Below are 144,179 nucleotides of genomic sequence, written 5' to 3' on the forward strand. Positions count from 1 at the left end.
TGGCCTATCAGGCACTGAGCCACAAGTGACATCATAAACACAAACTCCACCCACATCACCAGCACTGGCCTATCAGGCACTGAGCCACAAGTGACATCACAACCACAAACTGCAGCCACATCACCAGCACTGGCCTATCAGGCACTGAGCAACAAGTGACATCACAACCACAAACTGCAGCCACATCACCAGCACTGGCCTATCAGGCACTCAGCCACAAGTGACATCACAAATATAAACTGCACCCACATGACCAGCACTGGCCTATCAGGCACTGAGCCACAAGTGACATCACAAACACAAACTGCAGCCATGTGACGAACACTGGCCTATCAGGCCCTGAGCCACAAGTGACATCACAACCACAAACTGCACGCACATGACCAGCACTGGCCTATCAGGCACTGAGCAACAAGTGACATCACAACCACAAACTGCAGCCACATCACCAGCACTGGCCTATCAGGCACTCAGCCACAAGTGACATCACAAATATAAACTGCACCCACATGACCAGCACTGGCCTATCAGGCACTGAGCCACAAGTGACATCACAAACACAAACTGCAGCCATGTGACGAACACTGGCCTATCAGGCCCTGAGCCACAAGTGACATCACAACCAGAAATTCCACCCACATCACCAGCACTGGCCTATCAGGCACTGAGCCACAAGTGACATCACAAACACAAACTCCACCCACGTGACCAGCACTGGCCTATCAGGCACTGATCCGCAAATGACATCACAACAACAAACTGCACACACAGGACCAGCACTGGCCTATCAGGCACTCAGCCACAAGTGACATCAAAACCACAAACTGCACACACAGGACCAGCACTGGCCTATCAGGCACTGAGCCACAAGTGACATCACAAACACAAACTGCACCCACATCACCAGCACTGGCCTATCAGGCACTCAGCCACAGGTGACATCACAACCACAAACTCTATCCACATGACCAGCACTGGCTTATCAGGCACTGAGCCTCAAGTGACATCACAATCACAAACTCCACCCACGTGACCAGCACTGGCCTATCAGGCACTGAGCCACAAGTGACATCACAAACACAAACTCCACCCACATCACCAGCACTGGCCTATCAGGCACTGAGCCACAAGTGACATCACAAACACAAACTCCACCCACATCACCAGCACTGGCCTATCAGGCACTGAGCCACAAGTGACATCACAACCACAAACTGCACACACAGGACCAGCACTGGCCTATCAGGCACTGAGCCACAAGTGACATCACAACCACAAACTGCAGCCATGTGACCAACACTGGCCTATCAGGCTCTGAGCCACAAGTGACATCACAAACACAAACTGCACCCACATGACCAGCACTGGCCTATCAGGCACTGATCCACAAATGACATCACAACCACAAACTGCAGCCACATCACCAGCACTGGCCTACCAGGCACTGAGCCACAAGTGACATCACAAACACAAACTCCACCCACATCACCAGCACTGGCCTATCAGGCACTGAGCCACAAGTGACATCACAAAAACAAACTGCACCCACGTGACCAGCACTGGCCTATCAGGCACTGATCCGCAAATGACATCACAACAACAAACTGCACCCACGTGACCAGCACTGGCCTATCAGGCACTGAGCCACAAGTGACATCACAAACACAAACTCCACCCACATGACCAGCACTGGCCTATCAGGCACTGAGCCACAAGTGACATCACAACCATAAACTGCAGACATGTGACCAACACTGGCCTATCAGGCTCTGAGCCACAAGTGACATCACAACCACAAACTGCACACACAGGACCAGCACTGGCCTATCAGGCACTCAGCCACAAGTGACATCACAAATATAAACTGCAGCCACATGACCAGCACTGGCCTATCAGGCACTGAGCCACAAGTGACATCACAAACACAAACTGCAGCCATGTGACCAACACTGGCCTATCAGGCCCTGAGCCACAAGTGACATCACAACCACAAACTGCACCCACGTGACCAGCACTGGCCTATCAGGCACTGATCCGCAAATGACATCACAACAACAAACTGCACCCACGTGACCAGCACTGGCCTATCAGGCACTGAGCCACAAGTGACATCACAAACACAAACTCCACCCACATCACCAGCACTGGCCTATCAGGCACTGAGCCACAAGTGACATCACAAACACAAACTCCACCCACATCACCAGCACTGGCCTATCAGGCACTGAGCCACAAGTGACATCAAAACCACAAACTGTACACACAGGACCAGCACTGGCCTATCAGGCCCTGAGCCACAAGTGACATCACAACCACAAACTCTATCCACATGACCAGCACTGGCCTATCAGGCACTGAGCCACAAGTGACATCACAATCACAAACTGCACCCACATGAACAGCACTGGCCTATCAGGCACTGAGCCACAAGTGACATCACAAACACAAACTGCAGCCATGTGACCAACACTGGCCTATCAGGCTCTGAGCCACAAGTGACATCACAACCACAAACTGCACGCACATGACCAGCACGGGCCTATCAGGCACTGAGCCACAAGTGACATCACAACCACAAACTGCACACACAGGACCAGCACTGGCCTATCAGGCACTGAGCCACAAGTGACATCACAAACACAAACTGCAGCCATGTGACGAACACTGGCCTATCAGGCCCTGAGCCACAAGTGACATCACAACCACAAACTGCACCCACGTGACCAGCACTGGCCTATCAGGCACTGATCCACAAATGACATCACAACAACAAACTGCACCCACGTGACCAGCACTGGCCTATCAGGCACTGAGCCACAAGTGACATCACAACCACAAACTCCACCCACATCACCAGCACTGGCCTATCAGGCACTGAGCCACAAGTGACATCAAAACCACAAACTGCACACACAGGACCAGCACTGGCCTATCAGGCACTCAGCCACAAGTGACATCACAAACACAAACTCCACCCACGTGACCAGCACTGGCCTATCAGGCACTGATCCGCAAATAACATCACAACAACAAACTGCACCCACGTGACCAGCACTGGCCTATCAGGCACTGAGCCACAAGTGACATCACAAACACAAACTCCACCCACATCACCAGCACTGGCCTATCAGGCACTGAGCCACAAGTGACATCACAAACACAAACTCCACCCACATCACCAGCACTGGCCTATCAGGCACTGAGCCACAAGTGACATCACAACCACAAACTGCACACACAGGACCAGCACTGGCCTATCAGGCACTGAGCCACAAGTGACATCACAAACACAAACTGCAGCCATGTGACGAACACTGGCCTATCAGGCCCTGAGCCACAAGTGACATCACAACCACAAACTCCACCCACATCACCAGCACTGGCCTATCAGGCACTGAGCCACAAGTGACATCACAACCACAAAATGCAGCCATGTGACCAACACTGGCCTATCAGGCACTGAGCCACAAGTGACATCACAAACACAAACTGCAGCCATGTGACGAACACTGGCCTATCAGGCCCTGAGCCACAAGTGACATCACAAACACAAACTGCACCCACGTGACCAGCACTGGCCTATCAGGCACTGAGCCACAAGTGACATCACAAACACAAACTGCAGCCACATCACCAGCACTGGCCTATCAGGCACTGAGCCACAAGTGACATCACAAACACAAACTGCACACACATGACCAGCACTGGCCTATCAGGCACTGAGCCACAAGTGACATCACAAACACAAACTCCACCCACGTGACCAGCACTGGCCTATCAGGCACTGATCCGCAAATGACATCACAACAACAAACTGCACCCACGTGACCAGCACTGGCCTATCAGGCACTGAGCCACAAGTGACATCAAAACCACAAACTGCACACACAGGACCAGCACTGGCCTATCAGGCACTGAGCCACAAGTGACATCACAAACACAAACTGCACCCACATCACCAGCACTGGCCTATCAGGCACTGAGCCACAAGTGACATCAAAACCACAAACTGTACACACAGGACCAGCACTGGCCTATCAGGCACTGAGCCACAAGTGACATCACAACCACAAACTCTATCCACATGACCAGCACTGGCCTATCAGGCACTGAGCCACAAGTGACATCACAATCACAAACTGCACCCACATCACCAGCACTGGCCTATCAGGCACTGAGCCACAAGTGACATCACAAACACAAACTGCACCCACATCACCAGCACTGGCCTATCAGGCACTCAGCCACAGGTGACATCACAACCACAAACTCTATCCACATGACCAGCACTGGCTTATCAGGCACTGAGCCTCAAGTGACATCACAATCACAAACTCCACCCACGTGACCAGCACTGGCCTATCAGGCACTGAGCCACAAGTGACATCACAACCACAAACTCCACCCACATCACCAGCACTGGCCTATCAGGCACTGAGCCACAAGTGACATCACAAACACAAACTCCACCCACATCACCAGCACTGGCCTATCAGGCACTGAGCCACAAGTGACATCACAACCACAAACTGCACACACAGGACCAGCACTGGCCTATCAGGCACTGAGCCACAAGTGACATCACAACCACAAACTGCAGCCATGTGACCAACACTGGCCTATCAGGCTCTGAGCCACAAGTGACATCACAACCACAAACTGCACCCACATGACCAGCACTGGCCTATCAGGCACTGATCCACAAATGACATCACAACCACAAACTGCAGCCACATCACCAGCACTGGCCTACCAGGCACTGAGCCACAAGTGACATCACAAACACAAACTCCACCCACATGAACAGCACTGGCCTATCAGGCACTGAGCCACAAGTGACATCACAAAAACAAACTGCACCCACGTGACCAGCACTGGCCTATCAGGCACTGATCCGCAAATGACATCACAACAACAAACTGCACCCACGTGACCAGCACTGGCCTATCAGGCACTGAGCCACAAGTGACATCACAAACACAAACTCCACCCACATGACCAGCACTGGCCTATCAGGCACTGAGCCACAAGTGACATCACAACCATAAACTGCAGACATGTGACCAACACTGGCCTATCAGGCTCTGAGCCACAAGTGACATCACAACCACAAACTGCACCCACATGAACAGCATTGGCCTATCAGGCACTCGGCCACAAGTGACATCACAACCACAAACTGCACACACAGGACCAGCACTGGCCTATCAGGCACTCAGCCACAAGTGACATCACAAATATAAACTGCAGCCACATGACCAGCACTGGCCTATCAGGCACTGAGCCACAAGTGACATCACAAACACAAACTGCAGCCATGTGACCAACACTGGCCTATCAGGCCCTGAGCCACAAGTGACATCACAACCACAAACTGCACCCACGTGACCAGCACTGGCCTATCAGGCACTGATCCGCAAATGACATCACAACAACAAACTGCACCCACGTGACCAGCACTGGCCTATCAGGCACTGAGCCACAAGTGACATCACAAACACAAACTCCACCCACATCACCAGCACTGGCCTATCAGGCACTGAGCCACAAGTGACATCACAAACACAAACTCCACCCACATCACCAGCACTGGCCTATCAGGCACTGAGCCACAAGTGACATCAAAACCACAAACTGTACACACAGGACCAGCACTGGCCTATCAGGCACTGAGCCACAAGTGACATCACAACCACAAACTCTATCCACATGACCAGCACTGGCCTATCAGGCACTGAGCCACAAGTGACATCACAATCACAAACTGCACCCACATGAACAGCACTGCCTATCAGGCACTGAGCCACAAGTGACATCACAAACACAAACTGCAGCCATGTGACCAACACTGGCCTATCAGGCTCTGAGCCACAAGTGACATCACAACCCCAAACTGCACGCACATGACCAGCACTGGCCTATCAGGCACTGAGCCACAAGTGACATCACAAACACAAACTGCAGCCACATCACCAGCACTGGCCTATCAGGCACTCAGCCACAAGTGACATCACAAATATAAACTGCAGCCACATGACCAGCACTGGCCTATCAGGCACTGAGCCACAAGTGACATCACAAACACAAACTCTATCCACATGACCAGCACTGGCCTATCAGGCACTGAGCCACAAGTGACATCACAACCACAAATTCCACCCACATCACCAGCACTGGCCTATCAGGCTCTGAGCCACAAGTGACATCACAAACACAAACTGCACCCACATCACCAGCACTGGCCTATCAGGCACTGAGCCACAAGTGACATCAAAACCACAAACTGCACACACAGGACCAGCACTGGCCTATCAGGCACTCAGCCACAAGTGACATCACAAACACAAACTCCACCCACGTGACCAGCACTGGCCTATCAGGCACTGATCCGCAAATAACATCACAACAACAAACTGCACCCACATCACCAGCACTGGCCTATCAGGCACTGAGCCACAAGTGACATCACAAACACAAACTCCACCCACATCACCAGCACTGGCCTATCAGGCACTGAGCCACAAGTGACATCACAAACACAAACTCCACCCACATCACCAGCACTGGCCTATCAGGCACTGAGCCACAAGTGACATCACAACCACAAACTGCACACACAGGACCAGCACTGGCCTATCAGGCACTGAGCCACAAGTGACATCACAAACACAAACTGCAGCCATGTGACGAACACTGGCCTATCAGGCCCTGAGCCACAAGTGACATCACAACCACAAACTGCACCCACGTGACCAGCACTGGCCTATCAGGCACTGATCCACAAATGACATCACAACAACAAACTGCACCCACGTGACCAGCACTGGCCTATCAGGCACTGAGCCACAAGTGACATCACAACCACAAACTCCACCCACATCACCAGCACTGGCCTATCAGGCACTGAGCCACAAGTGACATCAAAACCACAAACTGCACACACAGGACCAGCACTGGCCTATCAGGCACTCAGCCACAAGTGACATCACAAACACAAACTCCACCCACGTGACCAGCACTGGCCTATCAGGCACTGATCCGCAAATAACATCACAACAACAAACTGCACCCACGTGACCAGCACTGGCCTATCAGGCACTGAGCCACAAGTGACATCACAAACACAAACTCCACCCACAGCACCAGCACTGGCCTATCAGGCACTGAGCCACAAGTGACATCACAAACACAAACTGCACCTACATGACCAGCACTGGCCTATCAGGCACTGAGCCACAAGTGACATCACAATCACAAACTCCACACACATCACCAGCACTGGCCTATCAGGCACTGAGCCACAAGTGACATCACAACCACAAACTGCACCCACATGACCAGCACTGGCCTATCAGGCACTGAGCCACAAGTGACATCACAATCACAAACTGCACCCACGTGACCAGCTCTGGCCTATCAGGCACTGAGCCACAAGTGACATCAGAACCACAAACTGCACCCACATGAACAGCATTGGCCTATCAGGCACTGAGCCACAAGTGACATCACAACCACAAACTGCACCCACGTAAACCAGCACTGGCCTATCAGGCACTGAGCCACAGTTGAAATCACAACCACAAACTGCAGCCATGTGACGAACACTGGCCTAACAGGCCCTGAGCCACAAGTGACATCACAAACACAAACTGCACCCACAGGAACAGCACTGGCCTATCAGGCACTGAGCCACAAGTGACCTCACAACCACAAACTGCACCCACATGACTACCACTGGCCTATCAGGCACTCGGCCACAAGTGACCTCACAACCACAAACTCCACCCACAGGATCAGCACTGGCCTATCAGGCAGTAGAGGAACAAGTGACCTCTCAACCAAAAACAGCAGCCCTGGACCTAGCACTGGCCTATCAAGCACTCAGCAGAAGTGGCCTCACAGATACAAAGAAGTAGCAACGTGGCTGCTGGTGGCCTAGCAGGTACTGAGGCCAAATAACTGCACAAACACAAACAGCAGCAATATGCATCAAGGTGGACTCTCAGGTGCTCATGCTGAAGTGACCTCACAGGCAGCCATGAAGCCAAATAGCTGCTCCTGGCCTCTTTGCAACTGAGGCACAATTGACCTCAACAAGCACAAACAGCAGCAATGTCCATGCTGATCGCCAGTCACATACTGATGCACAACTCACCACAAAAGCACCAACAGCAGCAACGGACCTGCTCACCCTTTAGGAGGCACTGAGACACAAGCATCACCAAAGCTATGGGCATGCTGTTGGCCTACCAGCTTCAGAGGCACAACTCACCTCACAAGCACAAATGGCATCGACCTGCCTGCTGCTGCCCTATCTTTGACTGAGTCACAAGGGATCTCAAAAGTGCAAACCTTCACAGAGGAGAAGCTCACCTGGGCCACTCGCACGTCCCTTGATTACGCTGTGATCATTCCGTACAGAACAGTCTTCTGCAAAAGGCTTTCATCTCCTGGCAAGACTCTCTCCAGATCATGCGACAGCTCCACTCTGCCACCCTGCACACAAATCACAAAAGGAACAATTGGTCTCGCTTTTCCTTTAGTACCATCAAGTCCGAGCTGGGAGCCTTCGCACTGCAGCACCTACACAATGGCAGCAGCATGCCACTTCCATTTCTAGTGCATTTCTAGGGACAGAGATCAGCTGAGGGAGCAGCTGCACTGCAAAGGCTTTCTGACACTCTCAGATCAACTCGGCACTGCACCAGGCATCAACCTGACGCCAGACCTCTGCTCTGCCACCTACTCTACAAACACACTGCCTCTGCCCCACACAGCTGCCTCTTCTGCTAGATACAACCAAGTGCCAGCAAGAAGAGATGCATGCAGGACACTCGCCACTTGCACACTCCCCAGCCACTGCTCTGCTCGCTGCCTTCCCTTGGCTTCTCAATCCAGACACTCAGGCAAGCTCTTGCGGTAACACCACAAGGTGGCCAAGGCACTCTAGGCTCACAAGGCCTGTGCAAATGAGCAGCACAAGATCAGGCACAGAGCTGCCTCCTTGGGTGATGCTGCTCTTTTCAGAGGGAAGGATCCTGCTTTCTTTGGGCACAGCAGGCTGCTGCTTTCCACCCCCATCCCCTCACGAACCTCCTGCTAGGGATGGGGACATGGGGATTTTCTGTAGTAATACAAAAGTTACAGATACAACACAGAAACACTTGAGAGTCCGGAAGGCCTCCTGAGCCCAAAGGAACCTCCCTTCCTTTCCTTTAGTTACTTGGACAAGGAGCTTGGACGGGGAAGGGAAAAAGGGTGCAGAGCCTTTGAAATGAGGCCCAAGCAATGAGACAGCCCCACACTGGACGGCTGCTGAAATGACAGCTCTCCTGGCTGCGCAGCCTCTGCAGCACCAGTCCGCGCTCCACAGCTGGCTTCACAGAGCACTGAGGGCTGGGTGCCACGGGCAACCTGGCCCTGGGCACATCTTCACCCCTCGCAGAGCCGGCAGCCCAAGAGCTCTGAGACTTCCACAGGTCAAGCTATGGACGCTTTGGGGCACTCACACAAAGGCACTCCAGACATGCTGGCATCTATTATAAGGGTCTTGGACTCGTCCTATATGGCACCACAACCTCCTAGGAAAAGGAGGGGGCACCGTAGCATTTGTTGAGCGGGCTGGCAATAACAGCACTTGTGGGAGGCGGAATTTGCAGCACAGCAGAGGTACCAGGAGCTGAACCCACAACCCAAGTCACCCAGGGAAGACAGGCGCATTTATGGAAGCCTTCGCATCCATACGTAGCCTCTTCTCAGTCACTTGCAGCTGCTTTCACAGAGGGCTCACGACGCTGGCCAAGATGTTGACAGGTACAGGGACACAGCCTGGCATCCTGCCTCCATCCTCAGCGCCTCTAGCACTGCACTGGGAACCTCCATGAGTGGAGCAACCTAGAAAGAAAGAAAGAAAGAATCGGAGTGTTACTGGCAGTTCTGCTGGCCTTACAGAGTCGCAACAGGCAGGGGCAAATGTCTCCCCTCTGTGCTGAGCTCTATTGGTGAGAACACAGCCAGCAGGGCCACCAAGACGTTCTACCCCTCTTTTTGGCACAGGTGACACCATGTCTGTATACCAGGTCCTGTTTGGGCTCTCCAGTTCTGCACAGGCGCTAACACACTGCAGGGAGTCCAGCACAGGGACACCAAGACGGTCAGGGGCTGCAGCGTGGGGCATAAAAGGAGAGGCTGCGAGAGCTGGCTTTGTTCAGCCTAGACAAGAGAAGGCCAACGGGGATCTTCATGCTGTGCACAGCTACCTTATGGAGGGCACAGAGAAGACGGAGCCGGATTTTCTTGGAGGTGCACACTAGTAGCATGGGAGGCAACGGGGACAAATCGGACAATGGGAAATGCTTCTGAGACATTAAGAAGAAACCTTTTTCTCCGTGACGGTGGCCAAACTGCGGCACAGGGATCCAGAGAGGTTCCCAGATCTCCATCCTTGGAGGTAATCAAAACTTCACTGGAAAAGGCCCCAAGATACCTCCTCTACTGGCACCTGCCTGGAGCAGGGCGTTGGAGCCCTGCTACCTCCACATGGCTCCCCCATTGCAGCCTCAAGGAATATGCTATTGTGAGACTCTTGCCAAAGGCACCAGAGGCTTTGGAGATGCCGCCTCCACCGCTCAACAAGGACAGGTGTCTCAGAGCCACCCATCGCCCTCACAGGCCTGACTTCTTGTGAGGGGGCATCTCCCCTCTCTGCAAGGCTCTGCGTAGGCACAACGTGCAGAAATGCCTCTGACTGCTTTCATTAACTACCCATCTCGCTGAGGGACTGGAATGGATTAGCGTCTGAGATGGGAAGATGCAATGAGGGTCCAGATTCAGCAGAAAGCCTTTAAGGAGGGAGAAGAGAACTCTCTCCAGCAGTCGGTAAAATCCCAAAGACTCACGGAAGCATCAAACCCTTCCGAAACTGCAAGCCTGAACCTCAGCTGACACAAACCACCAAACTGGGAGCAGCCCTGCCTCGCACCACGATGCTCCAAGGAGGCAACACGGTCACCAACAGTCCTCACCCACGTCTCCCAGAAGGACACCGTGATGGCAGGCTGGGCCTTGGGAGCAGAGCACTGCTCTCTCCAGACACCTCCTCCCACGCTGAGCAGCAAAACACTGGCGCCACCACCCGGCTCCACCACAGGGCATCTCGCACTGTAACACGCCGGTACCTCCACACCTCACAGAGGGTTGGCAACCAACACACGCCTCTGCATCAGCGACACACAGCCCACAGCACCACACACAGCAGCACACAGGGCACCCCAAGCACCCCACAACACACAAAGCCCAACTCTCCAGACCTTCCATTCCTTTCTAGTCCTCCAAGGCCTTGCAACAGGCTCTGCCTCTGAACAGCCACTCACAGCCCGGGGCCTGCTCACTTCCCACCTTCCCACCAGGAAGCAGAGAAGAAGTGCTCTCACAGCGGCTGATCAGGCCAGCTTTTCCCTCTCGCTTGTGCCTCAACTTCTCTGAACAAGAAATCTCTTTCAAAATGTGGCCCATACCCTTTTTGGGGGGTGACATTCCTTCCATCTCCTCCAACAGCCTTTGCACCCATTCTCCAATGACTGCATACGTGCACAGAAAATCAGAGACCCCTAAAGTGTTACAGTTCTAAACGTGTCATAAAAGCAGCTGGACACCTCAAAGACAGACACAGCATGCAGACCTTGCAGGAAAATCTCACAAGCTCCCTGCTCTTTTGACAGGGGCAACTTCTAAAGCACACACACACCCTGGCAAGAAGAGATTATTCACACCACTGCTCACACCAGCACTACATTCACTTAGCAGCCTCAAAAGTCTAGCTGGACTCCCTAGCTGACCGGGAGGACGCTGCAAGCTTCTACTTAGCAACAAGTGGAAAGGCCAACTCCATGTCCATGCTCACCACAGAACATCATCTGCATTTTAAATGTAGCAGTACTAACTCATGATGATGGAGTGGAATAAAATTTGTGTCAGATGATGTGGAATATCGACTTCTGCTTGATTAATGAGTTGCATTTCTGTATTGCTGTAGAGCTCTGCAGGGGTCAATCCCTCCTCTGAGCACACGCAACAAACCCAGAAGTGACCTCACCACCAGCATCCAAGCCATGCATCTTCCCCTGACCTGTCAGCTGCTCACACAGAGGTGTCATCACATCACAGATTCACATCATGGCCTCATAATACTCACAGTGCTCTGAAACACCCATTGCCTACCAGTTACTACACCAAAAGATTAGCTTCTGCTATGCATTATCAACACCTAGCCTATGAAATTTAAGAATTGCAGAACAGCCTGCAAGTAATTCTTGGCAACATTTTCTAACGGGAGGATTGCATGGGAGCAGCGATCATCAAACTGAAGACAGCAGGGCCTCGTGTCCCAGGCACAGGGAGAAGCCTTCCCGCAACTCAGAACTCTGGTTCCTTCCCCAATGCTGAACAAAACCAGAAAATCCTCTACACATCCAGGACAACAAGCATTCTCCTATTTTAGGCCCTGACAACTGGAGGCACGTGGAAGGACTCAGGCCAGGGCATCTCAGTTGGTGAAACCAGCAGAGACACAATTCAGCAACTCTTCACCCTGACCTAGGAGCATGGAAAGAACAACAGCAAGTGCGAGCAATGGCCGTTCATCAACTTTCAAGGCCCCTGACAAGCAAAACAGCTCACACTTACAGAGCTCTTCTGCAAACACCCTTCACCCTGCTGCCAGGCTCACAGGTCGCGGCGCAAAGCAAGAGGCAGGGAGCAAAAACAACGGCTAAGGCACGGCATCACATGCGGGCACAGCCTCTCTCAGAGCCACTCGGAAATGCAGTTTTCACAACAAAAGACACCATCGGGAAGGGCACCTCGCGACGACACCAGCAGCCTGCTCACACTTTGCCCAGCACCTCCCAAACGCACCTCGAAGCAGCACCTGGGGCTGCGCTGGCAGCAGCAGCTCAGGAAAATGCTTTAACAGGGATCCCAGAGCCACCACAGGGCCAGAGCTTCCTGCCCCCAAACCCCACCGAGCCGCCCCGGCCCAGCTGCTCGCGGCAGGCCGCCACGTCTGGCTGCAGGGCAGCTCCCCCCTCTGGCCCACGTCGCTCTGGCCCCTGCTCACGGCCCCACCAGCCCCTGCTGCAGCTCCTGCAGCAAAGCAGCCCCAGCAAAGCCAGCACCGCTGCCCCGCCCCGGCGGGAGGGCACCCGCCGCCCCCACCAAACGCTCTCGCCCGCTCGCTTCTCGCCTGCTTTGCTCCCGCTCCTCTTCCACCTCTTTGACGTCTTTTTTTTCCCCACATGCTGGACTGCAATTGGCTGGCAGAGCCATCAGTGAAATCGATGCCCGCCCTCCTCCTCCTGACAGCCAATAGAAGGGCTGCACTGCGGCGATGCCATGGCAACGCTGGGCCCTCCTGCCCTGGCGGCCAGCTCCGCCCCCTCCCCCTTGGTCGGGCGCCATGTTGTGGGCGGCAGCGCGGGGCGCGGCGGGGCCTGGGTGCAGCGTGGTGCTGTGTGGGCGGGCAGTGCGGGGCCCCGGGGTGCGGCCGCTGCCCCGGCGGGGCTGGGCTGTGCGGCAGGGGCCCCGCGGGGCTGCTGGCCGCCCTGCGCCCTGGGGGCTGTGCGGGGCGTGGGGGGGGGCAGCACTGGGGCCTGTGCTGGTGGCCTCCGTGGTGCCGCTGTGGGGGCCCTGGGGCTGGCTGTGGCACCAGAGCCCTCAGGCAGCGTCCTCCTGCCCCCAGGGCAGGGCAGGGCAGGGCAGGGCAGGGCAGTGTCCTCTCGCCCCTCCTGCCCCGGCCGCCTGCCCACGGCAGCCCTAGGGCTTGGCTAGGTAGCAGTGGTGTGGGGTCGTGAGGGTGCTGGGGGAGATGGCTGTGTTGGGCTCACCCCAGCGCTGCCCACCCAGCTCAGAGAAAAGACCTTGGTGTCAGCCAGGACCTGTTGAATGAGGATTGCACCTCCGCCTGTTTCCAGGCTGCTCTCTCCAATGTATTTTCTTTTGGGTGTAGAGGTTTGAGCCCAATTTGCAGGAAGACAGGGTCTGTGGCCATCTGAAGGTGGCATCTCTGAGCCCAAAACATGCTGCGCCAAGCTGGAAGCATAAAAGGATCGAGGGGGAAGGAAGAGAGATTTTTCCCAAACACCCAGAGGACTTGGGGTTATTAAAAGGTGAAGGTTTTATTATCATATACGGACATTTCCAGCAGGGTCTTGAGAGCCCCATGGAGCTGCAGGCCACCTCAGCATCTGGGATGCAGGACCCCTTTCCTCTCAGAGCCAGACCCCAAAGAGGACCCACTCCCAGGGAAACCTGTCATGGATTCCCATGCCCCCCCCCCCACCCTAAGAGGCGATGGAGCTGGCCGCACAGAAGCCTTGGGGCTCAGGACAGCCCCATCCCCAGGACCCAGCAGTCCTGGCTGCCACATTGTCCCCCGAGCCAGAGGGGACCCTCAGGCAGGGCTCTCGCAGCAGCCCCCAGCCCTGTCCAGGCACCCCCACAGCCCGGGATCCACAGCAGTTTTGGCAGTTAACAGTCTCTGTGCGACACCTCGGGAAGGATCTCCCAAAGCCCTTACCCTCGGTGGAGAGCCGCAGGAGCGCAGGGGACAAGGAGCTGTGGTCCTGGCTGATGGTGTCCATCCAGCAGTCCTCCATCTCGCTTGCCTTCTTGCTCTCGTTTCACCTCTCCAGCCAGAGAAACGGGACGCTCTTCCCATCTCATTACCCAAAACTCCTTTCCAACATGCCCCTGCTCCTCCGTCTGTTGGTGAGGGGCCCCAACGTGGTCCCACTGCCTCCTGTCCCCTCTCCTTGCCGTGGAGCCACTATGAAAGGCAGCCGTGGGGAGGGTGTGAGCAGTGCCCAGGAGTGCCTGGGCCTCACAGGGAAGTGAGGGTCCCCACCCACGACACCGGGGAGACCTCCCTGTGATGTGGCACGTCCCATTGTGACCTCAGCTCGTGTCATCTGGGGGCTCAGTAGGTCACTGTCATGGAGATGGCACAGCCAGGGAGAGAGCAGAGAGATTTCCCCTCACGTCCTGGAAAGCCATCACTTCCCTTCACTGCAGTTATTTTCCATAATTTTCTGATAAATCCTTCAGGAATGTCTCCAGACAGTGTCAAAGACTGTGAAATATCTCAAACGGGGCACTGGAGATGTCACTTCTGCGCCCCTGCACTGACAGGTCACTGCACTGGGCAGACCTGTGCAGGAATCTGGGGTTTGGGGGTTGGCGTTTTTACAGGATCCAAGGCATGTGGGATGAACCAGCACAAAGCATGGCCACAGGCTGAGAAATGCTTTGGTGAGCCTCAAAACTGGTTTCTGCTGTGGGCCCCTCTTTTTGTGGAAGCAGGATGCAGGACAATGTGGGACAGGACGTAGCTTTCCTCCTTTAGGCACCAAGGCAGGATCTCTGCTTTTAAAAGTGCTCAGCAAGGTTTCTCAGTCGGCAGTGCTTGAGCTAGAGATGCTATGCCAGAGAAGAGCAAACATAGCCTTAACACACGTCATCCAGAGGCCCTTATCCAGGACCCTGGAGCCTGCCAGGCTCCAAAGCCATGGGCGAGGCCAGGTAGCAAATGTGGGGAAGTTTTCCCATTTCCCATGAAGTTTGCCCATCTTTCCTTCTGGCTGAGCCTGAGGAAGCCATTTCTCATCCCTGGGCCTCATTTGGTCCTTGTGCTTTTCAGTGTCACCTTGGGGCTGTGCTTCTCCCCTGGGTACGCTCCTCAGCCCCCTGCCCTCCTCCCCAAAGGCACCCTTGCTCTCCTGGGTCTGTACAGCCCCGACATCCTGGATCTCCCACATTTTATGACTCTGGGCTTCTCAGGACATGCTCACACACTGCAGTGCTGCTGTCCAGGCTCCGGTGCAGAGCCTATGAGGCAGTGCGATGCCTCAGGACGTGCATTTTGACTCACTCCCAAGTTTGTGAGATGACCAGCTCCCAGCTCTGCAGCTGCTGAAGTTTGAGAGCATCCCTACAACCAGCCTTCCTGCTCTTCCTAATCTCTGCACAGTTTTGGGGCAAATCTTGCAGAAGGGAGACTCCATTTGCCTTGAATACTGTGAGAGATGTGGCTTTCCAAGTCACTGCAAAAGGAAGGACTCCTTTACTTCTTTGGGTTGCTTCTTGAGCCTGTGGCACCCCCTCTGTGATGCTGGGAGCCCCAGCTCTGCAGCCTGGTGTCTTTGCCCTTTCTCTCCCGTGTCTCCTGTTTGTCTACCCAAAGTCTTCTCTCCACACCAGGGGCATGGGAAGTGCTGCTTTAGAGAGCTCATTTGAAGCTGTGACATGTTGTGAATCTGAAGGCCTGAAGGAGGCTAGTCTGGGACATGGCTGTGCCCACAGACCCCCTCCTGTTCCCAGCCTGAGGATCCAGGAAGGTCTCCAGGGAGAGCAGTGGGCTTGGGAGTGGGTGAGATGGGTTTCCCTCAACATCCCTGGGTCCTGCATGGGTTTCTCTGAGTGCTCAGGAAAATCCCTCTTCTCTAGGGGCTTGCATCAAGACTTTTCCAGACTTTTGTACAGAAACACAGCCTGGTCTGGGATCCCCAAGAGCAGCACGGCCCCCAGCATCGCCCGGGACCCCCAGGAGCTGTCTGGCTCTCTCTTCTGTTCCCACATTCCCCGATTAAATGGACAGTTTGTAGCCTCACCTTTACAACACTCCATCTGGACACTGCAACATTGTGACTCCTCCCCTAGCTCATTCCCATAGGCAGCTGCTGATTTGCGACCTGCCTATTGGCTGGCAGGAGGAGGGGGGCGGGTCTGGATTTCACTGACGGCTCTGTCAGCCAATCGGAGTCCACCATGTGGAAGAAAAACAGACGTGAAAGAGAGAAGTGAAAGAGGAGAGCGAGCGAAGCAGGGGAGGCTTTGGGTGGAAAGCAGGACCGGGCTTGGGCAGCTTGTTTCTCACAAGACCGTGAGAAACGCTCTGCCCCCCCTGGCCAGTATAACTGCTCTGCCTGGCACTGAGGCACAGGAGGACTCAGGGTGGAGATCGGGCTCTGCAGAGAAGAGCCCCAGGAGCAGAGTTAGGAAACAAGAAAAGACCTCGAATGCGAAAAAACAGCATCTTTAAGTACACCAGAAACCAGCAGGGGCTGGAAAATGCCCCAAGCTGTAGTAAAAGTTTCTGAGCATAAAGAAAAATCAATGAAAAAAAAAGAAAAACTGTTCAAATTTGAAAAATAGATGGATGTAACCGAGTAACCTTAAAAGAAGTAGCTTCAGCAGTTACAGTTAAAACCAAACTATAACAACCTAATGGCCTTGGTAGGCTTTTCTTTTTGTTTGGGTTCTACAGAGTGACCCTCTGAAGAGCAACAACTTGAAAAGAAGCAGCCAGAAAGAGTGGTAGAATTGTTAGGCTAAGTAATGTGTTTTTTAAAAGTATCTAAATAATAGAATGAACCTAGGAGCCAGGAGAGAAGTAACATCAAAGGAAGATGGCAGACCTAAGAATGAGGGGATACTCATACCAGGCTGATAACGAAACTCAACGGCTGTATTCTAGTGTTTGTAAAAATTGATGATCCTAAGGAAGGGGCTAACACCTTCCCTTGATGAAAGGAAAGGAAAGAAAGAGAAAAAGATGGTAAAATTAAGCATAAATGTAACAGCTGTTGATCTGAAGTTAAAGTTGTCTGTTTCCTATAGAGAAGACAGGGAAATACGGAAAAAGAATAATAAAAAAAAAAGGTGACCAACTCTATTTGAAGCTCCTCTAAAGGGAACTATTCCAGCTTGGGGAACAAACTGATCTTTCGGTGCAGGAAAGAAATGCCTGCAATTAAAGGAAATAAGATTTCTGTGTTAAGATATGGAGCTGGAACAACACTCGGATTCACCAAATTTGGGTCAATAGGCCAGACCAATCATGTTGCTATTAGGATTAAGACTGTTATTTTTAACAGTTGTTTACGTGTTACTGCAAATGGGCATGCTTTGCTTTTGGCGTCTATTAATAGCAGTGCGCATTTCCCCAGTACACTGTGCTTACCCAAAAGCCGCCCACTGCACACCAAGGGGAATTAGCTGACTTCTGAAATAAATGCGTGTGTCTGGCGGTGTCAAGGGGTGGAGTGACAGGCGCCACACAGGCAAGCGTGGGACTCTGGATGGTGCAGCCCACAGAAGAGGGGTTTGCTCTGGGGTGATCCCAGGAGTTAAGGAACCCCGGGTGCATCACGGCTGGAGCCACCACACTGTGGGGTTGCTGCAGCCTGGGGGCAACCGTCTAACGACCCCACGACTGACAATTCCAGACAGAGGAGAAGTGACACCACAGACTCACCCCATAAACATCTAGGTGCTGTGGAACCATTCCCCACAGAAAGACCTGTTAGTGGGCAAGTTGTTACTAACTGAACAGTGCTGTGGGCTGAGCACTAGGTTACCTGTTGATGTGCATGCTGTTATTGACTGAGGCCATACAGCTTTTGTGTAACTGCGGTCTGGCGTTGTTTTGACTCGCTATAGAAAAGAGTAAGCCACAGAAGTTGGTGTGGACTCTGACCGACCATCAGCTGGCCTGTGGATGTCAATGGCGTGATGAGGAGAATCCAGGCAAACTACCAGGTTTGTTATAAGCTCTTATCTCTAATAAATTCTCATACTTGACAAATGATGATCTCTTGGAGTTCAGTGCAAATAACCCCCGAATTCAAAAGAATCACAGACACCCCTCTATTGGCGTGTCACAGGTAACACTCACAAGGGGCATCAAATCTCTTGAACGGGATGGTTGGTTACTGTCCAGATGGTGGTGGCAGTCTCCTTTGCCAGGGTCCTTCCAACAGTGGCTTCCACTGGATCAGATGAGACTCCCCGAACTGTTCTTCTGGGGAATTTTTATAGTCCAGCTGGCTTGTGGTCCTGTGTGACCTCTCCAGCATATGCATGATCCATTGCTACCGATTACCTTAAATTGCATATCAAAGCATCTCCTAACTCTCCTAAGAATGCACAAAAGACTGTCCTACATAGCCGCTTCTTCATTTGCAGGAGCAGTTTGTACTGTCGATTTTCAAGGGCCTTAAGTATTTACAGTCTAATCAGTTCTGCAGCAGGAGCTGCTGCAGAGATTCTGAAACAGCCAGATACTCCACCTGAGGTGGTACTCACCACATTTAAGCACAGGAATTGGTCCAGGCACAGCAGGATCTGCCTCTAGAAATCTCTAGAACTGTCTGAAATACCCACTTGGAGAGGTTCTGCACCAGTCAGTCCAACACTTAATTTGGAAAGTGGTAGGAGTTCTGTCAGTCTCCTAGTTTTAAGTCCATCCCCTGTTTCAGACGACCAGCCCCAGGGCCCCCACGCTGGCGCCAGGGCTGCCACCAGCACAGGCCCCAGTGCTGCCCCCCCCCACGCCCCGCACAGCCCCCAGGGCGCAGGGCGGCCAGCAGCCCCGCGGGGCCCCTGCCGCACAGCCCAGCCCCGCCGGGGCAGCGGCCGCACCCCGGGGCCCCGCACTGCCCGCCCACACAGCACCACGCTGCACCCAGGCCCCGCCGCGCCCCGCGCTGCCGCCCACAACATGGCGCCCGACCAAGGGGGAGGGGGCGGAGCTGGCCGCCAGGGCAGGAGGGCCCAGCGTTGCCATGGCATCGCCGCAGTGCAGCCCTTCTATTGGCTGTCAGGAGGAGGAGGGCGGGCATCGATTTCACTGATGGCTCTGCCAGCCAATTGCAGTCCAGCATGTGGGGAAAAAAAAGACGTCAAAGAGGTGGAAGAGGAGCGGGAGCAAAGCAGGCGAGAAGCGAGCGGGCGAGAGCGTTTGGTGGGGGCGGCGGGTGCCCTCCCGCCGGGGCGGGGCAGCGGTGCTGGCTTTGCTGGGGCTGCTTTGCTGCAGGAGCTGCAGCAGGGGCTGGTGGGGCCGTGAGCAGGGGCCAGAGCGACGTGGGCCAGAGGGGGGAGCTGCCCTGCAGCCAGACGTGGCGGCCTGCCGCGAGCAGCTGGGCCGGGGCGGCTCGGTGGGGTTTGGGGGCAGGAAGCTCTGGCCCTGTGGTGGCTCTGGGATCCCTGTTAAAGCATTTTCCTGAGCTGCTGCTGCCAGCGCAGCCCCAGGTGCTGCTTCGAGGTGCGTTTGGGAGGTGCTGGGCAAAGTGTGAGCAGGCTGCTGGTGTCGTCGCGAGGTGCCCTTCCCGATGGTGTCTTTTGTTGTGAAAACTGCATTTCCGAGTGGCTCTGAGAGAGGCTGTGCCCGCATGTGATGCCGTGCCTTAGCCGTTGTTTTTGCTCCCTGCCTCTTGCTTTGCGCCGCGACCTGTGAGCCTGGCAGCAGGGTGAAGGGTGTTTGCAGAAGAGCTCTGTAAGTGTGAGCTGTTTTGCTTGTCAGGGGCCTTGAAAGTTGATGAACGGCCATTGCTCGCACTTGCTGTTGTTCTTTCCATGCTCCTAGGTCAGGGTGAAGAGTTGCTGAATTGTGTCTCTGCTGGTTTCACCAACTGAGATGCCCTGGCCTGAGTCCTTCCACGTGCCTCCAGTTGTCAGGGCCTAAAATAGGAGAATGCTTGTTGTCCTGGATGTGTAGAGGATTTTCTGGTTTTGTTCAGCATTGGGGAAGGAACCAGAGTTCTGAGTTGCGGGAAGGCTTCTCCCTGTGCCTGGGACACGAGGCCCTGCTGTCTTCAGTTTGATGATCGCTGCTCCCATGCAATCCTCCCGTTAGAAAATGTTGCCAAGAATTACTTGCAGGCTGTTCTGCAATTCTTAAATTTCATAGGCTAGGTGTTGATAATGCATAGCAGAAGCTAATCTTTTGGTGTAGTAACTGGTAGGCAATGGGTGTTTCAGAGCACTGTGAGTATTATGAGGCCATGATGTGAATCTGTGATGTGATGACACCTCTGTGTGAGCAGCTGACAGGTCAGGGGAAGATGCATGGCTTGGATGCTGGTGGTGAGGTCACTTCTGGGTTTGTTGCGTGTGCTCAGAGGAGGGATTGACCCCTGCAGAGCTCTACAGCAATACAGAAATGCAACTCATTAATCAAGCAGAAGTCGATATTCCACATCATCTGACACAAATTTTATTCCACTCCATCATCATGAGTTAGTACTGCTACATTTAAAATGCAGATGATGTTCTGTGGTGAGCATGGACATGGAGTTGGCCTTTCCACTTGTTGCTAAGTAGAAGCTTGCAGCGTCCTCCCGGTCAGCTAGGGAGTCCAGCTAGACTTTTGAGGCTGCTAAGTGAATGTAGTGCTGGTGTGAGCAGTGGTGTGAATAATCTCTTCTTGCCAGGGTGTGTGTGTGCTTTAGAAGTTGCCCCTGTCAAAAGAGCAGGGAGCTTGTGAGATTTTCCTGCAAGGTCTGCATGCTGTGTCTGTCTTTGAGGTGTCCAGCTGCTTTTATGACACGTTTAGAACTGTAACACTTTAGGGGTCTCTGATTTTCTGTGCACGTATGCAGTCATTGGAGAATGGGTGCAAAGGCTGTTGGAGGAGATGGAAGGAATGTCACCCCCCAAAAAGGGTATGGGCCACATTTTGAAAGAGATTTCTTGTTCAGAGAAGTTGAGGCACAAGCGAGAGGGAAAAGCTGGCCTGATCAGCCGCTGTGAGAGCACTTCTTCTCTGCTTCCTGGTGGGAAGGTGGGAAGTGAGCAGGCCCCGGGCTGTGAGTGGCTGTTCAGAGGCAGAGCCTGTTGCAAGGCCTTGGAGGACTAGAAAGGAATGGAAGGTCTGGAGAGTTGGGCTTTGTGTGTTGTGGGGTGCTTGGGGTGCCCTGTGTGCTGCTGTGTGTGGTGCTGTGGGCTGTGTGTCGCTGATGCAGAGGCGTGTGTTGGTTGCCAACCCTCTGTGAGGTGTGGAGGTACCGGCGTGTTACAGTGCGAGATGCCCTGTGGTGGAGCCGGGTGGTGGCGCCAGTGTTTTGCTGCTCAGCGTGGGAGGAGGTGTCTGGAGAGAGCAGTGCTCTGCTCCCAAGGCCCAGCCTGCCATCACGGTGTCCTTCTGGGAGACGTGGGTGAGGACTGTTGGTGACCGTGTTGCCTCCTTGGAGCATCGTGGTGCGAGGCAGGGCTGCTCCCAGTTTGGTGGTTTGTGTCAGCTGAGGTTCAGGCTTGCAGTTTCGGAAGGGTTTGATGCTTCCGTGAGTCTTTGGGATTTTACCGACTGCTGGAGAGAGTTCTCTTCTCCCTCCTTAAAGGCTTTCTGCTGAATCTGGACCCTCATTGCATCTTCCCATCTCAGACGCTAATCCATTCCAGTCCCTCAGCGAGATGGGTAGTTAATGAAAGCAGTCAGAGGCATTTCTGCACGTTGTGCCTACGCAGAGCCTTGCAGAGAGGGGAGATGCCCCCTCACAAGAAGTCAGGCCTGTGAGGGCGATGGGTGGCTCTGAGACACCTGTCCTTGTTGAGCGGTGGAGGCGGCATCTCCAAAGCCTCTGGTGCCTTTGGCAAGAGTCTCACAATAGCATATTCCTTGAGGCTGCAATGGGGGAGCCATGTGGAGGTAGCAGGGCTCCAACGCCCTGCTCCAGGCAGGTGCCAGTAGAGGAGGTATCTTGGGGCCTTTTCCAGTGAAGTTTTGATTACCTCCAAGGATGGAGATCTGGGAACCTCTCTGGATCCCTGTGCCGCAGTTTGGCCACCGTCACGGAGAAAAAGGTTTCTTCTTAATGTCTCAGAAGCATTTCCCATTGTCCGATTTGTCCCCGTTGCCTCCCATGCTACTAGTGTGCACCTCCAAGAAAATCCGGCTCCGTCTTCTCTGTGCCCTCCATAAGGTAGCTGTGCACAGCATGAAGATCCCCGTTGGCCTTCTCTTGTCTAGGCTGAACAAAGCCAGCTCTCGCAGCCTCTCCTTTTATGCCCCACGCTGCAGCCCCTGACCGTCTTGGTGTCCCTGTGCTGGACTCCCTGCAGTGTGTTAGCGCCTGTGCAGAACTGGAGAGCCCAAACAGGACCTGGTATACAGACATGGTGTCACCTGTGCCAAAAAGAGGGGTAGAACGTCTTGGTGGCCCTGCTGGCTGTGTTCTCACCAATAGAGCTCAGCACAGAGGGGAGACATTTGCCCCTGCCTGTTGCGACTCTGTAAGGCCAGCAGAACTGCCAGTAACACTCCGATTCTTTCTTTCTTTCTTTCTAGGTTGCTCCACTCATGGAGGTTCCCAGTGCAGTGCTAGAGGCGCTGAGGATGGAGGCAGGATGCCAGGCTGTGTCCCTGTACCTGTCAACATCTTGGCCAGCGTCGTGAGCCCTCTGTGAAAGCAGCTGCAAGTGACTGAGAAGAGGCTACGTATGGATGCGAAGGCTTCCATAAATGCGCCTGTCTTCCCTGGGTGACTTGGGTTGTGGGTTCAGCTCCTGGTACCTCTGCTGTGCTGCAAATTCCGCCTCCCACAAGTGCTGTTATTGCCAGCCCGCTCAACAAATGCTACGGTGCCCCCTCCTTTTCCTAGGAGGTTGTGGTGCCATATAGGACGAGTCCAAGACCCTTATAATAGATGCCAGCATGTCTGGAGTGCCTTTGTGTGAGTGCCCCAAAGCGTCCATAGCTTGACCTGTGGAAGTCTCAGAGCTCTTGGGCTGCCGGCTCTGCGAGGGGTGAAGATGTGCCCAGGGCCAGGTTGCCCGTGGCACCCAGCCCTCAGTGCTCTGTGAAGCCAGCTGTGGAGCGCGGACTGGTGCTGCAGAGGCTGCGCAGCCAGGAGAGCTGTCATTTCAGCAGCCGTCCAGTGTGGGGCTGTCTCATTGCTTGGGCCTCATTTCAAAGGCTCTGCACCCTTTTTCCCTTCCCCGTCCAAGCTCCTTGTCCAAGTAACTAAAGGAAAGGAAGGGAGGTTCCTTTGGGCTCAGGAGGCCTTCCGGACTCTCAAGTGTTTCTGTGTTGTATCTGTAACTTTTGTATTACTACAGAAAATCCCCATGTCCCCATCCCTAGCAGGAGGTTCGTGAGGGGATGGGGGTGGAAAGCAGCAGCCTGCTGTGCCCAAAGAAAGCAGGATCCTTCCCTCTGAAAAGAGCAGCATCACCCAAGGAGGCAGCTCTGTGCCTGATCTTGTGCTGCTCATTTGCACAGGCCTTGTGAGCCTAGAGTGCCTTGGCCACCTTGTGGTGTTACCGCAAGAGCTTGCCTGAGTGTCTGGATTGAGAAGCCAAGGGAAGGCAGCGAGCAGAGCAGTGGCTGGGGAGTGTGCAAGTGGCGAGTGTCCTGCATGCATCTCTTCTTGCTGGCACTTGGTTGTATCTAGCAGAAGAGGCAGCTGTGTGGGGCAGAGGCAGTGTGTTTGTAGAGTAGGTGGCAGAGCAGAGGTCTGGCGTCAGGTTGATGCCTGGTGCAGTGCCGAGTTGATCTGAGAGTGTCAGAAAGCCTTTGCAGTGCAGCTGCTCCCTCAGCTGATCTCTGTCCCTAGAAATGCACTAGAAATGGAAGTGGCATGCTGCTGCCATTGTGTAGGTGCTGCAGTGCGAAGGCTCCCAGCTCGGACTTGATGGTACTAAAGGAAAAGCGAGACCAATTGTTCCTTTTGTGATTTGTGTGCAGGGTGGCAGAGTGGAGCTGTCGCATGATCTGGAGAGAGTCTTGCCAGGAGATGAAAGCCTTTTGCAGAAGACTGTTCTGTACGGAATGATCACAGCGTAATCAAGGGACGTGCGAGTGGCCCAGGTGAGCTTCTCCTCTGTGAAGGTTTGCACTTTTGAGATCCCTTGTGACTCAGTCAAAGATAGGGCAGCAGCAGGCAGGTCGATGCCATTTGTGCTTGTGAGGTGAGTTGTGCCTCTGAAGCTGGTAGGCCAACAGCATGCCCATAGCTTTGGTGATGCTTGTGTCTCAGTGCCTCCTAAAGGGTGAGCAGGTCCGTTGCTGCTGTTGGTGCTTTTGTGGTGAGTTGTGCATCAGTATGTGACTGGCGATCAGCATGGACATTGCTGCTGTTTGTGCTTGTTGAGGTCAATTGTGCCTCAGTTGCAAAGAGGCCAGGAGCAGCTATTTGGCTTCATGGCTGCCTGTGAGGTCACTTCAGCATGAGCACCTGAGAGTCCACCTTGATGCATATTGCTGCTGTTTGTGTTTGTGCAGTTATTTGGCCTCAGTACCTGCTAGGCCACCAGCAGCCACGTTGCTACTTCTTTGTATCTGTGAGGCCACTTCTGCTGAGTGCTTGATAGGCCAGTGCTAGGTCCAGGGCTGCTGTTTTTGGTTGAGAGGTCACTTGTTCCTCTACTGCCTGATAGGCCAGTGCTGATCCTGTGGGTGGAGTTTGTGGTTGTGAGGTCACTTGTGGCCGAGTGCCTGATAGGCCAGTGGTAGTCATGTGGGTGCAGTTTGTGGTTGTGAGGTCACTTGTGGCTCAGTGCCTGATAGGCCAGTGCTGGTCCTGTGGGTGCAGTTTGTGATTGTGAGGTCACTTGTGGCCGAGTGCCTGATAGGCCAGTGCTGGTCCTGTGGGTGCAGTTTGTGGTTGTGAGGTCACTTGTGGCTCAGTGCCTGATAGAACAGTGCTGGTCATGTGGGTGGAGATTGTGTTTGTGATGTCACTTGTGGCTCAGTGCCTGATAGGCCAGTGCTGGTCATGTGGGTGCAGTTTGTGGTTGTGATGTCACTTGTGGCTCAGTGCCTGATAGGCCAGAGCTGGTCACGTGGGTGCAGTTTGTGATTGTGATGTCACTTGTGTCTCAGTGCCTGATAGGCCAGTGCTGGTCCTGTGTGTGCAGTTTGTGTTTGTGATGTCATTTGCGGATCAGTGCCTGATAGGCCAGTGCTGGTCACGTGGGTGGAGTTTGTGTTTGTGATGTCACTTGTGGCTCAGTGCCTGATAGGCCAGTGCTGGTGATGTGGGTGGAGATTGTGTTTGTGATGTCACTTGTGGCTCAGTGCCTGATAGGCCAGTGCTGGTGATGTGGGTGGAGTTTGTGGTTGTGATGTCACTTGTGGCTCAGTGCCTGATAGGCCAGTGCTGGTCATGTGGCTGCAGTTTGTGGTTGTGATGTCACTTGTGGCTCAGGGCCTGATAGGCCAGTGTTGGTCACATGGCTGCAGTTTGTGTTTGTGATGTCACTTGTGGCTCAGTGCCTGATAGGCCAGTGCTGGTCCTGTGTGTGCAGTTTGTGTTTGTGATGTCACTTGTGGCTCAGTGCCTGATAGGCCAGTGCTGGTCATGTGGCTGCAGTTTGTGGTTGTGATGTCACTTGTGGCTCAGTGCCTGATAGGCCAGTGCTGTTCATGTGGGTGCAGTTTGTGGTTGTGATGTCACTTGTGGCTCAGTGCCTGATAGGCCAGTGCTGGTCATGTGGGTGCAGTTTGTGGTTGTGATTTCACTTGTGGCTCAGGGCCTGATAGGCCAGTGTTGGTCACATGGCTGCAGTTTGTGGTTGTGATGTCACTTGTGGCTGAGTGCCTGATAGGCCAGTGCTGGTCCTGTGGCTGCAGTTTGTGGTTGTGATGTCACTTGTGGCTCAGTGCCTGATGGCCAATGCTGTTCATGTGGGTGCAGTTTGTGGTTGTGATGTCACTTGTGGCTCAGTGCCTGATAGGCCAGTGCTGGTCCTGTGTGTGCAGTTTGTGGTTTTGATGTCACTTGTGGCTCAGTGCCTGATAGGCCAGTGCTGGTGATGTGGGTGGAGTTTGTGTTTATGATGTCACTTGTGGCTCAGTGCCTGATAGGCCAGTGCTGGTGATGTGGGTGGAGTTTGTGTTTGTGATGTCACTTGTGGCTCAGTGCCTGATAGGCCAGTGCTGGTCACGTGGGTGCAGTTTGTTGTTGTGATGTCATTTGCGGATCAGTGCCTGATAGGCCAGTGCTGGTCACGTGGGTGGAGTTTGTGTTTGTGATGTCACTTGTGGCTGAGTGCCTGATAGGCCAGTGCTGGTCCTGTGTGTGCAGTTTGTGGTTTTGATGTCACTTGTGGCTCAGTGCCTGATAGGCCAGTGCTGGTGATGTGGGTGGAGTTTGTGGTTGTGATGTCACTTGTGGCTCAGTGCCTGATAGGCCAGTGCTGGTGATGTGGCTGCAGTTTGTGGTTGTGAGGTCACTTGTGGCTGAGTGCCTGATAGGCCAGTGCTGGTGATGTGGGTGGAGTTTGTGTTTGTGATGTCACTTGTGGCTCAGTGCCTGATAGGCCAGTGCTGGTCATGTGGGTGCAGTTTGTGGTTGTCAGGTCACTTGTGGCTCAGAGCCTGATAGGCCAGTGCTGGTCATGTGGGTGCAGTTTGTGGTTGTGATGTCACTTGTGGCTCAGTGCCTGATAGGCCAGTGCTGGTCCTGTGTGTGCAGTTTGTGGTTGTGATGTCACTTGTGGCTCAGTGCCTGATAGGCCAGTGCTGTTCATGTGGGTGCAGTTTGTGATTGTGATGTCACTTGTGGCTCAGTGCCTGATAGGCCAGTGTTGGTCACATGGCTGCAGTTTGTGTTTCTGATGTCACTTGTGGCTCAGTGCCTGATAGGCCAGTGCTGGTCACATGGGTGCAGTTTGTTGTTGTGATGTCATTTGCGGATCAGTGCCTGATAGGCCAGTGCTGGTCACGTGGGTGGAGTTTGTGTTTGTGATGTCACTTGTGGCTCAGTGCCTGATAGGCCAGTGCTGTTCCTGTGGGTGCAGTTTGTGGTTGTGATGTCACTTGTGGCTCAGGGCCTGATAGGCCAGTGTTGGTCACGTGGGTGGAGTTTGTTGTTGTGATGTCATTTGCGGATCAGTGCCTGATGGGCCAGTGCTGGTGATCTGGCTGCAGTTTGTGTTTGTGATGTCACTTGTGGCTCAGTGCCTGATAGGCCAGTGCTGGTCATGTGGCTGCAGTTTGTGGTTGTGATGTCACTTGTGGCTGAGTGCCTGATAGGGCAGTGCTGGTCACGTGGGTTCAGTTTGAGGTTGTGATGTCACTTGTAGCTCGGTGCCTGATAGGCCAGTGCTGGTCCTGTGTGTGCAGTTTGTGGTTTTGATGTCACTTGTGGCTCAGTGCCTGATAGGCCAGTGCTGGTGATGTGGGTGGAGTTTGTGTTTATGATGTCACTTGTGGCTCAGTGCCTGATAGGGCAGTGCTGGTCACGTGGGTTCAGTTTGAGGTTGTGATGTCACTTGTAGCTCGGTGCCTGATAGGCCAGTGCTGGTGATGTGGGTGGAGTTTGTGTTTGTGATGTCACTTGTGGCTCAGTGCCTGATAGGCCAGTGCTGGTGATGTGGGTGGAGTTTGTGTTTGTGATGTCACTTGTGGCTCAGTGCCTGATAGGCCAGTGCTGGTCATGTGGGTGCAGTTTGTGTTTGTGATGTCACTTGTGGCTCAGTGCCTGATAGGCCAGTGTTGGTCACATGGCTGCAGTTTGTGTTTGTGATGTCACTTGTGGCTCAGTGCCTGATAGGCCATGCTGGTCCTGTGGGTGCAGTTTGTGGTTGTGATGTCACTTGTGGCTCAGGGCCTGATAGGCCAGTGTTGGTCACATGGCTGCAGTTTGTGTTTCTGATGTCACTTGTGGCTCAGTGCCTGATAGGCCAGTGCTGGTCATGTGGCTGCAGTTTGTGTTTGTGAGGTCACTTGTGGCTGAGTGCCTGATAGGCCAGTGCTGGTCCTGTGTGTGCAGTTTGTGTTTGTGATGTCACTTGTGGCTCAGAGCCTGGTAGGCCAGTGCTGGTCATGTGGGTGCAGTTTGTGGTTGTGATGTCACTTGTGGCTCAGTGCCTGATAGGCCAGTGCTGGTCCTGTGTGTGCAGTTTGTGGTTGTGATGTCACTTGTGGCTCAGTGCCTGATAGGCCAGTGCTGGTCATGTGGGTGCAGTTTGTGGTTGTGATGTCACTTGTGGCTCAGTGCCTGATAGGCCAGTGTTGGTCACATGGCTGCAGTTTGTGTTTCTGATGTCACTTGTGGCTCAGTGCCTGATAGGCCAGTGCTGGTCACATGGGTGCAGTTTGTTGTTGTGATGTCATTTGCGGATCAGTGCCTGATAGGCCAGTGCTGGTCACGTGAGTGGAGTTTGTGTTTGTGATGTCACTTGTGGCTCAGTGCCTGATAGGCCAGTGCTGGTCACGTGGGTGCAGTTTGTGGTTGTGATGTCACTTGTGGCTCAGTGCCTGATAGGCCAGTGCTGGTGATGTGGGTGGAGTTTGTGTTTGTGATGTCACTTGTGGCTCAGTGCCTGATAGGCCAGTGCTGGTCACATGGCTGCAGTTTGTGTTTGTGATGTCACTTGTGGCTCAGTGGCTGATAGGCCAGTGCTGGTCATGTGGCTGCAGTTTGTGGTTGTGATGTCACTTGGGGCTCAGGGCCTGATAGGCCAGTGTTGGTCACATGGCTGCAGTTTGTGGTTGTGATGTCACTTGTGGCTCAGTGCCTGATAGGCCAGTGCTGGTCCTGTGTGTGCAGTTTGTGTTTGTGATGTCACTTGTGGCTCAGTGGCTGATAGGCCAGTGCTGGTCATGTGGCTGCAGTTTGTGGTTGTGATGTCACTTGTGGCTCAGTGCCTGATAGGCCAATGCTGTTCATGTGGGTGCAGTTTGTGGTTGTGATGTCACTTGTGGCTCAGTGCCTGATAGGCCAGTGCTGGTCCTGTGTGTGCAGTTTGTGGTTTTGATGTCACTTGTGGCTCAGTGCCTGATAGGCCAGTGCTGGTGATGTGGGTGGAGTTTGTGTTTATGATGTCACTTGTGGCTCAGTGCCTGATAGGCCAGTGCTGGTGATGTGGGTGGAGTTTGTGTTTGTGATGTCACTTGTGGCTCAGTGCCTGATAGGCCAGTGCTGGTCACGTGGGTGCAGTTTGTTGTTGTGATGTCATTTGCGGATCAGTGCCTGATAGGCCATGCTGGTCCTGTGGGTGGAGTTTGTGTTTGTGATGTCACTTGTGGCTCAGTGCCTGATAGGCCAGTGCTGGTCATGTGGCTGCAGTTTGTGTTTGTGATGTCACTTGTGGCTCAGTGCCTGATAGGCCAGTGCTGGTGATGTGGCTGCAGTTTGTGTTTGTGATGTCACTTGTGGCTGAGTGCCTGATAGGCCAGTGCTGGTGATGTGGGTGGAGTTTGTGTTTGTGATGTCACTTGTGGCTCAGTGCCTGATAGGCCAGTGCTGGTCATGTGGGTGCAGTTTGTGGTTGTCAGGTCACTTGTGGCTCAGAGCCTGATAGGCCAGTGCTGGTCATGTGGGTGCAGTTTGTGGTTGTGATGTCACTTGTGGCTCAGTGCCTGATAGGCCAGTGCTGGTCCTGTGTGTGCAGTTTGTGGTTGTGATGTCACTTGTGGCTCAGTGCCTGATAGGCCAGTGCTGTTCATGTGGGTGCAGTTTGTGATTGTGATGTCACTTGTGGCTCAGTGCCTGATAGGCCAGTGTTGGTCACATGGCTGCAGTTTGTGTTTCTGATGTCACTTGTGGCTCAGTGCCTGATAGGCCAGTGCTGGTCACATGGGTGCAGTTTGTTGTTGTGATGTCATTTGCGGATCAGTGCCTGATAGGCCAGTGCTGGTCACGTGGGTGGAGTTTGTGTTTGTGATGTCACTTGTGGCTCAGTGCCTGATAGGCCAGTGCTGTTCCTGTGGGTGCAGTTTGTGGTTGTGATGTCACTTGTGGCTCAGGGCCTGATAGGCCAGTGTTGGTCACGTGGGTGGAGTTTGTTGTTGTGATGTCATTTGCGGATCAGTGCCTGATGGGCCAGTGCTGGTGATCTGGCTGCAGTTTGTGTTTGTGATGTCACTTGTGGCTCAGTGCCTGATAGGCCAGTGCTGGTCATGTGGCTGCAGTTTGTGGTTGTGATGTCACTTGTGGCTGAGTGCCTGATAGGGCAGTGCTGGTCACGTGGGTTCAGTTTGAGGTTGTGATGTCACTTGTAGCTCGGTGCCTGATAGGCCAGTGCTGGTCCTGTGTGTGCAGTTTGTGGTTTTGATGTCACTTGTGGCTCAGTGCCTGATAGGCCAGTGCTGGTGATGTGGGTGGAGTTTGTGTTTATGATGTCACTTGTGGCTCAGTGCCTGATAGGCCAGTGCTGGTGATGTGGGTGGAGTTTGTGTTTGTGATGTCACTTGTGGCTCAGTGCCTGATAGGCCAGTGCTGGTGATGTGGGTGGAGTTTGTGTTTGTGATGTCACTTGTGGCTCAGTGCCTGATAGGCCAGTGCTGGTCATGTGGGTGCAGTTTGTGTTTGTGATGTCACTTGTGGCTCAGTGCCTGATAGGCCAGTGTTGGTCACATGGCTGCAGTTTGTGTTTGTGATGTCACTTGTGGCTCAGTGCCTGATAGGCCATGCTGGTCCTGTGGGTGCAGTTTGTGGTTGTGATGTCACTTGTGGCTCAGGGTCTGATAGGCCAGTGTTGGTCACATGGCTGCAGTTTGTGTTTCTGATGTCACTTGTGGCTCAGTGCCTGATAGGCCAGTGCTGGTCATGTGGCTGCAGTTTGTGGTTGTGAGGTCACTTGTGGCTCAGTGCCTGATAGGCCAGTGCTGGTCATGTGTGTGCAGTTTGTGGTTTTGATGTCACTTGTGGCCCAGTGCCTGATAGGCCAATGCTGTTCATGTGGGTGGAGTTTGTGTTTATGATGTCACTTGTGGCTCAGTGCCTGATAGGCCAGTGCTGGTGATGTGGCTGCAGTTTGTGTTTGTGATGTCACTTGTGGCTCAGTGCCTGATAGGCCAGTGCTGGTCACGTGGGTGGAGTTTGTGGTTGTGATGTCACTTGTGGCTCAGTGCCTGATAGGCCAGTGCTGGTGATGTGGCTGCAGTTTCTGTTTGTGATGTCACTTGTGGCTCAGTGCCTGATAGGCCAGTGCTGGTGATGTGGGTGGAGTTTGTGTTTGTGATGTCACTTGTGGCTCAGTGCCTGATAGGCCATGCTGGTCCTGTGGCTGCAGTTTGTGGTTTTGATGTCACTTGTGGCTCAGTGCCTGATAGGCCATGCTGGTCCTGTGGGTGGAGTTTGTGTTTGTGATGTCACTTGTGGCTGAGTGCCTGATAGGCCAGTGCTGGTCATGTGGCTGCAGTTTGTGGTTGTGATGTCACTTGTGGCTCAGTGCCTGATAGGCCAGTGCTGGTGATGTGGGTGGAGTTTGTGTTTGTGATGTCACTTGTGGCTCAGTGCCTGATAGGCCAGTGCTGGTCATGTGGGTGCAGTTTCTGTTTGTGATGTCACTTGTGGCTCAGTGCCTGATAGGCCAGTGTTGGTCACATGGCTGCAGTTTGTGTTTGTGATGTCACTTGTGGCTCAGTGCCTGATAGGCCAGTGCTGGTGATGTGGCTGCAGTTTGTGTTTGTGAGGTCACTTGTGGCTGAGTGCCTGATAGGCCAGTGCTGGTCCTGTGTGTGCAGTTTGTGTTTGTGATGTCACTTGTGGCTCAGAGCCTGGTAGGCCAGTGCTGGTCATGTGGGTGCAGTTTGTGGTTGTGATGTCACTTGTGGCTCAGTGCCTGATAGGCCAGTGCTGGTCCTGTGTGTGCAGTTTGTGGTTGTGATGTCACTTGTGGCTCAGTGCCTGATAGGCCAGTGCTGGTCATGTGGGTGCAGTTTGTGGTTGTGATGTCACTTGTGGCTCAGTGCCTGATAGGCCAGTGTTGGTCACATGGCTGCAGTTTGTGTTTCTGATGTCACTTGTGGCTCAGTGCCTGATAGGCCAGTGCTGGTCACATGGGTGCAGTTTGTTGTTGTGATGTCATTTGCGGATCAGTGCCTGATAGGCCAGTGCTGGTCACGTGAGTGGAGTTTGTGTTTGTGATGTCACTTGTGGCTCAGTGCCTGATAGGCCAGTGCTGGTCACGTGGGTGCAGTTTGTGGTTGTGATGTCACTTGTGGCTCAGTGCCTGATAGGCCAGTGCTGGTGATGTGGGTGGAGTTTGTGTTTGTGATGTCACTTGTGGCTCAGTGCCTGATAGGCCAGTGCTGGTCACATGGCTGCAGTTTGTGTTTGTGATGTCACTTGTGGCTCAGTGCCTGATAGGCCAGTGCTGGTGATGTGGGTGCAGTTTGTGGTTGTGATGTCACTTGTGGCTCAGTGCCTGATAGGCCAGTGCTGGTCCTGTGTGTGCAGTTTGTGGTTTTGATGTCACTTGTGGCTCAGTGCCTGATAGGCCAGTGCTGGTGATGTGGGTGGAGTTTGTGTTTATGATGTCACTTGTGGCTGAGTGCCTGATAGGCCAGTGCTGGTGATGTGGGTGCAGTTTGTGTTTGTGATGTCACTTGTGGCTCAGTGCCTGATAGGCCAGTGCTGGTGATGTGGCTGCAGTTTGTGTTTGTGATGTCACTTGTGGCTGAGTGCCTGATAGGCCAGTGCTGGTGATGTGGGTGGAGTTTTTGTTTCTGATGTCACTTGTGGCTCAGTGCCTGATAGGCCAGTGCTGGTCATGTGGCTGCAGTTTGTGGTTGTGATGTCACTTGGGGCTCAGGGCCTGATAGGCCAGTGTTGGTCACATGGCTGCAGTTTGTGGTTGTGATGTCACTTGTGGCTCAGTGCCTGATAGGCCAGTGCTGGTCCTGTGTGTGCAGTTTGTGTTTGTGATGTCACTTGTGGCTCAGTGGCTGATAGGCCAGTGCTGGTCATGTGGCTGCAGTTTGTGGTTGTGATGTCACTTGTGGCTCAGTGCCTGATAGGCCAATGCTGTTCATGTGGGTGCAGTTTGTGGTTGTGATGTCACTTGTGGCTCAGTGCCTGATAGGCCAGTGCTGGTCCTGTGTGTGCAGTTTGTGGTTTTGATGTCACTTGTGGCTCAGTGCCTGATAGGCCAGTGCTGGTGATGTGGGTGGAGTTTGTGTTTATGATGTCACTTGTGGCTCAGTGCCTGATAGGCCAGTGCTGGTGATGTGGGTGGAGTTTGTGTTTGTGATGTCACTTGTGGCTCAGTGCCTGATAGGCCAGTGCTGGTCACGTGGGTGCAGTTTGTTGTTGTGATGTCATTTGCGGATCAGTGCCTGATAGGCCATGCTGGTCCTGTGGGTGGAGTTTGTGTTTGTGATGTCACTTGTGGCTCAGTGCCTGATAGGCCAGTGCTGGTCATGTGGCTGCAGTTTGTGTTTGTGATGTCACTTGTGGCTCAGTGCCTGATAGGCCAGTGCTGGTGATGTGGCTGCAGTTTGTGTTTGTGATGTCACTTGTGGCTGAGTGCCTGATAGGCCAGTGCTGGTGATGTGGGTGGAGTTTGTGTTTGTGATGTCACTTGTGGCTCAGTGCCTGATAGGCCAGTGCTGGTCACGTGGGTGCAGTTTGTTGTTGTGATGTCATTTGCGGATCAGTGCCTGATAGGCCAGTGCTGGTCATGTGGGTGCAGTTTGTGGTTGTCAGGTCACTTGTGGCTCAGAGCCTGATAGGCCAGTGCTGGTCATGTGGGTGCAGTTTGTGGTTGTTATGTCACTTGTGGCTCAGTGCCTGATAGGCCAGTGCTGGTCCTGTGTGTGCAGTTTGTGGTTGTGATGTCACTTGTGGCTCAGTGCCTGATAGGCCAGTGCTGGTCATGTGGGTGCAGTTTGTGGTTGTGATGTCACTTGTGGCTCAGTGCCTGATAGGCCAGTGTTGGTCACATGGCTGCAGTTTGTGTTTCTGATGTCACTTGTGGCTCAGTGCCTGATAGGCCAGTGCTGGTCACATGGGTGCAGTTTGTTGTTGTGATGTCATTTGCGGATCAGTGCCTGATAGGCCAGTGCTGGTCACGTGGGTGGAGTTTGTGTTTGTGATGTCACTTGTGGCTCAGTGCCTGATAGGCCAGTGCTGTTCCTGTGGGTGCAGTTTGTGGTTGTGATGTCACTTGTGGCTCAGGGCCTGATAGGCCAGTGTTGGTCACGTGGGTGGAGTTTGTTGTTGTGATGTCATTTGCGGATCAGTGCCTGATGGGCCAGTGCTGGTGATGTGGGTGGAGTTTGTGTTTGTGATGTCACTTGTGGCTCAGTGCCTGATAGGCCAGTGCTGGTCATGTGGCTGCAGTTTGTGTTTGTGATGTCACTTGTGGCTCAGTGCCTGATAGGCCAGTGCTGGTGATGTGGGTGCAGTTTGTGGTTGTGATGTCACTTGTGGCTCAGTGCCTGATAGGCCAGTGCTGGTCCTGTGTGTGCAGTTTGTGGTTTTGATGTCACTTGTGGCTCAGTGCCTGATAGGCCAGTGCTGGTGATGTGGGTGGAGTTTGTGTTTATGATGTCACTTGTGGCTGAGTGCCTGATAGGCCAGTGCTGGTGATGTGGGTGCAGTTTGTGTTTGTGATGTCACTTGTGGCTCAGTGCCTGATAGGCCAGTGCTGGTGATGTGGCTGCAGTTTGTGTTTGTGATGTCACTTGTGGCTGAGTGCCTGATAGGCCAGTGCTGGTGATGTGGGTGGAGTTTTTGTTTCTGATGTCACTTGTGGCTCAGTGCCTGATAGGCCAGTGCTGGTCATGTGGCTGCAGTTTGTGGTTGTGATGTCACTTGGGGCTCAGGGCCTGATAGGCCAGTGTTGGTCACATGGCTGCAGTTTGTGGTTGTGATGTCACTTGTGGCTCAGTGCCTGATAGGCCAGTGCTGGTCCTGTGTGTGCAGTTTGTGTTTGTGATGTCACTTGTGGCTCAGTGGCTGATAGGCCAGTGCTGGTCATGTGGCTGCAGTTTGTGGTTGTGATGTCACTTGTGGCTCAGTGCCTGATAGGCCAATGCTGTTCATGTGGGTGCAGTTTGTGGTTGTGATGTCACTTGTGGCTCAGTGCCTGATAGGCCAGTGCTGGTCCTGTGTGTGCAGTTTGTGGTTTTGATGTCACTTGTGGCTCAGTGCCTGATAGGCCAGTGCTGGTGATGTGGGTGGAGTTTGTGTTTATGATGTCACTTGTGGCTCAGTGCCTGATAGGCCAGTGCTGGTGATGTGGGTGGAGTTTGTGTTTGTGATGTCACTTGTGGCTCAGTGCCTGATAGGCCAGTGCTGGTCACGTGGGTGCAGTTTGTTGTTGTGATGTCATTTGCGGATCAGTGCCTGATAGGCCATGCTGGTCCTGTGGGTGCAGTTTGTGTTTGTGATGTCACTTGTGGCTCAGTGCCTGATAGGCCAGTGCTGGTGATGTGGGTGGAGTTTGTGTTTGTGATGTCACTTGTGGCTCAGTGCCTGATAGGCCAGTGCTGGTGATGTGGCTGCAGTTTGTGTTTGTGATGTCACTTGTGGCTGAGTGCCTGATAGGCCAGTGCTGGTGATGTGGGTGGAGTTTGTGTTTGTGATGTCACTTGTGGCTCAGTGCCTGATAGGCCAGTGCTGGTGATGTGGGTGGAGTTTGTTTGTGATGTCACTTGTGGCTCAGTGCCTGATAGGCCAGTGCTGGTCACGTGGGTGCAGTTTGTTGTTGTGATGTCATTTGCGGATCAGTGCCTGATAGGCCAGTGCTGGTCACGTGGGTGGAGTTTGTGTTTGTGATGTCACTTGTGGCTCAGTGCCTGATAGGCCAGTGCTGGTCCTGTGGGTGCAGTTTGTGTTTGTGATGTCACTTGTGGCTCAGTGCCTGATAGGCCAGTGCTGGTGATGTGGGTGGAGTTTGTGTTTGTGATGTCACTTGTGGCTCAGTGCCTGATAGGCCAGTGCTGGTGATGTGGGTGGAGTTTGTGTTTGTGATGTCACTTGTGGCTCAGTGCCTGATAGGCCAGTGTTGGTCACATGGCTGCAGTTTGTGTTTGTGATGTCACTTGTGGCTCAGTGCCTGATAGGCCAGTGCTGGTGATGTGGCTGCAGTTTGTGTTTGTGAGGTCACTTGTGGCTGAGTGCCTGATAGGCCAGTGCTGGTCATGTGGCTGCAGTTTGTGGTTGTGATGTCACTTGTGGCTCAGTGCCTGATAGGCCAGTGCTGGTCATGTGGGTGCAGTTTGTGGTTGTGATGTCACTTGTGGCTCAGGGCCTGATAGGCCAGTGCTGGTGATGTGGGTGCAGTTTGTGGTTTTGATGTCACTTGTGGCTCAGTGCCTGATAGGCCAGTGCTGGTGATGTGGGTGCAGTTTGTGTTTGTGATGTCACTTGTGGCTCAGTGCCTGATAGGCCAGTGCTGGTGATGTGGCTGCAGTTTGTGTTTGTGATGTCACTTGTGGCTGAGTGCCTGATAGGCCAGTGCTGGTGATGTGGGTGCAGTTTGTGTTTGTGATGTCACTTGTGGCTCAGTGCCTGATAGGCCAGTGCTGGTCACGTGGGTGCAGTTTGTTGTTGTGATGTCATTTGCGGATCAGTGCCTGATAGGCCAGTGCTGGTCACGTGGGTGGAGATTGTGTTTGTGATGTCACTTGTGGCTCAGTGCCTGATAGGCCAGTGCTGGTGATGTGGCTGCAGTTTGTGTTTGTGATGTCACTTGTGGCTGAGTGCCTGATAGGCCAGTGCTGGTGATGTGGGTGCAGTTTGTGTTTGTGATGTCACTTGTGGCTCAGTGCCTGATAGGCCAGTGCTGGTGATGTGGGTGGAGTTTGTGGTTGTGATGTCACTTGTGGCTCAGTGCCTGATAGGCCAGTGCTGGTCATGTGGCTGCAGTTTGTGGTTGTGATGTCACTTGGGGCTCAGGGCCTGATAGGCCAGTGTTGGTCACATGGCTGCAGTTTGTGTTTGTGATGTCACTTGTGGCTCAGTGCCTGATAGGCCAGTGCTGGTCCTGTGTGTGCAGTTTGTGTTTGTGATGTCACTTGTGGCTCAGTGGCTGATAGGCCAGTGCTGGTCATGTGGCTGCAGTTTGTGGTTGTGATGTCACTTGTGGCTCAGTGCCTGATAGGCCAATGCTGTTCATGTGGGTGCAGTTTGTGGTTGTGATGTCACTTGTGGCTCAGTGCCTGATAGGCCAGTGCTGGTCATGTGGGTGCAGTTTGTGGTTGTGATTTCACTTGTGGCTCAGGGCCTGATAGGCCAGTGTTGGTCACATGGCTGCAGTTTGTGGTTGTGATGTCACTTGTGGCTGAGTGCCTGATAGGCCAGTGCTGGTCCTGTGGCTGCAGTTTGTGGTTGTGATGTCACTTGTGGCTCAGTGCCTGATAGGCCAATGCTGTTCATGTGGGTGCAGTTTGTGTTTGTGATGTCACTTGTGGCTCAGTGCCTGATAGGCCAGTGCTGGTCATGTGGGTGCAGTTTGTGGTTGTGAGGTCACTTGTGGCTGAGTGCCTGATAGGCCAGTGCTGGTCCTGTGTGTGCAGTTTGTGGTTGTGATGTCACTTGTGGCTCAGTGCCTGATAGGCCAGTGCTGGTCCTGTGTGTGCAGTTTGTGGTTTTGATGTCACTTGTGGCTCAGTGCCTGATAGGCCAGTGCTGGTCATGTGGGTGGAGTCTGTGTTTATGATGTCACTTGTGGCTCAGTGCCTGATAGGCCAGTGCTGGTGATGTGGGTGGAGTTTGTGTTTGTGATGTCACTTGTGGCTCAGTGCCTGATAGGCCAGTGCTGGTCACGTGGGTGCAGTTTGTTGTTGTGATGTCATTTGCGGATCAGTGCCTGATAGGCCAGTGCTGGTCACATGGCTGCAGTTTGTGGTTGTGATGTCACTTGTGGCTCAGTGCCTGATAGGCCAGTGCTGGTCCTGTGTGTGCAGTTTGTGTTTGTGATGTCACTTGTGGCTCAGTGCCTGATAGGCCAGTGCTGATGATGTGGGTGGAGTTTGTGTTTGTGAGGTCACTTGTGGCTCAGTGCCTGATAGGCCAGTGCTGGTTACGTGGGTGCAGTTTGTGATTGTGATGTCACTTGTGGCTGAGTGCCTGATAGGCCAGTGCTGGTCACGTGGATTCATTTTGTGGCTGTGAGGTCACTTGTGGCTGAGTGCCTGATAGGCCAGTGCTGGTGATGTGGGTGCAGTTTGTGTTTGTGATGTCACTTGTGGCTGAGTGCCTGATAGGCCAGTGCTGGTGATGTGGGTGGAGTTTGTGTTTGTGATGTCACTTGTGGCTCAGTGCCTGATAGGCCAGTGCTAGAGATATGGCTGCAGTTTGTGGTTTTGATGTCACTTGTGGCTCAGTGCCTGATAGGCCATGCTGGTCCTGTGGGTGCAGTTTGTGGTTGTGATGTCACTTGTGGCTCAGGGCCTGATAGGCCAGTGTTGGTCACATGGCTGCAGTTTGTGTTTCTGATGTCACTTGTGGCTCAGTGCCTGATAGGCCAGTGCTGGTCATGTGGGTGCAGTTTGTGTTTGTGATGTCACTTGTGGCTCAGAGCCTGGTAGGCCAGTGCTGGTCCTGTGTGTGCAGTTTGTGGTTTTGATGTCACTTGTGGCTCAGTGCCTGATAGGCCAGTGCTGGTGATGTGGGTGGAGTTTGTGTTTATGATGTCACTTGTGGCTCAGTGCCTGATAGGCCAGTGCTGGTGATGTGGGTGGAGTTTGTTTGTGATGTCACTTGTGGCTCAGTGCCTGATAGGCCAGTGCTGGTCACGTGGGTGCAGTTTGTTGTTGTGATGTCATTTGCGGATCAGTGCCTGATAGGCCATGCTGGTCCTGTGGGTGGAGTTTGTGTTTGTGATGTCACTTGTGGCTGAGTGCCTGATAGGCCAGTGCTGGTCATGTGGCTGCAGTTTGTGGTTGTGATGTCACTTGTGGCTCAGTGCCTGATAGGCCAGTGCTGGTGATGTGGGTGGAGTTTGTGTTTGTGATGTCACTTGTGGCTCAGTGCCTGATAGGCCAGTACTGGTCATGTGGGTGCAGTTTGTGTTTGTGATGTCACTTGTGGCTCAGTGCCTGATAGGCCAGTGTTGGTCACATGGCTGCAGTTTGTGTTTGTGATGTCACTTGTGGCTCAGTGCCTGATAGGCCAGTGCTGGTCATGTGGGTGGAGTTTGTGGTTGTGATGTCACTTGTGGCTCAGTGCCTGATAGGCCAGTGCTGGTGATGTGGGTTGGGTTTGTGTTTGTGATGTCACTTGTGGCTCAGTGCCTGATAGGCCAGTGCTAGAGATGTGGCTGCAGTTTGTGGTTTTGATGTCCCTTGTGGCTCAGTGCCTGATAGGCCATGCTGGTCCTGTGGGTGCAGTTTGTGGTTGTGATGTCACTTGTGGCTCAGGGCCTGATAGGCCAGTGTTGGTCACATGGCTGCAGTTTGTGTTTCTGATGTCACTTGTGGCTCAGTGCCTGATAGGCCAGTGCTGGTCATGTGTGTGCAGTTTGTGGTTTTGATGTCACTTGTGGCTCAGTGCCTGATAGGCCAGTGCTGGTGATGTGGGTGGAGTTTGTGTTTATGATGTCACTTGTGGCTCAGTGCCTGATAGGCCAGTGCTGGTGATGTGGGTGGAGTTTGTTTGTGATGTCACTTGTGGCTCAGTGCCTGATAGGCCAGTGCTGGTCACGTGGGTGCAGTTTGTTGTTGTGATGTCATTTGCGGATCAATGCCTGATAGGCCATGCTAGTCCTGTGGGTGGAGTTTGTGGTTGTGATGTCACTTGTGGCTCAGTGCCTGATAGGCCAGTGCTGGTCATGTGGCTGCAGTTTGTGGTTGTGATGTCACTTGTGGCTCAGTGCCTGATAGGCCAGTGCTGGTGATGTGGGTGGAGTTTGTGTTTGTGATGTCACTTGTGGCTCAGTGCCTGATAGGCCAGTGGTGGTCACATGGCTGCAGTTTGTGGTTGTGATGTCACTTGTGGCTCAGTGCCTGATAGGCCAGTGCTGGTCCTGTGTGTGCAGTTTGTGTTTGTGATGTCACTTGTGGCTCAGAGCCTGATAGGCCAGTGCTGGTCATGTGGGTGCAGTTTGTGGTTGTGATGTCACTTGTGGCTCAGTGCCTGATAGGCCAGTGCTGGTCCTGTGTGTGCAGTTTGTGTTTGTGATGTCACTTGTGGCTCAGTGCCTGATAGGCCAGTGCTGATGATGTGGGTGGAGTTTGTGTTTGTGAGGTCACTTGTGGCTCAGTGCCTGATAGGCCAGTGCTGGTTACGTGGGTGCAGTTTGTGATTGTGATGTCACTTGTGGCTGAGTGCCTGATAGGCCAGTGCTGGTCACGTGGATTCATTTTGTGGCTGTGAGGTCACTTGTGGCTCAGTGCCTGATAGGCCAGTGCTGGTGATGTGGGTGCAGTTTGTGTTTGTGAGGTCACTTGTGGCTGAGTGCCTGATAGGCCAGTGCTGGTGATGTGGGTGGAGTTTGTGTTTGTGATGTCACTTGTGGCTCAGTGCCTGATAGGCCAGTGCTAGAGATGTGGCTGCAGTTTGTGGTTTTGATGTCACTTGTGGCTCAGTGCCTGATAGGCCATGCTGGTCCTGTGGGTGCAGTTTGTGGTTGTGATGTCACTTGTGGCTCAGGGCCTGATAGGCCAGTGTTGGTCACATGGCTGCAGTTTGTGTTTGTGATGTCACTTGTGGCTCAGAGCCTGGTAGGCCAGTGCTGGTCCTGTGTGTGCAGTTTGTGGTTTTGATGTCACTTGTGGCTCAGTGCCTGATAGGCCAGTGCTGGTGATGTGGGTGGAGTTTGTGTTTATGATGTCACTTGTGGCTCAGTGCCTGATAGGCCAGTGCTGGTGATGTGGGTGGAGTTTGTTTGTGATGTCACTTGTGGCTCAGTGCCTGATAGGCCAGTGCTGGTCACGTGGGTGCAGTTTGTTGTTGTGATGTCATTTGCGGATCAGTGCCTGCTAGGCCATGCTGGTCCTGTGGGTGGAGTTTGTGTTTGTGATGTCACTTGTGGCTCAGTGCCTGATAGGCCAGTGCTGGTCATGTGGCTGCAGTTTGTGGTTGTGATGTCACTTGTGGCTCAGTGCCTGATAGGCCAGTGCTGGTGATGTGGGTGGAGTTTGTGTTTGTGATGTCACTTGTGGCTCAGTGCCTGATAGGCCAGTACTGGTCATGTGGGTGCAGTTTGTGTTTGTGATGTCACTTGTGGCTCAGTGCCTGATAGGCCAGTGTTGGTCACATGGCTGCAGTTTGTGTTTGTGATGTCACTTGTGGCTCAGTGCCTGATAGGCCAGTGCTGGTCATGTGGGTGGAGTTTGTGGTTGTGATGTCACTTGTGGCTCAGTGCCTGATAGGCCAGTGCTGGTGATGTGGGTTGGGTTTGTGTTTGTGATGTCACTTGTGGCTCAGTGCCTGATAGGCCAGTGCTAGAGATGTGGCTGCAGTTTGTGGTTTTGATGTCACTTGTGGCTCAGTGCCTGATAGGCCATGCTGGTCCTGTGGGTGCAGTTTGTGTTTGTGATGTCACTTGTGGCTCAGGGCCTGATAGGCCAGTGTTGGTCACATGGCTGCAGTTTGTGTTTCTGATGTCACTTGTGGCTCAGTGCCTGATAGGCCAGTGCTGGTGATGTGGGTGGAGTTTGTTTGTGATGTCACTTGTGGCTCAGTGCCTGATAGGCCAGTGCTGGTCACGTGGGTGCAGTTTGTTGTTGTGATGTCATTTGCGGATCAGTGCCTGATAGGCCATGCTGGTCCTGTGGGTGGAGTTTGTGGTTGTGATGTCACTTGTGGCTCAGTGCCTGATAGGCCAGTGCTGGTGATGTGGCTGCAGTTTGTGGTTGTGATGTCACTTGTGGCTCAGTGCCTGATAGGCCAGTGCTGGTGATGTGGGTGGAGTTTGTGTTTGTGATGTCACTTGTGGCTCAGTGCCTGATAGGCCAGTGCTGGTCACATGGCTGCAGTTTGTGGTTGTGATGTCACTTGTGGCTCAGTGCCTGATAGGCCAGTGCTGGTCCTGTGTGTGCAGTTTGTGTTTGTGATGTCACTTGTGGCTCAGAGCCTGATAGGCCAGTGCTGGTCATGTGGGTGCAGTTTGTGGTTGTGATGTCACTTGTGGCTCAGTGCCTGATAGGCCAGTGCTGGTCCTGTGTGTGCAGTTTGTGGTTGTGATGTCACTTGTGGCTCAGTGCCTGATAGGCCAGTGCTGGTGATGTGGGTGGAGTTTGTGTTTGTGATGTCACTTGTGGCTCAGTGCCTGATAGGCCAGTGCTAGAGATGTGGCTGCAGTTTGTGGTTTTGATGTCACTTGTGGCTCAGTGCCTGATAGGCCATGCTGGTCCTGTGGGTGCAGTTTGTGGTTGTGATGTCACTTGTGGCTCAGGGCCTGATAGGCCAGTGTTGGTCACATGGCTGCAGTTTGTGTTTCTGATGTCACTTGTGGCTCAGTGCCTGATAGGCCAGTGCTGGTCATGTGTGTGCAGTTTGTGGTTTTGATGTCACTTGTGGCTCAGAGCCTGGTAGGCCAGTGCTGGTCCTGTGTGTGCAGTTTGTGGTTTTGATGTCACTTGTGGCTCAGTGCCTGATAGGCCAGTGCTGGTGATGTGGGTGGAGTTTGTGTTTATGATGTCACTTGTGGCTCAGTGCCTGATAGGCCAGTGCTGGTGATGTGGGTGGAGTTTGTTTGTGATGTCACTTGTGGCTCAGTGCCTGATAGGCCAGTGCTGGTCACGTGGGTGCAGTTTGTTGTTGTGATGTCATTTGCGGATCAGTGCCTGATAGGCCATGCTGGTCCTGTGGGTGGAGTTTGTGTTTGTGATGTCACTTGTGGCTGAGTGCCTGATAGGCCAGTGCTGGTCATGTGGCTGCAGTTTGTGGTTGTGATGTCACTTGTGGCTCAGTGCCTGATAGGCCAGTGCTGGTGATGTGGGTGGAGTTTGTGTTTGTGATGTCACTTGTGGCTCAGTGCCTGATAGGCCAGTACTGGTCATGTGGGTGCAGTTTGTGTTTGTGATGTCACTTGTGGCTCAGTGCCTGATAGGCCAGTGTTGGTCACATGGCTGCAGTTTGTGTTTGTGATGTCACTTGTGGCTCAGTGCCTGATAGGCCAGTGCTGGTCATGTGGGTGGAGTTTGTGGTTGTGATGTCACTTGTGGCTCAGTGCCTGATAGGCCAGTGCTGGTGATGTGGGTTGGGTTTGTGTTTGTGATGTCACTTGTGGCTCAGTGCCTGATAGGCCAGTGCTAGAGATGTGGCTGCAGTTTGTGGTTTTGATGTCACTTGTGGCTCAGTGCCTGATAGGCCATGCTGGTCCTGTGGGTGCAGTTTGTGGTTGTGATGTCACTTGTGGCTCAGGGCCTGATAGGCCAGTGTTGGTCACATGGCTGCAGTTTGTGTTTCTGATGTCACTTGTGGCTCAGTGCCTGATAGGCCAGTGCTGGTCATGTGTGTGCAGTTTGTGGTTTTGATGTCACTTGTGGCTCAGTGCCTGATAGGCCAGTGCTGGTGATGTGGGTGGAGTTTGTGTTTATGATGTCACTTGTGGCTCAGTGCCTGATAGGCCAGTGCTGGTGATGTGGGTGGAGTTTGTTTGTGATGTCACTTGTGGCTCAGTGCCTGATAGGCCAGTGCTGGTCACGTGGGTGCAGTTTGTTGTTGTGATGTCATTTGCGGATCAGTGCCTGATAGGCCATGCTGGTCCTGTGGGTGGAGTTTGTGTTTGTGATGTCACTTGTGGCTCAGTGCCTGATAGGCCAGTGCTGGTCATGTGGCTGCAGTTTGTGGTTGTGATGTCACTTGTGGCTCAGTGCCTGATAGGCCAGTGCTGTTCCTGTGGGTGCAGTTTGTGGTTGTGATGTCACTTGTGGCTCAGGGCCTGATAGGCCAGTGTTGGTCACGTGGGTGGAGTTTGTTGTTGTGATGTCATTTGCGGATCAGTGCCTGATGGGCCAGTGCTGGTGATGTGGCTGCAGTTTGTGTTTGTGATGTCACTTGTGGCTCAGTGCCTGATAGGCCAGTGCTGTTCCTGTGGGTGCAGTTTGTGGTTGTGATGTCACTTGTGGCTCAGGGCCTGATAGGCCAGTGTTGGTCACGTGGGTGGAGTTTGTTGTTGTGATGTCATTTGCGGATCAGTGCCTGATGGGCCAGTGCTGGTGATGTGGCTGCAGTTTGTGTTTGTGAGGTCACTTGTGGCTCAGTGCCTGATAGGCCAGTGCTGGTCATGTGGCTGCAGTTTGTGGTTGTGATGTCACTTGTGGCTCAGAGCCTGATAGGCCAGTGCTGGTCCTGTGGGTGCAGTTTGTGTTTGTGATGTCACTTGTGGCTCAGTGCCTGATAGGCCAGTGCTGGTGATGTGGGTGGAGTTTGTGTTTGTGATGTCACTTGTGGCTCAGTGCCTGATAGGCCAGTGCTAGAGATGTGGCTGCAGTTTGTGGTTTTGATGTCACTTGTGGCTCAGTGCCTGATAGGCCATGCTGGTCCTGTGGGTGCAGTTTGTGGTTGTGATGTCACTTGTGGCTCAGGGCCTGATAGGCCAGTGTTGGTCACATGGCTGCAGTTTGTGTTTCTGATGTCACTTGTGGCTCAGTGCCTGATAGGCCAGTGCTGGTCACGTGGGTGGAGTTTGTGTTTGTGATGTCACTTGTGGCTCAGTGCCTGATAGGCCAGTGCTGGTCCTGTGGGTGCAGTTTGTGTTTGTGATGTCACTTGTGGCTCAGTGCCTGATAGGCCAGTGCTGGTGATGTGGGTGGAGTTTGTGTTTGTGATGTCACTTGTGGCTCAGTGCCTGATAGGCCAGTGCTGGTGATGTGGGTGGAGTTTGTGTTTGTGATGTCACTTGTGGCTCAGTGCCTGATAGGCCAGTGTTGGTCACATGGCTGCAGTTTGTGTTTGTGATGTCACTTGTGGCTCAGTGCCTGATAGGCCAGTGCTGGTGATGTGGCTGCAGTTTGTGTTTGTGAGGTCACTTGTGGCTGAGTGCCTGATAGGCCAGTGCTGGTCATGTGGCTGCAGTTTGTGGTTGTGATGTCACTTGTGGCTCAGTGCCTGATAGGCCAGTGCTGGTCATGTGGGTGCAGTTTGTGGTTGTGATGTCACTTGTGGCTCAGGGCCTGATAGGCCAGTGCTGGTGATGTGGGTGCAGTTTGTGGTTTTGATGTCACTTGTGGCTCAGTGCCTGATAGGCCAGTGCTGGTGATGTGGGTGCAGTTTGTGTTTGTGATGTCACTTGTGGCTCAGTGCCTGATAGGCCAGTGCTGGTGATGTGGCTGCAGTTTGTGTTTGTGATGTCACTTGTGGCTGAGTGCCTGATAGGCCAGTGCTGGTGATGTGGGTGCAGTTTGTGTTTGTGATGTCACTTGTGGCTCAGTGCCTGATAGGCCAGTGCTGGTCACGTGGGTGCAGTTTGTTGTTGTGATGTCATTTGCGGATCAGTGCCTGATAGGCCAGTGCTGGTCATGTGGCTGCAGTTTGTGGTTGTGATGTCACTTGGGGCTCAGGGCCTGATAGGCCAGTGTTGGTCACATGGCTGCAGTTTGTGTTTGTGATGTCACTTGTGGCTCAGTGCCTGATAGGCCAGTGCTGGTCCTGTGTGTGCAGTTTGTGTTTGTGATGTCACTTGTGGCTCAGTGGCTGATAGGCCAGTGCTGGTCATGTGGCTGCAGTTTGTGGTTGTGATGTCACTTGTGGCTCAGTGCCTGATAGGCCAATGCTGTTCATGTGGGTGCAGTTTGTGGTTGTGATGTCACTTGTGGCTCAGTGCCTGATAGGCCAGTGCTGGTCATGTGGGTGCAGTTTGTGGTTGTGATTTCACTTGTGGCTCAGGGCCTGATAGGCCAGTGTTGGTCACATGGCTGCAGTTTGTGGTTGTGATGTCACTTGTGGCTGAGTGCCTGATAGGCCAGTGCTGGTCCTGTGGCTGCAGTTTGTGGTTGTGATGTCACTTGTGGCTCAGTGCCTGATAGGCCAATGCTGTTCATGTGGGTGCAGTTTGTGTTTGTGATGTCACTTGTGGCTCAGTGCCTGATAGGCCAGTGCTGGTGATGTGGCTGCAGTTTGTGTTTGTGAGGTCACTTGTGGCTGAGTGCCTGATAGGCCAGTGCTGGTCCTGTGTGTGCAGTTTGTGGTTGTGATGTCACTTGTGGCTCAGTGCCTGATAGGCCAGTGCTGGTCCTGTGTGTGCAGTTTGTGGTTTTGATGTCACTTGTGGCTCAGTGCCTGATAGGCCAGTGCTGGTCATGTGGGTGGAGTCTGTGTTTATGATGTCACTTGTGGCTCAGTGCCTGATAGGCCAGTGCTGGTGATGTGGGTGGAGTTTGTGTTTGTGATGTCACTTGTGGCTCAGTGCCTGATAGGCCAGTGCTGGTCACGTGGGTGCAGTTTGTTGTTGTGATGTCATTTGCGGATCAGTGCCTGATAGGCCAGTGCTGGTCACATGGCTGCAGTTTGTGGTTGTGATGTCACTTGTGGCTCAGTGCCTGATAGGCCAGTGCTGGTCCTGTGTGTGCAGTTTGTGTTTGTGATGTCACTTGTGGCTCAGTGCCTGATAGGCCAGTGCTGATGATGTGGGTGGAGTTTGTGTTTGTGAGGTCACTTGTGGCTCAGTGCCTGATAGGCCAGTGCTGGTTACGTGGGTGCAGTTTGTGATTGTGATGTCACTTGTGGCTGAGTGCCTGATAGGCCAGTGCTGGTCACGTGGATTCATTTTGTGGCTGTGAGGTCACTTGTGGCTGAGTGCCTGATAGGCCAGTGCTGGTGATGTGGGTGCAGTTTGTGTTTGTGATGTCACTTGTGGCTGAGTGCCTGATAGGCCAGTGCTGGTGATGTGGGTGGAGTTTGTGTTTGTGATGTCACTTGTGGCTCAGTGCCTGATAGGCCAGTGCTAGAGATATGGCTGCAGTTTGTGGTTTTGATGTCACTTGTGGCTCAGTGCCTGATAGGCCATGCTGGTCCTGTGGGTGCAGTTTGTGGTTGTGATGTCACTTGTGGCTCAGGGCCTGATAGGCCAGTGTTGGTCACATGGCTGCAGTTTGTGTTTCTGATGTCACTTGTGGCTCAGTGCCTGATAGGCCAGTGCTGGTCATGTGGGTGCAGTTTGTGTTTGTGATGTCACTTGTGGCTCAGAGCCTGGTAGGCCAGTGCTGGTCCTGTGTGTGCAGTTTGTGGTTTTGATGTCACTTGTGGCTCAGTGCCTGATAGGCCAGTGCTGGTGATGTGGGTGGAGTTTGTTTGTGATGTCACTTGTGGCTCAGTGCCTGATAGGCCAGTGCTGGTCACGTGGGTGCAGTTTGTTGTTGTGATGTCATTTGCGGATCAGTGCCTGATAGGCCATGCTGGTCCTGTGGCTGCAGTTTGTGTTTGTGATGTCACTTGTGGCTGAGTGCCTGATAGGCCAGTACTGGTCATGTGGGTGCAGTTTGTGTTTGTGATGTCACTTGTGGCTCAGTGCCTGATAGGCCAGTGTTGGTCACATGGCTGCAGTTTGTGTTTGTGATGTCACTTGTGGCTCAGTGCCTGATAGGCCAGTGCTGGTCATGTGGGTGGAGTTTGTGGTTGTGATGTCACTTGTGGCTCAGTGCCTGATAGGCCAGTGCTGGTGATGTGGGTTGGGTTTGTGTTTGTGATGTCACTTGTGGCTCAGTGCCTGATAGGCCAGTGCTAGAGATGTGGCTGCAGTTTGTGGTTTTGATGTCCCTTGTGGCTCAGTGCCTGATAGGCCATGCTGGTCCTGTGGGTGCAGTTTGTGGTTGTGATGTCACTTGTGGCTCAGGGCCTGATAGGCCAGTGTTGGTCACATGGCTGCAGTTTGTGTTTCTGATGTCACTTGTGGCTCAGTGCCTGATAGGCCAGTGCTGGTCATGTGTGTGCAGTTTGTGGTTTTGATGTCACTTGTGGCTCAGTGCCTGATAGGCCAGTGCTGGTGATGTGGGTGGAGTTTGTGTTTATGATGTCACTTGTGGCTCAGTGCCTGATAGGCCAGTGCTGGTGATGTGGGTGGAGTTTGTTTGTGATGTCACTTGTGGCTCAGTGCCTGATAGGCCAGTGCTGGTCACGTGGGTGCAGTTTGTTGTTGTGATGTCATTTGCGGATCAATGCCTGATAGGCCATGCTAGTCCTGTGGGTGGAGTTTGTGGTTGTGATGTCACTTGTGGCTCAGTGCCTGATAGGCCAGTGCTGGTCATGTGGCTGCAGTTTGTGGTTGTGATGTCACTTGTGGCTCAGTGCCTGATAGGCCAGTGCTGGTGATGTGGGTGGAGTTTGTGTTTGTGATGTCACTTGTGGCTCAGTGCCTGATAGGCCAGTGGTGGTCACATGGCTGCAGTTTGTGGTTGTGATGTCACTTGTGGCTCAGTGCCTGATAGGCCAGTGCTGGTCCTGTGTGTGCAGTTTGTGTTTGTGATGTCACTTGTGGCTCAGAGCCTGATAGGCCAGTGCTGGTCATGTGGGTGCAGTTTGTGGTTGTGATGTCACTTGTGGCTCAGTGCCTGATAGGCCAGTGCTGGTCCTGTGTGTGCAGTTTGTGTTTGTGATGTCACTTGTGGCTCAGTGCCTGATAGGCCAGTGCTGATGATGTGGGTGGAGTTTGTGTTTGTGAGGTCACTTGTGGCTCAGTGCCTGATAGGCCAGTGCTGGTTACGTGGGTGCAGTTTGTGATTGTGATGTCACTTGTGGCTGAGTGCCTGATAGGCCAGTGCTGGTCACGTGGATTCATTTTGTGGCTGTGAGGTCACTTGTGGCTCAGTGCCTGATAGGCCAGTGCTGGTGATGTGGGTGCAGTTTGTGTTTGTGAGGTCACTTGTGGCTGAGTGCCTGATAGGCCAGTGCTGGTGATGTGGGTGGAGTTTGTGTTTGTGATGTCACTTGTGGCTCAGTGCCTGATAGGCCAGTGCTAGAGATGTGGCTGCAGTTTGTGGTTTTGATGTCACTTGTGGCTCAGTGCCTGATAGGCCATGCTGGTCCTGTGGGTGCAGTTTGTGGTTGTGATGTCACTTGTGGCTCAGGGCCTGATAGGCCAGTGTTGGTCACATGGCTGCAGTTTGTGTTTGTGATGTCACTTGTGGCTCAGAGCCTGGTAGGCCAGTGCTGGTCCTGTGTGTGCAGTTTGTGGTTTTGATGTCACTTGTGGCTCAGTGCCTGATAGGCCAGTGCTGGTGATGTGGGTGGAGTTTGTGTTTATGATGTCACTTGTGGCTCAGTGCCTGATAGGCCAGTGCTGGTGATGTGGGTGGAGTTTGTTTGTGATGTCACTTGTGGCTCAGTGCCTGATAGGCCAGTGCTGGTCACGTGGGTGCAGTTTGTTGTTGTGATGTCATTTGCGGATCAGTGCCTGCTAGGCCATGCTGGTCCTGTGGGTGGAGTTTGTGTTTGTGATGTCACTTGTGGCTCAGTGCCTGATAGGCCAGTGCTGGTCATGTGGCTGCAGTTTGTGGTTGTGATGTCACTTGTGGCTCAGTGCCTGATAGGCCAGTGCTGGTGATGTGGGTGGAGTTTGTGTTTGTGATGTCACTTGTGGCTCAGTGCCTGATAGGCCAGTACTGGTCATGTGGGTGCAGTTTGTGTTTGTGATGTCACTTGTGGCTCAGTGCCTGATAGGCCAGTGTTGGTCACATGGCTGCAGTTTGTGTTTGTGATGTCACTTGTGGCTCAGTGCCTGATAGGCCAGTGCTGGTCATGTGGGTGGAGTTTGTGGTTGTGATGTCACTTGTGGCTCAGTGCCTGATAGGCCAGTGCTGGTGATGTGGGTTGGGTTTGTGTTTGTGATGTCACTTGTGGCTCAGTGCCTGATAGGCCAGTGCTAGAGATGTGGCTGCAGTTTGTGGTTTTGATGTCACTTGTGGCTCAGTGCCTGATAGGCCATGCTGGTCCTGTGGGTGCAGTTTGTGTTTGTGATGTCACTTGTGGCTCAGGGCCTGATAGGCCAGTGTTGGTCACATGGCTGCAGTTTGTGTTTCTGATGTCACTTGTGGCTCAGTGCCTGATAGGCCAGTGCTGGTCATGTGTGTGCAGTTTGTGGTTTTGATGTCACTTGTGGCTCAGTGCCTGATAGGCCAGTGCTGGTGATGTGGGTGGAGTTTGTGTTTATGATGTCACTTGTGGCTCAGTGCCTGATAGGCCAGTGCTGGTGATGTGGGTGGAGTTTGTTTGTGATGTCACTTGTGGCTCAGTGCCTGATAGGCCAGTGCTGGTCACGTGGGTGCAGTTTGTTGTTGTGATGTCATTTGCGGATCAGTGCCTGATAGGCCATGCTGGTCCTGTGGGTGGAGTTTGTGGTTGTGATGTCACTTGTGGCTCAGTGCCTGATAGGCCAGTGCTGGTGATGTGGCTGCAGTTTGTGGTTGTGATGTCACTTGTGGCTCAGTGCCTGATAGGCCAGTGCTGGTGATGTGGGTGGAGTTTGTGTTTGTGATGTCACTTGTGGCTCAGTGCCTGATAGGCCAGTGCTGGTCACATGGCTGCAGTTTGTGTTTGTGATGTCACTTGTGGCTCAGTGCCTGATAGGCCAGTGCTGGTCCTGTGTGTGCAGTTTGTGTTTGTGATGTCACTTGTGGCTCAGAGCCTGATAGGCCAGTGCTGGTCATGTGGGTGCAGTTTGTGGTTGTGATGTCACTTGTGGCTCAGTGCCTGATAGGCCAGTGCTGGTCCTGTGTGTGCAGTTTGTGGTTGTGATGTCACTTGTGGCTCAGTGCCTGATAGGCCAGTGCTGGTGATGTGGGTGGAGTTTGTGTTTGTGATGTCACTTGTGGCTCAGTGCCTGATAGGCCAGTGCTAGAGATGTGGCTGCAGTTTGTGGTTTTGATGTCACTTGTGGCTCAGTGCCTGATAGGCCATGCTGGTCCTGTGGGTGCAGTTTGTGGTTGTGATGTCACTTGTGGCTCAGTGCCTGATAGGCCAGTGCTGGTCATGTGGCTGCAGTTTGTGGTTGTGATGTCACTTGGGGCTCAGGGCCTGATAGGCCAGTGCTGGTCATGTGGCTGCAGTTTGTGTTTGTGATGTCACTTGTGGCTGAGTGCCTGATAGGCCAGTGCTGGTCCTGTGTGTGCAGTTTGTGTTTGTGATGTCACTTGTGGCTCAGTGGCTGATAGGCCAGTGCTGGTCATGTGGCTGCAGTTTGTGTTTGTGATGTCACTTGTGGCTCAGTGCCTGATAGGCCAATGCTGTTCATGTGTGTGCAGTTTGTGGTTGTGATGTCACTTGTGGCTCAGTGCCTGATAGGCCAGTGCTGGTGATGTGGGTGCAGTTTGTGTTTGTGATGTCACTTGTGGCTCAGTGCCTGATAGGCCAGTGCTGGTGATGTGGCTGCAGTTTGTGTTTGTGATGTCACTTGTGGCTGAGTGCCTGATAGGCCAGTGCTGGTGATGTGGGTGGAGTTTTTGTTTCTGATGTCACTTGTGGCTCAGTGCCTGATAGGCCAGTGCTGGTCATGTGGCTGCAGTTTGTGGTTGTGATGTCACTTGGGGCTCAGGGCCTGATAGGCCAGTGTTGGTCACATGGCTGCAGTTTGTGGTTGTGATGTCACTTGTGGCTCAGTGCCTGATAGGCCAGTGCTGGTCCTGTGTGTGCAGTTTGTGTTTGTGATGTCACTTGTGGCTCAGTGGCTGATAGGCCAGTGCTGGTCATGTGGCTGCAGTTTGTGGTTGTGATGTCACTTGTGGCTCAGTGCCTGATAGGCCAATGCTGTTCATGTGGGTGCAGTTTGTGGTTGTGATGTCACTTGTGGCTCAGTGCCTGATAGGCCAGTGCTGGTCCTGTGTGTGCAGTTTGTGGTTTTGATGTCACTTGTGGCTCAGTGCCTGATAGGCCAGTGCTGGTGATGTGGGTGGAGTTTGTGTTTATGATGTCACTTGTGGCTCAGTGCCTGATAGGCCAGTGCTGGTGATGTGGGTGGAGTTTGTGTTTGTGATGTCACTTGTGGCTCAGTGCCTGATAGGCCAGTGCTGGTCACGTGGGTGCAGTTTGTTGTTGTGATGTCATTTGCGGATCAGTGCCTGATAGGCCATGCTGGTCCTGTGGGTGGAGTTTGTGTTTGTGATGTCACTTGTGGCTCAGTGCCTGATAGGCCAGTGCTGGTCATGTGGCTGCAGTTTGTGTTTGTGATGTCACTTGTGGCTCAGTGCCTGATAGGCCAGTGCTGGTGATGTGGCTGCAGTTTGTGTTTGTGATGTCACTTGTGGCTGAGTGCCTGATAGGCCAGTGCTGGTGATGTGGGTGGAGTTTGTGTTTGTGATGTCACTTGTGGCTCAGTGCCTGATAGGCCAGTGCTGGTCACGTGGGTGCAGTTTGTTGTTGTGATGTCATTTGCGGATCAGTGCCTGATAGGCCAGTGCTGGTCATGTGGGTGCAGTTTGTGGTTGTCAGGTCACTTGTGGCTCAGAGCCTGATAGGCCAGTGCTGGTCATGTGGGTGCAGTTTGTGGTTGTTATGTCACTTGTGGCTCAGTGCCTGATAGGCCAGTGCTGGTCCTGTGTGTGCAGTTTGTGGTTGTGATGTCACTTGTGGCTCAGTGCCTGATAGGCCAGTGCTGGTCATGTGGGTGCAGTTTGTGGTTGTGATGTCACTTGTGGCTCAGTGCCTGATAGGCCAGTGTTGGTCACATGGCTGCAGTTTGTGTTTCTGATGTCACTTGTGGCTCAGTGCCTGATAGGCCAGTGCTGGTCACATGGGTGCAGTTTGTTGTTGTGATGTCATTTGCGGATCAGTGCCTGATAGGCCAGTGCTGGTCACGTGGGTGGAGTTTGTGTTTGTGATGTCACTTGTGGCTCAGTGCCTGATAGGCCAGTGCTGTTCCTGTGGGTGCAGTTTGTGGTTGTGATGTCACTTGTGGCTCAGGGCCTGATAGGCCAGTGTTGGTCACGTGGGTGGAGTTTGTTGTTGTGATGTCATTTGCGGATCAGTGCCTGATGGGCCAGTGCTGGTGATGTGGGTGGAGTTTGTGTTTGTGATGTCACTTGTGGCTCAGTGCCTGATAGGCCAGTGCTGGTCATGTGGCTGCAGTTTGTGTTTGTGATGTCACTTGTGGCTCAGTGCCTGATAGGCCAGTGCTGGTGATGTGGGTGCAGTTTGTGGTTGTGATGTCACTTGTGGCTCAGTGCCTGATAGGCCAGTGCTGGTCCTGTGTGTGCAGTTTGTGGTTTTGATGTCACTTGTGGCTCAGTGCCTGATAGGCCAGTGCTGGTGATGTGGGTGGAGTTTGTGTTTATGATGTCACTTGTGGCTGAGTGCCTGATAGGCCAGTGCTGGTGATGTGGGTGCAGTTTGTGTTTGTGATGTCACTTGTGGCTCAGTGCCTGATAGGCCAGTGCTGGTGATGTGGCTGCAGTTTGTGTTTGTGATGTCACTTGTGGCTGAGTGCCTGATAGGCCAGTGCTGGTGATGTGGGTGGAGTTTTTGTTTCTGATGTCACTTGTGGCTCAGTGCCTGATAGGCCAGTGCTGGTCATGTGGCTGCAGTTTGTGGTTGTGATGTCACTTGGGGCTCAGGGCCTGATAGGCCAGTGTTGGTCACATGGCTGCAGTTTGTGGTTGTGATGTCACTTGTGGCTCAGTGCCTGATAGGCCAGTGCTGGTCCTGTGTGTGCAGTTTGTGTTTGTGATGTCACTTGTGGCTCAGTGCCTGATAGGCCAATGCTGTTCATGTGGGTGCAGTTTGTGGTTGTGATGTCACTTGTGGCTCAGTGCCTGATAGGCCAGTGCTGGTCCTGTGTGTGCAGTTTGTGGTTTTGATGTCACTTGTGGCTCAGTGCCTGATAGGCCAGTGCTGGTGATGTGGGTGGAGTTTGTGTTTATGATGTCACTTGTGGCTCAGTGCCTGATAGGCCAGTGCTGGTGATGTGGGTGGAGTTTGTGTTTGTGATGTCACTTGTGGCTCAGTGCCTGATAGGCCAGTGCTGGTCACGTGGGTGCAGTTTGTTGTTGTGATGTCATTTGCGGATCAGTGCCTGATAGGCCATGCTGGTCCTGTGGGTGCAGTTTGTGTTTGTGATGTCACTTGTGGCTCAGTGCCTGATAGGCCAGTGCTGGTCATGTGGCTGCAGTTTGTGGTTGTGATGTCACTTGTGGCTCAGTGCCTGATAGGCCAGTGCTGGTCCTGTGTGTGCAGTTTGTGGTTTTGATGTCACTTGTGGCTCAGTGCCTGATAGGCCAGTGCTGGTGATGTGGGTGGAGTTTGTGTTTATGATGTCACTTGTGGCTGAGTGCCTGATAGGCCAGTGCTGGTGATGTGGGTGCAGTTTGTGTTTGTGATGTCACTTGTGGCTCAGTGCCTGATAGGCCAGTGCTGGTGATGTGGCTGCAGTTTGTGTTTGTGATGTCACTTGTGGCTCAGTGCCTGATAGGCCAGTGCTGGTCCTGTGTGTGCAGTTTGTGGTTTTGATGTCACTTGTGGCTCAGTGCCTGATAGGCCAGTGCTGGTGATGTGGGTGGAGTTTGTGTTTATGATGTCACTTGTGGCTGAGTGCCTGATAGGCCAGTGCTGGTGATGTGGGTGCAGTTTGTGTTTGTGATGTCACTTGTGGCTCAGTGCCTGATAGGCCAGTGCTGGTGATGTGGCTGCAGTTTGTGTTTGTGATGTCACTTGTGGCTGAGTGCCTGATAGGCCAGTGCTGGTGATGTGGGTGGAGTTTTTGTTTCTGATGTCACTTGTGGCTCAGTGCCTGATAGGCCAGTGCTGGTCATGTGGCTGCAGTTTGTGGTTGTGATGTCACTTGGGGCTCAGGGCCTGATAGGCCAGTGTTGGTCACATGGCTGCAGTTTGTGGTTGTGATGTCACTTGTGGCTCAGTGCCTGATAGGCCAGTGCTGGTCCTGTGTGTGCAGTTTGTGTTTGTGATGTCACTTGTGGCTCAGTGGCTGATAGGCCAGTGCTGGTCATGTGGCTGCAGTTTGTGGTTGTGATGTCACTTGTGGCTCAGTGCCTGATAGGCCAATGCTGTTCATGTGGGTGCAGTTTGTGGTTGTGATGTCACTTGTGGCTCAGTGCCTGATAGGCCAGTGCTGGTCCTGTGTGTGCAGTTTGTGGTTTTGATGTCACTTGTGGCTCAGTGCCTGATAGGCCAGTGCTGGTGATGTGGGTGGAGTTTGTGTTTATGATGTCACTTGTGGCTCAGTGCCTGATAGGCCAGTGCTGGTGATGTGGGTGGAGTTTGTGTTTGTGATGTCACTTGTGGCTCAGTGCCTGATAGGCCAGTGCTGGTCACGTGGGTGCAGTTTGTTGTTGTGATGTCATTTGCGGATCAGTGCCTGATAGGCCATGCTGGTCCTGTGGGTGGAGTTTGTGTTTGTGATGTCACTTGTGGCTCAGTGCCTGATAGGCCAGTGCTGGTCATGTGGCTGCAGTTTGTGTTTGTGATGTCACTTGTGGCTCAGTGCCTGATAGGCCAGTGCTGGTGATGTGGCTGCAGTTTGTGTTTGTGATGTCACTTGTGGCTGAGTGCCTGATAGGCCAGTGCTGGTGATGTGGGTGGAGTTTGTGTTTGTGATGTCACTTGTGGCTCAGTGCCTGATAGGCCAGTGCTGGTCACGTGGGTGCAGTTTGTTGTTGTGATGTCATTTGCGGATCAGTGCCTGATAGGCCAGTGCTGGTCATGTGGGTGCAGTTTGTGGTTGTCAGGTCACTTGTGGCTCAGAGCCTGATAGGCCAGTGCTGGTCATGTGGGTGCAGTTTGTGGTTGTTATGTCACTTGTGGCTCAGTGCCTGATAGGCCAGTGCTGGTCCTGTGTGTGCAGTTTGTGGTTGTGATGTCACTTGTGGCTCAGTGCCTGATAGGCCAGTGCTGGTCATGTGGGTGCAGTTTGTGGTTGTGATGTCACTTGTGGCTCAGTGCCTGATAGGCCAGTGTTGGTCACATGGCTGCAGTTTGTGTTTCTGATGTCACTTGTGGCTCAGTGCCTGATAGGCCAGTGCTGGTCACATGGGTGCAGTTTGTTGTTGTGATGTCATTTGCGGATCAGTGCCTGATAGGCCAGTGCTGGTCACGTGGGTGGAGTTTGTGTTTGTGATGTCACTTGTGGCTCAGTGCCTGATAGGCCAGTGCTGTTCCTGTGGGTGCAGTTTGTGGTTGTGATGTCACTTGTGGCTCAGGGCCTGATAGGCCAGTGTTGGTCACGTGGGTGGAGTTTGTTGTTGTGATGTCATTTGCGGATCAGTGCCTGATGGGCCAGTGCTGGTGATGTGGGTGGAGTTTGTGTTTGTGATGTCACTTGTGGCTCAGTGCCTGATAGGCCAGTGCTGGTCATGTGGGTGCAGTTTGTGTTTGTGATGTCACTTGTGGCTCAGTGCCTGATAGGCCAGTGCTGGTGATGTGGGTGCAGTTTGTGGTTGTGATGTCACTTGTGGCTCAGTGCCTGATAGGCCAGTGCTGGTCCTGTGTGTGCAGTTTGTGGTTTTGATGTCACTTGTGGCTCAGTGCCTGATAGGCCAGTGCTGGTGATGTGGGTGGAGTTTGTGTTTATGATGTCACTTGTGGCTGAGTGCCTGATAGGCCAGTGCTGGTGATGTGGGTGCAGTTTGTGTTTGTGATGTCACTTGTGGCTCAGTGCCTGATAGGCCAGTGCTGGTGATGTGGCTGCAGTTTGTGTTTGTGATGTCACTTGTGGCTGAGTGCCTGATAGGCCAGTGCTGGTCCTGTGTGTGCAGTTTGTGTTTGTGATGTCACTTGTGGCTCAGTGCCTGATAGGCCAATGCTGTTCATGTGGGTGCAGTTTGTGGTTGTGATGTCACTTGTGGCTCAGTGCCTGATAGGCCAGTGCTGGTCCTGTGTGTGCAGTTTGTGGTTTTGATGTCACTTGTGGCTCAGTGCCTGATAGGCCAGTGCTGGTGATGTGGGTGGAGTTTGTGTTTATGATGTCACTTGTGGCTCAGTGCCTGATAGGCCAGTGCTGGTGATGTGGGTGGAGTTTGTGTTTGTGATGTCACTTGTGGCTCAGTGCCTGATAGGCCAGTGCTGGTCACGTGGGTGCAGTTTGTTGTTGTGATGTCATTTGCGGATCAGTGCCTGATAGGCCATGCTGGTCCTGTGGGTGCAGTTTGTGTTTGTGATGTCACTTGTGGCTCAGTGCCTGATAGGCCAGTGCTGGTGATGTGGGTGGAGTTTGTGTTTGTGATGTCACTTGTGGCTCAGTGCCTGATAGGCCAGTGCTGGTGATGTGGCTGCAGTTTGTGTTTGTGATGTCACTTGTGGCTGAGTGCCTGATAGGCCAGTGCTGGTGATGTGGGTGGAGTTTGTGTTTGTGATGTCACTTGTGGCTCAGTGCCTGATAGGCCAGTGCTGGTGATGTGGGTGGAGTTTGTTTGTGATGTCACTTGTGGCTCAGTGCCTGATAGGCCAGTGCTGGTCACGTGGGTGCAGTTTGTTGTTGTGATGTCATTTGCGGATCAGTGCCTGATAGGCCAGTGCTGGTCACGTGGGTGGAGTTTGTGTTTGTGATGTCACTTGTGGCTCAGTGCCTGATAGGCCAGTGCTGGTCCTGTGGGTGCAGTTTGTGTTTGTGATGTCACTTGTGGCTCAGTGCCTGATAGGCCAGTGCTGGTGATGTGGGTGGAGTTTGTGTTTGTGATGTCACTTGTGGCTCAGTGCCTGATAGGCCAGTGCTGGTGATGTGGGTGGAGTTTGTGTTTGTGATGTCACTTGTGGCTCAGTGCCTGATAGGCCAGTGTTGGTCACATGGCTGCAGTTTGTGTTTGTGATGTCACTTGTGGCTCAGTGCCTGATAGGCCAGTGCTGGTGATGTGGCTGCAGTTTGTGTTTGTGAGGTCACTTGTGGCTGAGTGCCTGATAGGCCAGTGCTGGTCATGTGGCTGCAGTTTGTGGTTGTGATGTCACTTGTGGCTCAGTGCCTGATAGGCCAGTGCTGGTCATGTGGGTGCAGTTTGTGGTTGTGATGTCACTTGTGGCTCAGGGCCTGATAGGCCAGTGCTGGTGATGTGGGTGCAGTTTGTGGTTTTGATGTCACTTGTGGCTCAGTGCCTGATAGGCCAGTGCTGGTGATGTGGGTGCAGTTTGTGTTTGTGATGTCACTTGTGGCTCAGTGCCTGATAGGCCAGTGCTGGTGATGTGGCTGCAGTTTGTGTTTGTGATGTCACTTGTGGCTGAGTGCCTGATAGGCCAGTGCTGGTGATGTGGGTGCAGTTTGTGTTTGTGATGTCACTTGTGGCTCAGTGCCTGATAGGCCAGTGCTGGTCACGTGGGTGCAGTTTGTTGTTGTGATGTCATTTGCGGATCAGTGCCTGATAGGCCAGTGCTGGTCACGTGGGTGGAGATTGTGTTTGTGATGTCACTTGTGGCTCAGTGCCTGATAGGCCAGTGCTGGTGATGTGGCTGCAGTTTGTGTTTGTGATGTCACTTGTGGCTGAGTGCCTGATAGGCCAGTGCTGGTGATGTGGGTGCAGTTTGTGTTTGTGATGTCACTTGTGGCTCAGTGCCTGATAGGCCAGTGCTGGTGATGTGGGTGGAGTTTGTGGTTGTGATGTCACTTGTGGCTCAGTGCCTGATAGGCCAGTGCTGGTCATGTGGCTGCAGTTTGTGGTTGTGATGTCACTTGGGGCTCAGGGCCTGATAGGCCAGTGTTGGTCACATGGCTGCAGTTTGTGTTTGTGATGTCACTTGTGGCTCAGTGCCTGATAGGCCAGTGCTGGTCCTGTGTGTGCAGTTTGTGTTTGTGATGTCACTTGTGGCTCAGTGGCTGATAGGCCAGTGCTGGTCATGTGGCTGCAGTTTGTGGTTGTGATGTCACTTGTGGCTCAGTGCCTGATAGGCCAGTGCTGGTCATGTGGCTGCAGTTTGTGGTTGTGATGTCACTTGTGGCTCAGTGCCTGATAGGCCAGTGCTGGTCATGTGGGTGCAGTTTGTGGTTGTGATTTCACTTGTGGCTCAGGGCCTGATAGGCCAGTGTTGGTCACATGGCTGCAGTTTGTGGTTGTGATGTCACTTGTGGCTGAGTGCCTGATAGGCCAGTGCTGGTCCTGTGGCTGCAGTTTGTGGTTGTGATGTCACTTGTGGCTCAGTGCCTGATAGGCCAATGCTGTTCATGTGGGTGCAGTTTGTGTTTGTGATGTCACTTGTGGCTCAGTGCCTGATAGGCCAGTGCTGGTCATGTGGGTGCAGTTTGTGGTTGTGAGGTCACTTGTGGCTGAGTGCCTGATAGGCCAGTGCTGGTCCTGTGTGTGCAGTTTGTGGTTGTGATGTCACTTGTGGCTCAGTGCCTGATAGGCCAGTGCTGGTCCTGTGTGTGCAGTTTGTGGTTTTGATGTCACTTGTGGCTCAGTGCCTGATAGGCCAGTGCTGGTCATGTGGGTGGAGTCTGTGTTTATGATGTCACTTGTGGCTCAGTGCCTGATAGGCCAGTGCTGGTGATGTGGGTGGAGTTTGTGTTTGTGATGTCACTTGTGGCTCAGTGCCTGATAGGCCAGTGCTGGTCACGTGGGTGCAGTTTGTTGTTGTGATGTCATTTGCGGATCAGTGCCTGATAGGCCAGTGCTGGTCACATGGCTGCAGTTTGTGGTTGTGATGTCACTTGTGGCTCAGTGCCTGATAGGCCAGTGCTGGTCCTGTGTGTGCAGTTTGTGTTTGTGATGTCACTTGTGGCTCAGTGCCTGATAGGCCAGTGCTGATGATGTGGGTGGAGTTTGTGTTTGTGAGGTCACTTGTGGCTCAGTGCCTGATAGGCCAGTGCTGGTTACGTGGGTGCAGTTTGTGATTGTGATGTCACTTGTGGCTGAGTGCCTGATAGGCCAGTGCTGGTCACGTGGATTCATTTTGTGGCTCTGAGGTCACTTGTGGCTGAGTGCCTGATAGGCCAGTGCTGGTGATGTGGGTGCAGTTTGTGTTTGTGATGTCACTTGTGGCTGAGTGCCTGATAGGCCAGTGCTGGTGATGTGGGTGGAGTTTGTGTTTGTGATGTCACTTGTGGCTCAGTGCCTGATAGGCCAGTGCTAGAGATATGGCTGCAGTTTGTGGTTTTGATGTCACTTGTGGCTCAGTGCCTGATAGGCCATGCTGGTCCTGTGGGTGCAGTTTGTGGTTGTGATGTCACTTGTGGCTCAGGGCCTGATAGGCCAGTGTTGGTCACATGGCTGCAGTTTGTGTTTCTGATGTCACTTGTGGCTCAGTGCCTGATAGGCCAGTGCTGGTCATGTGGGTGCAGTTTGTGTTTGTGATGTCACTTGTGGCTCAGAGCCTGGTAGGCCAGTGCTGGTCCTGTGTGTGCAGTTTGTGGTTTTGATGTCACTTGTGGCTCAGTGCCTGATAGGCCAGTGCTGGTGATGTGGGTGGAGTTTGTGTTTATGATGTCACTTGTGGCTCAGTGCCTGATAGGCCAGTGCTGGTGATGTGGGTGGAGTTTGTTTGTGATGTCACTTGTGGCTCAGTGCCTGATAGGCCAGTGCTGGTCACGTGGGTGCAGTTTGTTGTTGTGATGTCATTTGCGGATCAGTGCCTGATAGGCCATGCTGGTCCTGTGGGTGGAGTTTGTGTTTGTGATGTCACTTGTGGCTGAGTGCCTGATAGGCCAGTGCTGGTCATGTGGCTGCAGTTTGTGGTTGTGATGTCACTTGTGGCTCAGTGCCTGATAGGCCAGTGCTGGTGATGTGGGTGGAGTTTGTGTTTGTGATGTCACTTGTGGCTCAGTGCCTGATAGGCCAGTACTGGTCATGTGGGTGCAGTTTGTGTTTGTGATGTCACTTGTGGCTCAGTGCCTGATAGGCCAGTGTTGGTCACATGGCTGCAGTTTGTGTTTGTGATGTCACTTGTGGCTCAGTGCCTGATAGGCCAGTGCTGGTCATGTGGGTGGAGTTTGTGGTTGTGATGTCACTTGTGGCTCAGTGCCTGATAGGCCAGTGCTGGTGATGTGGGTTGGGTTTGTGTTTGTGATGTCACTTGTGGCTCAGTGCCTGATAGGCCAGTGCTAGAGATGTGGCTGCAGTTTGTGGTTTTGATGTCCCTTGTGGCTCAGTGCCTGATAGGCCATGCTGGTCCTGTGGGTGCAGTTTGTGGTTGTGATGTCACTTGTGGCTCAGGGCCTGATAGGCCAGTGTTGGTCACATGGCTGCAGTTTGTGTTTCTGATGTCACTTGTGGCTCAGTGCCTGATAGGCCAGTGCTGGTCATGTGTGTGCAGTTTGTGGTTTTGATGTCACTTGTGGCTCAGTGCCTGATAGGCCAGTGCTGGTGATGTGGGTGGAGTTTGTGTTTATGATGTCACTTGTGGCTCAGTGCCTGATAGGCCAGTGCTGGTGATGTGGGTGGAGTTTGTTTGTGATGTCACTTGTGGCTCAGTGCCTGATAGGCCAGTGCTGGTCACGTGGGTGCAGTTTGTTGTTGTGATGTCATTTGCGGATCAATGCCTGATAGGCCATGCTAGTCCTGTGGGTGGAGTTTGTGGTTGTGATGTCACTTGTGGCTCAGTGCCTGATAGGCCAGTGCTGGTCATGTGGCTGCAGTTTGTGGTTGTGATGTCACTTGTGGCTCAGTGCCTGATAGGCCAGTGCTGGTGATGTGGGTGGAGTTTGTGTTTGTGATGTCACTTGTGGCTCAGTGCCTGATAGGCCAGTGGTGGTCACATGGCTGCAGTTTGTGGTTGTGATGTCACTTGTGGCTCAGTGCCTGATAGGCCAGTGCTGGTCCTGTGTGTGCAGTTTGTGTTTGTGATGTCACTTGTGGCTCAGAGCCTGATAGGCCAGTGCTGGTCATGTGGGTGCAGTTTGTGGTTGTGATGTCACTTGTGGCTCAGTGCCTGATAGGCCAGTGCTGGTCCTGTGTGTGCAGTTTGTGTTTGTGATGTCACTTGTGGCTCAGTGCCTGATAGGCCAGTGCTGATGATGTGGGTGGAGTTTGTGTTTGTGAGGTCACTTGTGGCTCAGTGCCTGATAGGCCAGTGCTGGTTACGTGGGTGCAGTTTGTGATTGTGATGTCACTTGTGGCTGAGTGCCTGATAGGCCAGTGCTGGTCACGTGGATTCATTTTGTGGCTGTGAGGTCACTTGTGGCTCAGTGCCTGATAGGCCAGTGCTGGTGATGTGGGTGCAGTTTGTGTTTGTGAGGTCACTTGTGGCTGAGTGCCTGATAGGCCAGTGCTGGTGATGTGGGTGGAGTTTGTGTTTGTGATGTCACTTGTGGCTCAGTGCCTGATAGGCCAGTGCTAGAGATGTGGCTGCAGTTTGTGGTTTTGATGTCACTTGTGGCTCAGTGCCTGATAGGCCATGCTGGTCCTGTGGGTGCAGTTTGTGGTTGTGATGTCACTTGTGGCTCAGGGCCTGATAGGCCAGTGTTGGTCACATGGCTGCAGTTTGTGTTTGTGATGTCACTTGTGGCTCAGAGCCTGGTAGGCCAGTGCTGGTCCTGTGTGTGCAGTTTGTGGTTTTGATGTCACTTGTGGCTCAGTGCCTGATAGGCCAGTGCTGGTGATGTGGGTGGAGTTTGTGTTTATGATGTCACTTGTGGCTCAGTGCCTGATAGGCCAGTGCTGGTGATGTGGGTGGAGTTTGTTTGTGATGTCACTTGTGGCTCAGTGCCTGATAGGCCAGTGCTGGTCACGTGGGTGCAGTTTGTTGTTGTGATGTCATTTGCGGATCAGTGCCTGCTAGGCCATGCTGGTCCTGTGGGTGGAGTTTGTGTTTGTGATGTCACTTGTGGCTCAGTGCCTGATAGGCCAGTGCTGGTCATGTGGCTGCAGTTTGTGGTTGTGATGTCACTTGTGGCTCAGTGCCTGATAGGCCAGTGCTGGTGATGTGGGTGGAGTTTGTGTTTGTGATGTCACTTGTGGCTCAGTGCCTGATAGGCCAGTACTGGTCATGTGGGTGCAGTTTGTGTTTGTGATGTCACTTGTGGCTCAGTGCCTGATAGGCCAGTGTTGGTCACATGGCTGCAGTTTGTGTTTGTGATGTCACTTGTGGCTCAGTGCCTGATAGGCCAGTGCTGGTCATGTGGGTGGAGTTTGTGGTTGTGATGTCACTTGTGGCTCAGTGCCTGATAGGCCAGTGCTGGTGATGTGGGTTGGGTTTGTGTTTGTGATGTCACTTGTGGCTCAGTGCCTGATAGGCCAGTGCTAGAGATGTGGCTGCAGTTTGTGGTTTTGATGTCACTTGTGGCTCAGTGCCTGATAGGCCATGCTGGTCCTGTGGGTGCAGTTTGTGTTTGTGATGTCACTTGTGGCTCAGGGCCTGATAGGCCAGTGTTGGTCACATGGCTGCAGTTTGTGTTTCTGATGTCACTTGTGGCTCAGTGCCTGATAGGCCAGTGCTGGTGATGTGGGTGGAGTTTGTTTGTGATGTCACTTGTGGCTCAGTGCCTGATAGGCCAGTGCTGGTCACGTGGGTGCAGTTTGTTGTTGTGATGTCATTTGCGGATCAGTGCCTGATAGGCCATGCTGGTCCTGTGGGTGGAGTTTGTGGTTGTGATGTCACTTGTGGCTCAGTGCCTGATAGGCCAGTGCTGGTGATGTGGCTGCAGTTTGTGGTTGTGATGTCACTTGTGGCTCAGTGCCTGATAGGCCAGTGCTGGTGATGTGGGTGGAGTTTGTGTTTGTGATGTCACTTGTGGCTCAGTGCCTGATAGGCCAGTGCTGGTCACATGGCTGCAGTTTGTGGTTGTGATGTCACTTGTGGCTCAGTGCCTGATAGGCCAGTGCTGGTCCTGTGTGTGCAGTTTGTGTTTGTGATGTCACTTGTGGCTCAGAGCCTGATAGGCCAGTGCTGGTCATGTGGGTGCAGTTTGTGGTTGTGATGTCACTTGTGGCTCAGTGCCTGATAGGCCAGTGCTGGTCCTGTGTGTGCAGTTTGTGGTTGTGATGTCACTTGTGGCTCAGTGCCTGATAGGCCAGTGCTGGTGATGTGGGTGGAGTTTGTGTTTGTGATGTCACTTGTGGCTCAGTGCCTGATAGGCCAGTGCTAGAGATGTGGCTGCAGTTTGTGGTTTTGATGTCACTTGTGGCTCAGTGCCTGATAGGCCATGCTGGTCCTGTGGGTGCAGTTTGTGGTTGTGATGTCACTTGTGGCTCAGGGCCTGATAGGCCAGTGTTGGTCACATGGCTGCAGTTTGTGTTTCTGATGTCACTTGTGGCTCAGTGCCTGATAGGCCAGTGCTGGTCATGTGTGTGCAGTTTGTGGTTTTGATGTCACTTGTGGCTCAGAGCCTGGTAGGCCAGTGCTGGTCCTGTGTGTGCAGTTTGTGGTTTTGATGTCACTTGTGGCTCAGTGCCTGATAGGCCAGTGCTGGTGATGTGGGTGGAGTTTGTGTTTATGATGTCACTTGTGGCTCAGTGCCTGATAGGCCAGTGCTGGTGATGTGGGTGGAGTTTGTTTGTGATGTCACTTGTGGCTCAGTGCCTGATAGGCCAGTGCTGGTCACGTGGGTGCAGTTTGTTGTTGTGATGTCATTTGCGGATCAGTGCCTGATAGGCCATGCTGGTCCTGTGGGTGGAGTTTGTGTTTGTGATGTCACTTGTGGCTGAGTGCCTGATAGGCCAGTGCTGGTCATGTGGCTGCAGTTTGTGGTTGTGATGTCACTTGTGGCTCAGTGCCTGATAGGCCAGTGCTGGTGATGTGGGTGGAGTTTGTGTTTGTGATGTCACTTGTGGCTCAGTGCCTGATAGGCCAGTACTGGTCATGTGGGTGCAGTTTGTGTTTGTGATGTCACTTGTGGCTCAGTGCCTGATAGGCCAGTGTTGGTCACATGGCTGCAGTTTGTGTTTGTGATGTCACTTGTGGCTCAGTGCCTGATAGGCCAGTGCTGGTCATGTGGGTGGAGTTTGTGGTTGTGATGTCACTTGTGGCTCAGTGCCTGATAGGCCAGTGCTGGTGATGTGGGTTGGGTTTGTGTTTGTGATGTCACTTGTGGCTCAGTGCCTGATAGGCCAGTGCTAGAGATGTGGCTGCAGTTTGTGGTTTTGATGTCACTTGTGGCTCAGTGCCTGATAGGCCATGCTGGTCCTGTGGGTGCAGTTTGTGGTTGTGATGTCACTTGTGGCTCAGGGCCTGATAGGCCAGTGTTGGTCACATGGCTGCAGTTTGTGTTTCTGATGTCACTTGTGGCTCAGTGCCTGATAGGCCAGTGCTGGTCATGTGTGTGCAGTTTGTGGTTTTGATGTCACTTGTGGCTCAGTGCCTGATAGGCCAGTGCTGGTGATGTGGGTGGAGTTTGTGTTTATGATGTCACTTGTGGCTCAGTGCCTGATAGGCCAGTGCTGGTGATGTGGGTGGAGTTTGTTTGTGATGTCACTTGTGGCTCAGTGCCTGATAGGCCAGTGCTGGTCACGTGGGTGCAGTTTGTTGTTGTGATGTCATTTGCGGATCAGTGCCTGATAGGCCATGCTGGTCCTGTGGGTGGAGTTTGTGTTTGTGATGTCACTTGTGGCTCAGTGCCTGATAGGCCAGTGCTGGTCATGTGGCTGCAGTTTGTGGTTGTGATGTCACTTGTGGCTCAGTGCCTGATAGGCCAGTGTTGGTCACATGGCTGCAGTTTGTGTTTCTGATGTCACTTGTGGCTCAGTGCCTGATAGGCCAGTGCTGGTCACATGGGTGCAGTTTGTTGTTGTGATGTCATTTGCGGATCAGTGCCTGATAGGCCAGTGCTGGTCACGTGGGTGGAGTTTGTGTTTGTGATGTCACTTGTGGCTCAGTGCCTGATAGGCCAGTGCTGTTCCTGTGGGTGCAGTTTGTGGTTGTGATGTCACTTGTGGCTCAGGGCCTGATAGGCCAGTGTTGGTCACGTGGGTGGAGTTTGTTGTTGTGATGTCATTTGCGGATCAGTGCCTGATGGGCCAGTGCTGGTGATGTGGCTGCAGTTTGTGTTTGTGAGGTCACTTGTGGCTCAGTGCCTGATAGGCCAGTGCTGGTCATGTGGCTGCAGTTTGTGGTTGTGATGTCACTTGTGGCTCAGAGCCTGATAGGCCAGTGCTGGTGATGTGGGTGGAGTTTGTGTTTGTGATGTCACTTGTGGCTCAGTGCCTGATAGGCCAGTGCTGGTGATGTGGGTGGAGTTTGTGTTTGTGATGTCACTTGTGGCTCAGTGCCTGATAGGCCAGTGCTAGAGATGTGGCTGCAGTTTGTGGTTTTGATGTCACTTGTGGCTCAGTGCCTGATAGGCCATGCTGGTCCTGTGGGTGCAGTTTGTGTTTGTGATGTCACTTGTGGCTCAGTGCCTGATAGGCCAGTGTTGGTCACATGGCTGCAGTTTGTGTTTCTGATGTCACTTGTGGCTCAGTGCCTGATAGGCCAGTGCTGGTCATGTGTGTGCAGTTTGTGGTTTTGATGTCACTTGTGGCTCAGTGCCTGATAGGCCAGTGCTGGTCACGTGGGTGCAGTTTGTTGTTGTGATGTCATTTGCGGATCAGTGCCTGATAGGCCATGCTGGTCCTGTGGGTGGAGTTTGTGTTTGTGATGTCACTTGTGGCTCAGTGCCTGATAGGCCAGTGCTGGTCATGTGGGTGCAGTTTGTGGTTGTGATGTCACTTGTGGCTCAGTGCCTGATAGGCCAGTGCTGGTGATGTGGGTGGAGTTTGTGTTTGTGATGTCACTTGTGGCTCAGTGCCTGATAGGCCAGTGCTGGTGATGTGGGTGGAGTTTGTGTTTGTGATGTCACTTGTGGCTCAGTGCCTGATAGGCCAGTGTTGGTCACATGGCTGCAGTTTGTGTTTGTGATGTCACTTGTGGCTCAGTGCCTGATAGGCCAGTGCTGGTGATGTGGCTGCAGTTTGTGTTTGTGAGGTCACTTGTGGCTGAGTGCCTGATAGGCCAGTGCTGGTGATGTGGGTGCAGTTTGTGGTTGTGATGTCACTTGTGGCTCAGTGCCTGATAGGCCAGTGCTGGTCCTGTGTGTGCAGTTTGTGTTTGTGATGTCACTTGTGGCTCAGTGCCTGGTAGGCCAGTGCTGGTCATGTGGGTGCAGTTTGTGGTTTTGATGTCACTTGTGGCTCAGTGCCTGATAGGCCAGTGCTGGTGATGTGGGTGCAGTTTGTGTTTGTGATGTCACTTGTGGCTCAGTGCCTGATAGGCCAGTGCTGGTGATGTGGCTGCAGTTTGTGGTTGTGATGTCACTTGTGGCTGAGTGCCTGATAGGCCAGTGCTGGTGATGTGGGTGCAGTTTGTGTTTGTGATGTCACTTGTGGCTCAGTGCCTGATAGGCCAGTGCTGGTCACGTGGGTGCAGTTTGTTGTTGTGATGTCATTTGCGGATCAGTGCCTGATAGGCCAGTGCTGGTCACGTGGGTGGAGATTGTGTTTGTGATGTCACTTGTGGCTCAGTGCCTGATAGGCCAGTGCTGGTGATGTGGGTGGAGTTTGTGGTTGTGATGTCACTTGTGGCTCAGTGCCTGATAGGCCAGTGCTGGTGATGTGGCTGCAGTTTGTGGTTGTGATGTCACTTGGGGCTCAGGGCCTGATAGGCCAGTGTTGGTCACATGGCTGCAGTTTGTGTTTGTGATGTCACTTGTGGCTCAGTGCCTGATAGGCCAGTGCTGGTCCTGTGTGTGCAGTTTGTGTTTGTGATGTCACTTGTGGCTCAGTGCCTGATAGGCCAGTGCTGGTCATGTGGCTGCAGTTTGTGGTTGTGATGTCACTTGTGGCTCAGTGCCTGATAGGCCAATGCTGTTCATGTGGCTGCAGTTTGTGGTTGTGATGTCACTTGTGGCTCAGTGCCTGATAGGCCAGTGCTGGTCATGTGGGTGCAGTTTGTGGTTGTGATTTCACTTGTGGCTCAGGGCCTGATAGGCCAGTGTTGGTCACATGGCTGCAGTTTGTGGTTGTGATGTCACTTGTGGCTGAGTGCCTGATAGGCCAGTGCTGGTCCTGTGGCTGCAGTTTGTGGTTGTGATGTCACTTGTGGCTCAGTGCCTGATAGGCCAATGCTGTTCATGTGTGTGCAGTTTGTGGCTGTGATGTCACTTGTGGCTCAGTGCCTGATAGGCCAGTGCTGGTCCTGTGTGTGCAGTTTGTGGTTTTGATGTCACTTGTGGCTCAGTGCCTGATAGGCCAGTGCTGGTGATGTGGGTGGAGTTTGTGTTTATGATGTCACTTGTGGCTCAGTGCCTGATAGGCCACTGCTGGTGATGTGGGTGGAGTTTGTGTTTGTGATGTCACTTGTGGCTCAGTGCCTGATAGGCCAGTGCTGGTCACGTGGGTGCAGTTTGTTGTTGTGATGTCATTTGCGGATCAGTGCCTGATAGGCCAGTGCTGGTCACATGGCTGCAGTTTGTGGTTGTGATGTCACTTGTGGCTCAGTGCCTGATAGGCCAGTGCTGGTCCTGTGTGTGCAGTTTGTGTTTGTGATGTCACTTGTGGCTCAGTGCCTGATAGGCCAGTGCTGATGATGTGGGTGGAGTTTGTGTTTGTGAGGTCACTTGTGGCTCAGTGCCTGATAGGCCAGTGCTGGTTACGTGGGTGCAGTTTGTGATTGTGATGTCACTTGTGGCTGAGTGCCTGATAGGCCAGTGCTGGTCACGTGGATTCATTTTGTGGCTGTGAGGTCACTTGTGGCTGAGTGCCTGATAGGCCAGTGCTGGTGATGTGGGTGCAGTTTGTGTTTGTGAGGTCACTTGTGGCTGAGTGCCTGATAGGCCAGTGCTGGTCATGTGGCTGCAGTTTGTGTTTGTGATGTCACTTGTGGCTCAGAGCCTGATAGGCCAGTGCTGGTCCTGTGTGTGCAGTTTGTGGTTGTGATGTCACTTGTGGCTCAGTGCCTGATAGGCCAGTGCTGGTGATGTGGGTGGAGTTTGTGTTTGTGATGTCACTTGTGGCTCAGTGCCTGATAGGCCAGTGCTAGAGATGTGGCTGCAGTTTGTGGTTTTGATGTCACTTGTGGCTCAGTGCCTGATAGGCCATGCTGGTCCTGTGGGTGCAGTTTGTGGTTGTGATGTCACTTGTGGCTCAGGGCCTGATAGGCCAGTGTTGGTCACATGGCTGCAGTTTGTGTTTCTGATGTCACTTGTGGCTCAGTGCCTGATAGGCCAGTGCTGGTCACGTGGGTGGAGTTTGTGTTTGTGATGTCACTTGTGGCTCAGTGCCTGATAGGCCAGTGCTGGTCCTGTGGGTGCAGTTTGTGTTTGTGATGTCACTTGTGGCTCAGTGCCTGATAGGCCAGTGCTGGTGATGTGGGTGGAGTTTGTGTTTGTGATGTCACTTGTGGCTCAGTGCCTGATAGGCCAGTGCTGGTGATGTGGGTGGAGTTTGTGTTTGTGATGTCACTTGTGGCTCAGTGCCTGATAGGCCAGTGCTGGTGATGTGGCTGCAGTTTGTGTTTGTGAGGTCACTTGTGGCTGAGTGCCTGATAGGCCAGTGCTGGTCATGTGGCTGCAGTTTGTGGTTGTGATGTCACTTGTGGCTCAGTGCCTGATAGGCCAGTGCTGGTCATGTGGGTGCAGTTTGTGGTTGTGATGTCACTTGTGGCTCAGGGCCTGATAGGCCAGTGCTGGTGATGTGGGTGCAGTTTGTGGTTTTGATGTCACTTGTGGCTCAGTGCCTGATAGGCCAGTGCTGGTGATGTGGGTGCAGTTTGTGTTTGTGATGTCACTTGTGGCTCAGTGCCTGATAGGCCAGTGCTGGTGATGTGGCTGCAGTTTGTGTTTGTGATGTCACTTGTGGCTGAGTGCCTGATAGGCCAGTGCTGGTGATGTGGGTGCAGTTTGTGTTTGTGATGTCACTTGTGGCTCAGTGCCTGATAGGCCAGTGCTGGTGATGTGGGTGGAGTTTGTGGTTGTGATGTCACTTGTGGCTCAGTGCCTGATAGGCCAGTGCTGGTCATGTGGCTGCAGTTTGTGGTTGTGATGTCACTTGGGGCTCAGGGCCTGATAGGCCAGTGTTGGTCACATGGCTGCAGTTTGTGTTTGTGATGTCACTTGTGGCTCAGTGCCTGATAGGCCAGTGCTGGTCCTGTGTGTGCAGTTTGTGTTTGTGATGTCACTTGTGGCTCAGTGGCTGATAGGCCAGTGCTGGTCATGTGGCTGCAGTTTGTGGTTGTGATGTCACTTGTGGCTCAGTGCCTGATAGGCCAATGCTGTTCATGTGGGTGCAGTTTGTGGTTGTGATGTCACTTGTGGCTCAGTGCCTGATAGGCCAGTGCTGGTCATGTGGGTGCAGTTTGTGGTTGTGATTTCACTTGTGGCTCAGGGCCTGATAGGCCAGTGTTGGTCACATGGCTGCAGTTTGTGGTTGTGATGTCACTTGTGGCTGAGTGCCTGATAGGCCAGTGCTGGTCCTGTGGCTGCAGTTTGTGGTTGTGATGTCACTTGTGGCTCAGTGCCTGATAGGCCAATGCTGTTCATGTGGGTGCAGTTTGTGTTTGTGATGTCACTTGTGGCTCAGTGCCTGATAGGCCAGTGCTGGTCATGTGGGTGCAGTTTGTGGTTGTGAGGTCACTTGTGGCTGAGTGCCTGATAGGCCAGTGCTGGTCCTGTGTGTGCAGTTTGTGGTTGTGATGTCACTTGTGGCTCAGTGCCTGATAGGCCAGTGCTGGTCCTGTGTGTGCAGTTTGTGGTTTTGATGTCACTTGTGGCTCAGTGCCTGATAGGCCAGTGCTGGTCATGTGGGTGGAGTCTGTGTTTATGATGTCACTTGTGGCTCAGTGCCTGATAGGCCAGTGCTGGTGATGTGGGTGGAGTTTGTGTTTGTGATGTCACTTGTGGCTCAGTGCCTGATAGGCCAGTGCTGGTCACGTGGGTGCAGTTTGTTGTTGTGATGTCATTTGCGGATCAGTGCCTGATAGGCCAGTGCTGGTCACATGGCTGCAGTTTGTGGTTGTGATGTCACTTGTGGCTCAGTGCCTGATAGGCCAGTGCTGGTCCTGTGTGTGCAGTTTGTGTTTGTGATGTCACTTGTGGCTCAGTGCCTGATAGGCCAGTGCTGATGATGTGGGTGGAGTTTGTGTTTGTGAGGTCACTTGTGGCTCAGTGCCTGATAGGCCAGTGCTGGTTACGTGGGTGCAGTTTGTGATTGTGATGTCACTTGTGGCTGAGTGCCTGATAGGCCAGTGCTGGTCACGTGGATTCATTTTGTGGCTGTGAGGTCACTTGTGGCTGAGTGCCTGATAGGCCAGTGCTGGTGATGTGGGTGCAGTTTGTGTTTGTGATGTCACTTGTGGCTGAGTGCCTGATAGGCCAGTGCTGGTGATGTGGGTGGAGTTTGTGTTTGTGATGTCACTTGTGGCTCAGTGCCTGATAGGCCAGTGCTAGAGATATGGCTGCAGTTTGTGGTTTTGATGTCACTTGTGGCTCAGTGCCTGATAGGCCATGCTGGTCCTGTGGGTGCAGTTTGTGGTTGTGATGTCACTTGTGGCTCAGGGCCTGATAGGCCAGTGTTGGTCACATGGCTGCAGTTTGTGTTTCTGATGTCACTTGTGGCTCAGTGCCTGATAGGCCAGTGCTGGTCATGTGGGTGCAGTTTGTGTTTGTGATGTCACTTGTGGCTCAGAGCCTGGTAGGCCAGTGCTGGTCCTGTGTGTGCAGTTTGTGGTTTTGATGTCACTTGTGGCTCAGTGCCTGATAGGCCAGTGCTGGTGATGTGGGTGGAATTTGTGTTTATGATGTCACTTGTGGCTCAGTGCCTGATAGGCCAGTGCTGGTGATGTGGGTGGAGTTTGTTTGTGATGTCACTTGTGGCTCAGTGCCTGATAGGCCAGTGCTGGTCACGTGGGTGCAGTTTGTTGTTGTGATGTCATTTGCGGATCAGTGCCTGATAGGCCATGCTGGTCCTGTGGCTGCAGTTTGTGTTTGTGATGTCACTTGTGGCTGAGTGCCTGATAGGCCAGTGCTGGTCATGTGGCTGCAGTTTGTGGTTGTGATGTCACTTGTGGCTCAGTGCCTGATAGGCCAGTGCTGGTGATGTGGGTGGAGTTTGTGTTTGTGATGTCACTTGTGGCTCAGTGCCTGATAGGCCAGTACTGGTCATGTGGGTGCAGTTTGTGTTTGTGATGTCACTTGTGGCTCAGTGCCTGATAGGCCAGTGTTGGTCACATGGCTGCAGTTTGTGTTTGTGATGTCACTTGTGGCTCAGTGCCTGATAGGCCAGTGCTGGTCATGTGGGTGGAGTTTGTGGTTGTGATGTCACTTGTGGCTCAGTGCCTGATAGGCCAGTGCTGGTGATGTGGGTTGGGTTTGTGTTTGTGATGTCACTTGTGGCTCAGTGCCTGATAGGCCAGTGCTAGAGATGTGGCTGCAGTTTGTGGTTTTGATGTCCCTTGTGGCTCAGTGCCTGATAGGCCATGCTGGTCCTGTGGGTGCAGTTTGTGGTTGTGATGTCACTTGTGGCTCAGGGCCTGATAGGCCAGTGTTGGTCACATGGCTGCAGTTTGTGTTTCTGATGTCACTTGTGGCTCAGTGCCTGATAGGCCAGTGCTGGTCATGTGTGTGCAGTTTGTGGTTTTGATGTCACTTGTGGCTCAGTGCCTGATAGGCCAGTGCTGGTGATGTGGGTGGAGTTTGTGTTTATGATGTCACTTGTGGCTCAGTGCCTGATAGGCCAGTGCTGGTGATGTGGGTGGAGTTTGTTTGTGATGTCACTTGTGGCTCAGTGCCTGATAGGCCAGTGCTGGTCACGTGGGTGCAGTTTGTTGTTGTGATGTCATTTGCGGATCAATGCCTGATAGGCCATGCTAGTCCTGTGGGTGGAGTTTGTGGTTGTGATGTCACTTGTGGCTCAGTGCCTGATAGGCCAGTGCTGGTCATGTGGCTGCAGTTTGTGGTTGTGATGTCACTTGTGGCTCAGTGCCTGATAGGCCAGTGCTGGTGATGTGGGTGGAGTTTGTGTTTGTGATGTCACTTGTGGCTCAGTGCCTGATAGGCCAGTGGTGGTCACATGGCTGCAGTTTGTGGTTGTGATGTCACTTGTGGCTCAGTGCCTGATAGGCCAGTGCTGGTCCTGTGTGTGCAGTTTGTGTTTGTGATGTCACTTGTGGCTCAGAGCCTGATAGGCCAGTGCTGGTCATGTGGGTGCAGTTTGTGGTTGTGATGTCACTTGTGGCTCAGTGCCTGATAGGCCAGTGCTGGTCCTGTGTGTGCAGTTTGTGTTTGTGATGTCACTTGTGGCTCAGTGCCTGATAGGCCAGTGCTGATGATGTGGGTGGAGTTTGTGTTTGTGAGGTCACTTGTGGCTCAGTGCCTGATAGGCCAGTGCTGGTTACGTGGGTGCAGTTTGTGATTGTGATGTCACTTGTGGCTGAGTGCCTGATAGGCCAGTGCTGGTCACGTGGATTCATTTTGTGGCTGTGAGGTCACTTGTGGCTCAGTGCCTGATAGGCCAGTGCTGGTGATGTGGGTGCAGTTTGTGTTTGTGAGGTCACTTGTGGCTGAGTGCCTGATAGGCCAGTGCTGGTGATGTGGGTGGAGTTTGTGTTTGTGATGTCACTTGTGGCTCAGTGCCTGATAGGCCAGTGCTAGAGATGTGGCTGCAGTTTGTGGTTTTGATGTCACTTGTGGCTCAGTGCCTGATAGGCCATGCTGGTCCTGTGGGTGCAGTTTGTGGTTGTGATGTCACTTGTGGCTCAGGGCCTGATAGGCCAGTGTTGGTCACATGGCTGCAGTTTGTGTTTGTGATGTCACTTGTGGCTCAGAGCCTGGTAGGCCAGTGCTGGTCCTGTGTGTGCAGTTTGTGGTTTTGATGTCACTTGTGGCTCAGTGCCTGATAGGCCAGTGCTGGTGATGTGGGTGGAGTTTGTGTTTATGATGTCACTTGTGGCTCAGTGCCTGATAGGCCAGTGCTGGTGATGTGGGTGGAGTTTGTTTGTGATGTCACTTGTGGCTCAGTGCCTGATAGGCCAGTGCTGGTCACGTGGGTGCAGTTTGTTGTTGTGATGTCATTTGCGGATCAGTGCCTGCTAGGCCATGCTGGTCCTGTGGGTGGAGTTTGTGTTTGTGATGTCACTTGTGGCTCAGTGCCTGATAGGCCAGTGCTGGTCATGTGGCTGCAGTTTGTGGTTGTGATGTCACTTGTGGCTCAGTGCCTGATAGGCCAGTGCTGGTGATGTGGGTGGAGTTTGTGTTTGTGATGTCACTTGTGGCTCAGTGCCTGATAGGCCAGTACTGGTCATGTGGGTGCAGTTTGTGTTTGTGATGTCACTTGTGGCTCAGTGCCTGATAGGCCAGTGTTGGTCACATGGCTGCAGTTTGTGTTTGTGATGTCACTTGTGGCTCAGTGCCTGATAGGCCAGTGCTGGTCATGTGGGTGGAGTTTGTGGTTGTGATGTCACTTGTGGCTCAGTGCCTGATAGGCCAGTGCTGGTGATGTGGGTTGGGTTTGTGTTTGTGATGTCACTTGTGGCTCAGTGCCTGATAGGCCAGTGCTAGAGATGTGGCTGCAGTTTGTGGTTTTGATGTCACTTGTGGCTCAGTGCCTGATAGGCCATGCTGGTCCTGTGGGTGCAGTTTGTGTTTGTGATGTCACTTGTGGCTCAGGGCCTGATAGGCCAGTGTTGGTCACATGGCTGCAGTTTGTGTTTCTGATGTCACTTGTGGCTCAGTGCCTGATAGGCCAGTGCTGGTCATGTGTGTGCAGTTTGTGGTTTTGATGTCACTTGTGGCTCAGTGCCTGATAGGCCAGTGCTGGTGATGTGGGTGGAGTTTGTGTTTATGATGTCACTTGTGGCTCAGTGCCTGATAGGCCAGTGCTGGTGATGTGGGTGGAGTTTGTTTGTGATGTCACTTGTGGCTCAGTGCCTGATAGGCCAGTGCTGGTCACGTGGGTGCAGTTTGTTGTTGTGATGTCATTTGCGGATCAGTGCCTGATAGGCCATGCTGGTCCTGTGGGTGGAGTTTGTGGTTGTGATGTCACTTGTGGCTCAGTGCCTGATAGGCCAGTGCTGGTGATGTGGCTGCAGTTTGTGGTTGTGATGTCACTTGTGGCTCAGTGCCTGATAGGCCAGTGCTGGTGATGTGGGTGGAGTTTGTGTTTGTGATGTCACTTGTGGCTCAGTGCCTGATAGGCCAGTGCTGGTCACATGGCTGCAGTTTGTGTTTGTGATGTCACTTGTGGCTCAGTGCCTGATAGGCCAGTGCTGGTCCTGTGTGTGCAGTTTGTGTTTGTGATGTCACTTGTGGCTCAGAGCCTGATAGGCCAGTGCTGGTCATGTGGGTGCAGTTTGTGGTTGTGATGTCACTTGTGGCTCAGTGCCTGATAGGCCAGTGCTGGTCCTGTGTGTGCAGTTTGTGGTTGTGATGTCACTTGTGGCTCAGTGCCTGATAGGCCAGTGCTGGTGATGTGGGTGGAGTTTGTGTTTGTGATGTCACTTGTGGCTCAGTGCCTGATAGGCCAGTGCTAGAGATGTGGCTGCAGTTTGTGGTTTTGATGTCACTTGTGGCTCAGTGCCTGATAGGCCATGCTGGTCCTGTGGGTGCAGTTTGTGGTTGTGATGTCACTTGTGGCTCAGGGCCTGATAGGCCAGTGTTGGTCACATGGCTGCAGTTTGTGTTTCTGATGTCACTTGTGGCTCAGTGCCTGATAGGCCAGTGCTGGTCATGTGTGTGCAGTTTGTGGTTTTGATGTCACTTGTGGCTCAGAGCCTGGTAGGCCAGTGCTGGTCCTGTGTGTGCAGTTTGTGGTTTTGATGTCACTTGTGGCTCAGTGCCTGATAGGCCAGTGCTGGTGATGTGGGTGGAGTTTGTGTTTATGATGTCACTTGTGGCTCAGTGCCTGATAGGCCAGTGCTGGTGATGTGGGTGGAGTTTGTTTGTGATGTCACTTGTGGCTCAGTGCCTGATAGGCCAGTGCTGGTCACGTGGGTGCAGTTTGTTGTTGTGATGTCATTTGCGGATCAGTGCCTGATAGGCCATGCTGGTCCTGTGGGTGGAGTTTGTGTTTGTGATGTCACTTGTGGCTGAGTGCCTGATAGGCCAGTGCTGGTCATGTGGCTGCAGTTTGTGGTTGTGATGTCACTTGTGGCTCAGTGCCTGATAGGCCAGTGCTGGTGATGTGGGTGGAGTTTGTGTTTGTGATGTCACTTGTGGCTCAGTGCCTGATAGGCCAGTACTGGTCATGTGGGTGCAGTTTGTGTTTGTGATGTCACTTGTGGCTCAGTGCCTGATAGGCCAGTGTTGGTCACATGGCTGCAGTTTGTGTTTGTGATGTCACTTGTGGCTCAGTGCCTGATAGGCCAGTGCTGGTGATGTGGGTGGAGTTTGTGTTTGTGATGTCACTTGTGGCTCAGTGCCTGATAGGCCAGTGCTGGTGATGTGGGTTGGGTTTGTGTTTGTGATGTCACTTGTGGCTCAGTGCCTGATAGGCCAGTGCTAGAGATGTGGCTGCAGTTTGTGGTTTTGATGTCACTTGTGGCTCAGTGCCTGATAGGCCATGCTGGTCCTGTGGGTGCAGTTTGTGGTTGTGATGTCACTTGTGGCTCAGGGCCTGATAGGCCAGTGTTGGTCACATGGCTGCAGTTTGTGTTTCTGATGTCACTTGTGGCTCAGTGCCTGATAGGCCAGTGCTGGTCATGTGTGTGCAGTTTGTGGTTTTGATGTCACTTGTGGCTCAGTGCCTGATAGGCCAGTGCTGGTGATGTGGGTGGAGTTTGTGTTTATGATGTCACTTGTGGCTCAGTGCCTGATAGGCCAGTGCTGGTGATGTGGGTGGAGTTTGTTTGTGATGTCACTTGTGGCTCAGTGCCTGATAGGCCAGTGCTGGTCACGTGGGTGCAGTTTGTTGTTGTGATGTCATTTGCGGATCAGTGCCTGATAGGCCATGCTGGTCCTGTGGGTGGAGTTTGTGTTTGTGATGTCACTTGTGGCTCAGTGCCTGATAGGCCAGTGCTGGTCATGTGGCTGCAGTTTGTGGTTGTGATGTCACTTGTGGCTCAGTGCCTGATAGGCCAGTGTTGGTCACATGGCTGCAGTTTGTGTTTCTGATGTCACTTGTGGCTCAGTGCCTGATAGGCCAGTGCTGGTCACATGGGTGCAGTTTGTTGTTGTGATGTCATTTGCGGATCAGTGCCTGATAGGCCAGTGCTGGTCACGTGGGTGGAGTTTGTGTTTGTGATGTCACTTGTGGCTCAGTGCCTGATAGGCCAGTGCTGTTCCTGTGGGTGCAGTTTGTGGTTGTGATGTCACTTGTGGCTCAGGGCCTGATAGGCCAGTGTTGGTCACGTGGGTGGAGTTTGTTGTTGTGATGTCATTTGCGGATCAGTGCCTGATGGGCCAGTGCTGGTGATGTGGCTGCAGTTTGTGTTTGTGAGGTCACTTGTGGCTCAGTGCCTGATAGGCCAGTGCTGGTCATGTGGCTGCAGTTTGTGGTTGTGATGTCACTTGTGGCTCAGAGCCTGATAGGCCAGTGCTGGTCATGTGGGTGCAGTTTGTGTTTGTGATGTCACTTGTGGCTCAGTGCCTGATAGGCCAGTGCTGGTGATGTGGGTGGAGTTTGTGTTTGTGATGTCACTTGTGGCTCAGTGCCTGATAGGCCAGTGCTAGAGATGTGGCTGCAGTTTGTGGTTTTGATGTCACTTGTGGCTCAGTGCCTGATAGGCCATGCTGGTCCTGTGGGTGCAGTTTGTGTTTGTGATGTCACTTGTGGCTCAGTGCCTGATAGGCCAGTGTTGGTCACATGGCTGCAGTTTGTGTTTCTGATGTCACTTGTGGCTCAGTGCCTGATAGGCCAGTGCTGGTCATGTGTGTGCAGTTTGTGGTTTTGATGTCACTTGTGGCTCAGTGCCTGATAGGCCAGTGCTGGTCACGTGGGTGCAGTTTGTTGTTGTGATGTCATTTGCGGATCAGTGCCTGATAGGCCATGCTGGTCCTGTGGGTGGAGTTTGTGTTTGTGATGTCACTTGTGGCTCAGTGCCTGATAGGCCAGTGCTGGTCATGTGGGTGCAGTTTGTGGTTGTGATGTCACTTGTGGCTCAGTGCCTGATAGGCCAGTGCTGGTGATGTGGGTGGAGTTTGTGTTTGTGATGTCACTTGTGGCTCAGTGCCTGATAGGCCAGTGCTGGTGATGTGGGTGGAGTTTGTGTTTGTGATGTCACTTGTGGCTCAGTGCCTGATAGGCCAGTGTTGGTCACATGGCTGCAGTTTGTGTTTGTGATGTCACTTGTGGCTCAGTGCCTGATAGGCCAGTGCTGGTGATGTGGCTGCAGTTTGTGTTTGTGAGGTCACTTGTGGCTGAGTGCCTGATAGGCCAGTGCTGGTGATGTGGCTGCAGTTTGTGGTTGTGATGTCACTTGTGGCTCAGTGCCTGATAGGCCAGTGCTGGTCCTGTGTGTGCAGTTTGTGTTTGTGATGTCACTTGTGGCTCAGTGCCTGGTAGGCCAGTGCTGGTCATGTGGGTGCAGTTTGTGGTTTTGATGTCACTTGTGGCTCAGTGCCTGATAGGCCAGTGCTGGTGATGTGGGTGCAGTTTGTGTTTGTGATGTCACTTGTGGCTCAGTGCCTGATAGGCCAGTGCTGGTGATGTGGCTGCAGTTTGTGGTTGTGATGTCACTTGTGGCTGAGTGCCTGATAGGCCAGTGCTGGTGATGTGGGTGCAGTTTGTGTTTGTGATGTCACTTGTGGCTCAGTGCCTGATAGGCCAGTGCTGGTCACGTGGGTGCAGTTTGTTGTTGTGATGTCATTTGCGGATCAGTGCCTGATAGGCCAGTGCTGGTCACGTGGGTGGAGATTGTGTTTGTGATGTCACTTGTGGCTCAGTGCCTGATAGGCCAGTGCTGGTGATGTGGGTGGAGTTTGTGGTTGTGATGTCACTTGTGGCTCAGTGCCTGATAGGCCAGTGCTGGTGATGTGGCTGCAGTTTGTGGTTGTGATGTCACTTGGGGCTCAGGGCCTGATAGGCCAGTGTTGGTCACATGGCTGCAGTTTGTGTTTGTGATGTCACTTGTGGCTCAGTGCCTGATAGGCCAGTGCTGGTCCTGTGTGTGCAGTTTGTGTTTGTGATGTCACTTGTGGCTCAGTGCCTGATAGGCCAGTGCTGGTCATGTGGCTGCAGTTTGTGGTTGTGATGTCACTTGTGGCTCAGTGCCTGATAGGCCAATGCTGTTCATGTGGCTGCAGTTTGTGGTTGTGATGTCACTTGTGGCTCAGTGCCTGATAGGCCAGTGCTGGTCATGTGGGTGCAGTTTGTGGTTGTGATTTCACTTGTGGCTCAGGGCCTGATAGGCCAGTGTTGGTCACATGGCTGCAGTTTGTGGTTGTGATGTCACTTGTGGCTGAGTGCCTGATAGGCCAGTGCTGGTCCTGTGGCGGCAGTTTGTGGTTGTGATGTCACTTGTGGCTCAGTGCCTGATAGGCCAATGCTGTTCATGTGTGTGCAGTTTGTGGCTGTGATGTCACTTGTGGCTCAGTGCCTGATAGGCCAGTGCTGGTCCTGTGTGTGCAGTTTGTGGTTTTGATGTCACTTGTGGCTCAGTGCCTGATAGGCCAGTGCTGGTGATGTGGGTGGAGTTTGTGTTTATGATGTCACTTGTGGCTCAGTGCCTGATAGGCCAGTGCTGGTGATGTGGGTGGAGTTTGTGTTTGTGATGTCACTTGTGGCTCAGTGCCTGATAGGCCAGTGCTGGTCACGTGGGTGCAGTTTGTTGTTGTGATGTCATTTGCGGATCAGTGCCTGATAGGCCAGTGCTGGTCACATGGCTGCAGTTTGTGGTTGTGATGTCACTTGTGGCTCAGTGCCTGATAGGCCAGTGCTGGTCCTGTGTGTGCAGTTTGTGTTTGTGATGTCACTTGTGGCTCAGTGCCTGATAGGCCAGTGCTGATGATGTGGGTGGAGTTTGTGTTTGTGAGGTCACTTGTGGCTCAGTGCCTGATAGGCCAGTGCTGGTTACGTGGGTGCAGTTTGTGATTGTGATGTCACTTGTGGCTGAGTGCCTGATAGGCCAGTGCTGGTCACGTGGATTCATTTTGTGGCTGTGAGGTCACTTGTGGCTGAGTGCCTGATAGGCCAGTGCTGGTGATGTGGGTGCAGTTTGTGTTTGTGAGGTCACTTGTGGCTGAGTGCCTGATAGGCCAGTGCTGGTCATGTGGCTGCAGTTTGTGTTTGTGATGTCACTTGTGGCTCAGAGCCTGATAGGCCAGTGCTGGTCCTGTGTGTGCAGTTTGTGGTTGTGATGTCACTTGTGGCTCAGTGCCTGATAGGCCAGTGCTGGTGATGTGGGTGGAGTTTGTGTTTGTGATGTCACTTGTGGCTCAGTGCCTGATAGGCCAGTGCTAGAGATGTGGCTGCAGTTTGTGGTTTTGATGTCACTTGTGGCTCAGTGCCTGATAGGCCATGCTGGTCCTGTGGGTGCAGTTTGTGGTTGTGATGTCACTTGTGGCTCAGGGCCTGATAGGCCAGTGTTGGTCACATGGCTGCAGTTTGTGTTTCTGATGTCACTTGTGGCTCAGTGCCTGATAGGCCAGTGCTGGTCACGTGGGTGCAGTTTGTTGTTGTGATGTCACTTGTGGCTCAGTGCCTGATAGGCCAGTGCTGGTGATGTGGGTGGAGTTTGTGTTTGTGATGTCACTTGTGGCTCAGTGCCTGATAGGCCAGTGCTGGTGATGTGGGTGCAGTTTGTGTTTGTGATGTCACTTGTGGCTCAGTGCCTGATAGGCCAGTGTTGGTCACATGGCTGCAGTTTGTGTTTGTGATGTCACTTGTGGCTCAGTGCCTGATAGGCCAGTGCTGGTGATGTGGCTGCAGTTTGTGTTTGTGAGGTCACTTGTGGCTGAGTGCCTGATAGGCCAGTGCTGGTCATGTGGGTGCAGTTTGTGGTTGTGATGTCACTTGTGGCTCAGTGCCTGATAGGCCAGTGCTGGTCCTGTGTGTGCAGTTTGTGTTTGTGATGTCACTTGTGGCTCAGAGCCTGGTAGGCCAGTGCTCGTCATGTGGGTGCAGTTTGTGGTTGTGATGTCACTTGTGGCTCAGTGCCTGATAGGCCAGTGCTGGTCCTGTGTGTGCAGTTTGTGTTTGTGATGTCACTTGTGGCTCAGTGCCTGATAGGCCAGTGCTGGTCATGTGGGTGCAGTTTGTGGTTGTGATGTCACTTGTGGCTCAGTGCCTGATAGGCCAGTGCTGGTCATGTTGGTCCAGTTTGTGGTTTTGATGTCACTTGTGGCTCAGTGCCTGATAGGCCAGTGCTGGTGATGTGGGTGCAGTTTGTGTTTGTGATGTCACTTGTGGCTCAGTGCCTGATAGGGCATTGCTGGTGATGTGGCTGCAGTTTGTGTTTGTGATGTCACTTGTGGCTGAGTGCCTGATAGGCCAGTGCTGGTGATGTGGGTGCAGTTTGTGTTTGTGATGTCACTTGTGGCTCAGTGCCTGATAGGCCAGTGCTGGTCACGTGGGTGCAGTTTGTTGTTGTGATGTCATTTGCGGATCAGAGCCTGATAGGCCAGTGCTGGTCACATGGGTGGAGATTGTGTTTGTGATGTCACTTGTGGCTCAGTGCCTGATAGGCCAGTGCTGGTGATGTGGGTGGAGTTTGTGGTTGTGATGTCACTTGTGGCTCAGTGCCTGATAGGCCAGTGCTGGTCATGTGGCTGCAGTTTGTGGTTGTGATGTCACTTGGGGCTCAGGGCCTGATAGGCCAGTGCTGGTCATGTGGCTGCAGTTTGTGTTTGTGATGTCACTTGTGGCTGAGTGCCTGATAGGCCAGTGCTGGTCCTGTGTGTGCAGTTTGTGTTTGTGATGTCACTTGTGGCTCAGTGGCTGATAGGCCAGTGCTGGTCATGTGGCTGCAGTTTGTGTTTGTGATGTCACTTGTGGCTCAGTGCCTGATAGGCCAATGCTGTTCATGTGGGTGCAGTTTGTGGTTGTGATGTCACTTGTGGCTCAGTGCCTGATAGGCCAGTGCTGGTCATGTGGGTGCAGTTTGTGGTTGTGATTTCACTTGTGGCTCAGGGCCTGATAGGCCAGTGTTGGTCACATGGCTGCAGTTTGTGGTTGTGATGTCACTTGTGGCTGAGTGCCTGATAGGCCAGTGCTGGTCCTGTGGCTGCAGTTTGTGGTTGTGATGTCACTTGTGGCTCAGTGCCTGATAGGCCAATGCTGTTCATGTGGGTGGAGTTTGTGTTTGTGATGTCACTTGTGGCTCAGTGCCTGATAGGCCAGTGCTGGTCATGTGGGTGGAGTTTGTGGTTGTGATGTCACTTGTGGCTGAGTGCCTGATAGGCCAGTGCTGGTCCTGTGTGTGCAGTTTGTGGTTGTGATGTCACTTGTGGCTCAGTGCCTGATAGGCCAGTGCTGGTCCTGTGTGTGCAGTTTGTGGTTTTGATGTCACTTGTGGCTCAGTGCCTGATAGGCCAGTGCTGGTGATGTGGGTGGAGTTTGTGATTGTGATGTCACTTGTGGCTCAGTGCCTGATAGGCCAGTGCTGGTCACGTGGGTGCAGTTTGTTGTTGTGATGTCATTTGCGGATCAGTGCCTGATAGGCCAGTGCTGGTCACGTGGGTGGAGTTTGTGTTTGTGATGTCACTTGTTGCTCGGTGCCTGATAGGCCAGTGTTGGTCACATGGCTGCAGTTTGTGGTTGTGATGTCACTTGTGGCTCAGTGCCTGATAGGCCAGTGCTGATGATGTGGGTGGAGTTTGTGTTTGTGAGGTCACTTGTGGCTCAGTGCCTGATAGGCCAGTGCTGGTTACGTGGGTGCAGTTTGTGATTGTGATGTCACTTGTGGCTGAGTGCCTGATAGGCCAGTGCTGGTCACGTGGATTCATTTTGTGGCTCTGAGGTCACTTGAGGCTGAGTGCCTGATAGGCCAGTGCTGGTGATGTGGCTGCAGTTTGTGTTTGTGAGGTCACTTGTGGCTGAGTGCCTGATAGGCCAGTGCTGGTCATGTGGCTGCAGTTTGTGGTTGTGATGTCACTTGTGGCTCAGAGCCTGATAGGCCAGTGCTGGTCATGTGGGTGCAGTTTGTGGTTGTGATGTCACTTGTGGCTCAGTGCCTGATAGGCCAGTGCTGGTCCTGTGTGTGCAGTTTGTGGTTTTGATGTCACTTGTGGCTCAGTGCCTGATAGGCCAGTGCTGGTGATGTGGGTGGAGTTTGTGTTTGTGATGTCACTTGTGGCTCAGTGCCTGATAGGCGAGTGCTAGAGATGTGGCTGCAGTTTGTGGTTTTGATGTCAGTTGTGGCTCAGTGCCTGATAGGCCATGCTGGTCCTGTGGGTGCAGTTTGTGGTTGTGATGTCACTTGTGGCTCAGTGGCTGATAGGCCAGTGCTGGTCATGTGGCTGCAGTTTGTGGTTGTGATGTCACTTGTGGCTCAGTGCCTGATAGGCCAGTGCTGGTGATGTGGGTGGAGTTTGTGGTTGTGATGTCACTTGTGGCTCAGTGCCTGATAGGCCAGTGCTGGTCACGTGGGTGCAGTTTGTTGTTGTGATGTCATTTGCGGATCAGTGCCTGATAGGCCATGCTGGTCCTGTGGGTGGAGTTTGTGGTTGTGATGTCACTTGTGGCTCAGTGCCTGATAGGCCAGTGCTGGTCATGTGGCTGCAGTTTGTGGTTGTGATGTCACTTGTGGCTCAGTGCCTGATAGGCCAGTGCTGGTGATGTGGGTGGAGTTTGTGTTTGTGATGTCACTTGTGGCTCAGTGCCTGATAGGCCAGTGCTGGTGATGTGGGTGCAGTTTGTGTTTGTGAGGTCACTTGTGGCTGAGTGCCTGATAGGCCAGTGCTGGTGATGTGGCTGCAGTTTGTGTTTGTGATGTCACTTGTGGCTGAGTGCCTGATAGGCCAGTGCTGGTCATGTGGCTGCAGTTTGTGGTTGTGATGTCACTTGTGGCTCAGAGCCTGATAGGCCAGTGCTGGTCATGTGGGTGCAGTTTGTGGTTGTGATGTCACTTGTGGCTCAGTGCCTGATAGGCCAGTGCTAGAGATGTGGCTGCAGTTTGTGGTTTTGATGTCACTTGTGGCTCAGGGCCTGATAGGCCATGCTGGTCCTGTGGGTGCAGTTTGTGGTTGTGATGTCACTTGTGGCTCAGGGCCTGATAGGCCAGTGTTGGTCACATGGCTGCAGTTTGTGTTTCTGATGTCACTTGTGGCTCAGTGCCTGATAGGCCAGTGCTGGTCATGTGGCTGCAGTTTGTGGTTGTGATGTCACTTGTGGCTCAGTGCCTGATAGGCCACTGCTGTTCATGTGGGTGCAGTTTGTGTTTGTGATGTCACTTGTGGCTCAGTGCCTGATAGGCCAATGCTGTTCATGTGGGTGGAGTTTGTGTTTGTGATGTCACTTGTGGCTCAGTGCCTGATAGGCCAGTGTTGGTCACATGGCTGCATTTTGTGTTTGTGATGTCACTTGTGGCTCAGTGCCTGATAGGCCAGTGCTGGTGATGTGGGTGCAGTTTGTGTTTGTGATGTCACTTGTGGCTCAGTGCCTGATAGGCCAGTGTTGGTCACATGGCTGCAGTTTGTGTTTGTGATGTCACTTGTGGCTCAGTGCCTGATAGGCCAGTGCTGGTGATGTGGCTGCAGTTTGTGGTTGTGAGGTCACTTGTGGCTCAGTGCCTGATAGGCCAGTGCTGGTCATGTGGCTGCAGTTTGTGGTTGTGATGTCACTTGTGGCTCAGTGCCTGATAGGCCAGTGCTGGTCCTGTGTGTGCAGTTTGTGTTTGTGATGTCACTTGTGGCTCAGAGCCTGATAGGCCAGTGCTGGTCATGTGGGTGGAGTTTGTGTTTGTGATGTCACTTGTGGCTCAGTGCCTGATAGGCCAGTGCTGGTCCTGTGTGTGCAGTTTGTGTTTGTGATGTCACTTGTGGCTCAGTGCCTGATAGGCCAGTGCTGGTGATGTGGGTTGGGTTTGTGTTTGTGATGTCACTTGTGGCTCAGTGCCTGATAGGCCAGTGCTAGAGATGTGGCTGCAGTTTGTGGTTTTGATGTCACTTGTGGCTCAGTGCCTGATAGGCCATGCTGGTCCTGTGGGTGCAGTTTGTGGTTGTGATGTCACTTGTGGCTCAGGGCCTGATAGGCCAGTGTTGGTCACATGGCTGCAGTTTGTGTTTCTGATGTCACTTGTGGCTCAGGGCCTGATAGGCCAGTGTTGGTCACATGGCTGCAGTTTGTGTTTCTGATGTCACTTGTGGCTCAGTGCCTGATAGGCCAGTGCTGGTCATGTGGCTGCAGTTTGTGTTTGTGATGTCACTTGTGGCTCAGTGCCTGATAGGCCAGTGCTGGTCATGTGTGTGCAGTTTGTGGTTTTGATGTCACTTGTGGCTCAGTGCCTGATAGGCCAATGCTATTCATGTGGGTGGAGTTTGTGTTTATGATGTCACTTGTGGCTCAGTGCCTGATAGGCCAGTGCTGGTGATGTGGCTGCAGTTTGTGTTTGTGATGTCACTTGTGGCTCAGTGCCTGATAGGCCAGTGCTGGTCATGTGGCTGCAGTTTATATTTGTGATGTCACTTGTGGCTGAGTGCCTGATAGGCCAGTGCTGGTCCTGTGTGTGCAGTTTGTGTTTGTGATGTCACTTGTGGCTCAGAGCCTGGTAGGCCAGTGCTGGTCACGTGGGTGCAGTTTGTTGTTGTGATGTCATTTGCGGATCAGTGCCTGATAGGCCAGTGCTGGTCACGTGGGTGGAGTTTGTGGTTGTGATGTCACTTGTGGCTCAGTGCCTGATAGGCCAGTGCTGGTCATGTGGCTGCAGTTTGTGGTTGTGATGTCACTTGTGGCTCAGTGCCTGATAGGCCAGTGCTGGTGATGTGGGTGGAGTTTGTGTTTGTGATGTCACTTGTGGCTCAGTGCCTGATAGGCCAGTGCTGGTCCTGTGTGTGCAGTTTGTGTTTGTGATGTCACTTGTGGCTCAGTGCCTGATAGGCCAGTGTTGGTCACGTGGGTGGAGTTTGTGTTTGTGATGTCACTTGTGGCTCAGTGCCTGATAGGCCAGTGCTGGTCATGTGGGTGCAGTTTGTGGTTGTGATGTCACTTGTGGCTCAGGGCCTGATAGGCCAGTGTTGGTCACGTGGGTGGAGTTTGTTGTTGTGATGTCATTTGCGGATCAGTGCCTGATGGGCCAGTGCTGGTGATCTGGCTGCAGTTTGTGTTTGTGATGTCACTTGTGGCTCAGTGCCTGATAGGCCAGTGCTGTTCATGTGGCTGCAGTTTGTGGTTGTGATGTCACTTGTGGCTGAGTGCCTGATAGGGCAGTGCTGGTCACGTGGGTTCAGTTTGAGGTTGTGATGTCACTTGTAGCTCGGTGCCTGATAGGCCAGTGCTGGTCATGTGGGTGCAGTTTGTGTTTCTGATGTCACTTGTGGCTGAGTGCCTGATAGGCCAGTGCTGGTGATGTGGGTGGAGTTTGTGTTTGTGAGGTCACTTGTGGCTGAGTTCCTGATAGGCCAGTGCTGGTCATGTGGCTGCAGTTTGTGTTTGTGATGTCACTTGTGGCTCAGAGCCTGATAGGCCAGTGCTGGTGATGTGGGTGGAGTTTGTGTTTATGATGTCACTTGTGGCTCAGTGCCTGATAGGCCAGTGCTGGTGATGTGGGTGGAGTTTGTGTTTGTGATGTCACTTGTGGCTCAGTGCCTGATAGGCCAGTGCTGGTCACGTGGGTGCAGTTTGTTGTTGTGATGTCATTTGCGGATCAGTGCCTGATAGGCCAGTGCTGGTCACATGGCTGCAGTTTGTGGTTGTGATGTCACTTGTGGCTCAGTGCCTGATAGGCCAGTGCTGGTCCTGTGTGTGCAGTTTGTGTTTGTGATGTCACTTGTGGCTCAGTGCCTGATAGGCCAGTGCTGATGATGTGGGTGGAGTTTGTGTTTGTGAGGTCACTTGTGGCTCAGTGCCTGATAGGCCAGTGCTGGTTACGTGGGTGCAGTTTGTGATTGTGATGTCACTTGTGGCTGAGTGCCTGATAGGCCAGTGCTGGTCACGTGGATTCATTTTGTGGCTGTGAGGTCACTTGTGGCTGAGTGCCTGATAGGCCAGTGCTGGTGATGTGGGTGCAGTTTGTGTTTGTGAGGTCACTTGTGGCTGAGTGCCTGATAGGCCAGTGCTGGTGATGTGGGTGGAGTTTGTGTTTGTGATGTCACTTGTGGCTCAGTGCCTGATAGGCCAGTGCTAGAGATGTGGCTGCAGTTTGTGGTTTTGATGTCACTTGTGGCTCAGTGCCTGATAGGCCATGCTGGTCCTGTGTGTGCAGTTTGTGGTTTTGATGTCACTTGTGGCTCAGTGCCTGATAGGCCAGTGCTGGTGATGTGGGTGGAGTTTGTGTTTATGATGTCACTTGTGGCTCAGTGCCTGATAGGCCAGTGCTGGTGATGTGGGTGGAGTTTGTTTGTGATGTCACTTGTGGCTCAGTGCCTGATAGGCCAGTGCTGGTCACGTGGGTGCAGTTTGTTGTTGTGATGTCATTTGCGGATCAGTGCCTGATAGGCCATGCTGGTCCTGTGGGTGGAGTTTGTGTTTGTGATGTCACTTGTGGCTCAGTGCCTGATAGGCCAGTGCTGGTCATGTGGCTGCAGTTTGTGATTGTGATGTCACTTGTGGCTCAGTGCCTGATAGGCCAGTACTGGTCATGTGGGTGCAGTTTGTGTTTGTGATGTCACTTGTGGCTCAGTGCCTGATAGGCCAGTGCTGGTCATGTGGCTGCAGTTTGTGGTTGTGATGTCACTTGTGGCTCAGTGCCTGATAGGCCAGTGCTGGTCCTGTGTGTGCAGTTTGTGTTTGTGATGTCACTTGTGGCTCAGAGCCTGATAGGCCAGTGCTGGTGATGTGGGTGGAGTTTGTGTTTGTGATGTCACTTGTGGCTCAGTGCCTGATAGGCCAGTGCTGGTCCTGTGTGTGCAGTTTGTGGTTGTGATGTCACTTGTGGCTCAGTGCCTGATAGGCCAGTGCTGGTGATGTGGGTTGGGTTTGTGTTTGTGATGTCACTTGTGGCTCAGTGCCTGATAGGCCAGTGCTAGAGATGTGGCTGCAGTTTGTGGTTTTGATGTCACTTGTGGCTCAGTGCCTGATAGGCCATGCTGGTCCTGTGGGTGGAGTTTGTGTTTGTGATGTCACTTGTGGCTCAGTGCCTGATAGGCCAGTGCTGGTCATGTGGCTGCAGTTTGTGGTTGTGATGTCACTTGTGGCTCAGTGCCTGATAGGCCAGTGCTGGTGATGTGTGTGCAGTTTGTGTTTGTGATGTCACTTGTGGCTCAGTGGCTGATAGGCCAGTGCTGGTCATGTGGCTGCAGTTTGTGGTTGTGATGTCACTTGTGGCTCAGTGCCTGATAGGCCAATGCTGTTCATGTGGGTGCAGTTTGTGGTTGTGATGTCACTTGTGGCTCAGTGCCTGATAGGCCAGTGCTGGTCATGTGGGTGCAGTTTGTGGTTGTGATTTCACTTGTGGCTCAGGGCCTGATAGGCCAGTGTTGGTCACATGGCTGCAGTTTGTGGTTGTGATGTCACTTGTGGCTGAGTGCCTGATAGGCCAGTGCTGGTCCTGTGGCTGCAGTTTGTGGTTGTGATGTCACTTGTGGCTCAGTGCCTGATAGGCCAATGCTGTTCATGTGGTGGAGTTTGTGTTTGTGATGTCACTTGTGGCTCAGTGCCTGATAGGCCAGTGCTGGTCATGTGGGTGCAGTTTGTGGTTGTGATGTCACTTGTGGCTGAGTGCCTGATAGGCCAGTGCTGGTCCTGTGTGTGCAGTTTGTGGTTGTGATGTCACTTGTGGCTGAGTGCCTGATAGGCCAGTGCTGGTCCTGTGTGTGCAGTTTGTGGTTTTGATGTCACTTGTGGCTCAGTGCCTGATAGGCCAGTGCTGGTGATGTGGGTGGAGTTTGTGTTTATGATGTCACTTGTGGCTCAGTGCCTGATAGGCCAGTGCTGGTGATGTGGGTGGAGTTTGTGTTTGTGATGTCACTTGTGGCTCAGTGCCTGATAGGCCAGTGCTGGTCACGTGGGTGCAGTTTGTTGTTGTGATGTCATTTGCGGATCAGTGCCTGATAGGCCAGTGCTGGTCACGTGGGTGGAGTTTGTGTTTGTGATGTCACTTGTTGCTCGGTGCCTGATAGGCCAGTGTTGGTCACATGGCTGCAGTTTGTGGTTGTGATGTCACTTGTGGCTCAGTGCCTGATAGGCCAGTGCTGGTCCTGTGTGTGCAGTTTGTGTTTGTGATGTCACTTGTGGCTCAGTGCCTGATAGGCCAGTGCTGATGATGTGGGTGGAGTTTGTGTTTGTGAGGTCACTTGTGGCTCAGTGCCTGATAGGCCAGTGCTGGTTACGTGGGTGCAGTTTGTGATTGTGATGTCACTTGTGGCTGAGTGCCTGATAGGCCAGTGCTGGTCACGTGGATTCATTTTGTGGCTCTGAGGTCACTTGTGGCTGAGTGCCTGATAGGCCAGTGCTGGTGATGTGGCTGCAGTTTGTGTTTGTGAGGTCACTTGTGGCTGAGTGCCTGATAGGCCAGTGCTGGTCATGTGGCTGCAGTTTGTGGTTGTGATGTCACTTGTGGCTCAGAGCCTGATAGGCCAGTGCTGGTCATGTGGCTGCAGTTTGTGGTTGTGATGTCACTTGTGGCTGAGTGCCTGATAGGGCAGTGCTGGTCACGTGGGTTCAGTTTGAGGTTGTGATGTCACTTGTAGCTCGGTGCCTGATAGGCCAGTGCTGGTGATGTGGGTGGAGTTTGTGTTTGTGAGGTCACTAGTGGCTGAGTGCCTGATAGGCCAGTGCTGGTCATGTGGCTGCAGTTTGTGTTTGTGATGTCACTTGTGGCTCAGAGCCTGATAGGCCAGTGCTGGTCCTGTGTGTGCAGTTTGTGGTTGTGATGTCACTTGTGGCTCAGTGCCTGATAGGCCAGTGCTGGTGATGTGGGTGGAGTTTGTGTTTGTGATGTCACTTGTGGCTCAGTGCCTGATAGGCCAGTGCTAGAGATGTGGCTGCAGTTTGTGGTTTTGATGTCACTTGTGGCTCAGTGCCTGATAGGCCATGCTGGTCCTGTGGGTGCAGTTTGTGGTTGTGATGTCACTTGTGGCTCAGGGCCTGATAGGCCAGTGTTGGTCACATGGCTGCAGTTTGTGTTTCTGATGTCACTTGTGGCTCAGTGCCTGATAGGCCAGTGCTGGTCACGTGGGTGCAGTTTGTTGTTGTGATGTCACTTGTGGCTGAGTGCCTGATAGGCCAGTGCTGGTCATGTGGGTGCAGTTTGTGGTTGTGATGTCACTTGTGGCTCAGTGCCTGATAGGCCAGTGCTGGTCCTGTGTGTGCAGTTTGTGTTTGTGATGTCACTTGTGGCTCAGAGCCTGGTAGGCCAGTGCTGGTCATGTGGGTGCAGTTTGTGGTTGTGATGTCACTTGTGGCTCAGTGCCTGATAGGCCAGTGCTGGTCCTGTGTGTGCAGTTTGTGTTTGTGATGTCACTTGTGGCTCAGAGCCTGGTAGGCCAGTGCTGGTCATGTGGGTGCAGTTTGTGGTTGTGATGTCACTTGTGGCTCAGTGCCTGATAGGCCAGTGCTGGTCCTGTGTGTGCAGTTTGTGTTTGTGATGTCACTTGTGGCTCAGTGCCTGATAGGCCAGTGCTGGTCATGTGGGTGCAGTTTGTGGTTTTGATGTCACTTGTGGCTCAGTGCCTGATAGGCCAGTGCTGGTGATGTGGGTGCAGTTTGTGTTTGTGATGTCACTTGTGGCTCAGTGCCTGATAGGGCATTGCTGGTGATGTGGCTGCAGTTTGTGTTTGTGATGTCACTTGTGGCTGAGTGCCTGATAGGCCAGTGCTGGTGATGTGGGTGCAGTTTGTGTTTGTGATGTCACTTGTGGCTCAGTGCCTGATAGGCCAGTGCTGGTCACGTGGGTGCAGTTTGTTGTTGTGATGTCATTTGCGGATCAGTGCCTGATAGGCCAGTGCTGGTCACATGGGTGGAGATTGTGTTTGTGATGTCACTTGTGGCTCAGTGCCTGATAGGCCAGTGCTGGTGATGTGGGTGGAGTTTGTGGTTGTGATGTCACTTGTGGCTCAGTGCCTGATAGGCCAGTGCTGGTCATGTGGCTGCAGTTTGTGGTTGTGATGTCACTTGGGGCTCAGGGCCTGATAGGCCAGTGCTGGTCATGTGGCTGCAGTTTGTGTTTGTGATGTCACTTGTGGCTGAGTGCCTGATAGGCCAGTGCTGGTCCTGTGTGTGCAGTTTGTGTTTGTGATGTCACTTGTGGCTCAGTGGCTGATAGGCCAGTGCTGGTCATGTGGCTGCAGTTTGTGGTTGTGATGTCACTTGTGGCTCAGTGCCTGATAGGCCAATGCTGTTCATGTGGGTGCAGTTTGTGGTTGTGATGTCACTTGTGGCTCAGTGCCTGATAGGCCAATGCTGTTCATGTGGGTGGAGTTTGTGGTTGTGATTTCACTTGTGGCTCAGGGCCTGATAGGCCAGTGTTGGTCACATGGCTGCAGTTTGTGGTTGTGATGTCACTTGTGGCTCAGTGCCTGATAGGCCAGTGCTGGTCACATGGCTGCAGTTTGTGTTTGTGATGTCACTTGTGGCTCAGTGCCTGATAGGCCAGTGCTGGTGATGTGGCTGCAGTTTGTGGTTGTGAGGTCACTTGTGGCTCAGTGCCTGATAGGCCAGTGCTGGTCATGTGGCTGCAGTTTGTGGTTGTGATGTCACTTGTGGCTCAGTGCCTGATAGGCCAGTGCTGGTCCTGTGTGTGCAGTTTGTGTTTGTGATGTCACTTGTGGCTCAGAGCCTGATAGGCCAGTGCTGGTCATGTGGGTGGAGTTTGTGTTTGTGATGTCACTTGTGGCTCAGTGCCTGATAGGCCAGTGCTGGTCCTGTGTGTGCAGTTTGTGGTTGTGATGTCACTTGTGGCTCAGTGCCTGATAGGCCAGTGCTGGTGATGTGGGTTGGGTTTGTGTTTGTGATGTCACTTGTGGCTCAGTGCCTGATAGGCCAGTGCTAGAGATGTGGCTGCAGTTTGTGGTTTTGATGTCACTTGTGGCTCAGTGCCTGATAGGCCATGCTGGTCCTGTGGGTGCAGTTTGTGGTTGTGATGTCACTTGTGGCTCAGGGCCTGATAGGCCAGTGTTGGTCACATGGCTGCAGTTTGTGTTTCTGATGTCACTTGTGGCTCAGGGCCTGATAGGCCAGTGTTGGTCACATGGCTGCAGTTTGTGTTTCTGATGTCACTTGTGGCTCAGTGCCTGATAGGCCAGTGCTGGTCATGTGGCTGCAGTTTGTGTTTGTGATGTCACTTGTGGCTCAGTGCCTGATAGGCCAGTGCTGGTCATGTGTGTGCAGTTTGTGGTTTTGATGTCACTTGTGGCTCAGTGCCTGATAGGCCAATGCTATTCATGTGGGTGGAGTTTGTGTTTATGATGTCACTTGTGGCTCAGTGCCTGATAGGCCAGTGCTGGTGATGTGGCTGCAGTTTGTGTTTGTGATGTCACTTGTGGCTCAGTGCCTGATAGGCCAGTGCTGGTCACGTGGGTGCAGTTTGTTGTTGTGATGTCATTTGCGGATCAGTGCCTGATAGGCCAGTGCTGGTCACGTGGGTGGAGTTTGTGGTTGTGATGTCACTTGTGGCTCAGTGCCTGATAGGCCAGTGCTGGTCATGTGGCTGCAGTTTGTGGTTGTGATGTCACTTGTGGCTCAGTGCCTGATAGGCCAGTGCTGGTGATGTGGGTGGAGTTTGTGTTTGTGATGTCACTTGTGGCTCAGTGCCTGATAGGCCAGTGCTGGTCCTGTGTGTGCAGTTTGTGTTTGTGATGTCACTTGTGGCTCAGTGCCTGATAGGCCAGTGTTGGTCACGTGGGTGGAGTTTGTGTTTGTGATGTCACTTGTGGCTCAGTGCCTGATAGGCCAGTGCTGGTCATGTGGGTGCAGTTTGTGGTTGTGATGTCACTTGTGGCTCAGGGCCTGATAGGCCAGTGTTGGTCACGTGGGTGGAGTTTGTTGTTGTGATGTCATTTGCGGATCAGTGCCTGATGGGCCAGTGCTGGTGATCTGGCTGCAGTTTGTGTTTGTGATGTCACTTGTGGCTCAGTGCCTGATAGGCCAGTGCTGTTCATGTGGCTGCAGTTTGTGGTTGTGATGTCACTTGTGGCTGAGTGCCTGATAGGGCAGTGCTGGTCACGTGGGTTCAGTTTGAGGTTGTGATGTCACTTGTAGCTCGGTGCCTGATAGGCCAGTGCTGGTCATGTGGGTGCAGTTTGTGTTTCTGATGTCACTTGTGGCTGAGTGCCTGATAGGCCAGTGCTGGTGATGTGGGTGGAGTTTGTGTTTGTGAGGTCACTTGTGGCTGAGTGCCTGATAGGCCAGTGCTGGTCATGTGGCTGCAGTTTGTGTTTGTGATGTCACTTGTGGCTCAGAGCCTGATAGGCCAGTGCTGGTGATGTGGGTGGAGTTTGTGTTTATGATGTCACTTGTGGCTCAGTGCCTGATAGGCCAGTGCTGGTGATGTGGGTGGAGTTTGTGTTTGTGATGTCACTTGTGGCTCAGTGCCTGATAGGCCAGTGCTGGTCACGTGGGTGCAGTTTGTTGTTGTGATGTCATTTGCGGATCAGTGCCTGATAGGCCAGTGCTGGTCACATGGCTGCAGTTTGTGGTTGTGATGTCACTTGTGGCTCAGTGCCTGATAGGCCAGTGCTGGTCCTGTGTGTGCAGTTTGTGTTTGTGATGTCCCTTGTGGCTCAGTGCCTGATAGGCCAGTGCTGGTTACGTGGGTGCAGTTTGTGATTGTGATGTCACTTGTGGCTGAGTGCCTGATAGGCCAGTGCTGGTCACGTGGATTCATTTTGTGGCTGTGAGGTCACTTGTGGCTGAGTGCCTGATAGGCCAGTGCTGGTGATGTGGGTGCAGTTTGTGTTTGTGAGGTCACTTGTGGCTGAGTGCCTGATAGGCCAGTGCTGGTGATGTGGGTGGAGTTTGTGTTTGTGATGTCACTTGTGGCTCAGTGCCTGATAGGCCAGTGCTAGAGATGTGGCTGCAGTTTGTGGTTTTGATGTCACTTGTGGCTCAGTGCCTGATAGGCCATGCTGGTCCTGTGGGTGCAGTTTGTGGTTGTGATGTCACTTGTGGCTCAGGGCCTGATAGGCCAGTGTTGGTCACATGGCTGCAGTTTGTGTTTCTGATGTCACTTGTGGCTCAGTGCCTGATAGGCCAGTGCTGTTCATGTGGGTGCAGTTTGTGTTTGTGATGTCACTTGTGGCTCAGAGCCTGGTAGGCCAGTGCTGGTCCTGTGTGTGCAGTTTGTGGTTTTGATGTCACTTGTGGCTCAGTGCCTGATAGGCCAGTGCTGGTGATGTGGGTGGAGTTTGTGTTTATGATGTCACTTGTGGCTCAGTGCCTGATAGGCCAGTGCTGGTGATGTGGGTGGAGTTTGTTTGTGATGTCACTTGTGGCTCAGTGCCTGATAGGCCAGTGCTGGTCACGTGGGTGCAGTTTGTTGTTGTGATGTCATTTGCGGATCAGTGCCTGATAGGCCATGCTGGTCCTGTGGGTGGAGTTTGTGTTTGTGATGTCACTTGTGGCTCAGTGCCTGATAGGCCAGTGCTGGTCATGTGGCTGCAGTTTGTGATTGTGATGTCACTTGTGGCTCAGTGCCTGATAGGCCAGTACTGGTCATGTGGGTGCAGTTTGTGTTTGTGATGTCACTTGTGGCTCAGTGCCTGATAGGCCAGTGCTGGTCATGTGGCTGCAGTTTGTGGTTGTGATGTCACTTGTGGCTCAGTGCCTGATAGGCCAGTGCTGGTCCTGTGTGTGCAGTTTGTGTTTGTGATGTCACTTGTGGCTCAGAGCCTGATAGGCCAGTGCTGGTGATGTGGGTGGAGTTTGTGTTTGTGATGTCACTTGTGGCTCAGTGCCTGATAGGCCAGTGCTGGTCCTGTGTGTGCAGTTTGTGGTTGTGATGTCACTTGTGGCTCAGTGCCTGATAGGCCAGTGCTGGTGATGTGGGTTGGGTTTGTGTTTGTGATGTCACTTGTGGCTCAGTGCCTGATAGGCCAGTGCTAGAGATGTGGCTGCAGTTTGTGGTTTTGATGTCACTTGTGGCTCAGTGCCTGATAGGCCATGCTGGTCCTGTGGGTGGAGTTTGTGTTTGTGATGTCACTTGTGGCTCAGTGCCTGATAGGCCAGTGCTGGTCATGTGGCTGCAGTTTGTGGTTGTGATGTCACTTGTGGCTCAGTGCCTGATAGGCCAGTGCTGGTGATGTGTGTGCAGTTTGTGTTTGTGATGTCACTTGTGGCTCAGTGGCTGATAGGCCAGTGCTGGTCATGTGGCTGCAGTTTGTGGTTGTGATGTCACTTGTGGCTCAGTGCCTGATAGGCCAATGCTGTTCATGTGGGTGCAGTTTGTGGTTGTGATGTCCCTTGTGGCTCAGTGCCTGATAGGCCAGTGCTGGTCATGTGGGTGCAGTTTGTGGTTGTGATTTCACTTGTGGCTCAGGGCCTGATAGGCCAGTGTTGGTCACATGGCTGCAGTTTGTGGTTGTGATGTCACTTGTGGCTGAGTGCCTGATAGGCCAGTGCTGGTCCTGTGGCTGCAGTTTGTGGTTGTGATGTCACTTGTGGCTCAGTGCCTGATAGGCCAATGCTGTTCATGTGGTGGAGTTTGTGTTTGTGATGTCACTTGTGGCTCAGTGCCTGATAGGCCAGTGCTGGTCATGTGGGTGCAGTTTGTGGTTGTGATGTCACTTGTGGCTGAGTGCCTGATAGGCCAGTGCTGGTCCTGTGTGTGCAGTTTGTGGTTGTGATGTCACTTGTGGCTGAGTGCCTGATAGGCCAGTGCTGGTCCTGTGTGTGCAGTTTGTGGTTTTGATGTCACTTGTGGCTCAGTGCCTGATAGGCCAGTGCTGGTGATGTGGGTGGAGTTTGTGTTTATGATGTCACTTGTGGCTCAGTGCCTGATAGGCCAGTGCTGGTTTACGTGGGTGCAGTTTGTGTTTGTGATGTCACTTGTGGCTCAGTGCCTGATAGGCCAGTGCTGGTCACGTGGGTGCAGTTTGTTGTTGTGATGTCATTTGCGGATCAGTGCCTGATAGGCCAGTGCTGGTCACGTGGGTGGAGTTTGTGTTTGTGATGTCACTTGTTGCTCGGTGCCTGATAGGCCAGTGTTGGTCACATGGCTGCAGTTTGTGGTTGTGATGTCACTTGTGGCTCAGTGCCTGATAGGCCAGTGCTGGTCCTGTGTGTGCAGTTTGTGTTTGTGATGTCACTTGTGGCTCAGTGCCTGATAGGCCAGTGCTGATGATGTGGGTGGAGTTTGTGTTTGTGAGGTCACTTGTGGCTCAGTGCCTGATAGGCCAGTGCTGGTTACGTGGGTGCAGTTTGTGATTGTGATGTCACTTGTGGCTGAGTGCCTGATAGGCCAGTGCTGGTCACGTGGATTCATTTTGTGGCTGTGAGGTCACTTGTGGCTGAGTGCCTGATAGGCCAGTGCTGGTGATGTGGCTGCAGTTTGTGTTTGTGAGGTCACTTGTGGCTGAGTGCCTGATAGGCCAGTGCTGGTCATGTGGCTGCAGTTTGTGGTTGTGATGTCACTTGTGGCTCAGAGCCTGATAGGCCAGTGCTGGTCATGTGGCTGCAGTTTGTGGTTGTGATGTCACTTGTGGCTGAGTGCCTGATAGGGCAGTGCTGGTCACGTGGGTTCAGTTTGAGGTTGTGATGTCACTTGTAGCTCGGTGCCTGATAGGCCAGTGCTGGTGATGTGGGTGGAGTTTGTGTTTGTGAGGTCACTAGTGGCTGAGTGCCTGATAGGCCAGTGCTGGTCATGTGGCTGCAGTTTGTGTTTGTGATGTCACTTGTGGCTCAGAGCCTGATAGGCCAGTGCTGGTCATGTGGGTGCAGTTTGTGGTTGTGATGTCACTTGTGGCTCAGTGCCTGATAGGCCAGTGCTGGTCACGTGGGTGCAGTTTGTTGTTGTGATGTCATTTGCGGATCAGTGCCTGATAGGCCATGCTGGTCCTGTGGGTGGAGTTTGTGTTTGTGATGTCACTTGTGGCTCAGTGCCTGATAGGCCAGTGCTGGTCATGTGGCTGCAGTTTGTGGTTGTGATGTCACTTGTGGCTCAGTGCCTGATAGGCCAGTGCTGGTGATGTGGGTGGAGTTTGTGTTTGTGATGTCACTTGTGGCTGAGTGCCTGATAGGCCAGTGCTGGTGATGTGGGTGGAGTTTGTTTGTGATGTCACTTGTGGCTCAGTGCCTGATAGGCCAGTGCTGGTCACGTGGGTGCAGTTTGTTGTTGTGATGTCATTTGCGGATCAGTGCCTGATAGGCCATGCTGGTCCTGTGGGTGGAGTTTGTGGTTGTGATGTCACTTGTGGCTCAGTGCCTGATAGGCCAGTGCTGGTCATGTGGCTGCAGTTTGTGGTTGTGATGTCACTTGTGGCTCAGTGCCTGATAGGCCAGTGCTGGTGATGTGGGTGGAGTTTGTGTTTGTGATGTCACTTGTGGCTCAGTGCCTGATAGGCCAGTGCTGGTCACATGGCTGCAGTTTGTGGTTGTGATGTCACTTGTGGCTCAGTGCCTGATAGGCCAGTGCTGGTCCTGTGTGTGCAGTTTGTGTTTGTGATGTCACTTGTGGCTCAGTGCCTGATAGGCCAGTGCTGGTGATGTGGGTGGAGTTTGTGTTTATGATGTCACTTGTGGCTCAGTGCCTGATAGGCCAGTGCTGGTGATGTGGGTGGAGTTTGTGGTTGTGATGTCACTTGTGGCTCAGTGCCTGATAGGCCAGTGCTGGTCACGTGGGTGCAGTTTGTTGTTGTGATGTCATTTGCGGATCAGTGCCTGATAGGCCATGCTGGTCCTGTGGGTGGAGTTTGTGGTTGTGATGTCACTTGTGGCTCAGTGCCTGATAGGCCAGTGCTGGTGATGTGGGTGGAGTTTGTGTTTGTGATGTCACTTGTGGCTCAGTGCCTGATAGGCCAGTGCTGGTGATGTGGGTGGAGTTTGTGTTTGTGATGTCACTTGTGGCTCAGTGCCTGATAGGCCAGTGCTAGAGATGTGGCTGCAGTTTGTGGTTTTGATGTCACTTGTGGCTCAGTGCCTGATAGGCCATGCTGGTCCTGTGGGTGCAGTTTGTGGTTGTGATGTCACTTGTGGCTCAGGGCCTGATAGGCCAGTGTTGGTCACATGGCTGCAGTTTGTGTTTCTGATGTCACTTGTGGCTCAGTGCCTGATAGGCCAGTGCTGGTGATGTGGGTGGAGTTTCTTTGTGATGTCACTTGTGGCTCAGTGCCTGATAGGCCAGTGCTGGTCATGTGGCTGCAGTTTGTGGTTGTGATGTCACTTGTGGCTCAGGGCCTGATAGGCCAGTGTTGGTCACATGGCTGCAGTTTGTGTTTCTGATGTCACTTGTGGCTCAGGGCCTGATAGGCCAGTGTTGGTCACATGGCTGCAGTTTGTGTTTCTGATGTCACTTGTGGCTCAGTGCCTGATAGGCCAGTGCTGGTCATGTGGCTGCAGTTTGTGTTTGTGATGTCACTTGTGGCTCAGTGCCTGATAGGCCAGTGCTGGTCATGTGTGTGCAGTTTGTGGTTTTGATGTCACTTGTGGCTCAGTGCCTGATAGGCCAATGCTATTCATGTGGGTGGAGTTTGTGTTTATGATGTCACTTGTGGCTCAGTGCCTGATAGGCCAGTGCTGGTGATGTGGGTGCAGTTTGTTGTTGTGATGTCATTTGCGGATCAGTGCCTGATAGGCCAGTGCTGGTCACGTGGGTGGAGTTTGTGGTTGTGATGTCACTTGTGGCTCAGTGCCTGATAGGCCAGTGCTGGTCATGTGGCTGCAGTTTGTGGTTGTGATGTCACTTGTGGCTCAGTGCCTGATAGGCCAGTGCTGGTGATGTGGGTGGAGTTTGTGTTTGTGATGTCACTTGTGGCTCAGTGCCTGATAGGCCAGTGCTGGTCCTGTGTGTGCAGTTTGTGTTTGTGATGTCACTTGTGGCTCAGTGCCTGATAGGCCAGTGTTGGTCACGTGGGTGGAGTTTGTGTTTGTGATGTCACTTGTGGCTCAGTGCCTGATAAGCCAGTGCTGGTCATGTGGGTGCAGTTTGTGGTTGTGATGTCACTTGTGGCTCAGGGCCTGATAGGCCAGTGTTGGTCACGTGGGTGGAGTTTGTTGTTGTGATGTCATTTGCGGATCAGTGCCTGATGGGCCAGTGCTGGTCATGTGGCTGCAGTTTGTGTTTCTGATGTCACTTGTGGCTGAGTGCCTGATAGGCCAGTGCTGTTCATGTGGCTGCAGTTTGTGGTTGTGATGTCACTTGTGGCTGAGTGCCTGATAGGGCAGTGCTGGTCACGTGGGTTCAGTTTGAGGTTGTGATGTCACTTGTAGCTCGGTGCCTGATAGGCCAGTGCTGGTCATGTGTGTGCAGTTTGTGGTTGTGATGTCACTTGTGGCTGAGTGCCTGATAGGCCAGTGCTGGTGATGTGGGTGGAGTTTGTGTTTGTGATGTCACTTGTGGCTCAGTGCCTGATAGGCCAGTGCTAGAGATGTGGCTGCAGTTTGTGGTTTTGATGTCACTTGTGGCTCAGTGCCTGATAGGCCATGCTGGTCCTGTGTGTGCAGTTTGTGGTTGTGATGTCACTTGTGGCTCAGGGCCTGATAGGCCAGTGTTGGTCACATGGCTGCAGTTTGTGTTTCTGATGTCACTTGTGGCTCAGTGCCTGATAGGCCAGTGCTGGTCATGTGTGTGCAGTTTGTGGTTTTGATGTCACTTGTGGCTCAGTGCCTGATAGGCCAGTGCTGGTGATGTGGGTGGAGTTTGTGTTTATGATGTCACTTGTGGCTCAGTGCCTGATAGGCCAGTGCTGGTGATGTGGGTGGAGTTTCTTTGTGATGTCACTTGTGGCTCAGTGCCTGATAGGCCAGTGCTGGTCACGTGGGTGCAGTTTGTTGTTGTGATGTCATTTGCGGATCAGTGCCTGATAGGCCAGTGCTGGTCACGTGGCTGCAGTTTGTATTTGTGATGTCACTTGTGGCTGAGTGCCTGATAGGGCAGTGCTGGTTTACGTGGCTGCAGTTTGTCGTTGTGATGTCACTTGTGGCTCAGTGCCTGATAGGCCAGTGCTGCTCACATGGCTATAGTTTGTGATGTCACTTGTGGCTGTGTGCCTGATAGGCGAGTGCTGGTCATGTGGGTGCAGTTTGTGGTTGTGATGTCACTTGTGGCTCAGTGCCTGATAGGCCAGTGCTGGTCACGTGGGTGGAGTTTGTGTTTGTGATGTCACTTGTGGCTCAGTGCCTGATAGGCCAGTGTTGGTCACATGGCTGCAGTTTGTGTTTGTGATGTCACTTGTGGCTCAGAGCCTGATAGGCCAGTGCTGGTCACGTGGGTGGAGTTTGTGTTTGTGATGTCACTTGTGGCTCAGTGCCTGATAGGCCAGTGCTGGTCACGTGGGTGCAGTTTGTCGTTGTGATGTCACTTGTGGCTCAGTGCCTGATAGGCCAGTGTTGGTCACATGGCTGCAGTTTGTGTTTGTGATGTCACTTGTGGCTCAGTGCCTGATAGGCCAGTGCTGGTGATGTGGCTGCAGTTTGTGTTTGTGAGGTCACTTGTGGCTGAGTGCCTGATAGGCCAGTGCTGGTCATGTGGCTGCAGTTTGTGGTTGTGATGTCACTTGTGGCTCAGTGCCTGATAGGCCAGTGCTGGTCATGTGGCTGCAGTTTGTGGTTGTCAGGTCACTTGTGGCTCAGAGCCTGATAGGCCAGTGCTGGTCCTGTGGGTGCAGTTTGTGGTTGTGATGTCACTTGTGGCTCAGTGCCTGATAGGCCAGTGCTGGTCCTGTGTGTGCAGTTTGTGGTTGTGATGTCACTTGTGGCTCAGTGCCTGATAGGCCAGTGCTGGTGATGTGGGTGGAGTTTGTGTTTGTGATGTCACTTGTGGCTCAGTGCCTGATAGGCCAGTGCTAGAGATGTGGCTGCAGTTTGTGGTTGTGATGTCACTTGTGGATCAGTGCCTGATAGGCCAGTGCTGGTCCTGTGTGTGCAGTTTGTGGTTGTGATGTCACTTGTGGCTCAGTGCCTGATAGGCCAGTGCTGGTGATGTGGGTGGAGTTTGTGTTTGTGATGTCACTTGTGGCTCAGTGCCTGATAGGCCAGTGCTAGAGATGTGGCTGCAGTTTGTGTTTCTGATGTCACTTGTGGCTCAGTGCCTGATAGGCCAGTGCTGGTCATGTGTGTGCAGTTTGTGGTTTTGATGTCACTTGTGGTTCAGTGCCTGATAGGCCAGTGCTAGAGATGTGGCTTCAGTTTGTGGTTTTGATGTCACTTGTGGCTCAGTGCCTGATAGGCCAGTGCTGGTGATGTGGGTGCAGTTTGTGGTTGTGATGTCACTTGTGGATCAGTGCCTGATAGGCCAGTGCTGGTCCTGTGTGTGCAGTTTGTGTTTGTGATGTCACTTGTGGCTCAGTGCCTGATAGGCCAGTGCTGGTGATGTGGGTGGAGTTTGTGTTTGTGATGTCACTTGTGGCTCAGTGCCTGATAGGCCAGTGCTGGTGATGTGGGTGGAGTTTGTTTGTGATGTCACTTGTGGCTCAGTGCCTGATAGGCCAGTGCTGGTCATGTGTGTGCAGTTTGTGGTTTTGATGTCACTTGTGGCTCAGTGCCTGATAGGCCACTGCTGGTGATGTCGGTGGAGTTTGTGTTTATGATGTCACTTGTGGCTCAGTGCCTGATAGGCCAGTGCTGGTGATGTGGGTGGAGTTTGTGTTTGTGATGTCACTTGTGGCTCAGTGCCTGATAGGCCAGTGCTGGTCATGTGGCTGCAGTTTGTGGTTGTGATGTCACTTGTGGCTCAGTGCCTGATAGGCCAGTGCTGGTCCTGTGTGTGCAGTTTGTGTTTGTGATGTCACTTGTGGCTCAGTGCCTGATAGGCCAGTGCTGGTCATGTGGGTGCAGTTTGTGGTTGTGATGTCACTTGTGGCTCAGTGCCTGATAGGCCAGTGTTGGTCACATGGCTGCAGTTTGTGGTTGTGATGTCACTTGTGGCTCAGTGCCTGATAGGCCAGTGCTGGTCATGTGTGTGCAGTTTGTGTTTGTGATGTCACTTGTGGCTCAGTGCCTGATAGGCCAGTGCTGGTGATGTGGCTGCAGTTTGTGTTTGTGATGTCACTTGTGGCTCAGTGCCTGATAGGCCAGTGCTGGTCCTGTGTGTGCAGTTTGTGATTGTGATGTCACTTGTGGCTGAGTGCCTGATAGGCCAGTGCTGGTCACGTGGATTCATTTTGTGGCTGTGAGGTCACTTGTGGCTCAGTGCCTGATAGGCCAGTGCTGGTCATGTGGGTGCAGTTTGTGGTTGTCAGGTCACTTGTGGCTCAGTGCCTGATAGGCCAGTGCTGGTGATGTGGGTGCAGTTTGTGGCTGTGATGTCACTTGTGGCTCAGTGCCTGATAGGCCAGTGCTGGTGATGTGGGTGCAGTTTGTGTTTGTGATGTCACTTGTGGCTCAGTGCCTGATAGGCCAGTGCTGGTCATGTGGCTGCAGTTTGTGGTTGTGATGTCACTTGTGGCTCAGTGCCTGATAGGCCAGTGCTGGTCATGTGTGTGCAGTTTGTGGTTTTGATGTCACTTGTGGCTCAGTGCCTGATAGGCCAGTGCTGGTGATGTGGGTGCAGTTTGTGGTTGTGATGTCACTTGTGGCTCAGTGCCTGATAGGCCAGTGCTGGTGATGTGGCTGCAGTTTGTGTTTGTGATGTCACTTGTGGCTCAGTGCCTGATAGGCCAGTGCTGGTGATGTGGGTGGAGTTTGTGTTTGTGATGTCACTTGTGGCTCAGTGCCTGATAGGCCAGTGCTGGTGATGTGGCTGCAGTTTGTGTTTGTGAGGTCACTTGTGGCTGAGTGCCTGATAGGCCAGTGCTGGTCATGTGGCTGCAGTTTGTGGTTGTGAGGTCACTTGTGGCTCAGTGCCTGATAGGCCAGTGCTGGTGATGTGGGTGCAGTTTGTGTTTGTGATGTCACTTGTGGCTCAGTGACTGATAGGCCAGTGCTGGTCATGTGGGTGCAGTTTGTGTTTGTGCTGTCAGTTTTTGCTGAGTGCCTGATAGGCCAGTGCTTGTCCTGTGGGTGGAGTTCGTGTTTGTGATGTCACTTGTGGCTGAGTGCCTGATAGGCCACTGCTGGTGATGTGTGTGCAGTTTTTGTTTGTGATGTCCCTTGTGGCTCAGTGCCTGATAGGCCAGTGCTGGTCACGTGGGTGGAGTTTGTGTTTGTGATGTCACTTGTGCCTCAGTGCCTGATAGGCCAGTGCTTGTCCTGTGGGTGGAGTTCGTGTTTGTGATGTCACTTGTGGCTGAGTGCCTGATAGGCCAGTGGTGTTCATGTGGGTGCAGTTTGTGATTCTAAGGTGACTTGTGGCTCAGAGCCTGATAGGCCAGTGCTGGTCATGTGGCTGCAGTTTGTGGTTGTGATTTCACTTGTGGCTCAGTGCCTGATAGGCCAGTGCTGCTCACATGGCTATAGTTTGTGATGTCACTTGTGGCTCAGTGCCTGATAGGCCAGTGCTGGTCATGTGGGTGCAGTTTGTGGTTGTCAGGTCACTTGTGGCTCAGAGCCTGATAGGCCAGTGCTGGTCATGTGGCTGCAGTTTGTGGTTGTGATGTCACTTGTGGCTCAGTGCCTGATAGGCCAGTGCTGGTCACATGGCTGCAGTTTGTGGTTTTGATGTCACTTGTGGCTCAGTGCCTGATAGGCCAGTGCTGGTCATGTGGGTGGAGTTTGTGTTTGTGATGTCACTTGTGGCTCAGTGCCTGATAGGCCAGTGCTGGTCATGTGGCTGCAGTTTGTGATTGTGATGTCACTTGTGGCTCAGTGCCTGATAGGGCGGTGCTGGTCATATGGATAGAGTTTGTGTTTGTGATGTCACTTGTGGCTCAGTGCCTGATAGGCCAGTGCTGGTCACGTGGGTGCAGTTTGTTGTTGTGATGTCATTTGCGGATCAGTGCCTGATAGGCCAGTGCTTTTCATGGGGGTGCAGTTTGTGGTTGTGATGTCACTTGTGGCTCAGTGCCTGATAGGCCAGTGCTGGTCACGTGGGTTCAGTTTGAGGTTGTAATGTCACTTGTAGCTCGGTGCCTGATAGGCCAGTGCTGGTGATGTGGGTGCAGTTTGTGGTTGTCATGTCACTTGTGGCTGAGTACCTGATAGGCCAGTGCTGGTGACATGGGTGTAGTCTGTGGTTGTGATGTCACTTGTGGCTCAGTGCCTGATAGGACATTGCTGGTCCTGTGTGTGTAGTTTGTGGTTGTGATGTCACTTGTGGCTGAGTGCCTGATAGGCCAGTGCTGGTCACGTGGGTTCATTTTGTGGTTGTGAGGTCACTTGTGGCTCAGTGCCTGATAGGCCAGTGCTTGTCCTGTGGGTGGAGTTTGTGGTTGTGAGGTCACTTGTGGCTGTGTGCCTGATAGGCGAGTGCTGGTCATGTGGGTGCAGTTTGTGGTTGTGATGTCACTTGTGGCTCAGTGCCTGATAGGCCAGTGCTGGTCACGTGGGTGGAGTTTGTGTTTGTGATGTCACTTGTGGCTCAGTGCCTGATAGGCCAGTGCTGGTCATGTGGGTGCAGTTTGTGTTTGTGATGTCACTTGTGGCTCAGTGCCTGATAGGCCAGTGTTGGTCACATGGCTGCAGTTTGTGTTTGTTATGTCACTTGTGGCTGAGTGCCTGATAGGCCAGTGCTGGTCACGTGGGTGCAGTTTGTTGTGATGTCATTTGCGGATCAGTGCCTGATAGGCCAGTGCTGGTCCTGTGGCTGAAATTTGTGATTGTGAGGTCACTTGTTGCTCAGTGCCTGATAGGCCAGTGCTGGTCACATGTCTGCAGTTTGTGTTTGTGATGTCACTTGTGGCTCAGTGCCTGATAGGATATTGCTGGTCCTGTGGCTGCAGTTTGTGTTTGTGATGTCACTTGTGGCTCAGTGCCTGACAGGTCAGTGCTGGTCACATGTCTGCAGTTTGTGTTTGTGATGTCACTTGTGGCTCAGTGCCTGACAGGCCACTGCTTGTCCAGTGGGTGCAGTTTGTGTTTGTGATGACACTTGTGGCTCAGTGCCTGATAGGCCAGTGCTGGTCATGTGGCTGCAGTTTGTGTTTGTGATGTCACTTGTGGCTCAGTGCCTGATAGGCCAGTGCTGGTGATGTGGCTGCAGTTTGTGGTTGTGATGTCACTTGTGGCTCAGTGCCTGATAGGCCAATGCTGTTCATGTGGGTGCAGTTTGTGGTTGTGATGTCACTTGTGGCTGAGTGCCTGATAGGCCAGTGCTGGTGATGTGGGTGGAGTTTGTGTTTGTGATGTCACTTGTGGCTCAGTGCCTGATAGGCCAGTGCTGGTGATGTGTGTGGAGTTTTTGTTTGTGATGTCACTTGTGGCTCAGTGCCTGATAGGCCAGTGCTGGTCATGTGGGTGCAGTTTGTGATTGTGATGTCACTTGTGGCTCAGTGCCTGATAGGGCGGTGCTGGTCATGTGGATAGAGTTTGTGATTGTGATGTCACTTGTGGCTCAGTGCCTTATAGGCCAGTGCTGGTCACGTGGGTGCAGTTTGTTGTGATGTCATTTGCGGATCAGTGCCTGATAGGCCAGTGCTGGTCCTGTGGCTGCAGTTTGTGTTTGTGATTTCACTTGTGGCTCAGTGCCTGATAGGCCAGCGCTGGTGATGTGTGTGGAGTTTGTGTTTGTGATGTCACTTGCGGCTCAGTGCCTGATAGGCCAGTGCTGGTCATGTGGGTTCAGTTTGTGTTTGTGATGTCACTTGTGGCTCAGTGCCTGATAGGCCAGTGCTGGTCCTGTGGCTGCAGTTTGTGGTTGTGAGGTCACTTCTGGCTCAGTGCCTGATGGGCCAGTGCTGGTGATCTGGCTGCAGTTTGTGGTTGTGAGGTCACTTGTGGCTCAGTGCCTGATAGGCCACTGGTGTTCATGTGGGTGCAGTTTGTGATTCTAAGGTGACTTGTGGCTCAGTGCCTGATAGGCCACTGCATTTCCTGTGGGTTCAGTTTGTGTTTGTGATGTCACTTGTGGCTGAGTGCCTGAGAGGCCAGTGCTGGTCATGTGGATAGAGTTTGTGTTTGTGATGTCACTTGTGGCTCAGTGCCTGATAGGCCAGTGCTGGTGATGTGGGTGCAGTTTGTGTTTGTGATGTCACTTGTGGCTCAGTGCCTGATAGGATATTGCTGGTCCTGTGGCTGCAGTTTGTGTTTGTGATGTCACTTGTGGCTCAGTGCCTGACAGGTCAGTGCTGGTCACATGTCTGCAGTTTGTGTTTGTGATGTCACTTGTGGCTCAGTGCGTGAGAGGCCATGCTGCTCCTGTGGGTGGAGTTTGTGTTTGTGATGTCACTTGTGGCTCAGTGCCTCATATGCCAGTGCTGGTGATGTGGCTGCAGTTTGTATTTGTGATGTCACTTGTGGCTCAGTGCCTGATAGGCCAGTGCTGGTGATGTGGGTGGAGTCTATGGTTGTGATGTCACTTGTGGCTCAGTGCCTGATAGGCCACTGCTGGTCATGTGGGTGGAGTTTGTGTTTGTGATGTCTCTTCTGGCTCAGTGCCTGGTAGACCAGTGCTAGTCACGTGGCTGCAGTTTGTGTTTGTGATGTCACTTGTGGCTCAGTGCCTGATAGGACATTGCTGGTCCTGTGGCTGCAGTTTGTGGTTGTGATGTCACTTGTGGCTGAGTGCCTGATAGGCCAGTGCTGGTCACGTGGGTTCATTTTGTGGTTGTGATGTCACTTGTGGCTCAGTGCCTGATAGGCCAGTGCTGGTCACATGGCTGCAGTTTGTGTTTGTGATGTCACTTGTGGCTCAGTGCCTGATAGGCCATTGCTGGTCATGTGGGTGCAGTTTGTGGTTGTGATGTCACTTGTGGCTCAGTGCCTGATAGGCCAGTGCTGGTCATGTGGCTGCAGTTTGTGTTTGTGATGTCACTTGTGGCTCAGGGCCTGATAGGCCATTGCTTCTCAAATGGCTGTAGTTTGTGGTTGTGATGTCACTTGTGGCTCAGTGCCTGATAGGCCAGTGCTGGTGATGTGGCTGCAGTTTGTGGTTGTGATGTCACTTGTGGCCGAGTGCCTGATAGGCCAGTGGTAGTCATGTGGGTGGAGTTTGTGGTTGTGATGTTACTTGTGGCTCAGTGCCTGATAGGCCAGTGCTGGGCACATGGGTTCATTTTGTGTTTGTGAGGTCACCTGTGGCTCAGGATCTGTTAGGCCACTGCTGGTCACGTGGCTGCAGTTTGTGGTTTTGAGGTCACTTGTGGCTGAGTGCCTGATAGGCCAGTGCTGGTCATGTGCCTGCAATTTGTGGTTGTGAGGTCACATATAATCTGTGCGAAGCGAATGTGACGGGATGCTCTATTTCTAGTGCCAGCAGGAGAGATGCCCACGTCAGCAGAGTGCCCTGGACTCTAGGCATTGTTTTCTGGCTCTGTGCCTCTCCCCATGGGCAGCAGCGAGAGCATTTCAGCCGAAAGTCTAAGATCTTTTGGTTGAGGAAGTCTAAATCAGCTGGAGCATTTATGCTAATATAGCTTCTGTCGGAAGCTGTAGAATACAACAAGCTCTCTCTGGAAAGAAAGAAAAAAAAAAGGGGGTTGGGGGAGGAACAACTCTCCTGGCTAGTTACTGGCTGAAGTGGCTTTGTAAGGTTTTTGTGAAAGGGAAAATGCATGTTGAAAGTGAATGAGAGCCTTCAGTGTGCCAGTGGCTCTTTTAGGCGTAGTCTGAACGCCCTTCTCCTAGGGGTGACCTTTGTAGTGTCCTGCCGTTTGCAGTAACGGTGGAAGATAAATTCCTTGTGCACCCTTAGGAGCCCTTTACTTAAATTAAGGTAGAGTTTAGACAAGACTCTTAATTAATCCCTTTGTAACTCTTTGGTGTGTGTGTATGGTTTTTTGGTTTTCTTGTTTGTTTGTTTTATGCTGGCAGAGCTTCCAAACCAAGTAAGCAAATCACATCTTTTCTGGACAAGCCCCGTTCCACTGTTTTTATCAAGGTAGTTTCTTTTCTGGACCTTCTCTAGAAAATTGGAGGTATGTAACTTGTGAGGGTGTCCTGAACTGTGCCCTGCAGAGAGGTCAGGTTAAATTGGTTTGCTGACAAACAATTTTCTTCTGTATCCTGCAGTTTGTAAGAATGTCATGTGTACGCATTTACTATTGCCCCAAAGAGTTTTTTTTTTTTTAACCCTCTTTGTTATTTAAAGAATAGTTCACAAGTACTTCTTTTTACGTGTCTGATGTTATTATGCAGATATATGGTTTTGTAATTATTTTTGAGTAGGTGCTGGAATTAGGGGCCTAATTTGGTCCAGTGTGGAGTCTCGACATGAAACCCCTAGCAGCTGCCTTGCTTCTGTGCTCATGGACTTTCACAGGATATTTGAAAGGCCTGTTTGTCAGAGTTCGGGCTTCCTGCTCAGCAGTGAGTGTTAGGAAGCTGCCCGCACTGTCCCCCATAAACTGGCAGCCCCGTACATCTAATTGTCCTTGAAAGCTGACTCGTGCTTTTTCTCTTAACGCTTTGCCTTCCTTAAGCACGCTTGCATGCCAACAGCCATCTTGCAGCCAGTCGAACGCACACCATGGTGTTCCGATTGCCTGATTCGTGTTGTCATCTGTTTCCCCTTGTGTTGTCAGCTCAGCTCCCTTTGAAGCTCACCACCTTCAAGACCTTCCAGGCTCCTGTCCTAGGTGCCTTGGTGTGGGCAATGCCTGCTGTGGTTGGCTCCTTCCTCGGAGATATTCAAGCCATCTGGACACAGTCCTGGGCAACATGTGCTAAGTGACCCTTCCTGAGCAGGAGGGTCGGACTAGATGATCTCCAGAGGTCCCTTCCAACCTCCACCATTCAGTGATTCTGTGAACTCTAGGATAAAAAGCAAAGATAAATTCATATACTTCAGGAATCTCTGTGGATGTCTGGGTTTTTTGTTTTTTTTTTTTAAAAAAACTTGTCCTGGGCCATGAATCAACATGTTAACAGAGAGACAAAGTAGGCCATGAACTGAATTTAAAAGTACAGGTTTTCTTCTTGTCTTAAAATATGCATCCATTTTCTCATCTCTCTTAGACTGACAGATATAGGCCTAAAAGTGAATGTGCCTCTTGTGAAAATAGGTAAAACTAGATGGTTGGATTCCAGCAATGCTTCCTTGCTTTCGGCATCGTAGAACTGCATGCTCATCTTTTGTGTCCATGCAGAGCCTTGATAAAGTTACTGTGTAGGCACCAAGTGTGCATACGTCAGATTTTCTGCGTGTTTGTGACTGACCCTTCTTGTTTCTTCTCATTAGGAAAACCTGGATACGTACTCCCGAGGAGAACTGATGGGGAAATCGCTGACACTCAAGATGGCAGTGCAGGTTAGTTCTGGCTTTCAATTTTCTTTACTGTGTTCTGGCCAAAAGCCTCCTCTGAAACAGCTGAAATGAGTTGAGCTATTGGATATTTTTTTAATCTATTCACATTTCTGTATAGCCTTAGCGCTTACAAGCCATAGTCGGGGACTCCAGGGCCCTGCCGGTAAGCTCCGGACAGAGAGTCAGCAAACAAAAACAGTCCTTTTCCCAAATGCTTATAACCGAGCACAAGAGAAAAAGCAAGAGATGGCTGTCAAGAGGTGGGAATACAAGGAAACGCAGTCCTACTCTGAATGATGAGCACTGCTCTCACTGCAGCAGTAGCCTGACAGTTTTCATGGGTTTTGAGCAGCCCAGCAAGAATTTTCAGGAGGTAAGGAAGACTGCCAGGTGCATATGCAAACCTTCTCCCAAGCGTGAAGGTGGCAGGTAAGAAGAGAACATGCTTCTGCATTTTTGTATTGAGGGGTTAGTCAGTGAGAGGTGCTGTCAGGGCCAGCTCAGAATTCAGAGCTGTTTTCTGGGCACTCAGTGGGAGATAATGTAGGAAGGAGGGTAATTCATGAAAGGCCTTAGCAACTCTGTTTGCTGTGAGAGAAGACACTTGAAGGGTTTCAGGAGAATGCGCTTTGTGATGAAGGGAATAAGTTCAGAAGATGACCTTTAGAGCAACTTTCTGAATGGATCTGAGTGGGGCAAGGCTGTACTTCAGGACAGAAGAGGATGTTGCAGTAGTTGAGCTGATCATGCCTTGAGGAAGAGGGGTAATTATGCAATACCTCGTGAAGGCAGTACCTCGCCCATGTTCCGCAGCCTGTGCAAGACTTGAACAAGGGGAATAAAAACCTATAAAAAGGTTCAAGCCAAAACCTGTATGCATCATAATTATCATCCTGTATGCATCGTAATTAATTGAAGCTCTCTCAGGAGCTCCCTTCTTGACTTGTCCTGCTGTTTTTGGTAACAGCTGTGAATACGAAGTTCAGGGGAAATCAGGGGCAATAGATTCACAAATACAGCTGCTTTGCAAGGCTTTACAGTTACTTTGCAAGGCTCTGGCCTATCATATGCCAAAGTCAAGCTGCATATAAGTACCATGTGCCTTTTTTTTTTTTTAACTTCCCAACAAAGATGGAATTTTGCTCTCCCAAGGAAGAACATGTAATGCAGTTTGAAATCAGATGCACGACAAATACATATAATGGGCTGGAAACTTCCTAGATCTCACAGTACCTTCTGGGGTAGACTGCACTTGATTTTTGACTTAGTGTGACCTAATCTTGTTTTTGTTATTGCCTTTGAATTGCTTGCAGATGGAAACACGCAGTCTACAGCAGCGATTCCCCATCCTCCGCTGATGATGATGAGCAACATTCTGCCCAGGAATCTACTGAAGAGGAGGAGCAAGTGCCTGACTCTGAAGCATTCTCCTCCCTGCTCTTGTAGAGAGTCTAAATGGTGGCAATACGTAATGCGTTGGCATAATATGTAAGTTGTTGGCACCGGTGGCTCTTAACTGGGCTCTCTACCATTGGACTTTTAGAATTGATTCTTTAAGAGCAATTGGATTTCTTTGGAGAGGTTAGGCATAAACTCTAAATAGTTTAATGTAAAATTCTGCTGCCCCTGCGCTTTACAGTAGGCTATTCAGAAAGAACCCCCCCCCCCAACAGAAAATGTATAAATAGAGGCAAGGATGGGGTTTCTTTGCCTTCCTTTAACCTAGGACATGGGTTCTGTTGAATTTATCTTTAGGTAAACTGAGGCATCAATACATTTGTGTGCTTGAAAAACTTCTGCCAACACTGAGCTTTTATAGTAGTAGTAAAAAGCCATTTCTTAAGAATTTTTAAAATGCAAACTATATGGAGATTCAAGGTAGAGGGAATCCCTTGCCATAGTTAAAGGCTTAGTGACTTGTGTGATCAAAGGAAAGTATACTCCAAAAGTGTCCTGGTTTAAAAAGGTGCTTTGTCATCTTTGAGTGTTTCCTGTACATGTGACCTTGATTAGTGTATAAGCAGGAGAGGGTTATCTGTTAGAAGTCAATTGTAATCTTTTGCTTGAAAGACCAGGGGTTTCCCTTTGTGGGCACAATATCCGAAGATTTAAGAGTTAGCTGTATATATTCTCTATCATCAGGAAAACTCAATTCACAGCATGATGAAATAGAACTGTAAATTCTTCTCTTTCAATAAGGTTAAAAGTACTGCAAATAAGGAAACCAAAACCTTCAAGTGTTTTGCCGCTTTATTCATTGACATTCTTTTCTAAACAACAGCAGGTTAGCTTTGCTAGTTGGTATTTAAGTATTATCTGGAAATGCAGAATACCTTTTTCTTCCTCCCACCTTTACCCTTTCTCCTCAGCTATTGCCGACCAATTCTGGGAGACAAAAATCCAATAACTTGCAACTTTTTAAGAAGGCATGAAAGGCTTTGCTATCAAGTCCTGCTTGTCTATCTGGAGATAGATCAGATCCATGGACTAGTGGACTGAGTTTAGTGAACTGTTAAAGATATGAAGTGGAAATGGGAGGAGGCAGATGGACTGTGGGGAAGCAGCAAAAGTTTGTGGAGAAGCTGCAAGGCTTTAGATAGCAGGACAGCATGAGTCGTGATATTTGATGATGTCATTTGAAGGAACGGCAAGAAAGGCTTCAGGTAGAGCCTCAAAGATGTTAATGTCTGAGGTACTGCTACTTGGGCTGAAGGCTTTGAACTCTTTGAGGAGGCCTACGTTAATTGTTATATCCTAAATCCATTTTCTTCTCATCCTCTTTGGAAAGATAAGGTGGAACCTTTGCACCTTGGCTCCTGGACATCAGAGAGCGACATGGCTCCCCCCATCCTGAGGAAATGGAGGACTGTTTCCAGGGCCAGCACTGACCCCTGACCTGGGGGCTTAGCCCTGAACTACTGGAGCCTTCTGTGAGAAAAGGGACCTGCTTTGCTGCCAGAAACTCTTGACGTGCTGGAATTTCAGTATTCAATTTTAGAAGGAATTTACCAACAGCATCCAAGTTAAGCACTTGCAAAGCCTTTGATGGTAAACGCATCCAGTTAGGGTTTGTGTTTCCGTGTTCAGGAAGACATCATCAGCTGGAGAGTAACCTGTTTCATCTTTTAAACACCTTCCTGTAAGGCCAACTCTCAGAAGCCTGGAAAGTGAAGGCTGTACTCCTCCTGAAGTCTGCTGATGGAAATGGAGGTAGTTGTCTTCCTAAAGTCGCTGAAACACAAGATGGGAATTGAGCTTCGTAATTTTTCAAGCTTTGGCCTTTATGAAGCAAGAGCTGACTCTGTAGTTAAGGCGTTGAAGTGCTCAACTGATTTCTCTGCTGAACAATGTAACAACTCTACTTTGCAGTGGCAGACTGTGGGAAGGTATGCTTTTAGTGAGCACATCTTGATTGCCTTTTACATTGCACTCATTGCATACACTGGGCGCAGGATATAAACAGCCATCTCAAAGTCACCGCACTGATTCCCCTAGGCAAACTTCCAGATCTGTCGAGTAAGCCTGTGTGTGTGAGAATGTGGGGAAGGCTGGGTCCGAGTGAATCTTGACTCCGAAAACACTTCAGAAAAAAGTTTTCAGTATTGTTTTCCGGCTAAGCAAATGTTAATAGGTTCAGGTAGGGTGCCCTCGTGATAACAGTATCCAGTTGCTTGGGAAAGCACAGCATTCAGGTGCTTCATCTTCACTTAAGTGCCCTTGAAACTGGAAAAGGAAACTCAAAACAATACCTATCCATCCATCTGAATTGGCAAGCAACAAAACTTGTGCATATGCTGGACTGTTCTGTAGTAATGTTGTAAATGGAGCTTCCCAGGAGACTCCAAAAGCCTCCACCTTACGTGGACGTGTGGAACATAAATGAGAGTTGGCGTTGTCCTCTGGCCTGCCTGTGTGCTGGTGAAAAGGAAGTTTGTATGAGAATATTGAGCCATGTAGAATAGGCTGCTATGTAACTAATAACTCTGTATCTATGCAAACTAACACATGTAAACACATGTAAACAGGATGTAAAATGTAAACTGATGAAAACTGTATCAACCAGATAGATAGTACATCGAGACAAAGTGTCAGAACACACCTACCAAGACAAACCGATGACTTAATAATAGGGTATAATTTCTGCTCCGCTTAAATTACAGACCTAGCTACACAGACAGAAAAGGACCTTAACCTCTGCCTGACTTCAGAGCTACTGAGATGTAAGTCACTCCTAAGGAGCCTCGCAGCTCGGTTTGTGTGGGGCGTGCTTGAGAAAAGAAGCCGAGCCCTTCAGCAAGGTGGATGAGCCTGGGTGCACTGCTGCACCCCCGGGACTGCTGAGTTTTCAGCTCAGGATGGACTTGGGCCCAAGTCAGTCTGGAGCACAAGGCAGGAAAGGTGAGGGCAGGCACTGTCCTGTTTGCCTGGTCATGAATCATAATTTCAAAGGTCATTTTGGAAGAGGTGACCAGCCTTCAAGCTGTCTGAAGAGCTCCCCAGCTCACAGCCTGCTGCCTCATTTCCAGAGGCTCCTTCAGACCAGGTTTCTCGCTCAGGAACATCACAAGCCATTGCCTGTACGTGGTGCCTCAAGCACATTAGCACATGCTGGTGGTACATGTGGGCACTGACTAGACATTACTGGTAGATGACCAGAGAGGCAACCATCAGATAACCCAAATGGAGATCTTCCTCTTGTGTGACAGATGAGCCCTCAACCATGTAACATGTGTGCCCATACTGTCACAGCTCTCAAATGTTTCTAGTAAAGGTCCAGCTGCTGTAATACAGTGAATCTTCTGTAAATTCTCTCCCTGCCACCCTGGAGCATGGTTTCTGAAATACTCATGGATAGCTGGTGCCGCTTGCTGGACCAATAGGCTCACTGCCAGCCTTTCATTAACATTTTCCACAGACATCCCTGCATAGCGTAAGAGCATAATTTGCCACAAGCAAATATTCCAAAAATCGAGTGTTCCTCAGACTTTTGCTAACGATAGTACCTTTTCTGAGATAACACCCATTTGCCCTGCAGGTCGTATAGCTAAAACCAGATTTTGGCATGCCATTTGACACGCTGCCCAATCATTTGTATTATTATAATCCCAATTCAGATCTCCTCGTGGGCAAGGCTGTCGGTTATCATCTCAGTCTGCCAATTCCCTATCCTTTTTTCAATATCCATTCTCTATCCCCTGGCTGAAATATCTGTTGAAACAATACTTGAACATCCCCCTAACAAATGGGATGTCCCTCTACTCTTGTACAAAACAGTCGAGCTGCCTTTTCCGGGTCCTCCCACACCCGGGGCATTTGCTGTGCCCATTGAAGTAGATCTCTGGGAGCCCACGGCCAATAAACGCAGGCACGCAAGACCAGTGCCAGTGCTCACCAGATGAGAACCTCGCTGTGTTCTATCTGGGGTGCCAAACAAATAAGATAATCTGTTCTGTTTTCTTTGCTCTCGGGTACTGGTAATGAGGAGCAGGAGTCATATTTCTAAGTTTTTAAGTATTATTGCTGGCGATAAGGTCCTTCTTATGCTCTCAGTCAGGTAGTGAGAAAAAGGGATTTCCAACTAAGCTGTAAAGCCTTGTACCTGCTACTGGCCTATCAGACGCAAAGGCAGAACTGAAATCAGGTCTGCATCGACACCATGTGCTTCCTGCTGCCCTATAAGGTACAGGCGCACAATGACCTCACGACGACAAAGAGGAGCCATGCGCCTACCATGGCATTATGTGGTGCTGAAGGCAGAAATAACCTGACAGGTTAAAACCAGCAGACATTTGAGCAGCACTGGCCTATCAGGCACTGAGCCACAAGTGACATCACAACCACAAACTGCAGACATGTGACCAGTACTGCCCTATCAGGCACTGAGCCACAAGTGACCTCACAACCACAAACTGCACCCACATGACTAGCACTGGCCTATCAGGCCCTGAGCCACAAGTGACATCACAACCACAAACTGCACCCACGTGACCAGCACTGGCCTCTCAGGCACTGAACCACAAGTGACATCACAAACACAAACTCCACCCACATGACCAGCACTGGCCTATCAGGCACTCAGCCACAAGTGACATCACAAACACAAACTGCAGCCATGTGACAAGCACTGGCCTATCAGGCACTGAGCCACAAGTGACATCACAAACACAAACTCCACCCACATCACCGGCACTGGCCTATCAGGCACTGAGCCACAAGTGACATCACAACCACAGACTGCACCCATGTGACCAGTACTGGCCTATCAGGCAGTCAGCCACAAGTGACAACAACAACAACAAACTGCACCCACGTGACCAGCACTGGCCTATCAGGCACTGAGCCACAAGTGACATCACAACCACAAACAACAGCCATTTGATCAGCATTGGCCTATCAGGCACTGAGCCAGAAGAGACATCAAAACCACAAACTCCACCCACATGACCAGCAGTGGCCTATCAGGCACTGAGCCACAAGTGACATCACAACCATAGACTCCACCCACATCACCAGCACTGGCCTATCAGGCACTGAGCCACAAGTGACATCACAAACACAAACTCCACCCACATCACCAGCACTGGCCTATCAGGCACTGAGCCACAAGTGACATCACAACCACAAACTGCACACACAGGACCAGCACTGGCCTATCAGGCACTGAGCCACAAGTGACATCACAAACACAAACTCCACCCACGTGACCAGCACTGGCCTATCAGGCACTGATCCGCAAATGACATCACAACAACAAGCTGCACCCACGTGACCAGCACTGGCCTATCAGGCACTCAGCCAAAAGTGACCTCACAAACACAAACTGCAGCCACATCACCAGCACTGGCCTATCAGGCACTGAGCCACAAGTGACATCACAAACGCAAACTCCAACCACATGACCAGCACTGGCCTATCAGGCACTGAGCCACAAGTGACATCACAAACACAAACTGCACCCACATTACCAGCACTGGCCTATCAGGCACTGAGCCACAAGTGACATCACAACCACAAACTGCAGCCACATGACCAGCACTGGCCTATCAGGCACTCAGCCACAAGTGACATCACAACCACAAACTGCACCCACATCACCAGCACTGGCCTATCAGGCACTGAGCCACAAGTGACATCACAAACACAAACTCCACCCACGTGACCAGCACTGGCCTATCAGGCACTGAGCCACAAGTGACATCACAAACACAAACTGCACACACAGGACCAGCACTGGCCTATCAGGCACTGAGCCACAAGTGACATCACAACCACAAACTGCAGCCACATGAAAATCACTGGTCTACCAGGCACTGAGCCACAAGTGACATCACAAACACAAACTGCAGCCACATGAAAATCACTGGTCTACCAGGCACTGAGCCACAAGTGACATCACAACCACAAACTCCACCCACATGACCAGCAGTGGCCTATCAGGCACTGAGCCACAAGTGACATCACAACCACAAACTCCACCCAGATAACCACCACTGGCCTATCAGGCACTCAGCCACAACTGACATCACAACCACAAACTGCACCCACATCACCAGCACTGGCCTATCAGGCACTGGGCCACAAGTGACATCACAACCACAAACTCCACCCAGATAACCACTACTGGCCTATCAGGCACTCAGCCACAACTGACATCACAACCACAAACTGCACCCACATCACCAGCACTGGCCTACCAGGCACTGAGCCACAAGTGACATCACAAAAAAATTGCACACACATGAAGAGCACTGGACTATCAGGCACTGAGCTACAAGTGACATCACAACCACAAACTCCACCCACATCACCAGCACTGGCCTATCAGGCACTGAGCCACAAGTGACATCACAACCACAAACTCCACCCACAGGACAAGCACTGGCCTATCAGGCACTCAGCAAAAACAGACATCACAACCACAAACTGCAGCCACGTAAACCAGCACTGGCCTATCAGGCACTGAGCCACAAGTGACATCACAACCACAAACTGCAGCCATGTGACCAGCACTGGCCTATCAGGCACTCAGCCATAAGTGACATCACAACCACAAACTGCAGCCACATCACCAGCAATGCCCTATCAGGCACTGAGCCACAGTTGAAATCACAACCACAAACTGCAGCCACATCACCAGCACTGGCCTATCAGGCACTGAGCCACAAGTGACATCACAAACACAAACTGCACACACGTGACCAGCACTGGCCTATCAGGCACTCAGCCAAATCTGACCTCACAAACACAACCAGCACACACGTAACCAGCACTGGCCTATCAGGCACTGAGCCACAAGTGACATCACAACCACAAACTGCACCCACGTAAACCAGCACTGGCCTATCAGGCACTGAGCCACAAGTGACATCACAACCACAAACTGCACCCACGTAAACCAGCACTGGCCTATCAGGCACTGAGCCACAAGTGTCATCACAACCACAAACTGCACCCACGTAAACCAGCACTGGCCTATCAGGAACTGAGCCACAAGTGACCTCACAACAACAAACTGCAGCCACGTGACCAGCACTGGCCTATCAGGCACTGAGCCACAAGTGACATCACAACCACAAACTCCACCCAGATAACCAGCACTGGCCTATCAGGCACTGAGCCACAAGTGACATCACAAAAAAATTGCACACACATGAAGAGCACTGGACTATCAGGCACTGAGCCACAAGTGACATCACAACCACAAACTGCACCCACGTAAACCAGCACTGGCCTATCAGGCACTGAGCCACAGTTGAAATCACAACCACAAACTGCAGCCACGTAAACCAGCACTGGCCTATCAGGCACTGAGCCACAAGTGACATCACAACCACAAACTGCACCCATGTGACAAGTACTGGCCTATCAGGCACTGAGCCACAAGGGACATCACAACCACAAACTGCAGCCACGTAAACCAGCACTGGCCTATCAGGCACTGAGCCACAAGGGACATCACAACCACAAACTGCAGCCATGTGACCAGCACTGGCCTATCAGGCACTCAACCATAAGTGACATCACAACCAGAAACTGCAGCCACATCACCAGCATTGCCCTATCAGGCACTGAGCCACAAGTGACATCACAACCACAAACTCCACCCACATCACCAGCACTGGCCTATCAGGCACTGAGCCACAAGTGACATAACAAACAAAAACTCTACCCGCATCACCAGCACTGGCCTATCAGGCACTGAGCCACAAGGGACATCACAACCACAAACTGCACCCACGTAAACCAGCACTGGCCTATCAGGCACTCAGCCACAAGTGACATCACAACCACAAACTGCAGCCATGTTACCAGCACTGGCCTATCAGGCACTGAGCCACAAGTGACATCACAACCACAAACTGCAGCCATGTTACCAGCACTGGCCTATCAGGCACTGAGCCACAAGTGACATAAAAAACAAAAACTCCACCCACATCACCAGCACTGGCCTATCAGGCACTGAGCCACAAGTGACATCACAAACACAAACTCCACCCAGATAACCACCACTGGCCTATCAGGCACTCAGCAACAAGTGACATCACAACCACAAACTGCACCCACGTAAACCAGCACTGGCCTATCAGGCACTGGCCACAGTTGAAATCACAACCACAAACTGCAGCCACGTAAACCAGCACTGGCCTATCAGGCACTGAGCCACAAGTGACATCACAACCACAAACTGCAGCCATGTTACCAGCACTGGCCTATCAGGCACTGAGCCACAAGTGACATCACAAAAAAAAACTCCACCCACATCACCAGCACTGGCCTATCAGCCACTCAGCCACAAGTGACATCACAAACACAAACTGCAGCCACGTAAACCAGCACTGGCCTATCAGGCACTGAGCCACAAGGGACATCACAACCACAAACTGCAGCCACGTAAACGAGCACTGGCCTATCAGGCACTGAGCCACAAGTGACATCACAACCACAAACTCCACCCACATCACCAGCACTGGCCTATCAGGCACTGAGCCACAAGTGACATCACAACCACAAACTGCAGCCACGTAAACCAGCACTGGCCTATCAGGCACTGAGCCACAAGTGACATCACAACAATAAACTGCACCCACGTGACCAGCACTGGCCTATCAGGCACTGAGCCACAAGTGACATCACAACCACAAACTGCAGCCACGTAAACCAGCACTGGCCTATCAAGCACTCAGCCACAAGTGACATCACAACCACAAACTGCAGCCACGTAAACCAGCACTGGCCTATCAGGCACTGAGCCACAAGTGACATCACAACCACAAACTCCACCCAGATAACCACCACTGGCCTATCAGGCACTCAGCCACAACTGACATCACAACCACAAACTGCACACACAGGACCAGCACTGCCCTATCAGGCACTCAGCCACAAGTGACATCACAAACACAAACTGCACCCACGTAAACCAGCACTGGCCTATCATGCACTGAGCCACAAGTGACATCACAACCACAAACTGCACCCACATCACCAGCACTGGCCTATCAGGCACTGAGCCACAAGTGACATCACAAACAAAAACTCCACCCACATCACCAGCACTGGCCTATCAGGCACTGAGCCACAAGGGACATCACAACCACAAACTGGACCCACGTAAACCAGCACTGGCCTATCAGGCACTCAGCCACAAGTGACATCACAGCCACAAACTGCACCCACAGGACCAGCACTGGCCTATCAGGCACTGAGCCACAAGTGACATCACAACCACAAACTGCAGCCATGTGACCAGCACTGGCCTATCAGGCACTCAGCCATAAGTGACATCACAACCACAAACTGCAGCCACGTAAACCAGCACTGCCCTATCAGGCACTGAGCCACAAGTGACATCACAACCACAAACTGCAGCCATGTGACCAGCACTGGCCTATCAGGCACTCAGCCAAATCTGACCTCACAAACACAACCAGCACACACGTAACCAGCACTGGCCTATCAGGCACTCAGCCACAAGTGACATCACAACCACAAACTCCACCCACAGGACAAGCACTGGCCTTTCAGGCACTGAGCCACAAGTGACATCACAACCACAAACTCCACCCACATCACCAGCACTGGCCTATCAGGCACTGAGCCACAAGTGACATCACAAACACAAACTCCACCCACATGACCAGCACTGGCCTATCAGGCACTGAGCCACAAGTGACATCATAAACACAAACTCCACCCACATCACCAGCACTGGCCTTTCAGGCACTGAGCCACAAGTGACATCACAACCACAAACTGCACACACAGGACCAGCACTGGCCTATCAGGCACTGAGCCACAAGTGACATCACAAACACAAACTGCACCCACATTACCAGCACTGGCCTATCAGGCACTCAGCCACAAGTGACATCACAAACACAAACTCCACCCACAGGAGCAGCATGGCCTATCAGGCACTGATCCGCAAATGACATCACAACAACAAACTGCACCCACATGAACAGCACTGGCCTATCAGGCACTGAGCCACAAGTGACATCACAACCACAAACTGCACACACAGGACCAGCACTGGCCTATCAGGCACTGAGCCACAAGTGACATCACAACCACAAACTGCAGCCATGTGACCAACACTGGCCTATCAGGCTCTGAGCCACAAGTGACCTGACAACCACAAACGGCACCCACATGACCAGCACTGGCCTATCAGGCACTGAGCCACAAGTGACATCACAACCACAAACTGCAGCCACATCACCAGCACTGGCCTATCAGGCACTGAGCCACAAGTGACATCACAAACACAAACTCCACCCACGTGACCAGCACTGGCCTATCAGGCACTGATCCGCAAATGACATCACAACAACAAACTGCACCCGCGTGACCAGCACTGGCCTATCAGGCACTCAGCCACAAGTGACATCACAACCACAAACTCCACCCACATGACCAGCACTGGCCTATCAGGCACTGAGCCACAAGTGACATCATAAACACAAACTCCACCCACATCACCAGCACTGGCGTTTCAGGCACTGAGCCACAGGTGACATCACAACCACAAACTGCACACACAGGAACAGCACTGGCCTATCAGGCACTGAGCCACAAGTGACATCACAACCACAAACTGCACCCACATGACCAGCACTGCCCTATCAGGCACTGAGCCACAAGTGACATCACAACCACAAACTCCACCCACATCACCAGCACTGGCCTATCAGGCACTCAGCCACAAGTGACATCACAAACACAAACTGCACACATGTGACCAACACTGGCCTATCAGGCCCTGAGCCACAAGTGACATCACAACCACAAACTGCAGCCACATCACCAGCACTGGCCTATCAGGCACTGAGCCACAAGTGACATCACAACCTCAAACTGAACCCACGTGACCAGCACTGGCCTATCAGGCACTCAGCCACAAGTGACATCACAACCACAAACTGCACACACAGGACCAGCACTGGCCTATCAGGCACTGATCCGCAAATGACATCACAACAACAAACTGCACCCGCGTGACCAGCACTGGCCTATCAGGCACTGAGCCACAAGCGACATCACAAACACAAACTCCACCCACATGACCAGCACTGGCCTATCAGGCACTGAGCCACAAGTGACATCATAAACACAAACTCCACCCACATCACCAGCACTGGCCTTTCAGGCACTGAGCCACAAGTGACATCACAACCACAAACTGCACCCACGTAAACCAGCACTGGCCTATCAGGCACTCAGCCACAAGTGACATCACAACCACAAACTGCATCCACATCACCAGCACTGGCCTATCAGGCACTGAGCCACAAGGGACATCACAACCACAAACTGCACCCATGTAAACCAGCACTGGCCTATCAGGCACTGAGCCACAAGTGACATCACAACCACAAACTGCAGCCATGTGACCAGCACTGGCCTATCAGGCACTCAAACATAAGTGACATCACAACCACAAACTGCAGCCACATCACCAGCATTGCCCTATCAGGCACTGAGCCACAAGTGACATCACAACCACAAACTCGACCCACATCACCAGCACTGGCCTATCAGGCACTGAGCCACAAGTGACATAACAAACAAAAACTCTACCCGCATCACCAGCACTGGCCTATCAGGCACTGAGCCACAAGTGACATCACAAGCACAAACTGCAGCCACGTAAACCAGCACTGGCCTATCAGGCACTCAGCCACAAGTGACATCACAACCACAAACTGCAGCCACATCACCAGCACTGGCCTATCAGGCACTGAGCCACAAGGGACATCACAAACACAAACTCCACCCAGATAACCACCACTGGCCTATCAGGCACTCAGCAACAAGTGACATCACAACCACAAACTGCACCCACGTAAACCAGCACTGGCCTATCAGGCACTCAGCCACAAGTGACATCACAACCACAAACTGCATCCACATCACCAGCACTGGCCTATCAGGCACTGAGCCACAAGGGACATCACAACCACAAACTGCACCCACGTAAACCACCACTGGCCTATCAGGCACTGAGACACAAGTGACATCACAACCTCAAACTGAACCCACGTAAACCAGCACTGGCCTATCAGGCACTCAGCCACAAGTGACATCACAACCACAAACTGCACCCACATCACCAGCACTGGCCTATCAGGCACTGAGCCACAAGTGACATCACAACCACAAACTGCACCCACGTAAACCAGCACTGGCCTATCAGGCACTGAGCCACAAGTGTCATCACAACCACAAACTGCACCCACGTAAACCACCACTGGCTTATCAGGCACTCAGCCACAAGTGACATCACAACCACAAACTGCACCCACGTAAACCAGCACTGGCCTATCAGGCACTCAGCCACAAGCGACATCACAACCACAAACTGCAGCCATGTTACCAGCACTGGCCTATCAGGCACTGAGCCACAAGTGACATAAAAAACAAAAACTCCACCCACATCACCAGCAATGCCCTATCAGGCACTGAGCCACAAGTGACATCACAACCACAAACTGCACCCACGTGACCAGCACTGGCCCATCAGGCACTGAGCCACAAGGGACATCACAAACACAAACTCCACCCAGATAACCACCACTGGCCTATCAGGCACTCAGCAACAAGTGACATCACAACAACAAACTGCACCCACGTAAACCAGCACTGGCCTATCAGGCACTCAGCCACAAGTGACATCACAACCACAAACTGCATCCACATCACCAGCACTGGCCTATCAGGCACTGAGCCACAAGGGAAATCACAACCACAAACTGCACCCACGTAAACCACCACTGGCCTATCAGGCACTGAGACACAAGTGACATCACAACCACAAACTGCACCCACGTAAACCAGCACTGGCCTATCAGGCACTCAGCCACAAGTGACATCACAACCACAAACTGCAGCCACATCACCAGCATTGCCCTATCAGGCACTGAGCCACAAGTGACATCACAACCACAAACTCGACCCACATCACCAGCACTGGCCTATCAGGCACTGAGCCACAAGTGACATAACAAACAAAAACTCTACCCGCATCACCAGCACTGGCCTATCAGGCACTGAGCCACAAGTGACATCACAAGCACAAACTGCAGCCACGTAAACCAGCACTGGCCTATCAGGCACTCAGCCACAAGTGACATCACAACCACAAACTGCAGCCACGTAAACCAGCACTGGCCTATCAGGCACTCAGCCACAAGTGACATCACAACCACAAACTGCATCCACATCACCAGCACTGGCCTATCAGGCACTGAGCCACAAGGGACATCACAAACACAAACTCCACGCACAGGACAAGCACTGGCCTATCAGGCACTCAGCAAAAACAGACATCACAACCACAAACTGCAGCCACATCACCAGCACTGGCCTATCAGGCACTGAGCCACAAGTGACATCACAACCACAAACTGCACCCACATAAACCAGCACTGGCCTATCAGGCACTGAGCCACAAGTGTCATCACAGCCACAAACTGCACCCACGTAAACCACCACTGGCCTATCAGGCACTGAGCCACAGTTGAAATCACAACCACAAACTGCACCCACATCATCAGCACTGGCCTATCAGGCACTGGGCCACAAGTGACATCACAACCACAAACTCCACCCAGATAACCACCACTGGCCTATCAGGCACTCAGCCACAACTGACATCACAACCACAAACTGCACCCACATCACCAGCACTGGCCTACCAGGCACTGAGCCACAAGTGACATCACAAAAAAATTGCACACACATGAAGAGCACTGGACTATCAGGCACTGAGCTACAAGTGACATCACAACCACAAACTCCACCCACATCACCAGCACTGGCCTATCAGGCACTGAGCCACAAGTGACCTCACAAACACAAACTGCAGCCACATCACCAGCACTGGCCTATCAGGCACTCAGCAAAAACAGACATCACAACCACAAACTGCAGCCACGTAAACCAGCACTGGCCTATCAGGCACTGAGCCACAAGTGACATCACAACCACAAACTGCAGCCATGTGACCAGCACTGGCCTATCAGGCACTCAGCCATAAGTGACATCACAACCACAAACTGCAGCCACATCACCAGAAATGCCCTATCAGGCACTGAGCCACAGTTGAAATCACAACCACAAACTGCAGCCACATCACCAGCAATGGCCTATCAGGCACTGAGCCACAAGTGACATCACAAACACAAACTGCACACACGTGACCAGCACTGGCCTATCAGGCACTCAGCCAAATCTGACCTCACAAACACAACCAGCACACACGTAACCAGCACTGGCCTATCAGGCACTGAGCCACAAGTGACATCACAACCACAAACTGCACCCACGTAAACCAGCACTGGCCTATCAGGCACTGAGCCACAAGTGACATCACAACCACAAACTGCACCCACGTAAACCAGCACTGGCCTATCAGGCACTGAGCCACAAGTGACCTCACAACAACAAACTGCAGCCACGTGACCAGCACTGGCCTATCAGGCACTGAGCCACAAGTGACATCACAACCACAAACTCCACCCAGATAACCAGCACTGGCCTATCAGGCACTGAGCCACAAGTGACATCACAAAAAAATTGCACACACATGAAGAGCACTGGACTATCAGGCACTGAGCCACAAGTGACATCACAACCACAAACTGCACCCACGTAAACCAGCACTGGCCTATCAGGCACTGAGCCACAGTTGAAATCACAACCACAAACTGCAGCCACGTAAACCAGCACTGGCCTATCAGGCACTGAGCCACAAGTGACATCACAACCACAAACTGCACCCATGTGACAAGTACTGGCCTATCAGGCACTCAGCCACAAGGGACATCACAACCACAAACTGCAGCCACGTAAACCAGCACTGGCCTATCAGGCACTGAGCCACAAGGGACATCACAACCACAAACTGCAGCCATGTGACCAGCACTGGCCTATCAGGCACTCAACCATAAGTGACATCACAACCAGAAACTGCAGCCACATCACCAGCATTGCCCTATCAGGCACTGAGCCACAAGTGACATCACAACCACAAACTCCACCCACATCACCAGCACTGGCCTATCAGGCACTGAGCCACAAGTGACATAACAAACAAAAACTCTACCCGCATCACCAGCACTGGCCTATCAGGCACTGAGCCACAAGGGACATCACAACCACAAACTGCACCCACGTAAACCAGCACTGGCCTATCAGGCACTCAGCCACAAGTGACAACACAACCACAAACTGCAGCCATGTTACCAGCACTGGCCTATCAGGCACTGAGCCACAAGTGACATCACAAACACAAACTGCAGCCATGTTACCAGCACTGGCCTATCAGGCACTGAGCCACAAGTGACATAAAAAACAAAAACTCCACCCACATCACCAGCAATGCCCTATCAGGCACTGAGCCACAAGTGACATCACAAACACAAACTGCAGGCACGTGACCAGCACTGGCCTATCAGGCACTCAGCCACAAGTGACATCACAAACACAAACTCCACCCAGATAACCACCACTGGCCTATCAGGCACTCAGCAACAAGTGACATCACAACCACAAACTGCACCCACGTAAACCAGCACTGGCCTATCAGGCACTGGCCACAGTTGAAATCACAACCACAAACTGCAGCCACGTAAACCAGCACTGGCCTATCAGGCACTGAGCCACAAGTGACATCACAACCACAAACTGCAGCCATGTTACCAGCACTGGCCTATCAGGCACTGAGCCACAAGTGACATCACAAAAAAAAACTCCACCCACATCACCAGCACTGGCCTATCAGCCACTCAGCCACAAGTGACATCACAAACACAAACTGCAGCCACGTAAACCAGCACTGGCCTATCAGGCACTGAGCCACAAGGGACATCACAACCACAAACTGCAGCCACGTAAACGAGCACTGGCCTATCAGGCACTGAGCCACAAGTGACATCACAACCACAAACTCCACCCACATCACCAGCACTGGCCTATCAGGCACTGAGCCACAAGGGACATCACAACCACAAACTGCAGCCACGTAAACCAGCACTGGCCTATCAAGCACTCAGCCACAAGTGACATCACAACCACAAACTGCAGCCACGTAAACCAGCACTGGCCTATCAGGCACTGAGCCACAAGTGACATCACAACCACAAACTCCACCCAGATAACCACCACTGGCCTATCAGGCACTCAGCCACAACTGACATCACAACCACAAACTGCACACACAGGACCAGCACTGCCCTATCAGGCACTCAGCCACAAGTGACATCACAAACACAAACTGCACCCACGTAAACCAGCACTGGCCTATCATGCACTGAGCCACAAGTGACATCACAACCACAAACTGCACCCACATCACCAGCACTGGCCTATCAGGCACTGAGCCACAAGTGACATCACAAACAAAAACTCCACCCACATCACCAGCACTGGCCTATCAGGCACTGAGCCACAAGTGACATCACAACCACAAACTGGACCCACGTAAACCAGCACTGGCCTATCAGGCACTCAGCCACAAGTGACATCACAGCCACAAACTGCACCCACAGGACCAGCACTGGCCTATCAGGCACTGAGCCACAAGTGACATCACAACCACAAACTGCAGCCATGTGACCAGCACTGGCCTATCAGGCACTCAGCCATAAGTGACATCACAACCACAAACTGCAGCCACGTAAACCAGCACTGCCCTATCAGGCACTGAGCCACAAGTGACATCACAAACACAAACTGCACACACGTGACCAGCACTGGCCTATCAGGCACTCAGCCAAATCTGACCTCACAAACACAACCAGCACACACGTAACCAGCACTGGCCTATCAGGCACTCAGCCACAAGTGACATCACAACCACAAACTCCACCCACATCACCAGCACTGGCCTATCAGGCACTGAGCCACAAGTGACATCACAAACACAAACTGCAGCCATGTGACCAACACTGGCCTATCAGGCCCTGAGCCACAAGTGACATCACAACCACAAACTGCAGCCACATCACCAGCACTGGCCTATCAGGCACTGAGCCACAAGTGACATCACAACCTCAAACTGAACCCACGTGACCAGCACTGGCCTATCAGGCACTCAGCCACAAGTGACATCACAACCACAAACTGCACACACAGGACCAGCACTGGCCTATCAGGCACTGATCCGCAAATGACATCACAACAACAAACTGCACCCGCGTGACCAGCACTGGCCTATCAGGCACTGAGCCACAAGCGACATCACAAACACAAACTCCACCCACATGACCAGCACTGGCCTATCAGGCACTGAGCCACAAGTGACATCATAAACACAAACTCCACCCACATCACCAGCACTGGCCTTTCAGGCACTGAGCCACAAGTGACATCACAACCACAAACTGCAGCCACGTAAACCAGCACTGGCCTATCAGGCACTCAGCCACAAGTGACATCACAACCACAAACTGCATCCACATCACCAGCACTGGCCTATCAGGCACTGAGCCACAAGGGACATCACAACCACAAACTGCACCCATGTAAACCAGCACTGGCCTATCAGGCACTGAGCCACAAGTGACATCACAAGCACAAACTGCAGCCACGTAAACCAGCACTGGCCTATCAGGCACTCAGCCACAAGTGACATCACAACCACAAACTGCACCCACGTAAACCAGCACTGGCCTATCAGGCACTCAGCCACAAGCGACATCACAACCACAAACTGCAGCCATGTTACCAGCACTGGCCTATCAGGCACTGAGCCACAAGTGACATAAAAAACAAAAACTCCACCCACATCACCAGCAATGCCCTATCAGGCACTGAGCCACAAGTGTCATCACAACCACAAACTGCACCCACGTAAACCAGCACTGGCCTATCAGGCACTGAGCCACAAGTGACATCACAACCACAAACTGCAGCCACGTAAACCAGCACTGGCCTATCAGGCACTCAGCCACAAGTGACATCACAACCACAAACTGCATCCACATCACCAGCACTGGCCTATCAGGCACTGAGCCACAAGGGACATCACAAACACAAACTCCACGCACAGGACAAGCACTGGCCTATCAGGCACTCAGCAAAAACAGACATCACAACCACAAACTGCAGCCACATCACCAGCACTGGCCTATCAGGCACTGAGCCACAAGTGACATCACAACCACAAACTGCACCCACATAAACCAGCACTGGCCTATCAGGCACTGAGCCACAAGTGTCATCACAGCCACAAACTGCACCCACGTAAACCACCACTGGCCTATCAGGCACTGAGCCACAGTTGAAATCACAACCACAAACTGCACCCACATCACCAGCACTGGCCTATCAGGCACTGGGCCACAAGTGACATCACAACCACAAACTCCACCCAGATAACCACCACTGGCCTATCAGGCACTCAGCCACAACTGACATCACAACCACAAACTGCACCCACATCACCAGCACTGGCCTACCAGGCACTGAGCCACAAGTGACATCACAAAAAAATTGCACACACATGAAGAGCACTGGACTATCAGGCACTGAGCTACAAGTGACATCACAACCACAAACTCCACCCACATCACCAGCACTGGCCTATCAGGCACTGAGCCACAAGTGACATCACAACCAGAAACTCCACCCACAGGACAAGCACTGGCCTATCAGGCACTCAGCAAAAACAGACATCACAACCACAAACTGCAGCCACGTAAACCAGCACTGGCCTATCAGGCACTGAGCCACAAGTGACATCACAACCACAAACTGCAGCCATGTGACCAGCACTGGCCTATCAGGCACTCAGCCATAAGTGACATCACAACCACAAACTGCAGCCACATCACCAGCAATGCCCTATCAGGCACTGAGCCACAGTTGAAATCACAACCACAAACTGCAGCCACATCACCAGCACTGGCCTATCAGGCACTGAGCCACAAGTGACATCACAAACACAAACTGCACACACGTGACCAGCACTGGCCTATCAGGCACTCAGCCAAATCTGACCTCACAAACACAACCAGCACACACGTAACCAGCACTGGCCTATCAGGCACTGAGCCACAAGTGACATCACAACCACAAACTGCACCCACGTAAACCAGCACTGGCCTATCAGGCACTGAGCCACAAGTGACATCACAACCACAAACTGCACCCACGTAAACCAGCACTGGCCTATCAGGCACTGAGCCACAAGTGTCATCACAACCACAAACTGCACCCACGTAAACCAGCACTGGCCTATCAGGCACTCAGCCATAAGTGACATCACAACCACAAACTGCAGCCACATCACCAGCACTGCCCTATCAGGCACTGAGCCACAAGTGACATCACAACCACAAACTGCACACACAGGACCAGCACTGGCCTACCAGGCACGGAGCCAAAAGTGACATCACAACCACAAACTGCACCCACAGGACCAGCACTGGCCTATCAGGCACTGAGCCAAATCTGACCTCACAACAACAAACTGCAGCCACGTGACCAGCACTGGCCTATCAGGCACTGAGCCACAAGTGACATCACAACCACAAACTCCACCCAGATAACCAGCACTGGCCTATCAGGCACTGAGCCACAAGTGACATCACAAAAAAATTGCACACACATGAAGAGCACTGGACTATCAGGCACTGAGCCACAAGTGACATCACAACCACAAACTGCACCCACGTAAACCAGCACTGGCCTATCAGGCACTGAGCCACAGTTGAAATCACAACCACAAACTGCAGCCACGTAAACCAGCACTGGCCTATCAGGCACTGAGCCACAAGTGACATCACAACCACAAACTGCACCCATGTGACAAGTACTGGCCTATCAGGCACTGAGCCACAAGGGACATCACAACCACAAACTGCAGCCACGTAAACCAGCACTGGCCTATCAGGCACTGAGCCACAAGGGACATCACAACCACAAACTGCAGCCATGTGACCAGCACTGGCCTATCAGGCACTCAACCATAAGTGACATCACAACCAGAAACTGCAGCCACATCACCAGCATTGCCCTATCAGGCACTGAGCCACAAGTGACATCACAACCACAAACTCCACCCACATCACCAGCACTGGCCTATCAGGCACTGAGCCACAAGTGACATAACAAACAAAAACTCTACCCGCATCACCAGCACTGGCCTATCAGGCACTGAGCCACAAGGGACATCACAACCACAAACTGCACCCACGTAAACCAGCACTGGCCTATCAGGCACTCAGCCACAAGTGACATCACAACCACAAACTGCAGCCATGTTACCAGCACTGGCCTATCAGGCACTGAGCCACAAGTGACATCACAACCACAAACTGCAGCCATGTTACCAGCACTGGCCTATCAGGCACTGAGCCACAAGTGACATAAAAAACAAAAACTCCACCCACATCACCAGCAATGCCCTATCAGGCACTGAGCCACAAGTGACATCACAAACACAAACTGCAGCCACGTGACCAGCACTGGCCTATCAGGCACTGAGCCACAAGTGACATCACAAACACAAACTCCACCCAGATAACCACCACTGGCCTATCAGGCACTCAGCCATAAGTGACATCACAACCACAAACTGCACCCACGTAAACCAGCACTGGCCTATCAGGCACTGGCCACAGTTGAAATCACAACCACAAACTGCAGCCACGTAAACCAGCACTGGCCTATCAGGCACTGAGCCACAAGTGACATCACAACCACAAACTGCAGCCATGTTACCAGCACTGGCCTATCAGGCACTGAGCCACAAGGGACATCACAACCACAAACTCCACCCACATCACCAGCACTGGCCTATCAGGCACTGAGCCACAAGGGACATCACAACCACAAACTGCAGCCACGTAAACCAGCACTGGCCTATCAGGCACTGAGCCACAAGTGACATCACAACAATAAACTGCACCCACGTGACCAGCACTGGCCTATCAGGCACTGAGCCACAAGTGACATCACAACCACAAACTGCAGCCACGTAAACCAGCACTGGCCTATCAAGCACTCAGCCACAAGTGACATCACAACCACAAACTGCAGCCACGTAAACCAGCACTGGCCTATCAGGCACTGAGCCACAAGTGACATCACAACCACAAACTCCACCCAGATAACCACCACTGGCCTATCAGGCACTCAGCCACAACTGACATCACAACCACAAACTGCACACACAGGACCAGCACTGCCCTATCAGGCACTCAGCCACAAGTGACATCACAAACACAAACTGCACCCACGTAAACCAGCACTGGCCTATCAGGCACTGAGCCACAAGTGACATCACAACCACAAACTGCACCCACATCACCAGCACTGGCCTATCAGGCACTGAGCCACAAGTGACATCACAAACAAAAACTCCACCCACATCACCAGCACTGGCCTATCAGGCACTGAGCCACAAGGGACATCACAACCACAAACTGGACCCACGTAAACCAGCACTGGCCTATCAGGCACTCAGCCACAAGTGACATCACAGCCACAAACTGCACCCACAGGACCAGCACTGGCCTATCAGGCACTGAGCCACAAGTGACATCACAACCACAAACTGCAGCCATGTGACCAGCACTGGCCTATCAGGCACTCAGCCATAAGTGACATCACAACCACAAACTGCAGCCACGTAAACCAGCACTGCCCTATCAGGCACTGAGCCACAAGTGACATCACAAACACAAACTGCACACACGTGACCAGCACTGGCCTATCAGGCACTCAGCCAAATCTGACCTCACAAACACAACCAGCACACACGTAACCAGCACTGGCCTATCAGGCACTCAGCCACAAGTGACATCACAACCACAAACTCCACCCACAGGACCAGCACTGGCCTTTCAGGCACTGAGCCACAAGTGACATCACAACCACAAACTCCACCCACATCACCAGCACTGGCCTATCAGGCACTGAGCCACAAGTGACATCACAAACACAAACTCCACCCACATGACCAGCACTGGCCTATCAGGCACTGAGCCACAAGTGACATCATAAACACAAACTCCACCCACATCACCAGCACTGGCCTTTCAGGCACTGAGCCACAAGTGACATCACAACCACAAACTGCACACACAGGACCAGCACTGGCCTATCAGGCACTGAGCCACAAGTGACATCACAACCACAAACTGCACCCACATAAACAGCATTGGCCTATCAGGCACTCAGCCACAAGTGACATCACAAACACAAACTCCACCCACAGGAGCAGCATGGCCTATCAGGCACTGATCCGCAAATGACATCACAACAACAAACTGCACCCACATGAACAGCACTGGCCTATCAGGCACTGAGCCACAAGTGACATCACAACCACAAACTGCACACACAGGACCAGCACTGGCCTATCAGGCACTGAGCCACAAGTGACATCACAACCACAAACTGCAGCCATGTGACCAACACTGGCCTATCAGGCTCTGAGCCACAAGTGACCTGACAACCACAAACGGCACCCACATGACCAGCACTGGCCTATCAGGCACTGAGCCACAAGTGACATCACAACCACAAACTCCACCCACATCACCAGCACTGGCCTATCAGGCACTGAGCCACAAGTGACATCACAACCACAAACTGCACCCACATGACCAGCACTGCCCTATCAGGCACTGAGCCACAAGTGACATCACAAACACAAACTGCACCCACGTGACCAGCACTGGCCTATCAGGCACTGATCCGCAAATGACATCACAACAACAAACTGCACCCGCGTGACCAGCACTGGCCTATCAGGCACTCAGCCACAAGTGACATCACAAACACAAACTCCACCCACATGACCAGCACTGGCCTATCAGGCACTGAGCCACAAGTGACATCATAAACACAAACTCCACCCACATCACCAGCACTGGCGTTTCAGGCACTGAGCCACAAGTGACATCACAACCACAAACTGCACACACAGGAACAGCACTGGCCTATCAGGCACTGAGCCACAAGTGACATCACAACCACAAACTGCACCCACATGACCAGCACTGCCCTATCAGGCACTGAGCCACAAGTGACATCACAACCACAAACTCCACCCACATCACCAGCACTGGCCTATCAGGCACTCAGCCACAAGTGACATCACAAACACAAACTGCACACATGTGACCAACACTGGCCTATCAGGCCCTGAGCCACAAGTGACATCACAACCACAAACTGCAGCCACATCACCAGCACTGGCCTATCAGGCACTGAGCCACAAGTGACATCACAACCTCAAACTGAACCCACGTGACCAGCACTGGCCTATCAGGCACTCAGCCACAAGTGACATCACAACCACAAACTGCACACACAGGACCAGCACTGGCCTATCAGGCACTGATCCGCAAATGACATCACAACAACAAACTGCACCCGCGTGACCAGCACTGGCCTATCAGGCACTGAGCCACAAGCGACATCACAAACACAAACTCCACCCACATGACCAGCACTGGCCTATCAGGCACTGAGCCACAAGTGACATCATAAACACAAACTCCACCCACATCACCAGCACTGGCCTTTCAGGCACTGAGCCACAAGTGACATCACAACCACAAACTGCACCCACGTAAACCAGCACTGGCCTATCAGGCACTCAGCCACAAGTGACATCACAACCACAAACTGCATCCACATCACCAGCACTGGCCTATCAGGCACTGAGCCACAAGGGACATCACAACCACAAACTGCACCCATGTAAACCAGCACTGGCCTATCAGGCACTGAGCCACAAGTGACATCACAACCACAAACTGCAGCCATGTGACCAGCACTGGCCTATCAGGCACTCAAACATAAGTGACATCACAACCACAAACTGCAGCCACATCACCAGCATTGCCCTATCAGGCACTGAGCCACAAGTGACATCACAACCACAAACTCGACCCACATCACCAGCACTGGCCGATCAGGCACTGAGCCACAAGTGACATAACAAACAAAAACTCTACCCGCATCACCAGCACTGGCCTATCAGGCACTGAGCCACAAGTGACATCACAAGCACAAACTGCAGCCACGTAAACCAGCACTGGCCTATCAGGCACTCAGCCACAAGTGACATCACAACCACAAACTGCAGCCACATCACCAGCACTGGCCTATCAGGCACTGAGCCACAAGGGACATCACAAACACAAACTCCACCCAGATAACCAGCACTGGCCTATCAGGCACTCAGCAACAAGTGACATCACAACCACAAACTGCACCCACGTAAACCAGCACTGGCCTATCAGGCACTGAGCCACAAGTGACATCACAACCACAAACTGCACCCACGTAAACCAGCACTGGCCTATCAGGCACTGAGCCACAAGTGACATCACAACCACAAACTGCAGCCACGTAAACCAGCACTGGCCTATCAGGCACTCAGCCATAAGTGACATCACAACCACAAACTGCAGCCACATCACCAGCACTGCCCTATCAGGCACTGAGCCACAAGTGACATCACAACCACAAACTGCACACACAGGACCAGCACTGGCCTATCAGGCACTGAGCCACAAGTGACCTCACAACAACAAACTGCAGCCACGTGACCAGCACTGGCCTATCAGGCACTGAGCCACAAGTGACATCACAACCACAAACTCCACCCAGATAACCAGCACTGGCCTATCAGGCACTGAGCCACAAGTGACATCACAAAAAAATTGCACACACATGAAGAGCACTGGACTATCAGGCACTGAGCCACAAGTGACATCACAACCACAAACTGCACCCACGTAAACCAGCACTGGCCTATCAGGCACTGAGCCACAGTTGAAATCACAACCACAAACTGCAGCCACGTAAACCAGCACTGGCCTATCAGGCACTGAGCCACAAGTGACATCACAACCACAAACTGCACCCATGTGACAAGTACTGGCCTATCAGGCACTGAGCCACAAGGGACATCACAACCACAAACTGCAGCCACGTAAACCAGCACTGGCCTATCAGGCACTGAGCCACAAGGGACATCACAACCACAAACTGCAGCCATGTGACCAGCACTGGCCTATCAGGCACTCAACCATAAGTGACATCACAACCAGAAACTGCAGCCACATCACCAGCATTGCCCTATCAGGCACTGAGCCACAAGTGACATCACAACCACAAACTCCACCCACATCACCAGCACTGGCCTATCAGGCACTGAGCCACAAGTGACATCACAAACACAAACTCCACCCACATGACCAGCACTGGCCTATCAGGCACTGAGCCACAAGTGACATCATAAACACAAACTCCACCCACATCACCAGCACTGGCCTTTCAGGCACTGAGCCACAAGTGACATCACAACCACAAACTGCACACACAGGACCAGCACTGGCCTATCAGGCACTGAGCCACAAGTGACATCACAACCACAAACTGCACCCACATAAACAGCATTGGCCTATCAGGCACTCAGCCACAAGTGACATCACAAACACAAACTCCACCCACAGGAGCAGCATGGCCTATCAGGCACTGATCCGCAAATGACATCACAACAACAAACTGCACCCACATGAACAGCACTGGCCTATCAGGCACTGAGCCACAAGTGACATCACAACCACAAACTGCACACACAGGACCAGCACTGGCCTATCAGGCACTGAGCCACAAGTGACATCACAAACACAAACTCCACCCACATCACCAGCACTGGCCTATCAGGCACTCAGCCACAAGTGACATCACAACCACAAACTGCACCCACATGACCAGCACTGCCCTATCAGGCACTGAGCCACAAGTGACATCACAAACACAAACTCCACCCACGTGACCAGCACTGGCCTATCAGGCACTGATCCGCAAATGACATCACAACAACAAACTGCATCCGCGTGACCAGCACTGGCCTATCAGGCACTCAGCCACAAGTGACATCACAAACACAAACTCCACCCACATGACCAGCACTGGCCTATCAGGCACTGAGCCACAAGTGACATCATAAACACAAACTCCACCCACATCACCAGCACTGGCGTTTCAGGCACTGAGCCACAAGTGACATCACAACCACAAACTGCACACACAGGAACAGCACTGGCCTATCAGGCACTGAGCCACAAGTGACATCACAAACACAAACTCCACCCACATCACCAGCACTGGCCTATCAGGCACTCAGCCACAAGTGACATCACAAACACAAACTGCACACATGTGACCAACACTGGCCTATCAGGCCCTGAGCCACAAGTGACATCACAACCACAAACTGCAGCCACATCACCAGCACTGGCCTATCAGGCACTGAGCCACAAGTGACATCACAACCTCAAACTGAACCCACGTGACCAGCACTGGCCTATCAGGCACTCAGCCACAAGTGACATCACAACCACAAACTGCACACACAGGACCAGCACTGGCCTATCAGGCACTGATCCGCAAATGACATCACAACAACAAACTGCACCCGCGTGACCAGCACTGGCCTATCAGGCACTGAGCCACAAGCGACATCACAACAACAAACTGCACCCGCGTGACCAGCACTGGCCTATCAGGCACTGAGCCACAAGTGACATCACAACCACAAACTGCAGCCACGTAAACCAGCACTGGCCTATCAGGCACTCAGCCACAAGTGACATCACAACCACAAACTGCATCCACATCACCAGCACTGGCCTATCAGGCACTGAGCCACAAGGGACATCACAACCACAAACTGCACCCACGTAAACCAGCACTGGCCTATCAGGCACTGAGCCACAAGTGACATCACAACCACAAACTGCACCCACGTAAACCAGCACTGGCCTATCAGGCACTCAGCCACAAGCAACATCACAACCACAAACTGCAGCCATGTTACCAGCACTGGCCTATCAGGCACTGAGCCACAAGTGACATAACAAACAAAAACTCTACCCGCATCACCAGCACTGGCCTATCAGGCACTGAGCCACAAGTGACATCACAACCACAAACTGCACCCACGTAAACCAGCACTGGCCTATCAGGCACTGAGCCACAAGTGACATCACAACCACAAACTGCACCCACGTAAACCAGCACTGGCCTATCAGGCACTCAGCCACAAGCGACATCACAACCACAAACTGCAGCCATGTTACCAGCACTGGCCTATCAGGCACTGAGCCACAAGTGACATAAAAAACAAAAACTCCACCCACATCACCAGCAATGCCCTATCAGGCACTGAGCCACAAGTGACATCACAACCACAAACTGCACCCACGTAAACCAGCACTGGCCTATCAGGCACTCAGCCACAAGCGACATCACAACCACAAACTGCAGCCATGTTACCAGCACTGGCCTATCAGGCACTGAGCCACAAGTGACATAAAAAACAAAAACTCCACCCACATCACCAGCAATGCCCTATCAGGCACTGAGCCACAAGTGACATCACAACCACAAACTGCAGCCACGTGACCAGCACTGGCCTATCAGGCACTGAGCCACAAGGGACATCACAACCACAAACACCACCCAGATAACCACCACTGGCCTATCAGGCACTGAGCCACAAGTGACATCACAAACACAAACTCCACCCACATCACCAGCACTGGCCTATCAGGCACTGAGCCACAAGTGACATCATAAACACAAACTCCACCCACATCACCAGCACTGGCCTATCAGGCACTGAGCCACAAGTGACATCAAAACCACAAACTGCACACACAGGACCAGCACTGGCCTATCAGGCACTGAGCCACAAGTGACATCACAACCACAAACTGCACCCACAGGACCAGCACTGGCCTATCAGGCACTCAGCCACAAGTGACATCACAAACACAAACTGCAGCCATGTGCCCAACACTGGCCTATCAGGCACTGAGCCACAAGTGACATCACAACCACAAACTGCACCCACAGGACCAGCACTGGACTATCAGGCACTCAGCCACAAGTGACATCACAACCACAAACTGCACCCACATCACCAGCACTGGCCTATCAGGAACTGAGCCACAAGTGTCATCACAACCACAAACTGCACCCACGTAAACCAGCACTGGCCTATCAGGCACTCAGCCATAAGTGACATCACAACCACAAACTGCACCCACGTAAACCAGCACTGGCCTATCAGGCACTGAGCCACAAGCGACATCACAACCACAAACTGCAGCCATGTTACCAGCACTGGCCTATCAGGCACTCAGCCACAAGTGACATCACAACCACAAACTGCAGCCATGTTACCAGCACTGGCCTATCAGGCACTGAGCCACAAGTGACATCACAAACACAAACTCTACCCAGATAACCACCACTGGCCTATCAGGCACTCAGCCACAAGTGACATCACAAACACAAACTGCACACACAGGACCAGCACTGGCCTATCAGGCACTGAGCCACAAGTGACATCACAACCACAAACTCCACCCAGATAACCACCACTGGCCTATCAGGCACTGAGCCACAAGTGTCATCACAACCACAAACTGCACCCATGTAAACCAGCACTGGCCTATCAGGCACTCAGCCATAAGTCACATCACAACCACAAACTGCAGCCACATCACCAGCACTGGCCTATCAGGCACTGAGCCACAAGTGACATCACAACCACAAACTGCAGCCACGTAAACCAGCACTGGCCTATCAGGCACTCAGCCACAAGTGACATCACAACCACAAACTGCATCCACATCACCAGCACTGGCCTATCAGGCACTGAGCCACAAGGGACATCACAAACACAAACTCCACGCACAGGACAAGCACTGGCCTATCAGGCACTCAGCAAAAACAGACATCACAACCACAAACTGCAGCCACATCACCAGCACTGGCCTATCAGGCACTGAGCCACAAGTGACATCACAACCACAAACTGCACCCACGTAAACCAGCACTGGCCTATCAGGCACTGAGCCACAAGTGTCATCACAACCACAAACTGCACCCACGTAAACCAGCACTGGCCTATCAGGCACTCAGCCATAAGTGACATCACAACCACAAACTGCACCCACGTAAACCAGCACTGGCCTATCAGGCACTGAGCCACAAGCGACATCACAACCACAAACTGCAGCCATGTTACCAGCACTGGCCTATCAGGCACTGAGCCACAAGTGACATCACAACCACAAACTGCACCCACGTGACCAGCACTGGCCTATCAGGCACTGAGCCACAAGTGACATCACAAACACAAACTCCACCCAGATAACCACCACTGGCCTATCAGGCACTGAGCCACAAGTGTCATCACAACCACAAACTGCACCCACGTAAACCAGCACTGGCCTATCAGGCACTCAGCCATAAGTGACATCACAACCACAAACTGCAGCCACATCACCAGCACTGGCCTATCAGGCACTGAGCCACAAGTGACATCACAACCACAAACTGCAGCCACGTAAACCAGCACTGGCCTATCAGGCACTCAGCCACAAGTGACATCACAACCACAAACTGCATCCACATCACCAGCACTGGCCTATCAGGCACTGAGCCACAAGGGACATCACAACCACAAACTGCACCCACGTAAACCAGCACTGGCCTATCAGGCACTGAGCCACAAGTGACATCACAACCACAAACTGCACCCACGTAAACCAGCACTGGCCTATCAGGCACTCAGCCACAAGCGACATCACAACCACAAACTGCAGCCATGTTACCAGCACTGGCCTATCAGGCACTGAGCCACAAGTGACATAAAAAACAAAAACTCCACCCACATCACCAGCAATGCCCTATCAGGCACTGAGCCACAAGTGACATCACAAACACAAACTGCACACACAGGACCAGCACTGGCCTATCAGGCACTCAGCCACAAGCGACATCACAACCACAAACTGCAGCCATGTTACCAGCACTGGCCTATCAGGCACTGAGCCACAAGTGACATAAAAAACAAAAACTCCACCCACATCACCAGCAATGCCCTATCAGGCACTGAGTCACAAGTGACATCACAACCACAAACTGCAGCCACGTGACCAGCACTGGCCTATCAGGCACTGAGCCACAAGGGACATCACAACCACAAACACCACCCAGATAACCACCACTGGCCTATCAGGCACTGAGCCACAAGTGACATCACAAACACAAACTCCACCCACATCACCAGCACTGGCCTATCAGGCACTGAGCCACAAGTGACATCATAAACACAAACTCCACCCACATCACCAGCACTGGCCTATCAGGCACTGAGCCACAAGTGACATCACAACCACAAACTGCACCCACAGGACCAGCACTGGCCTATCAGGCACTCAGCCACAAGTGACATCACAAACACAAACTGCAGCCATGTGCCCAACACTGGCCTATCAGGCACTGAGCCACAAGTGACATCACAACCACAAACTGCACCCACGTAAACCAGCACTGGCCTATCAGGCACTCAGCCACAAGTGACATCACAACCACAAACTGCACCCACATCACCAGCACTGGCCTATCAGGAACTGAGCCACAAGTGTCATCACAACCACAAACTGCACCCACGTAAACCAGCACTGGCCTATCAGGCACTCAGCCATAAGTGACATCACAACCACAAACTGCACCCACGTAAACCAGCACTGGCCTATCAGGCACTGAGCCACAAGCGACATCACAACCACAAACTGCAGCCATGTTACCAGCACTGGCCTATCAGGCACTCAGCCACAAGTGACATCACAACCACAAACTGCAGCCATGTTACCAGCACTGGCCTATCAGGCACTGAGCCACAAGTGACATCACAAACACAAACTCTACCCAGATAACCACCACTGGCCTATCAGGCACTCAGCCACAAGTGACATCACAACCACAAACTGCACCCACATGACCAGCACTGGCCTATCAGGCACTGAGCCACAAGTGACATCACAACCACAAATTGCACCCACGTAAACCAGCACTGGCCTATCAGGCACTGAGCCACAAGTGTCATCACAACCACAAACTGCACCCACGTAAACCAGCACTGGCCTATCAGGCACTGAGCCACAAGGGACATCACAAACACAAACTCCACGCACAGGACAAGCACTGGCCTATCAGGCACTCAGCAAAAACAGACATCACAACCACAAACTGCAGCCATGTTACCAGCACTGGCCTATCAGGCACTCAGCCACAAGCGACATCACAACCACAAACTGCAGCCATGTTACCAGCACTGGCCTATCAGGCACTGAGCCACAAGTGACATAAAAAACAAAAACTCCACCCACATCACCAGCAATGCCCTATCAGGCACTGAGCCACAAGTGACATCACAACCACAAACTGCAGCCACGTGACCAGCACTGGCCTATCAGGCACTGAGCCACAAGGGACATCACAACCACAAACACCACCCAGATAACCACCACTGGCCTATCAGGCACTGAGCCACAAGTGACATCACAAACACAAACTCCACCCACATCACCAGCACTGGCCTATCAGGCACTGAGCCACAAGTGACATCATAAACACAAACTCCACCCACATCACCAGCACTGGCCTATCAGGCACTGAGCCACAAGTGACATCAAAACCACAAACTGCACCCACATCACCAGCACTGGCCTATCAGGCACTGAGCCACAAGTGACATCACAACCACAAACTGCACCCACAGGACCAGCACTGGCCTATCAGGCACTCAGCCACAAGTGACATCACAAACACAAACTGCAGCCATGTGCCCAACACTGGCCTATCAGGCACTGAGCCACAAGTGACATCACAACCACAAACTGCACCCACGTAAACCAGCACTGGCCTATCAGGCACTCAGCCACAAGTGACATCACAACCACAAACTGCACCCACATCACCAGCACTGGCCTATCAGGAACTGAGCCACAAGTGTCATCACAACCACAAACTGCACCCACGTAAACCAGCACTGGCCTATCAGGCACTCAGCCATAAGTGACATCACAACCACAAACTGCACCCACGTAAACCAGCACTGGCCTATCAGGCACTGAGCCACAAGCGACATCACAACCACAAACTGCAGCCATGTTACCAGCACTGGCCTATCAGGCACTGAGCCACAAGTGACATCACAAACACAAACTCTACCCAGATAACCACCACTGGCCTATCAGGCACTCAGCCACAAGTGACATCACAAACACAAACTGCACACACAGGAACAGCACTGGCCTATCAGGCACTGAGCCACAAGTGACATCACAACCACAAACTCCACCCAGATAACCACCACTGGCCTATCAGGCACTGAGCCACAAGTGTCATCACAACCACAAACTGCACCCACGTAAACCAGCACTGGCCTATCAGGCACTGAGCCACAAGTGTCATCACAACCACAAACTGCACCCACGTAAACCAGCACTGGCCTATCAGGCACTCAGCCATAAGTCACATCACAACCACAAACTGCAGCCACATCACCAGCACTGGCCTATCAGGCACTGAGCCACAAGTGACATCACAACCACAAACTGCAGCCACGTAAACCAGCACTGGCCTATCAGGCACTCAGCCACAAGTGACATCACAACCACAAACTGCATCCACATCACCAGCACTGGCCTATCAGGCACTGAGCCACAAGGGACATCACAAACACAAACTCCACGCACAGGACAAGCACTGGCCTATCAGGCACTCAGCAAAAACAGACATCACAACCACAAACTGCAGCCACATCACCAGCACTGGCCTATCAGGCACTCAGCCACAAGTGACATCACAACCACAAACTGCACCCACGTAAACCAGCACTGGCCTATCAGGCACTGAGCCACAAGTGTCATCACAACCACAAACTGCACCCACGTAAACCAGCACTGGCCTATCAGGCACTCAGCCATAAGTGACATCACAACCACAAACTGCACCCACGTAAACCAGCACTGGCCTATCAGGCACTGAGCCACAAGCGACATCACAACCACAAACTGCAGCCATGTTACCAGCACTGGCCTATCAGGCACTGAGCCACAAGTGACATCACAAACACAAACTGCACCCACGTGACCAGCACTGGCCTATCAGGCACTGAGCCACAAGTGACATCACAACCACAAACTCCACCCAGATAACCACCACTGGCCTATCAGGCACTGAGCCACAAGTGTCATCACAACCACAAACTGCACCCACGTAAACCAGCAC

Source organism: Apteryx mantelli, chromosome 20 (genome assembly GCF_036417845.1).
Source record: "Apteryx mantelli isolate bAptMan1 chromosome 20, bAptMan1.hap1, whole genome shotgun sequence".
Lineage (NCBI taxonomy): Eukaryota > Metazoa > Chordata > Aves > Apterygiformes > Apterygidae > Apteryx > Apteryx mantelli.